The sequence below is a fragment of the Pyrus communis genome, chromosome 3, assembly GCF_963583255.1.
Source record: "Pyrus communis chromosome 3, drPyrComm1.1, whole genome shotgun sequence".
Taxonomy (NCBI): Eukaryota; Viridiplantae; Streptophyta; class Magnoliopsida; order Rosales; family Rosaceae; genus Pyrus; species Pyrus communis.
In genome coordinates, this window is record NC_084805.1 from 16934693 (window position 1) to 17071859 (window position 137167).

Sequence of the window (137167 nt, forward strand, 5' to 3'; positions counted from 1 at the left end):
GGGGTCCACGTGGAATTTTTTTTTTGCCACTCTCTTCTTTTTCTTCCTTTCTTCCTCCCCCAACCCTCCATTCCTTCTTCCCTGCAACCCGCACCCTCCCCCCAGCCTTCCTTCACCACCAGTATCCCCAACCTTCCCCCACCTTCCTTCTTCCCTTTGTAATTTCTTCCCCATCCCCCACTCTTCGAAATCCCCAATGCATAAACTGGAAAAACCTTCTCCAATCGGTACATAGTGGATTCGAACCCGAAAAACCCTGGCTGGTCATTGTCATCGTCGCAGCGGAGATGGAAGATTGCAGGTTGCAGGTTGCAGAAAGGGATTTTAAAGAGGGGAATAGGGAAGAAATTGTGGTAGGAAGAGAAATATCCATATGGGTTAGGCTTGTAGTGATTTTAGAGAGAGAAAGGGATGGGGAAGAAATTACAAAGGGAAGAAGGAAGGTGGGGGAAGGTTGGGGGAGACTGGTGGTGAAGGAAGGTTGGGGGAGAGTACAAGTTGCAAGGAAGAAGGAAGGGAAGGTTGGGGAAGGAAGAAAGGAAGAAGAAGAAGAAGAAGAGGGAGGAAAAAAAAAAGTTGGGGGAGGGTGCAGGTTGCAGGGAAGAAGGAAGGGAGGGTTGGCGGAGGAAGAAAGGAGGAAGAAGAAGAGAGAGAGGAAAAAAAAAGTTGGGGGAATGTGCGGGTTGCAGGGAAGAAGAAATGGAGGGTTGGGGGAGGAAGAAAAGAAGAAGAAGAAGAGAGAGAGGAAAAAAAAGTTGGGGGAGGGTGTGGGTTGCAGGGAAGAAGGAAGGGAGGGTTAGGGGAGGAAGAAAGGATGAAGAAGAAAAGAGGAAAAAAAAAAAAGCGTTGGGGAGGGTGCGGGTTGCAGGGAAGAAGGAAGGGAGGGTTGGGGGAGGAAGAAAGGAGGAAGAAGAAGAAGAAGAAGAAAAGAATGGGAAAAAAAATCCACGTGGACCCCTTAATGACACGTGGCGTCCAATCATTGTCCACATGGGCGTTACGTCATCATTTAACGGGAGACTTAACAGTTTGACTAACGAATGTATGAGACTGTCCCAAAATTAACACTTTAGGACGAAAAAAACTTGATGTACCAAATGTTGAAAACCACGAAACATGAGGGTAGTAAACAGAGTTTAACCCATAAATATATATAAATATATATATATATATATATATATATGAATATGTGACACCATTTTTTACTTAATTTTAGACACACATTTTTGTGGATTTACTCTATAATGTATTTTAACGATTCAAACTGTCTATCTTTTAAGTCTTCCATCAAGATTATGTCTAACGAAAAACACCAAAATCTGAAATCATATGACTGTTAAATTAGATCATCTCTACTCATCACCTGATTGCAAGGGCAATTGGGTTGAGTTGCTCTTCACCCCAAAAAACTCCTCCACCGGTTCACAAAATGGGAGGCAATTGGGTTGGAGGCAGCCCCTTCAACAATTGCAAGGGCTTGTGCCTGAGTGAGTTTTCCATAAATCATGAAGAGAGTTTGTGGTTTAGCACAGTGTAAAAATTTTGGCACAAAAATTAGTATTAAAATATAAGGTGACAACGAGTTTAGGAAGAGTTCCGCTTTAATAGAGTCTTGTTATCATTTTTTTGGGGTTATAATTCTATTTTTTCTTTAAATAATGAAATTTTTGAAATGTCAATAATAATTTTCTAGTTTTGACATTTCTAACTGTATGATACACGATAAACAAACGTGATTGAAAGATTATCAAAATCCTTAAAAAATGTTCGGAAAGGATCCTCATTCAAGTGTATCAACCCAGAAAAACCAGCTCGAACTTTTTGACCAACACAAAAACCTCTCCTCACACTAAGAACAACTTATACAGTACAGATATTATAATTGTAACAATTCGCATGAATATATAACGCTTATGTATAAAAAAAAATTTCCTATATTGTGATATATTATTGACACATAAATGACAACAGTATATTCAAGCCATAAAGTCCTTACGTCTCAGAAGAACTTAAGATTTTATGTCATTGGACCTATGCATCTATTAAGTCAAGTCATAGGGTTATATGGCTGCTAAGCTTTAATCGACTCAGTGTCCCCATTTGCCCTTTTCATCTTTTTCGTCCCACATTCGTCGCCAAGTCAATTCCGTAGCCCATAGGCTAGCTCGTTTTGCCCTCCGGAGATAGTACATGGGATGAAGAAACTCCCTCTTTGAATAGTGATTTAATTGAGAAGGACAACTCCACTCCATGTACTTCTTAGCCTATTCCTGGCTCCTGTGAAATATATATATATCGATTTTCATAAATAAAAAATCTTTTTAGTTTTAGGATGTAGTGAGTTGACTGCAAACTTCTGGAATTTTAGGTCAAGTATTTCAGCTTTGCACTACTTTTTTCCTTCTCTTTTTTATTTTATTATATTATTATTATTATTATTATTATTATTAAACAAACGATATTATCTAAATGAAGGAAGTTGAGAAGTAGGTTAAACTTTACAATGAGCTTGAGCTTGCTATAATAATGTGGTTCAACTTCGCATTCAGCAAAAATCAAACCTAAATCCTATCATTTACAAGTGGAGAGGAATACTATTATATTGGAATACTAAATGACGAGCTTTGGGCTATTTAACCATTTGGCTGGATTATTGTGGGCCTTACTCACTGGTTTTAGATTTCCTCGCTTACGAGCGAGCCAACAGAAAATAAATAAAAATTAGTAGAAAATAATAAAATTATTCCATTTATAAAATTGACTTGGTTATATGCATGTTTGCCTTTTTAGGGTTAGAAAATTGACCACTGATGAATGGTTTCACCAGTTTCGTTTGTATGGCAATATTTTCTATATTTTTTTATCTATCAAATATAGAAGCTTTTTAATCTAACTTTAACAAAATAATTTCACATGTTTGAAAAGAGAAAAGAATGCTCTTCATTTATAGTGAAAGGGACTTTGGTCCCCATCACACCAAAAAAATAATCCATTTAAATTTTTATTGTTTCTTATCATATTTAGCTAACCACCCTTTCATATATAGAACTTCATCCTATTTTCAATGTGTGTGTCTATGGATCTGTGACATCACTTTCTTACTTAATTTTAGAAACATATTTTTGTGGATTTACTGTGTAATGTATTTTAACAATTTCAACCGTCTATCTTTTAAGTCTTCTCTCAATATTATGTCTACCGAAAAACACCCAAATCTAAAATCATATGACCATTAGATTATATCATCTCTACTCATCACCCGATTGCAAGGGCAATTGGGTTGAGTTGCTCTTCACCCCAAAAGACTCCTCTACCGGTTCACAAAATGGGAGACAATTGGGTTGGAGGCAGCCTCTTCAACAATTGCAAGGGCTTGTGCCTGAGCGAGTTTTCCATAAATCATGAAGTGAGTTTGTGGTTTAGCACAGTTTAAAAATTTTGGCACGAAAATTAGTATTAATATATGAGTAGACAGAGAGTTCAGGAAGAGTTCCGCTTTGACAGAGTCTTGTTAGCATTTTTTTGGGTTATAATTCTATTTTTTCTTTAAATAATGAAAATTTTGAAACATCAATAATAATTTTCTAATTTTAGTAGACAGAGAGTTCATAAACATACGTAATTGAAAAATTCTCAGAATTTTAAAATAAAATCCGGAGTGGATCCTCATTCAAGTGTATTTACCCAAAAAAAACCCAGCTCGGACATTTTGACCAACACAAAAACCTCTCCTCACACCTACCGCGTGTTCCGCACTCACCAATCACACTCGCTTTCTCGGAACCAATCCCCACGCATCACCTGAGAACTCACCATTTCCACCGTGGTTCCACCGGCAAGTCAACATGGCTACTTTTCCTTTTTTAACCCTCCCTCTCCCTGTTCCTGGAAACCGCTTACTTACTATTCAGACAAAAATAAATGAATAAATAGATTTTTGAAATCAAAAGGATAATACTAAGAAGATTAAAAATTTTAAATTAAATAATATGATTGTTAATAATTAAATTATTATTTAAGTGTTGATTAACAAGTTTACTTTCTATTGCACTATATTTGATGAGGGAAATAAGCTTTGAATTTGGATAAAAGTCAAAATTTGTAAATTGATATGCACCAATTTCTTTGTTTAAATTCATAAACATATGAATTTAGAATTTTCGTGTGAAAAAAACTTGAAATTTTGGACCTCTAATTCCTAAATTTAAATTCTATGTAAATATGTGTCATTTCCCAATTTATATGATTGAGAGATTAAAAATAACAAATTTTGTATTCAATTCCATTGTTCTTTTAGACTAATCAAATAAGAAAATTCACAAATTCTAGAAAATAAAATCCCGTCAATTCAATTTTTTTTCATTTTAAAATTCCTTAGTGATTTTAAATTTCTTCATCTAAACATAGTATTTGTAACATATAATTTGATTTGCAAATATGATTTAAAATTTAATCTGCTTACCATTAGCAAATAAAAAGAAACTATTAAAGAGATCTCAATAAACATTATGAGCATTAAATAATCTGAATTAATAAGAGCTAATTTATATATAAAAGTCAACATCTTAAATGCCAAAATGTCTCTCGAATTAGAATGTAATAGTCTAACTCAATTCAGATTATTTAGTGCTTGTAGCAAAATTTTTCTTAAAAAGCTGTTTATTTTTTTATTTAATTAATTAATTACAAAAATAAAAAAAGAGAAGATAGAGAGCGAAGAATGAGAGGGGAGGTTAGAAACTTAAATAGCTGGTCAGTACTGACCTCCGATCCGATGTTTCCCAGCAGCACCATCCTAAAATAACCGAAAATATATACAATTTTGGAAAACCACATATTTATTTTATCAAAATCATTAGCTGAAAAGATTATTATTCCCAAAAGCTTTTGGCTTTTTGATTGATTTTTTTAGATCATCAAATCCCAATCTTCCTAATCACCGTATTTTATCGTTTTGGAGAGTTGTTTACTTCATTTTCTTCCTCTTCTCCTCCCCTTGTGCTTTGATTCATTCAACCCTCCATTCCTTTCGTCTTTTCAACTGGTAAAGTTCCCAACTTTCTCTTTCTCTCTCTAAAAATGTATCTGCTTGCTTTAATCAGACTTTTTGTTTCTGAATCTTGGTTTTTTTTCTTTTCTGGTTAATGGGTTGTTTTGTTTGTGCTTAAAGATTTGATCTGTGTGGTTAGTTTGTAATATCTTGTTGATTGATTTGCATAATCTTGTGTTATTGATTTGTATGATAGAAAAAGTGAAGAAAATGAAAAGGTTTTTTTTTTTTTTAAATTTTGGGTGCATGAAAATTTCAGTTTCTGTACTTTTGCTGGCTTTCTTGGTTTGTGATTATAGATTCATATGAACCTGTGGGGCCTATGTTTCTGATCTGTATTATGAAGATGTGATTTTCTTGGATTTTGTTTTTTGGTTCAGCCATGATTGTTCATTGTTTTAGCTTTGGCTGAATGTTTTATGCACTTCTTGTATGGTGGCAGTGTGAATTGATGAGAAATCAATTCGGTGAGGGAAAGTCTGTGAAAAAGTCCTGAGGGGATTTGTAATTGTTTCATGGGCAACACATGCCGTGGATCTTTCAGGGGGAAATATTTTCAGGGCTACAACCAGCCCGAAGTGCAATCTGCTTCCAGTTCCAAGTGCCACACCGCGTCTGACCATTCGAATTCTGACCACTCCCAGTCCAGCTTGAAATCGCAGCACCACGGTCACCAAGAATCCAAAGACAGCCCCAACACCAAAACCGACAATAGTCATCCACCCCTCATTAGTCCCAGGAAAGATAACACCATGAGGAGAAGTGCTGATAACCAAAGTTATTATGTTTTGGGTCACAAGACCGCCAACATTCGTGATCTCTACACGTTGGGTCATAAATTAGGACAGGGACAATTTGGGACTACGTATTTATGCACTGAGATTGCTACTGGCGGCCAGTATGCATGCAAGTCTATCTCCAAAAGGAAGTTGATCTCAAAGGAGGATGTGGACGATGTTAGGAGGGAGATTCAGATAATGCACCATTTGGCTGGTCACAAGAATATTGTGACAATCAAGGGTGCTTACGAGGATTCACTGTATGTTCATATTGTAATGGAGCTTTGTTCTGGGGGTGAGTTGTTTGACCGCATCATCCAGAGAGGACATTACAGTGAGAGAAAGGCAGCTGAGCTAACAAGGATTATTGTTGGGGTTGTTGAAGCCTGCCATTCACTTGGTGTCATGCATAGGGATCTAAAACCTGAAAACTTCTTGTTGGTCAACAAGGATGATGATTTCTCTCTCAAGGCCATTGATTTTGGACTCTCAGTTTTCTTCAAACCAGGTAAACAAACAAAAATAATATCATTTTGTTTGTTAATAATAGCTATGATGTGAGTTTACTTCACTTAATATTGATCAAATAGTAGTATGGAATATCTTATATCGTGTTCACGTGGATTTGAGTAGCTAGACTTGCGTTGCGCGTATATAGTAATAAATTTGAATAATTCCTGTTCCGCATTTATTGGCACTGCCTCTAGATAATTATTGAAGAACTGGAATGCATGCAGTGTTCTTCTTGTCATTTAGAAACCAAAGTTATCTTTAATTGCAAGCCTGTTTAACTCTATTAAGTCCCTTCCAGGTCAAATTTTCACTGATGTGGTCGGAAGCCCATATTATGTTGCTCCGGAGGTACTCCTCAAGCATTATGGACCTGAAGCAGATGTGTGGACTGCTGGAGTTATACTGTATATTCTGCTCAGTGGCGTGCCACCATTTTGGGCTGGTAAAATGGTGGCTTCATATTTTCAAGAAGCAGAGATTACTCCATGTTTTCTTTTATTGAAAAGTTTACCTGTTTTGTGTTTGTTACACAGAAACCCAGCAGGGGATCTTTGATGCGGTCTTGAAGGGATATATTGACTTCGAATCAGAGCCATGGCCCTTAATATCTGACAGTGCAAAAGACCTAATCCGGAAGATGCTATGTTCTAGGCCTTCAGACCGTTTGACTGCTCATGAAGTGCTATGTATGTTTAACCTTTTCTTAGCATTTTAAGTTATTTTAGTGAAATAATGCGCATGAATTAATGCAACAAAAAATTAGGTAGTTTTTAGTTAATGGTTGTACTCCATTTCTTTTCTATGGATGGATCATGTCATCATTACCACATGCACAAACATGTTATGAGAGGTCATGCGGAAACTTTTTTAGCGGCTTAGACTCCAAACCACGGTTTTCTAAGCTCCGGGCCTTTTAAGTTTAGTTTTCTAAACTCCAAACCACCATTTCTTTTTTTTTTTTTTTTTTAAAGAGAAACGGCTAATTTTCATGCCAAAAAGGAATAAACTTTCAAAGTCTGCTTTGAATTATCAATTTGAAGCATATGACGTGGGAAATTTTGCTTCCATTTCAACTCACACCAATTGCTTAGCTTTCCTTTTTAATGTGAGGGTTTTCAAATTTTAGGAAATGGACAACCAGAAGGATTCTGTTGAAGTGGAATTAATCATGATTGTCTGTTACATATTGCATACTTTTGCTACTCAAGGTTGTAAGTGATGGATTTCCATTTTTAGGCCACCCTTGGATTTGCGAAAATGGGGTTGCTCCTGACAGAGCCCTAGATCCAGCCGTACTTTCTCGTCTCAAAACGTTTTCTGCTATGAACAAGTTAAAGAAGATGGCTTTACGGGTAAGTGCATGGGAGACTGGAACACTTTGTTTAGAATTTTCTGTCAATCTTAGTATTTCTTATAAAGAGAATTTATACTTGATGTTGACTTTTGGCATGACACTTTACTAGAATGCTAGAACTTGTTCTGAAGGTTTTTTTGGCTTTACATTTTACCAGGTAATAGCTGAAAGCCTATCTGAGGAGGAGATTGCTGGGCTCAGAGAGATGTTCCAGGCAATGGATACTGATAATAGTGGTGCAATCACATTTGACGAACTTAAAGCTGGTTTGCGGAGATACGGCTCTACCATGAAGGATACAGAGATACGTGATCTTATGGATGCGGTAAGATGCTTGTTTCCAAACAGAATCATTTGTAGTTGGCTTGTTTACTCGTCTAATTCTCAATATTGTGGTTATTTATCTTCAACTTTGTTTATGTTTCACAAAGCTAAGCATTTTTCGTTCTTTCCCAGGCTGATGTGGACAACAGTGGAACAATTGATTATGGTGAATTTATAGCTGCTACAGTTCATCTTAACAAACTAGAACGTGAAGAACATCTGATTGCAGCCTTCCAATACTTTGATAAGGATGGAAGTGGTTATATTACAGTTGATGAGCTCCAGCAAGCTTGTACAGAACATAACATGACTGACGTCCTTCTTGATGATATTATAAAAGAAGTTGATCAGGATAATGTAAGTCAATAAAATTTCATGAGCAGCCAAATATATTTATGACTCTTATGGCCATGCATTAGATAAAGAGGGTTTGATTTGCATCTGAATATCTCACCGGAAATAGTTTGGTGGAGAATCATATATTGTACCATCGTCTTTGTAGATTTAGGCTTGTTATTAGTTTTACTCAAAAATTCAATTCTGCCGTGCATGTAGGATGGAAGGATTGACTATGGTGAGTTTGTCGCCATGATGCAAAAGGGCAATGTGAAAGGAAACATGCCGGTTGGAAGACGGACTATGAGGAATAGTCTAAATGTAAGCATGAGAGATGCACCGGGAGCTCATTAGCTTCCAACTAAAGCATGCCAGCGTCATGTAAAGGTATCCTTCTCCGCGTTTCAATATATCCAGATAACTCCATTTTTACACGGAATATTATTCGAAACAGATGCTATGCCTCCCTCCAGTACCCTTAATGCTAGCATCTGTGATTAATCGTGCGATCGTATTGGCAGGTTGTACAGCAGCTTTGGTGGTGGAAGTTTGAGAAGCAAATCTTAATTCCGCAACTCTAAATAGAAGAGATTTGAATAGGAGATTTCTGTTGTGGGAGATTTCTGTTGTTCTTGTTTTTGTCTAGTGATGCCTTTTGTATTGCTGTATCACCACACACTATTTTGAGGATGGCAAGTATTGTTTCAAGACTAACCTTTTGTGCTTTTGTGTGTGGGTGTTTTCCTTTAAATATTAATTTCTTGCTCTCATATAATTATAGCGAAGAAGGTAAGTCACTACAGGCTACCAGATTGCAACATTGAAAAGAAAGATGAAGAAATTTGGAGCAAGGATATTGTTCCTCTGATTGATCGATCTCGAGTGTGACTTATCAGTTTTTTAAAGTTGCTAATTTTCTTTTGGTCAATGGATTTGGTATCTAGATAATGATCATTAGAGAAAATTAACAGGCGGAGTGGGACGCTTGTTTTAGTCAATGGCACCACGTGCAATGGGTCTCATTTTGGTGAAGTTTTCAAGATTTATAAAGACAAGTGGACAGATTCCAGGGCATGTGGTATAATAATACTATGAATTTGAAGAAAATGACACAATTTTTATACATACATTATTGGCCGCTTCATGTGGATGGCTTATTGCTATACATTTAATCAAATATATCACCCAAAAAAAAAAACGGAAGAGAAAAACTTGAGATGCATTTCATATGAGTCCAAGATTTGTGTTTGCGTCAGCTTGCGTATTGCGCGTCGGAGTTAATCCGAAATGTCTATGTACCCTTCAAACCGCAGTTTCATTTGCTACCGAGATTTCCTGTAAAAAGGAGATGAAAAATGATGTCAAATTAAGCGTATACACTGCTTTATTAATGTCCATGAGACACTGAGTGATCTGAATTGCAAATTGATTTGACTGACTAGACTAAAAACAAAAGGGATTATGCAGACTGAAACTTATTTGGAGTAAAATAATTTGATTGACACGGATGAATTTCAATTTTCACCAGAGGCGCTATGAATATGGGAGCAGTAAGTAACCAAAGATGAATAGACGAAACCATCTTTCAAAACCTATATACGATGATCAATTTATATGTCGGGACTGAATCCTTAGCTGGTTTGTCCTCGTCATTGGATGCTTGCTGACATGCTACACTAAAAATTCAAAACCAATAGTAAACTAGTCTATACATGCTAACTTGCCTTTGGCGTTGCTGTGCTTGAGAAGGTGCATTTTGATGTGATGGCACGTCCATGGTCTAACAGCCATCCTACCTCGCTGTATGTATCACCATCTTTAGTTTCTTTCACTGAACACCACAGCTGCTTGGGAAGCAATACGAGACCACTTTCATCTCTTACGGAGCTCTGCTCGCTGTTGTCTAAAAGTTCTTGAAGAACATTCTGTTTATCAAGTTCACATTATATACTAATTAGACCATGGAATTACAAGAAATCCAACAAATAAATAATTATTTACCGAATGGATGGATAGGAGGCCATAACTTCAGAAGATATCGAAGAAAGATATTAAAAAGTGACACAAAAAGATCAATCAAGATTGAATGAGAGAATATGTAGATGTTTTGTGATTCCCACGGTGACAAAAACAAAGAATGAAGTGAACCTCTGGAGCGACCAAATTGCCTAACTTTTAACCAAACAAAAGAATTATTTGAACATATGAAGCAGACTTAATGATATTCAAGGACTTGAGCTTCGGTTAAGCATATCATACAAAATATACACACCAAACCAAAAAGAGGAGGACCATAACTCACAATTTGAGTACCACTGAAACTGGCGACAGCACTGGGACCTCGCCAAGTTCCAATAACTTCTGAAGCTTCCAATGCAGCCGTAGAAGCAAAGGCAGAATCACGGATGGCACATCCACCTAACTGATCCCCATCTCTGAATGGCCCATACCAATTCTCACAGTAAACTCTAATATTCTCCAGCAGCATCTTCTTATTCTCTATGCGGATGACCTGAATTATTCTCACCCGAGACTCTTTATCTTGAGGATTGATCAAGCAATACTCTAACTCCAGTAACTTATACGTACCCTTATCCTGAATTGGCAAGACAGACACATAACATCCACTAGACTGATATGCAAAGGCAGAAACTTCGTTACTCTGACCACCAATATTCTTCTCAATGATTCTATATCGAGTGGCGGCATCAGCTTCACATCCAACAGTAGGAAGTAGCTCTATATTCTTGTATAAAAGAATGTGCTCATCTGGGTTAGCAAGAGTGGGGCATTGAGTTTGCCAATCGAAAACCTTAACCTCCCATTCCCTGTAAGCTGCAGGTACAACATTCTCGGGAAGTTCTATTGGGCACCCTTCCCTTGTGAAGTCTGCTCCATAGCCATCCCATTCACCGGACACATTACTGGCAAATTCGGACCACGCTCGAACACATAAAAGAGAAATTGAATTATAGCAGCACGTTAAATATATTAACTTATAGATTCTAGACTTCAAATAGTTAACATAACAAATACAAATTTAACCATCATCTCTCTTATCCATTGCCTTTTCTACTATAAATGAAACCGGATATTAAATAACTGACCCTTTTAGATTGGCAGATTGCCATTTCTTTGGAAATTAGTCATAAAAGTTAATACATTTCATTACTCCATTTCTGACTTATCCTCTTATCAACTGTTGTGTACCCTAATCCAAAGAATGGAAATTTACCCGCCAAATATCAAACTGGATATCTAATAACTGGAAATTTTCCATTGGATATCTAGTAAATTTCAATTACTCAATTTCTATACAACCCCAAATCCAAATACCGTCTGTTGCTCCAAATATCAATGCAAAGATGTAAACTTTTTGACGCTACAACAGCAACCATACGATTTTAATAAAACCCACAAAAACCAAGTAAATAAGCAGATTTTTGGCAAAAGCGCTTAAAATACACTCACCAGAAGCAAAAGTGGAAATGGGATTGAAGCCATTGCTGGGGTCCTCCTCCTGGAGCTGCAGCTTAACATCTGACACAGTGGTGTTGGCGGAGGAAGAGGCAGCGCTCTGGACAATCTGACCTCTCTGGCGGCGGTTGTGAGGCAGTTGGAATTGAGGGCTCGAGGGCTTTCTGGAAGAGGGCAGAGAAGTGCTAAGGCGTAAAGCTGTGGTGTGGGGGATTATGCTGTTTAGAGTCAGTGCCATGTGAGTTGTTTCTTTCGGATTTATGGGGTGGGTTGTGGTGGCCGTCCGTTTCTCTGCTTTTATTCCTCAGCAGCGGGCATGAGGTGGGAAAGGACACAGGTGCCGTTGTGGCCTTGTTCTTGGTTGCATCAACAACATGACGGAATATTCTTTCGAATCGCTTGGCAGGAAGTGAGCCCATGGATAATTACTTCCACTGGCCTTCAGAAAAACGATGTCGTAGTGGTTTAATGTGTTTCTCCCATTTAGGGTTATAATTTTCGGTATGCTGGAAATACGGCCTCGTACAACAAGTTTCATCAACAACCATGTCAACGATTGGTTTAGTTTACTAGAGAAGTGATTTAATTCCATAAAAAAGAAAGAGATATGATGTGATGACCCATCCCTAATTTTCTATGTATTTTCTCCCCGAGTATATGAATTGGCATTTTTGCCCTTGTTGGCAAGTGACGTGGACATGTTTATTTGCTCTTAAATTATTTTTCTCGCTATCGCAATTAATTAGTATTCGTTGATACAATCGCATGAGCGCGAGTTGGACCTGAATTGTATTCGTAACAAAAAAGTTACGTTACGTTAAAGCACGTAATTGATGGGTAAAATTGTACACGAGCGTGTGTTAATTTATCAGTGATAGAAACACCGTTTCGATTAGATTTTCTGGTTTTCTTTTACTATAGGAAACTTGTAAAAGCCTATCCTTTGTTCTTTTTAAATTGGACCCGTGCCTTTCCTTTTCACCCACCAATCAAATATGTCCCTCACACCTCTCCCCCAATCAGAAACCCACTCCTATTTCCTGTCATCCAATCAGAAAAGTCTCTCTCTCTCTCCCTCCCTCACTGAAGCTCTCTTTCTTTGCAACAAGGAAGACCAATGTCAAAACCTTGTAGATTGACTCTAAAAACCACACCATCACACTCCTCTCGTCACCACGAACTCAACCAACCCTCAAATCACGAGTTAGTTTAGTTTTGAGTGGTCAACGCGGAGCAACTCGGAAGCTCCGACTTGGTGGGTTCTACATCGACGTGATCTCAACCGCGTTCCAATGTTTTGAAGGTCGGGGAAACTTCCACATAACTCCAGGGAGACCCTAGACTAAGTTTGGAGTGAAGTTAAGGCGAGAACACACAGTTTCAAGGAGTTGAAATAAGGTTCAAGAGCTTTGAGCTAATTTCAGACAGTTTCCGTCCACTTTTTAGACTTTTTGAAGGTACAAACTTGTTATCCTCTTCATTCCCTTCATTTCCATATAAAGTGCGTAAAAAATGGTTGAGAAATGAAGACAATATGAAGTTTTGAAAATTTTTTAGAAAACAGGGAGTTTTTCTTATTTCTAGCGAAACTAGACGGCGAGGCTCATCGGAGAAGACAAGGAATATTCTGTCAAAGTTGACGAAATATTCTAACGGCGTCAAGTAATGCTGTTAAATTTTAATGGAATATTCCGTCAGTTTAGCGGAATATTCCTAATTGTCGTTATTAGACGCGTGCCTGCACATGGTCGCGTGTATGGCCATGGGTTGGACAGCTCGTGAGGTCGCTTTCGGCCTCCGGCCGGCGAGTGGTTTTTACGTGCATGTCCATGACTTCGAGTAGAACATTTTCATATATTCAAGCTTCCGTTTGAGCAAGTTATGGGATGTTTTTCCTAGTTTTTCCATATATGTCATATTAATTAATTATAAGTAGTTGTTTCGCATATAGGGGAAACAAACCCTGAGGACGTAAGTGGACAAGCGAGACTAGTGGGCTACAATCCTACGACATACCAGTGAGTGGGCATTTTGTTTTCGTGTGTGTGTGTGTGTATATAAACTTAAAAGTTTCCACAAATGCTTTTAAATTGTTTTATGCATATTATGTCATGAGTTATATAATTTTTAAAAATGCTGTTATGTGGTTGAGATTTATATATTTGATCATGGCATATTCATATGCATTTTACTTGCTGGTAAATATTATGCTATTGTATAATGCTATGTAATTCTATGGGACGCGCAGGTAAATACATGTGAGTTTGTTATGTTGTTTAGAATGTTTGAGTTATGGCATGCTCATATTCATATAGTTCGCTCATCATTGCTGCACAGGTGTTAATGCTCGCCTCGGGCCAGGGTTAGTCCTTCACATGATGTTCGCCTCACACCCCACGCTCACCTTAGATCCAAGTAGGTGCTAGTCCTGTTGTACATGTCGCATTAGGCGACTTCGACTTGTAGGTGACGTGCATAGCGCTAGTCTTCACGTGATTGTAGCACCAAAGCGTATATTATTACACCTAGTCTTGTCTTACAGGTCATGTTAGGTGACTTCGACTTGTGTGTTAGCCTAGATGGATGAGCAATAGGTGCAGTCGTACAAGTCACATTAGGTGACTCCGACTTGCGTGCTAGTATAACTTGTTGAGCACATGATTATATTCATATTGCTGTTGAGATATCCTACTGTGGCATCTTTCTGAATTTATTGTTGGCATGCATTTGATTTCATACTTATACGTAGTATGATTTTCTGAAAACTATACTTGTTTTATAGCGAGGGGTTAGTATGATTGAAAAGTAAATGGATTTTATAAACCTTTATTTTTGTACCCACTTACCCTTCTGTTTTTCGACCCTTCAAGTTCTAGTTAGTTGATTTATCTATGTGGCGTACGATGAATAACTGGTAATTTTGACATATCTCCATCTTAACATAAGAACTTATCTCTAGTTGTGTAATAAGTACTTCTCTCGTTCGACTGCTTTACCCTTATGTTATCTATGCTCTGAATATTTGTAGTTATAGGTTCATGGGTTGTAACCACTACTGTGCACTCACTTTATTTGTTAATTAAATTCTAGTTTTAGTTTTTATTTATTCATAATTTTCTTTCATCACTTGCACTTGTGGTTATGTTACCTTCACGTGACGGCCATCATGCCTTGATTCCGGTCGGGGTGTGTCATATGATTTAACATAATTTTCTTAAAAGAAATTTATTATTGGCACTCTAAAAATTATATATTTAAAAAAAATGCACTTATAAGGAGTGTCCAATGAGATTTTTAAAGTGTTATAACTTATAACAATTTCCTTTCTAAATGATTAAAAAAAAGCGCAAAAATTATTTTTGGTTTATTATTAACGTAGGAAATTTTTATTAACATTCTAAAAATCTAATTATGTTCTTCAAATTTTTTCTATTTAAAAGTAAAAATATTTTTATAAAAAGCGTACTAACTAAATCTATAGAGTGCTAATAATTTTTATTTTAATTTGCTACTTGTATTATGTAGTGCATACTCAAGTGCATGCATTGTTTGTTTTGTTTAGGTGGTGATAGATCAAATCTTTTGCACTTAAAATAAATGTGACCTCTCTGTAGCATTAATCATTGACTAACACGTATTTATAAATTTAAACTTAACTTTTCTTAATTTTATTATCATAAACTTAACATGTGTCAAACAATAATTCAAGACAATGAGAAGCGGCACCCATTTAGGTGCATAAGATCTGATCTCGATGGTGTACATGCCTAACGTGGAAAAACCCATCTCCTCGTGAGACACATCAAATGCCACCGTACGTACGCACTACAAAATTAAACGAGCTGTTTGCCTATCAACCATCTTTTTGTCTCCGCTGATTTAGTAATTTTGTTTTCCTCAAGTTCTTCTTTTCCATTATTCGCACCTTCGAATAGAAGTGCTCACCTCATTCGGTCATTCCAATAAGAGAAAGATGCTTCTACTAGATGTGTCTTTACAATAATTAAGTAGAAACTTTTAGTAAAATTTTTATGAGAGTTACAGTTGGAAGTGCTTTGCTTTCTACATAACAAGTGTTTTTAAAACTCATTAGCAATTTTATGGTGTAATAAGAAGCGTTTTATTGTAAAAAATTATTCATTCTAAAATTTGTTACAAGCATACCCTTACTTATCTTGTGACTCCATTACCATGGTTTATTAGTATTTATGGTATATATTATATAAGGTCCAAGTCAAAATTATCCTGGCAATTAAGTTAATTTTAATTAAGATTAGTTGAATTTTTCTAATATTAATTGGAATTTTTCTACTTAAACTCCACTACACATCTAAGCTTACCCTATAAATAAGAGTTTTTATTTTAGCCTCGTCCAAATCCGGTGCACCCACCAAAAAAAAAAAAAAAAAAAAAAAAAAGGAAGCAAATAGTGAAAATAAACCTAACAACCACAAACCATGCATTTGGGCCCAAAATATAAGTTAGGCCTGGGAATGGGTAATCTGAAGTGAGAAATTTTGATTCTCGATTCAACGTTAGTTCCATAAGCATATGGTGTTCAGGGGCAGCCCAAATCTAGTCCTTATGATCGAGGGACTTTGAAGGGATCCTTATGATTAAAACCCTCTTGCACCCTGAGAAAACACTAACTGCTCACTAACCTCTTCCTGTTAACATATATTCAGTTTGGTTAAATATCACTATACTCAACAATCAGCGACACCTTTAGTTTGGTTAAACAACAATGGAACTGTAGAACCTGCCTAGCTTAAGAGACCTTTAGTTTGGTTAAACAACACTATCTTATCTTCGTTTGTTATCTATCCAAGTCTCAGCTAGCGAAGAATTTCTAATTTTTCTCGCCAAAAGAGGTCACCTTATCAACTTCCCAGCGAAGTGAGTTGTTCTATGATTGGTTACTCCGAGGTATTTCAAGATTCGGCATTCATTAGGCTAAACGACTTTCATCTTAAAGTCACTCATTTATTTTGGGTACCTTTGTCCTACAATCTAATTCAGTTTGACGCACTTATATTTTCATGAATATAGTTGAAGCCAACAAACCGGGTGCAAAGGATTTTGAACTTCATATTGAGACTAGCAACCTTATCTTTAGGTTCTAAGAACCCTAGGCTGGGAATGTTCCTTCTTTAGTTGTAGTCCCTCGATCCAAAAGTCAATAGCGTGATTCGACATCATCACTATATACATATTACTTGCCTATTTCAACTCGGCGACAAGTTGACACTTCCGCACCAACTACAAAAAGAACGTAATTAGCTCTTAGTTACTCAGCCTGCGCGCTACATATGCTTGGTAATTTTTAGGGTTAACACCATGACCACCCTTTCACTTGGGCAGCTTGGCGTCCTCCTTCCCAACTTCTCCCACCGGTTCTCTTGTCAATTTGTAGATGCTTTAAGGCCGGCCATGGATATATTTGAAGGAACTCGAGAGAGAGGAGCATGAAATTGCAGTTGAACGGGGAGAGAGAGAGAGAGAGAGAGAGAGAGAGAGAGAGAGAGAGAGAGAGAGAGAGAGGTGTCGAAAGGGGTGGGTGAAATTGTGGTTTGCTTCTAATATTAACTTAACTGTAAAGTTGGTAGTAAAAGGGTTGAAAATTGATGATTAATTAGCATTTGGCAGCTCAGCCATTACCAATTGACCCTCCAATAATTGTCCACTATTTAGTCGGTGATCCAGGATTTGGTCACAAACTCAAAATTCCAAAATTAAATAATTAATAAGTTTTATTTACACTAATAACTAATCAGTTGTTTCTTACTTTTTTTATGTGTTATATAAAAAAAGAATGTGCAACAGAACATACACCGACACTTTCCTACTCGGTTGTGGGAACTGGCTTGTCTTCAATTATTGTTATTTTTCTCAAAAATCCAAAGGAATTTTATTCTTACAAAACATGCGAACCCCACCATGCAAAATCAGATACGAATTCCAGGACAGGAGGTGAGTCTTCATGGGGTAATCTTTGTCTGGAAAACTTGGTTTCCATCACGCTCGCTTGCATTCATACCAAATAATGCACCGCGTCGGTTCAACATTTTAAGAATGCTTTATAATTTGTCAGTACGTTCTGCTAGCAACAATTATATTAGCATATAACGACATTTGGTTCTTTTGTAAAACGCGTACGTTTGTTTCATAACCCAATCGTCCATTGGCAGTGCCCATCCTGACCATATTGCTTTGTTTTTAGAATTTATTCTGACCAATTACCAAAGAAACAAAAAAGAATCTTAAAAAGGTGGTCCATTGATAAAAGGAACAGAAACGAAATGTAAACTTAAGACGTTTTAAATTTCGATCACTACAAATGCAGAAACATTTGTAATATGAGTGGTTTCGAATTTATTTTAAGATATTGTATCCTATGAAGGACTGGACTGTAGAGATTCTCTACAATTTTTTTTTTTTAAAAAGAAAAAAAAAAAAAGAGCAAACTTGAGTCCAAAGGCACGCATCCCACGTCTTAGATCTACCAATATTGGAATTGACTTTTCATCACATAAGATCCTAACTTTCTTAATACACAAGATTAAGAGATAATGATTGAATTAAGCAAGATCTCAAGGAGGAAGAAGAAGAAAGAACAGCTAATTTATAAATAATTCATTTACTATAAATTAACTAGCACATAAATTAACACTTACAAATAATAGGAGAGAATCTGCAAAAATAATTTATTCGTAAATAAAAAAAATTAAAATAATAACATGATATTTATCATTTACTAATCAATAAAATGGTCTCTAATTTTATGATGATAAGCAGCAACCTCTGCAATCTCCATTGTTGGATCAAACCACGTCTGCCTTTGCCAACCACTCCTTCAACTTTCCACAAATTGCAGAGAACCCTCAGACCACATTAATTTTTCAACCCGACCCCTCTATAACAACAATCCCACATGACACAAAGATAAGAACATCAAAAAACAACAACATAGTCTAATTACATTGGTACAAATGATCTTCGTGTTTGGAACAACAACAAAGATTAACATTAGCAAGTCGTACTTTTTGATGATCTGCTATCGAATTTTTGGACCGTCGAATCTCTTATTAATTCCACAAAGGACCCAACTTTCTTGATTAATTTCAAAAACCAACACTTACCCATGAAATCTCAGCCGTAAACTTTCTTGGTTTTGGTCCTCCCATCGTCAAAATTGTACCTGTAAGTTTGTGGCAGGCTTCCGACATCAGAGCCCACGAGTTTCTTGAGCTCCGACCGGACTTTGTAGAACACATGCCTCCAGCTTCCTCTGTTGTCGGATCCAAGCACTTTGGTTTCTTCCTCGTTCATCTCCAGATCCTGGGCAAAAATGGGTTTTCTGGACATGATCCATGTCCAGCTCTGGACCCACCATTTTCTAATGGATCCTCCGGCGTACTCTCCCATGGCTGAAACCGATTTCGACCGGCTTAGTGCCCATGAGGTTGCAGGAGAAGAGATGGGCTGGAGCTTCAGGGACAGAGACGACAGCCGCCTGCGCAGCCCGGGCTGCTCTGTTAATTGTTCCTGAGAAACTGGAAGTGAATGATTTGAGGGCATTTTTCTGAGAATTCGAGCTCTGAGAAAATGGAGAAAAGCAGAGGAGGATGAGGAGGAACTGTGGTTTGTGGGGGGTTTTGTTTGTGTGTTATTTTGAAGGTGGTGTGTGTGGGGTGGTGAAATATAGCGTTCACAGCTCCATCTCACAGGCTGTTCTTATTCGTGATGTGTGGGGCCACGGTGGGGGTGGTGGGGTCCATGGAGTTTCTTTTCAATTTGGATTTCTTCTCTTCTCTCTGCATTTTACAGCCTTTTCTTTCTCCTCCTGTGATGGGGGACAAGGTGTGTGGGGGAGTTTCTCAGCATTGTTGGGAGATTTTATTAATATTTTTTTCTTGATAATTTAAGGGCTTAATTTAGGGTTTAAGTCCAAAATAATGTTCTTAAATAGGGTGAAATCATGCCTTGTTCCTTTAATTTAGACTTGTTTTTGGCAAATATAGTAAACATTTTGTTTACAGCTTGTCAAGAATTAGGAGCAACCAACTACTCTAATTAGAGAGATTATTAGGAATCGAATATAAATACAAGTATTTGTATCTTTTGATCACACTATTAAAAGTGAGAATCCACTACATAAGTCTACTTGAGTCACAATAAGTCCAACTTGTGATATAATTGAAGTGAATTTGTAATACCAAGTTCTGCCATGTCACATGTTTTGTGTTCGAGAATGGATCACATCATCTCTACAACAACTGTTACAAAATGATCAGATTCTTGTATTTTAATTTCACCTTACCTCATGAGTTGTCTTTATCAAATAACTCTACTTAAATTTCCATCCTCACATTCTTACCATGCATGACTAAGCAACCATTTTTCATCTTTCAATTTCTTGATTTTTTTTTTTTTATAGGTCAAAAGTCTTGTTGCTTTAGGGTTAAAAAGGATGGATGGGTTGTTGCTTACCCAATCATTGTGATGAGGATGCAGTCATCATTGTAAATATCATAATATACATCGACATCTTAAGTTACTAGAACAAAGAATATAACCCAATATTTTGGCATGAAATGGTTGGTTGACATAAAAACAAACAGAAAAAAAAGAAAAAAAGAAAAAAAGAAAAAAAAAAGGAGAATAAAACAATAACTTGGGAGTTAGAGTAGCAAAAGGCACAGTTTTTAGCAATTTATCACTTTCGTCCCTAAAACGTGGGGAGGAGGAGGAGGAGGAGGGACCACCTTTGAGTTGTCGGTTGTAAAGTCTGGATCTGCTGCTTGCAAATTACAGGAGTCATTCTCCCATTAATTCCCTCTCTATTTTAACATTGCTTGCAATGTTGTTTAATTACTGATTTAAACATGTTTATTTTAATTTTAATTTTAATTTTATTATTATTAAGGGGAGGGGTACGGTTTAAAACTATTACAATAATGAGGAATGTTTCAAACCCAGGATATATGAGTAAAAACTCAACATCATATTCATTAAGATATTGGATCACATGTACTTAAACATGTTTATTTAATAAGTAGTAACACGCGTCTTACTAACACGACACATGGTATAAAAACATGACAAAGGTTGACATTGTGATTTAAGAAAGATTGCATGTATTCAAAGTTTATATCTAAATTATGGTTGACAGTTTGTGTTAATAGGTTTTGTAGTTGACTGACTCATTTATAATCGTGTTGTGTTCAAGTAAACCCTTTTGTAATCGTTTGATTTTCAAATTAATCATTGTGTCAAGTAAATGAAAACTTATAAATTTATAATGTTAAATGTCTTTCCTTTAGTTCTTAGTCTAACCTTGTATTTATATAGTCAAATTTCACATACTTACATGCATTTACGTACATTGAGAATTTCATTGTATCGGTATCTCAAGTCAATCACGTATGGTTACCAATATATAATAGACCTGATATACTATTACATTAACATCCTGGTAACATGAAAGTCGATTGAAAATTTTAATACATACATATGAGACAAAGAATAATAAAAGTGTAGAATTTGTGTTGTTAATTGCTGGATGAGAGAGAAATGAAAATGAAGAAATTAAAAAGATGTAACATATAAGATTTTGTTTTGTGATCACAAATTGTAGAAATTGAAAAGGATACAAAACACGTGTTTTATGCACATTTTGGTTACTTGATAAGTGACAAGTAAATTTCAACAAACATTGACACATTTTAAAAGGGCCCCTTAAACTACTGAAAACTATGTGAAAATTAAACAATAAGCTATAAGTTTTCTTCTTCCTCCCTAATTTCTGCTATGTCTGCTATGTCTCTGAGTCTCTCGCACCTCTCTCTTTCGGGTCCCCAAAAGAAATCTTTATGTCCACACCGAATTGCTATTTTCTAATTAGCGTGCAATTTGACATTTGTTTAGTATACTTTAATAAATGAGACTTTCAAAGGGGATGCTACTTACCTTCTGCTCTACCTTTTCGGCTCTCATTTTCGTTATACAATTACGCGATGATTGAAATTGTTTAATTTTTACAAAATTGTAAAATGAAAATAAGAACCGAGAAGGTAAACTTTAAGGTTATTAACATTTATCTTTTCTCTCTATGTAGGCCGGCCCCTAGGAGAAGATTCACTAGCATCAATCTTTCTCCTATTGTAAGATTCATGAGTACTTAGAGTTCATCCAAACATAGTTATCCTTCATTTGGAAGATTATTCATTCTAGTCCAACCCTCCACCAGACGAGACTATATTAAGTTATCATATTCAAGTCAATTATAACATAAAAAGTGCTACTTTTACCACATATTAGTACCATCTTTCTAATAGATATGAGACCCGTATATGTTGGTAAACTCTATCTTTATTAAAAAAATGGTACAAATGATGGTACAAATATGTGATAAATGTACTCTAAAAACATTAAACATATTCTGAATGCATATCGAAGCCTCCTTAGATACATGTAAGCAATTTCCGCACCCATATTTTCACTTCACGCACTCTGCTTTATTTATGAATTATCAAAATTCATAAATTTACAGGAGTGTGCGGAAACCAAACAACCGATATCTGTTTCTTATTGGGCTCGGGTCATTTCATTTGCGAGTTCAGACCAAACAGGAAAGAACAGCCTCAAACGACGTCGTCTCGGTCGGTTTTCTTCTTCATTGTGGCTCACTCACTGCAGTGTCCTCCAATGGCTGTGGGGATCTGAAAACCACCAAAATTGACACAAAGAAAAGAGCGTAGCAATGGAGTACAGGAAGCTCAAAGATCAGGTGATTTCCATATAAGTTACCAGATTTCTTGCTATAATCCTCAAATTTTCAACCTTTTTTTATTACCAATTTGATCTAATTGCAGGATCAAGATGAATCTTCAGCCCCTCAAGACCTCGAAAGCTTGCGGGTCAAGCCAGTGGATCTCACCAAGTGGAAGCTCAAGTGTGCCCAACTTTTCTATTTCTTCCAATTAACTCAAATGTTTGGTATTTTTAATTTAATTTAATTTGATAAGTGGTATTGGGTTGATTGGAATAGGTCGGCTGTTACGATAGCTCTGACCGTTTTCACGAGTTCACAAGCAATATTGATTGTGTGGTCGAAGCGGGCTGGCAAGTATGAATACAGTGTCACCACTGCAAATTTCTCGGTGAGTACTGAGGCAGATGAAGCTACAGTTTACATTAAAGTTTAGGAATTTATGCTTTGTAATGTGGCTTTTCACTTGACTTGAAATGGGTGGTGTTTTGGGATTAGGTGGAGGCTTTGAAGTGTGCAATATCGCTTGCTGCTTTGGCACGAATCTGGAGCAATGAAGGTGTTACTGAAGATAACAGGTCTTTACTTTGTATAACTTATGCATTGTTGCTGAGTTATAGTGATGTTACGGGAGAACTCGATTCTGTTCATTGTATAATGTTTTGGGTATTGATGAATGACTGTAATAGGCGGCGTAAAGGGATTTAAACCCGAAGTTACATGATTGTATTCTGTCTTTGAATTAGGTTGAGTGCAAAGCTGGATGAAGTTATTGTATACCCTATTCCGGCATTTCTTTACCTAATCAAGAATTTGCTTCAGGTTGGTTGCGGTAGTATGTTTTCTTTTGCATCAGTGTGTTAGGTCCTTTTACTTTCTGAAGTGTGATATCATCCAGCGCTCATTTGTATGTGGCAGTATTATATCTTTGCGTACGTGGATGCGCCGGGTTATCAAATACTGAAGAACTTCAACATTATCAGTACTGGAATTTTATACAGAATCATACTCAAGAGAAAGTAAGTAAATACAACTAAGCTAAGCTGCCTAGTTTGTGTGCTGCTATATACTGTTGGCTGAAGATACGGTTCTTATGAGCTTTTGTTTCTACCTGTATTTACTGCAGGTTAAGTGAGATTCAATGGGCCGCTTTCATTATACTATGTGCAGGGTGCACTACTGCACAACTGAACCCAAAGTAAGTGTCATAACTGCCATATTTTTCCATGCAGTAATCTGATTTAATTTATGATGAGTTTGTCTCTCAGCAGACTGCTGTTACTGGTTAGTTGGCTTTTCAATCTCAATAAATCCTATCATGTGATTGATCCATGGTGCATCTCATGTGGATGATAGGGAGTTAATTTTATTGAATTCATGGAGGAACTCAAGTCATAAATATCCTTCATATTTTCTCTAGGTTAAAAAGTTAAACTCGTCTGCAGATATTGTGATTCCTTAGTTATATATGAAAATCAGAGCGTAGAGAACACTGTTCACCGCTTTCTAATTGTTATTTTATAAAAGTTTCTGCTTGAGTTAGTTCAATAAGTTTGTTAAAATGGCATTCTGTTTGCAGATCTGACAGTGTTCTCCAAACTCCATTCCAAGGCTGGGTGATGGCCATTGTGAGTTCTCAAACATTTTGAGAGTCTTAATCTGATTTGTTTATTTTTGTTATTTCCCCCCTTTTATAGCTTGCCATGTTTGTTTTTGTAACAGGTGATGGCACTTTTAAGTGGTTTTGCTGGAGTATACACCGAGGTGACTTTTTAAGTAAACAGCTTGTTCTCTGCTTCATGTTTAAAGCATCACAAAATGTGCAAATAGCTTACCCAGCGTACTCAATTTTATCAAAATTTGGGTTTAGATTTGTCACTAATGGCTTTTAAAACATTATGGTTGACTAAATATTCTATATAATATTGGCAGGCCATAATGAAAAAGCGTCCTGCAAGGAATATAAATGTGCAGAACTTCTGGATGTACGTGTTTGGCATGGCCTTCAATGCTGTTGCTATACTGGTTCAAGATTTTGATGCAGTGATGAACAAGTAATTTAATCTCTGTTTTCCATTTCTGATTATTCTCTTTGTTGGGTCTCTTGCTTTACCAGTTATTTTTGTCTTCATTGCTAAAATATCCTGCCTTTGAAAATGCGTTTTCAGGGGATTCTTCCACGGATACTCTTTTATTACAGTTCTCATGATTTTCAACCACGCACTCAGGTCGATTATGTATCCTATTTTTCTTATCAAATTATCAATTGCTGTTTGCTTGTTATGCACATTCCCTATCGTGTTCTATTTGATTACTTATATTTGTTTCCCTTGCAGTGGTATTGCTGTGTCTATGGTTATGAAGTATGCTGATAATATTGTGAAGGTAAGACACGGAATTACAACTTTCATTTTAGGGAAGCATTCACTGAAGTACTTTTACATGCTTCTTTATAAGGGCCTATAATTATGCTTAGGCATCCTATTACAAAAGTCTTACATTTAATTTGATTTACATACGTGAAATTATGGAAAGTGGAGGGGTTGACGGGGCTGCTGTCTTTTAAATCATTGTAAATGGCCTACTTGTGTGAACAATATGCATTTCATATATTGTGGGTTTTAAAATTATGAGACATTTGTTGGAATCACACCTTGAATATTTCCTGGCCTTCTACGAAAATTCAATCTTAATTTAGCTACTTTCTGCAGGTGTATTCTACTTCAGTTGCAATGCTTCTTACAGCAGTTGTTTCTGTGTTTCTATTTGGCTTTCATCTATCGCTCGCCTTTTTCCTTGGCTCGACGTAAGTATCCTCTGCTCACATGAAACATCTATGTTCTATACTTTATCGTCAAATAGTTGAGTCCTGCAGACCCATTCAATTCTGTCATGTGCCATGCCATATGTATTGGGTTGGGAGTGGCTTGGCCATAATCAACTTGTCAAAAGATATTTTTGACAATTTGGTAGTAGGTGTTTGTATTTTGATTGATATTCTCGAAACCGTCACTGATCTCAAATAGTTACCATTTTTTCACAATAAAAGTAAGGGAAACATCAGTTTAGCCATCATGAGAAATACAATAGCTGATCTATGCTTCTTTCTTGTTTCCAGCGTTGTCTCGGTTGCGGTTTATCTGCATTCAATTGGGAAGGTTAGGTAATGACGACTTCATTTCGCCATCTCCGGCTAGTTCTACCGTCAGTGTAAAGGATTATGTTACTCAGATATTTTTGTCTTTCTCCATTCAAATTCTCCATACATGTCATGAATACTTATTCAAAATTCAGATTAGATTGACAAGTTCATACTCGTCTCCTGTAATTTGTGTTCAATTCATTCAATATTAGTGGGTTCAAGGTTAGTTTTCCATAGATACTTCAAATTTCTTGTAGAATTTCATCGACCGACATTTGCCCTTAGTTATGATTGTTGATGAGTTCCATTTGTAAAACATAACCAATTGACATTTCATCGATCGAATTTCTTGTAGAGTTTCATCGATCGACATTTAAATTAATATTTCAACAAAAATAAGGGTGTAAGAGATCTTCAATCTACTCATGTTCTGGTGTAAATATCTGTGAAATCACTTGTTCTAATTACTTTCGACAGCCACTAGGTTGAAACTTACCATCAAAACAACCAAATTGTATGGATTACAGTTCTGTCCCGTTTGCTCTCTCTCTCTCTCTCTCTGTGAGTTCTTCTTGCTGTTGTGAGTGTTTTCCGTTTCTTCAACCCTTGACGCCAATGACCCTACCCGCGGCCAGGGTCAGTGGCAATCCGCTGCTTTTCCTCTTTCGTTTTCCCTTAGCTTGCATTTCCCCCTGCTGTCCGTTGTGATCTTCCCTGTCCTCCACCCCTTCTTGCCTTAGATTTCACAATCCTCAGCCCTCAATTCCGATCTCCCATTTCTTCCACTCCCTGCTGTCCATCAACCCACTTGGCTCCGTTCTTCCTCCGTTCCACATCAATCTAGATGCAATCTTTGTGGTGCTCTTTGGAGGATGTTGGAGTTTTGTTTTCCTTCACTTTTGGGGCTTTGGTTGGACCGATCTCATGCGTTTGTAGTTTTCGTTTCCTTCACTTTTGTGTTTACCTTGTAGTTGCGCTCTTTTTGTATAAATTTGCTGTGTTGGCGATGAATTTATTTTGTCGAAAAAAGAAAATCAAATTGTACAGTGGTAGGATTCTGCCTCGAATTTTCCTAGTTTGGAAGTTACGCACCAAAATCAAGTCTCGTACAGTAAGGTAGACTGCTTTGAATTTTCAATGCGACTCTATGACTCTACACAAAAAAGGGAGCATCTGTAACAAGCTTCGGGACATGATTTTATACAATGTGAACTTTTACCGTAAGACGAACCGAAAAGTATCACGAAACTCAAATTCATGTCAATCTGTTATGATTTTACTTTTATACAAACGATAAAATAATATACACCAAACACATCTAAACTATATAGATAAGATTTGAAATTGAATGAAGGGAAGCACATTAACTAACAAACTTGACAGAAGGTTTGTATCTACATTCTACCGCGATTATTAAAATTGTGACTTTGCCTCAAATTTTCATCAGTATCATTTTTAACCGAAGGAGGGGCAAAGGGCCATGTTCAGCCCTATATTCTTGCAAGAAATTATATTTTAATGAAAAGTGTCAAACCATATTTTATATCATCTCCAACTGAGAGGGCCAAAGGGTTATAGGCCAAACATAGCCCCTTGATGAAAAACTCATCTCCAACCCAGGAGGCCAAAGGGCCATAGGCTAAACATAATCCCCTCAATAATTTATTATTTTAATTGAATTAATATGGTTAATTAAATTAAACTACCATATTAAAATAAGGTTTTTGGACATATTTTGAGTGCCACTAGTCGCTAAATGAATAAGCCTTCGGATTTCTTATCTTTATATAATCTCAATAATTTTTCGGATAGTATGGAAAGGTGAAAAGTATGTGAGAAATGGTGTAGGAATGACTTAGGTATTTATAGGAAAACAAATTTTTTTTTTTTTTTTTAAATTCGTCCAAAAAAAAATATATATATCAAATTTCAACAGTAACCTGACGTCAGCTAGCTGGCGTCATGCTGACGCCAGGTAGCCGTTGGAGGGTAAGTGGGATGGGCTGGAGGGCTGGCTGGTTGACCAGATTTGGGTGTTTTGGCACGGTTGGGCCCACAAGCCATTTGGCCTAGTCTTCGGTTGGAGACGATTTTTGTGTCCTATTGCCCTTTGACCGGGTTGGTTGGAGATGGCCTAACATCTTACCCAAGAAAAAGTAGTAGTATTTTTCAAAAATAAAAGAATTACCAAGGTGAAAGCACCTCATGACTTAACTTTAAGGATTGAAGATGGTGTATAATTCAGAAATACACCTAACAATTAGGAAAATAATTGACCAAAAAAAAAAACAACAATTAGGAAAAGAAGCTCAAAACAGTTAAAAAGTGTCAAACTCAACTTATGTTGCACTTGGCATTAACGGTTAGCAAGTGAGAAATTTTCTTTTGTATTTTGATAATCAAAATGTTTCTCGCTAATATTAACCATTGTACAGGTACTATCTCGAACTGAGTAAAAAGGGAAAAAGGAATGTAAATCATAGCTTTGTTTAAACAAATGAGCTTGCTTGGGACAAAAGCCTGCCCAAAAGAACCAACCGTAAAGGCTCAGTATAGTAGAAAAAAAAAATCCTACCACTTCACTTGAAAGCAACCTAATCACGAGTATCAAACACTATATAAATCCACTCCCTCCCCTCCTTCCCTCACATTCATCCATCTCTTCCTCTCTTTACCTCTCTCATTCTCTCGTCGAAAAAATGGCATTTTCGAAGATTTCCCTTCTCGCCTTCCTTGTGCCTCTCTTTCTCGGTTCTGCTCTGGCTCACGAGTTCTCGATCGTGGGATATTCTCCCGAGGACTTGACTTGCATGGACAAGTTCATCATGCTTTTCGAGAAGTGGATATCGAAGCATGGCAAGATTTATGAAAGCATGGAGGAGAAGCTGCATAGGTTTGAGATTTTCAGAGACAACGTGAAGCACATTGATGAGAGGAATAAGAACCTCGATGTCGATAGCTACTGGCTTGGTGTGAATGAGTTTGCTGACTTGAGCCATGAGGAGTTCAAGAGCAAGTACTTGGGTCTCAAGGCTGAGTTCCCCAGAAGGAGAGAGTCCACCGGAGATTTCAATTACCGTGATTTTGATGTAGAGGCATTGCCCAAATCCGTGGACTGGCGAAAGAAAGGAGCTGTAACCTCCATCAAGAACCAAGGTTCATGTGGTATGTGAAATCTCTCTTTCTCTCTCTCTCTCTCTCTCTCTCTTCTGTTTTATATGAGCCTAAGAGGATTAGGCGAAGTTAGCTCCTCAGTAACAGTCGATGTAGAGTGCCAATTACCCTCTCTCTCTCTCTCTCTCTCTCTAAAAAAAATGAGTTATGATGATAAAAATGCAGGTAGCTGTTGGGCATTTTCCACTGTTGCTGCAGTTGAGGGCATAAACCAGATAGTCACAGGAAACCTAACATCCCTGTCTGAGCAGCAGCTGATAGATTGCGACAAAGCATTCAACAATGGCTGCAACGGAGGCTTGATGGATTATGCATTTGAGTTCATAATCTCCAACGGTGGGCTCCACAAGGAGGATGATTACCCCTACATTATGGAGGAAGGAACTTGTGAGGGAAAGAAGGTAAAACATATATTTTCAGATCAAAATTTAGCTATCAGCGGATCATCACTGCTCTTAATCTTACGTTTGATTTTGTTATCTTCAGGCGGAGTCAGACGTAGTGACTATCACCGGGTACCAAGATGTGCCGGAAAACAACGAACAGGCTCTCCTCAAGGCACTGGCAAACCAGCCTCTCAGCGTGGGCATTGAGGCCTCTGGCAGAGATTTCCAGTTCTATAGCGGGGTGAGCTAGTGTCCATATACAGTTCTATTAATGCCTAAAATTCATTAATTATTTACTAATCGAAGGACGAACTGTTGGTTTTTCAGGGGGTTTTCAACGGGCGTTGTGGAACCGAGCTAGATCACGGAGTAGCAGCGGTCGGGTATGGAACTCAGAAGGGGTTAGATTACATCATTGTGAAGAACTCATGGGGGGCAAAGTGGGGAGAAAAGGGGTACATAAGGATGAAGAGGAACACGGGGAAACCAGAAGGAATCTGTGGTATCAACAAGATGGCTTCATATCCTACCAAAAAGAAATGATGTGTTGAATTTGATGTCCCCTAATGACCGAAAACCACTGTTTTCCTTTTCTTTTCTTCTGTGTTCTACTTCCAAAAGTGATGAATTTTCAATAAAATGGCAAAGAAATTCATGAGAAAATACTACATTTTCCATTGGCCAGTAGAAAGTAGAAAAACTGTATGCATTTGGCAGAAAAAAAGTTAAAAAGTGCTAGCGCATTGTTTGGCCAAAAAAAAAAAAAAATTAAAGCGCTTCTGAGTAACGGAAGAATTTCCACATATTCATAGTAAAAGCACTTCTATCATGTATATTTTACTCTTTCATGTATCAAATTAAACACAAAATGTTATCAGGTCGACTGAATAAGAACAGAAATTTCTTATTTCATATTGAAACTACAGTACAGAGGTTGATTTTGTGTCACCTGGAAACAATACCATGTATGAGAGAATAATCGTAACCACGCCTAATAGTCGCTATGGTTATTCATCAGGAGGGCTGACTTTTAAAGTTCAAACGTATAAGCTCTTGCAGTAGCTAAGACCTATTACTTCATGTACTGAATGACTTGGAATAAATTTGGTTACGAGCACAGACAACAACAATCAACATAATCAACTCAACAAAACTTCGTTGTATTTGAATACGCAATCATAAAGCCTTCCTCCTAGAAACTGGGCGACCTCTGAATGTTTCACCTGGAACAAAGAAGAGAAGCAAACAGAAGTTGCATAATATTAGTATACTGCAGAAAGAAATGCTTATTAAGTAGTCATTAGAAGCAAACAACATTTGGAATCGAAGCATTACCATCCCAATCTTTAGGGAATCACACTTAAATTGCGCATAAAGATTTGTCTCTATCCCACGTCCCTGTCAAAAGCAATTAAGTTATATTAAAACAATGAAGAGTCAAGCTGCATCATCTCAAAATATTCAACAAATCTAATAGAACTTCCAATTATACGTCATTCATGACTTCATCTACGACGATAAGGAATCAGTTCAACATTTAATTTACGAGCCAATGAAAGTAATAATCCAAGAAAGTTTTTAGATTTTTACCATTCCTTCCAAAATAACGAGGTCTGCATCACTTGCCAAGTAGGCTAGCTCTTGTGGCACTCTTGAAAGATCAATAACCTACAAGGAATTGAGAAGCCAATGAGGCTAATGTTATACAACTATAACAATATTCATAGTCCAGCAACGGACTCATAAATTCAATCTGATGACAAACTAAGAATTTCCACCCCCTTACTGGCAAATCATTGCCTGAATTAGCAATCAGAAGCTTTGAAGTATCAACACCTTTGAGAGTTCCGTTCTTGTCCTTCAACTGGTAAATGCCACTCATAATATCAATTTCAAGTGTCAACCAAGATTTTTTTATTTTTGAAAAAGATGACATGTCAACCAAGTCTGTTACCTTTGATATAATCTCAATCAGTTCAGTGTAAGTTACATCATTGATAGAAGGCAAGTCATTAGCTGCCAACACAACCTGCATAATAAGAGGCAGTCATGTGAAAATGCTCAGCAAGGCAACTCATTCACAAAGCATTCATAATAAATTTCATGCCTTTTGTTATTTGGCAGGAAGAAACAAGTTCGGAAAATACATGCTAAAGAATGCAGCTATTTTTCCTAGAGAAAGAGAGGATACTAGAAAAACTTCTGGGGTTTCTACATAAGAACCAGATGCATTGAATATGAACAAGATTTGACAGCAAACCTGTGTCCCACGCCGGAGTAATTCTCTTGCAAATGGTAAAATACCCAAAATAATATCAGCACCAGAATTGTCGACAAATATAACAGCCTGTGAAGTTAATGAGATAAATGGTTAATACATAAGAAGCATCTACAATGGCATAAATTCTTACAGACTTACAGAAATATTTACTATAACTTAGAAATGCAACTTGCCTTTTTCCAAGATTTCTTGGTCCATTTTAATTTGAAGGCGTCCAAGTCATCGATAACCCAAGGTCGAGGGACGAGGTTTTGACAACTAGCTAAAAAGGACATCCCATCCTTTGAGAAAACTTCTGCAAGCTTCAAGAACATAAAAAAAAGATAAATGTCAAGTAGTTTCCAATGAAGTACTATGAAGATTAGCTTTAGCAACAGAAGGAGTGTTACAAAAACAATGTATCATGCATATCCTTAAGAATTAGTTGACGCATGTTAAGTTTACTGTCACCAAAACCCAAGTAGTCAAATTTCCAATATTTACTAGTTTTACAACAAGAAAATCACATACCTGTGCAGAACCAAGATCGAATATGTTTCCGGCAAATATTCCTCTAACCAGATTCTCTACCCGCTTGACTTCATCTTCAATAGCATCATTAAGATCCACTACATTCTCAAACAGGGATATGGCCTTGGCATTCTCTTCATCCTGATGCGTTTAATCGCAATTGCAATTCCAAATTCCAAGTCAATCAATTATCTACACAGATGGACTAATAAAGCGTCCAATAACAGTTAAAAAGCACCCACCTTGACTTTCTTGAATATGTCTTGGAATCCCAATTCCCTAAGAACTTGCTCACGAAGTCTGCAAAGAAGCTAGATTTCCCAAACAAATCACAAAAAGTTCAATGCTAAGAACACAACGGCGTTATATCATCACTACTACAACACAACAGAAAGTGAAGAATCAAATCAAATCAAAACTTGGAGCTTACAATGCAATCCGGCGGGCCGCCGTGACTTTCAGGATCCTTCTTCAAGTCCTCAAGTATTTCAGTGTACCTTTCAGGCAAAAACACAAACAGATTGCAGCGCTTCCAAAAACCCAATTCACTCCATCGCAAAACAATCAATAAAATGTGTACCTTTGAGCAAATTTCTCAGCTCTGGCCGTAGCATCAGGGACCGAAGCGTCGGACTCAGCTCGTTTCCTGCCGAAAACCAGTCAAACATTAACGAAAACGGAAGAAATAGGGTTTACGTTGGAGGTTGCGAGGTTGGGGAGAGGATGAGGATGATTACTTGAAGGAGGGGGTGGAGTTGTAGAAGAGGTCGATCCAGGAGAGCTCAGTCGGCGTGGGCTTGCGGGGGTTGTCGGAGGGGAATCTGTAGGGGATGGTGCAGGCTCTGTAGTTGGATTCGATCGGCGTCATCAGCAGTGGAAATGGCACCATTTCTGATGCGCTCTCCATCTTCTTCTCTTCGAATTTCAACTTCTCGTGATGATTGAAGAGAGCCCCGTTTTATGCAAACTGGGCAAGCGGACAAAAAGCGACAATTCGTGCGTGGGTGGGGATACGAAGCCAAGGGAAAATAACGCACGAGGATATTATAAGGAATCTCCTACTCTTTCCTCTTTATTTTAATTGTAATAATGTTCTCTTAATTTTAATTTAATTAGAGTAATAGTTTATTAATTAAAAATTTATAACTATTGGTTTTTTAACTTATCAAAACGTGTAGTTATGATTCTTTTAGTCAACTCCGTCAGAATTCTGTCAAAACGAGTCATGTTGAAATGATCATTGCTCCAACTGGTTTAAAGTTGATAAGGTTGAGGGATTATTTTTCCAATTGGGTTAAAGTTGAGGGACCGTTACTACAATTTTTCTCATTTAATCTTTCATATTTGCCCCTTGATTCAGCTTCACATGCATGACACGTGACTCATTTTGATGAAAATTCTAATAAAGTTGACAAAAATGACCATAGATGCGCATTTTTATAAGTTAATGAAACAATAGTCATAAATTTTTAATTGAGAAACCATTGCTACAATTTCTATAAACCTTTTTTTCGAAATATGATTTTCTCTATCATTTTTTTACTACACACCTTTATTTATTTTTATACATTTTTATTTTTGATCTATCACGTTCAAATGTAAAAAATAATTGAATACATATGGAAAGAAAAAGGTGCGTAAATAATTTATCTGTTTATTTGTCACTTTACATAATTATTTGTTCATTCAAACCGGCCAACTCAAATTAATTCGAGCCATCTTGTTCGATTTTTACATTGATAAAGTATAATTCCGAATGAAATCGGACACAAGTTGCAACTAGTACGGCTTGATTTGATTTGAACTCTGTTTGAACCCAACTAAATCATCTATATCTATTTTTTTGTAGTGCATGTTTTAAGAAAATAAAAATAACAACATTAAGAAAGAAAAATTTACAAATAACGTGTGACTTTTTTTTTTAAACGGAAAATAGATGTAAAGTGGTAAATACAACATTAGGTGTCAAATCGACAGTAGAGTGAAAATCAAGCAAAAATAGGCAAAATACTCGTTTGTTGTTGTCATATTTTTTGTATAACTTGCTGGTTCTTGTGCCATTGGTGAAATAAAAGTATTTTTGAATAGGATTTTGCTCTCCTAAATGATCCCAAATCTGTTAATATTGCCTGCTTGAAGGATTAGCTTCAGAGGAATATAGTTTCGTCCACAAAGTCGAATATGATTCTGCACTTGCAGATGCAGTACAATTAGTTTTAAATGAAAAATTGGACAATCACTCTATGAGAATTTGGTATTGAATTGTCGTGCTCTCATGCATTAAAATTGGTCTTGTGAAATTCAATATATTTTACCGTGAAAAGAATTTTGTTATTGATGAATTGACTCGTTTGGGTTTGTCATACCGTTTATGTTTAGTCTTCTTTTAGCAACCTCCTCCTTCTTGTCATCAATTGCTAATTACAAATAGCTTGAGTCACGTAGTCTCGTGATATTCTTATGTCATATTTCTTTTTCTTTCAGGCTTAAGGCTCATTGTCAACAAAAACAAAATGTCTTAATCCGAGCTCACATAATGAAATATGCAATTTGAAGCCTAAGGTTGAACCAAAATGAAACGTACAGATGAACTAATACAAGGCACGCGTTTAATCATGTTGATTTCCTCGTGTGAACAACGCAATTAGTGATGTTAAGACATGTGTAATTCACGATTAATATTGTATTTGATTATATAAGATTTTGTTGGTATGCCGTTGACGTGATCATAATGTCGATACTTGATGATATAAAATGTTTGTTTTTTCAACTTGCCAGTCTGTTTCCAATTGAAAAGCTTTTTCTGTTTCTATTTTCTTATGCACTTTATTCTTTTTATGGCAATATTGGAATTTTATTCAACCAATTCATTGAATTCAAGGAAGCCAATTACATCATCTCATCAAGAATTGCTTCCACAATTGGTGGATGCTTTCATAACCGTATGCACCTTGAGTGTACCCAAACATTTCCTTTTATCCACAAGTATACTCAAACCGAACAAAGTTAGCTTCACGATGATGTGGTTAGGTTAGTTGACCGGAACAACTGCATCTATAAACTAGACCACTCAAGTCCCTGCATTTATACGTTCACCAAACACGAGACAGGACATAACATCGCATACGCAACACAAGTCCTGTCTCGTGCTTCATGTTCTCATTCTGTCATTCATTATCCACGAACGAACTTCTAAACAGAATCATAAATTCTCTTCTTCAAACCGAGACATTTACTAAACATAAACAAAATCACCACCAACGATGAGACCAAAATAGATCCAAACGATGTTTACCAACAAACACTTGAGCGACGCAATTTGTCTTAAACTATCTTAATCCGAAACAATGTAGGTTGCAACATGTTACAATAAATTACAGAAGAAGTAATTAAACAATCATGCAGCTCAGAACTTTCCAAGTTTACTAAATCATCAGATATGGAGATAGTTTTGAGGTTAAGAAGCAATCATATCAACACTAGCTTGTTTTCAAGAACTGGAACCCTGCTTACTTGGTTAAATTGTAGCAAACGACAAGTCTTGGGGAGTTCATTGCAATGAGATGCCAGGATATACAGAATTGGAGCGTTCGTACAAAGAATGAAGTTTGCAAAATGAAGCAAGTAGAAGATCAGATGTAATCGAGGCTATACCGAGCTGCTTCTTTTTTTTTTCTGCACCCTTCAAATGCCTCATTTCTTTGCCTTTGCAAACCTGAGACACCGATACTTTTCACCACTGACAGTGATTTCAAGTGCTCCATCTTGGTTATCTTGATTCGAAGCGGTTCCCATAAGAACGCTCTTCTCTTTCTCAAGGTTTTCTTTCTCTATTTTCAGCCGTGCTTCTTGTCTAGCAATCTCTGCCTGAAACCGAACAACGTTCATAAGGCTAAAACACAAAGCACTGGTAAATCACCTCCATTGAGACTTAAAAGTAAATGTTTGACAGATTAGCAACTACAAAGCACACAATTTGGCATAAACTAGTGACTAAATAGCTCTTCTTAACTAATCACAGAAAAGCTCATGGTCGTATGGAAACTGCATAATAAATCAGATATTAACAAGACAAATTGCTGCCCTGCTGCCTCTGCATTTCTGCTGCTAAAAGGGGAAAATTGAACATTACATCCAATTGGGTTCTCAAATCAAACCAAAAATATGGGAAATTGATATTATAAACAGAAAAAAGAAACCCATGATGTCAAAATTGAATTCAAACGAGAAAATGGGATTGCACTCGAGGTGTTCGACAAAAAGACTGAATGAAAAAATTGGATTGAAGAGAACAAGAATATACTAGGAATAAGAACCTCGCGGCGAGAGAGCTCGGCCTTCCAAGCAGCTTCGCGCTCGGCGACCTCGCGTTCCCGCTCTTCGATGTAGCTCTGCATCTCCCGCTCCTTCATGATTCTGTCTTGGATATCGGCATCCAGAGCTTCCTTGAGCTCCTGGACGAACTTGTCCACCACCACTTTGATTCTCAGAGACATCTCCAATCTCGAATACGCACGAATCTCTGATTTCTAAAACCCTAACACGCTCACTGAATCATCGACGCGGTCTCTTCCTCGGTTTAGGGACGGCGGACGACGGTCCGGCTGGGCGGCGATTGCCGAAGAAGGAGACAAACAAGGATTTGGAATTTCTTTGGCTGTGAATTACTGAGTTATGAGGCACTCTCCTAGTTTCCTTCCCTTCGGAACTTAAACAGTGCGTTTTTCATAAGAAAAAAAAAATTGTTATTAGCATTCTAAAAATCTTATTTTGTACTTCAAACTTTGTATAATTAGAAATAAAAATACACTTATGTTGAGTGTAGAATGAGATTTTTGAAATGCTAATAAAATTTTCAAAAAAATATAAATAAATATTAAACCTGTTTACTTATCCAGGACATGTTTGAATGCTTCTTCTGGTATCGTTTGATATGCAGACGGGACGGGACGGAACGGAATGGGACGGGACGGGACAGGACGGAACGGAACGGAGCGGGAGCAAAGATGCCCTCGGATGGAAACAAGGAGGAAGAAGAAGGAGACGGAGAGGTTATAATTTTGTGTTCCACGGATGTGGAACGAGTCGTTCCAGGGGAGTGAGGTGGAACGAAAATTCACCCAAAACTCGTCCTGTGGAACAGCTCGTTCCACCTGTTTTAGGCGCACCAAACGTGGGACGGAACGCCTTGTCCCACTCTGTTCCGTCCCGTCCCACATTTGGTACGGTGCCTCTAGGACATTTTTGACTTGTTCGGGACTATTGGATAGTTCAAGAAATGAACGGTAAAGGTTGATTTTAAGAATTTTTTTTCTTCCGATTTTTACCGTTTATTTTTTGGACTGCTCAATAGGAAGAAGTCAAGATCAAATCCTTTTATAGCATGTTTACTTATGCGAGGAGAGCTTCTAATTCTTGAATTTTTAGGCATTAATATGGGTTGTAATATGAATGTCACATACACGTATTTATTGCTATACACAAGAAAAGTCATAAATTAGGGTTAAATAATCATTTCAACGTATTCCACATAAATAAGTATGTCGTTACTTTCGAGTTTATTCTGTAAGTGTTATTGTGTGAGTTTTTTTTCTAGTAGCATTTTATTATAAACATGTAGAAAATCTATGCTGACTCTAGCACCTTTATCGAGTACACATAGAACGATAGAGCTTTTCTGAAAATAGAATGAATGATAGAGCTTTAGACAACTTGAGAAGGAATGCCAAAAGTTTGTATTTTTCAATAACATTTCTTTAAACGGCTTACTTGAATGCCAAGCTCAAACACACAGGGAATTGAAGTGGAAGCGTGAAAATACCCTTCAACGGACAAAAAATAACATATATTGGTGGGGCCCGCATATGCCACATCATGACCTAACGGGGTTATTGATGGTCAAACTAACGACAACACCTGAATGAGCAAATTTTATAAAGTCAAAGTTTACATCCAGTATCAAGGATGATACACCAACACATTGTTACATCCAGTATCAAGGCATTTCGTATCTCTCATTATATATTTCAACAACGCAAAAACACTAGGCATCCTCTCTTGAGAAAAGGAATGAAACATACGTGTTGTGGTATTACAACTCATCTCTGGAAACCGCGCTTCTCCCACCATCAACGTAAGATGCATACGCCTTGATAATAGATTCGTAAACATCAATTCCTTTCAAGTATTCGTCTTTGTTTAGAAACTGCGATAAGGTGAAAAATTGTGAGGGTCAGACTGCGTAGTTGCAGACTAGCTTATAAATAAAAACCACAGAAAGATAAGATTCATAAACACTTAAGGATGCATATGTAACAGAAACATATCAGCCTGTCCATTTACCTCATTATGGTCATGAAGAAGAATAGGAGTGTTAGCCATCGGAGAGAATCCAATTGCTGGCAAGCCCAGATTCCGGAAGTAGCGAGCATCTGTTGAAGCAGGAAAAATCTCTGGCTTACCAAGTTTCCCATTTGCTTTTTTGACAGCATCTTCAAGAAGAGCCCACCAGGGGTTTGAACTATCAGTTGCTGTAAGGATTGGCCTCCCCGCCTTATCAAGCACAGAAACCTTCTGCTTGAACTGCCCACGCTATGAAGTTATTTAAGCAATTCATATTTCGCTAAAATACATGTGTGCATGAAAATGCGCGCACAAGCTTTCAAAATTTTAAACATTAGGACTTGCGTAGAGATAGTAGTCCATACTAGGTAAAGGCAGAAGCTTGAACATTTTAAGAGCTTGAGGGCAAGTTTGGCAGGACAACATATCATAAACAGTTCAAAATTCAACTAGGTAAACCATAAAGACCACTGACGATTTTTCCTGGCAATGCAAGGAGTGGCAACACGTAGCTTTGTACCACATACGTGATTGGAAAGGAGGAAAGCTACATCAATTATTTGATCAACCAAGGAGGCTATGAATCACTTATTAGTGAACTGTAACCATTGTATACACTACATCTGTTTCTCAGTACTGCCTATTTATTATTGTATTTAATCGTTAATAGAGGTAGAACTAGTTTGAAGTGTTTATCATACTGATTTATCACATATTACTTAATGTTCTTCAGTATTCAATAATTGTGTATTTCATAAGATAAGATCAATGTGCTAATTACCCTGAATGTCATGTTTCGTGAAGCAGGGGCCCATTCTTCAGCTATCCGTTTCTCCAAGGACTCCTGATCAGCAGTTGGTGGGACCCTAATATCAAAGCCTGCTTCTGCTTCAGATGGCTGCAAATTCATGACAAAACCCTGAACGAGAAAGAGGGAAAGCATTTTTCATCAGAAATTTATTATTATTATAATTATTATTATGACTGGATGACAAAGGAAAAGAATAGTCCCAACATGATCCGAAGTTATGACATAGAATATAATTTCCACCTCCAACTTTTGGAAATGTATGTCAGTGCTTGCCAAATCAAGCTTAACACTTTACATCCTAAATCTTTCAAGTCAAGCGAGACATGTGCTCATTTCATCACACGCTTATGTCTTAAGTGGTAACTTAACACCTCCTACTACTAAAATGTGTCCCGAATGGAACTTCTACAGCCATTTATGTTTCGTTCATGTGCATGGTGAATCCACAATGCAGTATTACAATCGTAACATAAATTCCTTTGGTCCCTCCAAAGTCTAAGAATCCAATCTTTAAATGAATATTCACCACTCACGTATAAGATCAAGTTCCCAAACTTAATTTGATTTTTACCAACCAAACATTAAGGGTGTTGTGCTCAACTAACCCAAGTAGCATAGAGCGTGCTCAATACGACTTCAAAAGCGAAAGAGATTGCAACACCCTTACCCACCCGATTTAGTTCCATCAAGAACTCAACCGCTTTAATGCCCCACTTGGTTACAAGCCCACGCTACTAGATTAGGCAAACTTAATTTGATTCATTGTAAAAAAAAAAAAAAAAAAAAAATCAATACATAAACTCGATTGCACTGAGTAAGAGCTCCGTGTAAGCATGTAAGTCAACATCAAATACTGAAGAAGCAAGCACCAGAGTGCGTCAACATACTGTTGGAGTTGGAGTGCCAGCTTTCAAAAACACCATATTAACAGAGACGACCTCGCCTTCAGCCTTCAAACCTGCCTTCACCAAATCAAACTGTGAAGCTCGGAACCGCCTCACACTCTCAATGCTTTTCAAGAGATTCTCCATGGCAGTGTTGTCATAGAGCTTAGCCCCATGACCAGGAGCCCCAGTAGCCTTGATCACCAGCCACATGGGACACCTCTCTGCATAGAACGCCCTGTAATTCTCAGTTGGCGAGGCCAACCCTGTTTTTTTTTTTTTTTTTTTTTTTTTTTTTTTCCAAGAACACCCATTTACCAAATAGAAAAATCATTAGAAAACAGCAAACCAACACAAATACTTGAAAAGCACTAGTACACCCAATTAACCAAATGAATAACCAGTAACAAATACTTAAAAATCACAGGTAAAATCAGTTGCCCAAATGACATAAACACTAGCAATTAGCAACACAATAACAGATACTGAACAGCACTGATACTGCACAGCACTAGCATGCCCAATTACCCAACCCTATACAATCACTAGAAAATAGCAATCCGGTAACAAAGACTTAAAAAAGCAATTGTATTTACAATTACCCATATGATAAAATCACTAGCAAATAGCTATCCAGTTACAAAACCTTTGAAAGAACTAATATTTTCAATTACCCAGATAACAAAGCCACTAGCAAATAGCAATTCAATGACAAAAACTTAAAAAGCACTAGTGCTTTCAATTACCCAGATGATAAAATCCCTTGTAAATACTAAATAGCAATCTAACAACAAAAACTAGAAAAATACCATTACCCAGATGTTAAAATCTCTAGAAAATAGCAATCCAATAATAAAAACCTTCAAAAGCACTAGTATTTTCAATTACCCGGATGATAATATCACTAGCAAATAGCAAGCAAACGACAAATAATTAACAAGAACTAGTAACAGTGAGCAGAGCAGAATGATACGGTCTGATTAGCGCACCTTCATCAAGCACAATTCCTACGTTCAATCCCTTGAAAACATCAGATTCCGCCAGCTTCTCAGCGCCGTCGTGCCCCCCAATCTCCTCATCAGGCACAAACGACAAGTAAACAGACCTTTTGGGCTTAAACCCAGAAGCCTTGAGCCGCCGAATGGCCTCCAGGTACTGAATCCCAACGCACTTCATGTCCTGGGATCCCCTGGCGTAAACGTCGCCGTTCGGATCCAAGTTGGCCGAGAAAGGTGGGTGGACCCACTTGTCGTGCTCGGCCGGGACGACGTCGGTATGGGAGTTGAGGAGAACGGAGGGGAGAGAAGGGTCGGAGCCTGGCCATTTGAGGAGGACGAGCGGTTTGCCGGGGACGAACTCGAGAGTCTGGGACTGGAGGGAGAGGGACTCGGCCTCGGAGAGAATGAAATCGGCTGCTTCGCGGTACTGGGGATTAGGGTGGGCTGTGTTGATTTGGAGGTATCGTTGAAACCGTGAGATTATCGGGTGGTCGGATTGTATGGCCGTTGATTTTGATGAGAGCAGTAGCAGAGAGATTATGCAGAGACGAAGACGAAGCTCCATTTTTTTTTTTTCTTTTGTTTTTGTTCGAATGATTGTTTCAGTGACTCGGAGTGGATGATTGGTGAGAGAGAGATTAGAATTTGTCGATTTTTGATGTGCGAGTAGTCAGAAAAAGTGTACGTGGATATTACACCCTTAAACAATTTTTGGTTGACACGTTTGTTTGATGTTCGCAGGCGCCAAAATGCACGAAGGTGTAGATGGACCAAAAATAAAGTTACAGTAGTACTATTTTATAGGGAAAATTAGAATCTTCATCACTTTTTTAATCCTCTTTAGATTAAACATTGGTTCTAATACAAAATTTAATTAGGATGCCTAAACAATAGTCGTGTCAGTATTTTTATATTTATTTAAATTACAAGTCATTATTGTGTTTTTTTAATTTAATATATTAATTATTAAATTTCATATATATTCTTTTATGTAGATATATTTATGTACGTGCTTATTCTTTAAGAAGCCGGTTCTCCCACGCTTTTTTAATTCAATCCCATATATAAAAGTCTCTTACACGTGAAACAAAACTTGCCATTGGATGTGCTGCCTCATTACATTCGTGAGGAGCAGAATGAAAATCTATTGACCTCGGTTGTGTTAAACATTTGATATCACATACCAAGCCTTCAATCAAACCTTCACGTTCATTTCTTTTGTTTTCTTTTCTTTTCAAAATCAAATCCTCCAAACAGAGAACTACATTTCTTAGTTGGCCTACTGTATATATCGATACTAGCCCAATGGCATCGTCCATGTCTAGCTTTTAGTCTAATTTCTTTGTATAATCTCGTTTTGATAAGAGCTAATGACCAGTGAGTATAACTTTGCCCCTATGCAATTAACTTTACATACCAAACGCCCTGAATGATCTAATTTAACATTATATCATGAATCAAACGATCATTATGAGTTAGTGTAACATTAAGTAACATACCAAACTCCTGGTACATTACATACACACTGTATAACGTTTTTTTTTTTTTTTTTTTTTTTCAGACAAATACATTTCAAAAATAAAAAAACTTTACGTACCAAATGCTTGGAATGATCTAATTTAATATTATATTATGAACCAAACGATCATTATGAGTCAGTGTAACATTAAGTAATGTACCAAACTCCTGTTACATTACAAACACATTGTACAACGTTTTTCCAGACAAATACGTTTCAAAAATTACTGAACTTTTACGTACCAAATGCCTAGAATGGTCTAATTTAATATTATCTCATGAACCAAATGATCGTTATGAGTCAGTGTAACATTAAGTAACGTACCAAACTCTTGGTAAATTACAAACACACATTGTATAATGTTTTTCCAGACAGATAAGTTTCAAAAATAAAAAAACTTTACATACCAAACGCCTTGAATGATCTAATTTAACATTCTATCATGAACCAAATGATAATATAAGTCAGTGTAACATTAAGTAACGTACCAAACTCCTGGTACATTACAAACACACTCTGTATAACGTTTTTCCTAATAAATACGTTTCAAAAATAAAAACTTTATGTACCAAACAATTAACATGAGTCAGTATAACATTAAATGACATACCAAACTCTTGGTACATTACAAAGTTGCAGTCCAATAATGTACCAAATTAAAAGTGTTAATTGGTACATTACAAAGCTGCAGTCCAATATGAGTCAGCATAACATTAATAATGTACTAATCATAGCCTTGCTCATGACCCTCAACTTCTTATGCTAGCTACGTACGTTGCGGTGTAACTCCTAGCAAGTTGGATGGATCTGAGATCCAATCAAAGCTCCATATGGGATTCTTAATTCGATTAATACTAAAACCCTAATTAACAATTTGGCTAATACACAACATGCATCGACCCTAATGTCACATCCCGACCTGGGACGGATCACTTCCCGGGCCCGCTCCATCACCGTAGCACGATATTGTCCGCTTTGGGCTTACTATTCCCTCACGAGTTTGTTTTTGGGAACTCACGAGCAACTTCTCAGTGGGTCATCCATCATGGGATTGCTCTAGCCCCCTTCTCGCTCAACTTCGGAGTTCCTACGGAACCCGAAGCCAGTGAGCTCCCAAAAGGCCTCGTGCTAGGTAGGGATGAGAATATACATTTAAGGATCACTCTCCTGGGCGATGTGGGATGTCACACTAACGTGTGAATCATGTTTTTTTTTTTTTTTTTTTTTTTTTTTTAACTCGATAACAGCTTCAGTTATACCTAGATTAATCAAGTTTTCATCTTTTATTTGTTTTCGTTTAATCAAAACCTTCGACTTTGAAAGATAATCAAAATCAATGCACCCAACTGATGATTGAATAAAAATCAGTAACTGGAACCTGAATAGGAAGGTTTCTAAAACTTATGGTACGTTCATAGGAAGGAAGTGCCGCTGGAAAATAAAATTCACTAGAAAAATAACATTATTAATATCCTTAAATTCAAATCCTTCTAATATTCAACAAGTATTCTACTCGGATTAAAACTCTGAGACATAGTTAGCAAGAATCTAGGAAACTTGCGTGCATTTTGGGGTGAAGAAACTGGATACGGCAAAGAGATATGTTAAAGGCTATGGCAAAATATGTAATTTAGGTACACTACAATGGGTTAATTAAAATACACATGGCACCAAGATTGTAGGAGAATGTTTAATCAAATTGTTAAATTGAACAGATGTTTAATCTAAGAAACCTAAAAATAAAGGGTCTATATCAAAACCCCCTACCTTATATTACTCGTTAGTTGTAATTAAAGGACAAAGATCCTTGCCGAATCAGTTTTATGCGGATCTTGTGCATCAATTAATCGTGGCTGTTGAAATTATATCTTGTAGTCATGAGCAAAACATGCCACCGACCATTTTACTCACTGTTTCACATCCCTAAATTATCTCTTCCCTTCTCGCCTACGGTGCTTTCTAGCAACATGACTAGATGATTTTTGAAATGGTTGTGGAGCCTAAAATAATCCCAAAAAATTCTAGAGGCGACACATGGACTTTTATTCAAGAAAGACAAGATTGCCCTCAATAAATGGGCAGACTTCTCAAATGCTCCTACACGCAGCTCACATCCCTAGAGGTCCCAGCAACTGAATACGACTGCTACTGCTTACCTGCATTTGGAAAGGAATTAAAGATAAGGATTAATTATCCAAATCCTATCTTTGGTACATTCCCATTTGAAGATTGACTCAAAGAAGCCTCTCGCATTTGTTTCTTGAATTTTCTATTACGTTGAATTTCTCACATGTTGTATCAATTAATTTTTCCTAGGAAAGTTTCTTGATCAATCCCTGGATAAAGGATACAATGGTAGGAAATTTAGAAACTACGACGAACGGAACCCTGTACGTGCAAAGATTTGGACCAAAGAATGGACACGAGGATATAGCCCCACGACAGAGATCCTCAAGGCTCAACGCGACGACAGGAGGAGCCCCACCGCCGTGGAGCTGCGCCACTACCACCACCATAGTGACCCAGTAGCCACGACAAGGCCACCAGGCCACGGCACCATTTCCATCGCCGTTGCCTTTGCAACGTCGCATCTAACCAAACCCTAAGCAAGAGGCCCAGGTCCATTTCCAAGCCTATGGGCAAGAGGCCCAAAACTTGGTAGCTGCCACAGCAGGAGGCCCAGCCCACTGCAACAGCAGGCCCAAACCCGAGCCCAGAACATGGCATATGCAACCAGCCAGGCCGCTCAACAGGCCTAAGCCCAACTTAGCCAACAGACCATGATGTGGTAGCCCAACGGCCATGCAGGCCTAAGGCGAGCATGTGCTTGTCCAACTCGCCCCGCGACTCATTTCGATGACCCGGTCCACGACCCAATCCATTCTAAGGTCACCTCTAGCGATTCAGATTCCGATCACCGGTCCTGCGATCGATTTAGGGTTACTTCACCGCACTTTTCTGTAGTAATACCCACTTTGGGCTTAAGCTTTATACCTGCAGTCCACTATACTTCCACCACATATAGAGACACCCATTTTTCAGGCTCTTCCAATCCAAATGGCGAGCACCACCTGACCTAGCAGGTTGCCAATTTGACAAACGCCCTCGCGCAGCAGACCACTTTGGGGAACCAACTCCTCGAGCACATCGAGATGCAGTGCGCCATTTTACTTTGTTCAAAAGAGATGAAGATCTGGATAGGCATCTGATGCACTACCAAAGTGCCATAACCCTCTATGCCAACGATAATGCTTTCATGTGCAAGATCTTTGCCACGACAGGCGAGGAGCAAGACTGGTTCCACATCCTGCAGCCATGTTCAATCCAGAATTTTAGATAACTTTCCTTGGTTTTCACTAATGAATATTCGTCTTACCGCTTAATCAAAAAGAAGTCTGACCACCTCTTCAAGATGAAGAAGGACCCGAATGAGTCACTCCACACTTACATCAAGAGATTCAAGACAGAGAATGTGAAGATCATCGGATGCGATAATAGCATCGCATGCTCAGCTTTCCGAAATGAGCTCCCAACAGATCACTAACTTTTAGGTGAATTGATCATGGGTGAGAACTTGATCCTGACAAACTTTTATGCTTTGGCAGAAAAGCATTCCCTTTGGGATGAGGAAAAACGCTCCCAGAAGCTACCTAAGCAGACGCACAAAGACACATAACCGACTTAGAAAAAGGCGAGCGATAAACCGCTCAATAACAAAAACAAGCCAGAAGACAAACGAATGGACCGATCCCTAGCAAAGGGAAACACGACACCCAAGACATACACCAAGTTCTCAGTCCCGATTAACTAGATCCTTCACGACCTTAAGGATAAACCGTGGTTCAACCCACCACAACCTATAAAGGGAGACACCTCTAAGAAAGACCAGTCAAAGTACTATGCATTCTATAGAGGTCATGGGCACACAACTAATGACTGCATCATGTGGAAAAGGTACCTTGGACAACTCGTGAAGGAAGGCAAGTGTGATCAGTACATTGACAGACCAACTACCCGGCCAAAGCGAAAAGCAGATGTCGATGCTGAGCCCCCAACCAAGACAATCTGAATCAACGAAATCTTTACCGAATCCTAACATCTAGGGGCTACCAATAACTCCAAAAAGAGGAAGATCCAGCAGGCGAGATCGATCTATCAGGTTCAAGCCATAGATGTTGTACTTGGACCAATTGTCGGCTTCACCGAGCAGGACGCTGAGGGAGTAGACTTTCCCTATGACGACGCCTTGGTTATTTATGTACAACTGTCATACGCAATTGTTGAAAAATTATGGTGGACAACGGCAGCTCAGTCAACATCCTACAACTGTCAATCATCCAAAAGATGGGCCTGAAAAGCACGATCCAACACAAAGCAGAGGTCTTGATCGGATTCAATTGACTCATCTTAACTGCCATTAGCACTATCACACTCGACGTAACTTGCTCACCGATTGTCTCATTGTAGACCTTCATGATCGTTAATGATCCATCTCCCCATAATGGGATATTGGGCCCACCTTGGCAAGTGAAGATTAGAGTTGTGACCTTGATCGAGTACCAGAAAATCTGATTTCGCATCACGGGAGAAGCAGTTGGAGAGATCAAAGGTGACCATGCCATGTCTCAAAGATGCACTGTACAAGTTCTTAAGGAGTTGAAGAAAAAGTCTTTCGCCCCAGCAGTAGCAATTGAAGTGCATAAAGACGACTCTACCTCAGCCAAATAGTAATTACAGCAGACAGGTCAAGAAGATGGCGTCAAGGTCAACAATGCCCTGGAAGATGAATCAGGATGGAAACCCAAGGAAAACGCCTAAAACGTCATTCTTAACCTCCACGCGTAAAACATCATTCTAGACACGTGGGCATTTGTGGAACCCAACATAGTACTATTAGATGCTCCCACACGTAGTTCACATCCTTGGAGGTCCCGGCAGTTGAATATTGCTCACCTTCCATTGGCAAGGTATTAAAGATACGGATTAATTACCCAAATCCTATCTTTAATACATTCCTATTTGAATATTGACTCCAATCAAGTAAGTAATCCTAATTTAAATAAATAAGGGATAATTACACTATTATCTCAAGATATTGTTTCCTATTTAATATCTTGAGAATATTTAGAGAATATCTCTCCATTAAACACTATGGCCGACCCTATCCTTATAAATACCCCATATTCTACTAGGTGCATTTTCGTCAAGACTGAAGACGACGGAAATTTGCGTCGATAATGGTGTTCGTTTATCTACTCTAATCTCCACCTTGGTCTTGTCTGAGTCCTCTTCCTCTCCAACTAATAGTTTCATTAATTTCATAATTTCATGTTTTCATGGGAAAATATCAAAACCCAATTTCTTGGCAAGGCCTTTCCCCTCTACCCTGCGATCCCCAACCTCCTCCTTTGTGCTTCAATTTGATCCTAATCCTAGGGGATAAAGACAACACATTATATATTCAAATTAGAAAAGAAGATTTTTGCTCCATTGCCCCCCAAATTGAACCCGTGGTGACCTGATTCCCATCCAATGATAGACACTTGATTCATGTTCGACGACTGTGACATGTCAACAATCGTGTCGGTCGACCTCTTGAACTTATCTCTTCTCTCGTCCTCCTATAACTCTGCTTTTCTTGCACCCTCCAAGAGTAGAAGCCAGATCAGGAGCCGCTGTAATCATCTAACATCACCTGAGTTCGGCTTCGATACGACTCAAAGAAAAAGGTTGGTGATTGCAAATGAAAGGGGAAGGGGGAAAGTTTATTTTTAACCGTATGATCTATTACAGATGGTCAGAATTCGTTGACCCTGAGGATCCGGATGTAATTGCTCCGAAGATGATCCTAATCCATAATTAAAAGGTCATATTTTTTTATTCTCGTCTAAAACAAATTTGAACCATATTATTACTCGTCCATAATGAAATTTGTGCAAATGTGTAATTATGATCAAACTAAAGTGAAAGATCTTTTAACTTAAAACATTAATTTTAAAAGAACATTTTTGTTAAAAAAAAAAAAAACATTAATGTTAAAAGAACTATTAGATATAAAATAAAAAATAAAAAAAAAACTAATGAAATAATTTCAAAACTTCGAGTTTTAACAAAAAATCATCTACTAACTTTATTTAATTGTGACATCCCACATCGCCCAGGGGGTGATCCTTATATGTATATTCTCATTCTTACCTAGTACGAGGCTTTTTGGGAGCTCACTAGCTTCGGATTCCGTAGGAACTCCGAAGTTAAGCGAGAAGAAGGCTAGAACAATCCCATGTTAGGTGAACCACTAAGAAGTTGCTCGTGAGTGCCCAAAAACAAAACTGTGAGGGCGTGGTCGGGGCCCAAAGCGGACAATATCGTGCTATGGTGGTGGAGCGGGTCTGGGAAGTGATCCGCCCCGGGCCGGGATGTGACAATTTGGTATCAGAGCCTAACCCTGGTCACGTGTGTGCCGACGAGGACGTCGGGCCCCTAAGGGGGGTGGATTGTGACGTCCCACATCGCCCAGGGGAGTGATCCTTATATGTATATTCTCATCCTTACCTAGCACGAGGCTTTTTGGGAGCTTACTGGCTTCGGGTTCCATAGGAACTCTGAAGTTAAGCGAGAAGGGGGCTAGAGCAATCCCATGATGGGTGACCCACTGGGAAGTTGCTCGTGAGTTCCCAAAAACAAAACCGTGAGGGAATGGTAAGCTGAAAGCGGACAATATCGTGCTACGGTGGTAGAGCGGGCCCGGGAAGTGATCTGCCTCGGGCCGGGATGTGACATTAATGATAAGAACAAGAAAAAGAAAAAAAATACATAACAAAAGCACGCCACTACGCCTCTGTCAGATACTTACAAAGAAGAACAGTATAAGGAAGCAGAGGATTTTTTTTAAACTGTTAATTGGTAGTCTTTTTCCAATCAAAGGTCCATCTCTCATCAAATCTCTTGGAAATTCAACTTCGTTTCAATCTCCAATTTTCGAACATCCAAACGTACCTCAATAATTATAGGGAACTTTAACGAAAAGCTTCCGATACTGTTCACTTTAATGAAAAACCACATATTTACGTTAAAAAGTCAATCATGATACTATTCATTTTATCCTTTATTTTGTCCTTATCGTTAAAACTCAAAGTTTTCAAACTCTTTTAATTAATTTTTTTATAATTATATCTAAAAAACTATTTTCAATTACTAAATTAAAATTCCGAACATCAAACTTCCCACTGCCGGTCGATCGGATCACGTATGCGGCCATCCAATATCCAATAAAGTTATTAGAATTAGTATGCTAACTCAATAATTATTGAGGTTCGGTAGTCTTTTTCCGAACATCCAATCTCCAATTTCATGACTTCAGTTTTTCATTTTTTCTTTTTTTTTTTTTATTTCCAAACAATCAAGAATTAGACACTATTTATAAAACTTTACCAATAAATAGATAGTATCTATAAAACTAAACTAATAACTAGACACTATTTATGAAACTGGATAAATAATAGACACTATTTATGAAACTGGACCTAGAATTAGACACTATTTCTAAAACTAAACCAATAAGTAAAAATTATTTATGAAACTATACTATACACTATTTATGAAACTAGACCAAGAATTAGACACTTTTTTTATGAAACATGACCTAAAACTAGGCACTATTTATGAAACATGACCTAGAACTAGTGTAATACCGTTCAGTTTCATAAATAGTGTTCAGTTTCATAAACAGTGTCTGTGATGGACGCATGGGTCCTACGTGTTTGATTTTTTTTTCATTAAAATTTTGTCATTTTCATTAAAATTTAAGTTCTTTTGTCATTTTTATTAAAATTTAAGGATTTTTCATTAATATTTAATTCTTTTTCATTAAATAAAGTTATAGTATGATTTTTTGTTAAAATAAACTTAAATCCAAATCCTTTTCATCAAAGCTCCTTTAGATAAACCACCATATGTTTTTTAGATATTAATGGATGGTCAACTAAATATCTTTTTATAAATATATTAAATCAATTAATTTAATGTTGCCACTCAATTTTATCATGTTTTTTTATTGATCAACTTTTTTCGATGATGGATCAACTTTTGTGGAAGATCGATGGATCAAAGAGGATTTTGTGATTGTAACCGTTCATCGTATATTTGACCGCACGATATACGATGAACAATCACTATCACGGAATCTTCCGGATTCCTAAGAAAAGGATCTGGCGAGGATCCTTTTCCAAATTTTTCGGTCTCAAGGTCTAACCAACAATGACTTTTCAAAAAAAATGTAGCAAGAAGAATTTTATCATAAATGCTCTAATTTTTTTTTCTTAGTTTTATTGTGTATATATGGCATCCCATTTGAAACTTTATTGTAGTTTATTTTCAGAAGCAATGAAATTATCAAAATGCACTTGACAGGCCACTGGATTTCCTACGTGTACATTTGAATTCTTTTCACTTTTCGTCTATTTTCTTGCCATATTTAAAATATTATTCTTCAATAAAATGCGTGGGGTGCAAAAGGGACGTATTTTGACTATAAACACGAATTTCTTGCAACAAATGAGACAAGAACACGTGTACAAAACAATATTTGTATAGATGTAAATGTAGGGTTAATCTCTGTTTACAAAGTTTCCTCTGATTCGATCTTCGAAGATGTGTACATGTATATCATTGATCCGAAGGTCACGATTACTTGATCCTAGATGAACGATTGTCGCAAGGGTTTGGCTTGTGGCAATGGAAGAACCGCCACGGGTTTTAGTGCTTGATGATTCTTCAAAGGTTTGACGAAGAACGCATAGAGCTTTCCGTATTCTTCTAAGTGTTTGGGAATTTGGATGCTTGAGAGCTTCAAAGTTTCAGAGCTTCAACGTCTGGGCGTGAATGATTTTCTGGACCCTTTCTTTTTCTTGGAGCCTCATATTTATAGACTCTCTAAGCATTGCGAATGGATGGATTTGGCCTTGATTGTGAGCTTGACTAATTGACGAAAGAAACAGGACTCGATTTGTGGGCAGATTCGTGATTTAACTCCATCAATTAACATTTGATTTAATTAAAATCAAATAATTCCTTTTCGCCAAGTGTTGGCGCGTATCCTTCTTGATGACTCATTCGATTTTGATGAGTCACAACATGTGTACAATTTGTGAGACACATGATGTATGTCATGTATGCCTTGACATGTCGAAATTTTAATGTGTTGGTGAACATTTATTTCACCAAAATTTCGATGTCTACATTGACCTGTAACAAACAAGTTATGCACGTCTCAAGACAGAGGCAAAATTGTAATTTGAGCCTCAGAAATTTGCAATCTATTTCAGAACAACTGTTGGTTTGTGAGCCTAATTTTAGAATATAGATTGTCCTACTTGCATTTTCCAAGGTGCAAACCGAATATGTTCCAGTGGATCAAATCTGAATAGTTGAAAATAGATCCATTAAAATGAGCTTAGGGTAAATCCGGGTCACAAATGACCTGTCATTAAATAAAAAATGATACCTCGACAACAGTTTTTAATTTTTTCAACTTGAACTCTCCCTCTCCCCGACAATAGTTACCCCTCTTAAATTTGTCGTCTCCTTCGCACAAAACTCCCTTTCTCCCTCAAGCGTTTTCAAACTTCCTTCCCGTTCGAAAACTTCATACATGTTCGAAATCTAGTGAAAGTTGTACAATGCTTGTTGTCTCCGGCCCTCCCTTCTCAACTCACTGCACCTCCGCACGATGGTTTAGAAAATCAAACGAATTTAGTTCAAAAATTTTCCAGTCGGTTCCACAATATTCTCAAAAAAAAAAAAAAAAAAAAAAAAAAAACACATGCACGCACACACAAACGTAACAGGCGTGACGATCTCCTCCAAACAATTTCCTAAATCAAGGGTCTTTCAAAACGTGTACCATAAATACACATCCATCATTATGGCACAAAATCTCCATAAAGTTCCAAACAATTACCATTTTCACAAGATCACATCCCACATTTCTCACAACACAAAAATCCAATCTTTAGCACCTTTTTCTGAGCACCGCTTCGAAATCCCAGATACACCCTCATACTCTCCTCCTTTCCTCAGTCAGTTACTCCGTAATTTCCTCCAACTTGAGTGGCAAGTCACTACCCCTCTTTCAAATACTCTCCCACCACCACACCACAGGCCCTCACCACGAACCCCTCCAGAACTCTTCCCATTTTCCGAATTCCCCAATCGCCAATCCCTACTTTCAAGCTCTCCTCCCTTCTTCCCCCGATTTTTGATCCAAAAATAGAAAATATTACCCAGAAAAAGCTCCAAGTTTTGCAAAAATGGAGGACTACATGCGCGGCTGCACTCGGAAGCTGGCGCTCTGGTACACTCGGACCTTCAAGCCCATGATGACCCACGACGAGCTCGAGCCGATCATGGCGACCCTCGGGTTCGTGGGGCTTCCCCCTTCTTCGTCGTCCTCGGCTGCGACGAAGGAGTACGTGTTCACCGCAGCCGGAGGGTGGCGGAGCAAGTGGGCTCCCCCGGCGGAGGCGCCGCTGCCGAGGCCGAGGCTGCCCTACCCGAGAATCGACGGGCTTCACATCTATACGTACCGGGCGTTTATTGACGCCGTTAACTGCTCCCTCGAGATGAGCGACATCTCCGATCTCTTCCATGTAAGGTGAGTGCAGTACCGTTTCTTTTGTTTACTCTTCCTCAATTTTCTATTTTAATTAATTAATTAATTAATTGTATTTTATTTTATTTCTCCTTATTTTTCGCTGGTTTTATTTTTGGTGAGTGAGTTTGTGTAGTGCATGAGTGTTACTTTTTGTTTGTGAGGGTTTGTGGATGAGTGACGTTGATAGATAGGATTTGGGGTGGTTTGTAATTTTTGAATTGACCAAGTCCCCTAATATAAATAGTTGAAAAATATGTACAAAAATTACGGATTCGACGTGAAGAATAAAATACCGGCTTTATCTGAACTTGACCGGTAGCATAAGATAAATTTACGCATGCGGTGATAAGAATAACAAAAAAATTGACCTGGTTAATTGTAATGTTATGCAACTAGGTTAATCTGGTTGTGTTTAATCTTATCGAGTAATGCTGTTTTAGAATCTTAAATGACTGTTTGTGTTGTATTACTGTTTTGATACGTATGTGAGTCTCTCTGGTTTCACTCCTATTGAAGACGTGATACATTGTACGATCGGTTGAGATGGTACAAAAAGGTTTCTTTGATAGCTAATAAAAATTATAAAATGTGCGATTTTGGGATGTCTTTAATAAAGAGGAGTGCGAAAATTGCTTGTATTTGATTAATAATCATATTGACCAAATTAATACATGAATAATAGGTTGTGTTACTCGCACATGTCTTGGTTTTTTTTTTTTTTTATATAAACGATGTTGTGGAAGGGTTTACAAGTCCTTTCCATATGTATGTACGTAAATTAAAAAGAAAAAAAGTAAATTAAGAATTACTGTGATTTCTAGGTAAGTAGGGATGGAACTGTTTTCTTTTCTAATTAAATAATTTAAGGGAACTTTAACTAAAAGCTTTCGGTATTGTTCACTTTAATGAAAATCATATTTTTACACTAAAAAGTCAATCCTCGTGCTATTCACTTTACTCTTTATTTTGTTCTTATCGTTAAAACTCAAAGTTTTCAAGTCCCTTTTATTAGTTTTCCTGTAATTTAATTATGATCTATGAAATAAACTGCAGATTATGGACTTAATTAATCTTCACGAAGTCTATATTTGATGTATCCATCAGCTTCATATTGCTGCATCTTTCAGAGTTGTTTGTCATAAAATGCAAGATAATATATTGATTATGTTATCTGAAAAGTATTAACTTATTGAGCTTTTGATTAAACTTGTCTTGTACATTGCAGAGGCATGCCTCTCCATGATCTCCATCGAATTAGCGACAGAAACCGCAAATGGCGCAAAATGGAAGAAGATGACAGTGTGTTTGTTTACAGAGAAGGGACACTGGATCAAGCAACATTCAACCTTTATCACTCTACTAATAAGAACATCAGCAACAGCACCGCCAGTAGTAGCGGCAGCAGCGTTACCAGCGATAATTCTATTGTCATTCGGGAGAAAGGGAACAATACCCCTGTCAGCTGCATTGTTCCGTTGAAAGATATCATAGTGTGAGCCTCTTACTTCATCAACATCAAGGTTGTAACTTGGGAAGAACGTAAACACAGAAAACCTCACAGTGATTCATTTTATATAAGCCCTAAAGTTTTCCTCTCTAGTCGCTCCTTTTTTGTGCGTGTGCACCCAATTTTTGGCTTTCTCGTTTATTTGGTTTTAAAAGGTTTAAGGTCTATAGAACAAGTGACTATTGCCTATTGGGACTGTCGTGTGTAGCAGCGTCTCACAGGGTGAGGCCGACATCCACAAGTCTCGTTCACAATGAGGAGCTGCCATATTCGGCAGCATTGTATACAACATTTCTCTGAAAGACGGAGAGCAGAGGGTCTCGCGATCGAAGAATTGTGTCTGAGTTGGTCGATGGGTAATGGATACCAAACTCAAAAGACAATTCTTTGTTCGTCATGAGCAATGTGTGTCTAGAGACAGTTCCCCTGTGTCCATAGGATCGTGTAAATGTTTCAGCTCCATTGGGCTTCCATGCAACGGGCTTATGAAATTAAGGCCTGCAAAATGATATAGTACCCAGTTGGGCAATCATCTTGTGGGTTTGACATGGCTTGATGAAACCATTCATAGTAGCAAGTTAGCAACTAATTCAACCCATGTCAAGGAGAGTAATCTCTATGGTACGGATGCGCTGTCATCGTGATCATCCGTGCTAATAACAAAAAAATATATTCACTCAAGAATCAGTATTACTCTCGCACGAAAAAGACTTTTGTGAAAGATGCTTCTTATAGTGTTTTAGTGTAATAATACAATGTCATATATAAGTCTATATATACATGTCTAATAATACGATGAAAAATAAATTTCTATATGTATTACTTTAGAATCAGACACATGTTTCATATAAATTGTTCTTGTCACATAAACCCTTCATCTGATTTTGAAAAACAAATTAAAAGTATCTTCGATATTTGTTTTTATCTTTATAAAATACTTGTTTCAAGGCTTTCCGCTGTCTGCCACCAAACAGAGAGTGTAGCCAAATGCGGGCGCCAAACTCCCTTTCGAGTCTCAATTCCTCCCAACAAGATCCTCTCAGGATCATTTTGGTGGAGATCTTAGGGATCCGTGAATCGTGTTCGTTCATCGTATATCGTGTAGTTAGTTTTTGTCAAGTACTTTTTGTATTTAATTTTAAATAAAAATATTTAAAATAATTTCTGATCGTAGATGTATGATAAACGGACATGATTGACGGATCTCCAAAATCCTGACAAAAAGGATCTGGGTTCCAATTCCTCGGTTAAAAAGCACAAGTAAGCAAAGCTTCCATTTTTTTCCATGGTAGAGGGTCCAAAACCCTATTGACTCATTGACCAACATGCCCATCCATCTTTTTGCCTCGCAAAATGTGCCCCCAATGTGAAATGGGGACGCCATTGTTTGTCCCCAGTCCTTTGCTTCATCTCAGCAGGGAGATTCCGGTCATTTTACACAGTAGAAAAGGAAAGCTTTCTTCTTCTTCCTTCTTCAATCCAGTTGCATCAAAAGGAGACAAAAGTAAAAGCAACCCATTTGATTTCAAGTACAAGCCATTGCTTCTGGTAGATTACTAGGCCTCATTTTCTCAAATGGGAGGAACCCTTCAACTTCAAGCTGCTGCATTTCTCCTCTGCGTTTTATTGTGCAGCAACATTGCTGCTGCACGGGATGTAGATGAATGGAAGACTGCCACTGCAACGTATTCCAAAGAAACTGATGGGTCTATCATTACTGGTATGTCTTCTTGCTTCTGCTGCAAAAATGTTTCAATCTTTCAAGTTTTGACTGAATCAACATGCTACATGTTAACGAGAAGAAACGTGTCGATGTGGCGGTATGCAGGAAAGTTAAATTGTTTGACTGGCTTGAGATACCGCAAGAATGACATCCCAACTATTGAGTTAAAATAACTTACATTGTTTGCATCATTAATTGTGCTCATCTTGCTTCTGGAGCAAGAAAGTTGTCAACTTTTGAGTTTTTGACTGCATAAGACACCCAAAAACTGTTTTGTAAAATTGCTTGAGCACACCTGAAAACCGTTTTTTATTGTGCGTTAATATTGAATGTAAGTTAATCTTACTTTCATAACTGCCGAGGTGTCTGCTGGGAAACTGAACTACTTTACTCCATATTCGCAGTTTTTCTTACTTCTGGTGTGAAAAAAGTTCCAAACTTTACACGTTTTTGACTGGATAATTCCACTCCATGTTTATGAAAAGAACTTCCCTGCAACCGGAATGCCAGTATAGCATGTAAACTAACTTTCCGTAGTGCTTGATTGACGTGAAATCGCCACAATGGCGTCCCAGTTATAGGTAAGTCTTTGTTTCTCTCCATATTTACAGTTTGTCAAGGTCTGTTTTTTTATTTTGTTGCAGAAGGTGCTTGTGGTTATGGGGACCTTCACAGGATCAGCTATGGGAAGCACAGTGCTGGTCTGAGTGGAATTTTGTTCAACAGAGGGAGCACCTGTGGGGCTTGTTATGAGCTGAGATGTGTTGATCACATCTTGTGGTGTCTGCAAGGGAGCCCCTCCGTCATTCTCACTGCTACAGATTTCTGTCCTCCGAATTTCGGGCTCTCAGCAGACTATGGTGGCTGGTGCAATTTCCCCAAAGAACACTTTGAGATGTCTGAGGCAGCATTTGGTGAAATTGCAAAGAAAAAAGCTGATATTGTGCCAGTTCAATATAGGAGGTAATGGAGAAGGTTGGTCAGAAATTTTCAAAGAACTATTATTGGTACTCCAAAAAGCGCATCTATGATCCAACTGCACTTATAAAACATAAGCAAAAATTGCACTTTGAGCAGTGCAAGACGTCTATTTTGGAGTGCCGATAATACCACTTTTTTTCCCTTGGATCTGATTGTGATACCTGCACTAAGCAAGAAGCTCTGTGACATTTTGTGTGCAGGGTGAAGTGTGAGAGAAATGGAGGGGTAAGATTCATGGTGGGTGGGAGTTCTCACTTCTACCAGGTCCTAATCACCAATGTAGGTTTAGATGGGGAGGTTCTTGCTGTCAAAGTGAAGGGTTCAAGAACCGGGTGGATACCGCTGGCCAGGAACTGGGGGCAGAACTGGCAAAGCAATGTCAATCTTAAAGGGCAGCCTCTTTCGTTCGAGGTAACTGTAAGTAGCGGAAGAACACTCACATCTTACAATGTTGCTCCAGCAAACTGGCAGTTTGGCCAGACATTTGAAGGGAAACAGTTCTGAAACAGAACATACATTACCTCGTGGTCATGTGTCTCCTTGTCACTTCAGTTTTTCTGCTATCCTATATAAAGTTTAGGTTAGTAGTCAAAAAGAAGAGGGAAAATGGTAGGAGAAAGTTGAAAAAATGGGAAAATGAGGCCCCAGTTTTGTCTTTAGGGATATGATGATTAGAAAGTGTAGTACTTGATGGAACATGTAACTATTTAAAAGTAAAGTTATGCCCCTCGATTCTTCGCTATAATCCGACTTTAATGGTTATATTTGCTTTGTGTGTTAGTTGTTTTCAGAGATGGTTTGCCAATTACCATGTGAGAATGCAGAGCATTAGAAAGAGAAGGAAAATAAGCAGTAAAAGTAAAACGAAAGAAAATATGAGAAGGGTTGAGAAAATATTAGAGACAACAGAGGAGTTTGGAGAAAATTCTGTATTCAATCAAGTTTTTTGTAGACTGATCTACACAATGCTAACACTTACAGACATTAGTAACAGCAGGCACTTCCGTCGCCTTAGCCATGGTCTTCAATACGCTTGAACGATCTTCCAGTTCTCTAATTCTCAGTTCGAGCATCCGACTGTGGCACCCTTACTTTTAGTTTGCCTAGCACTTGCTCTGCTAGTGTTATCAAATCCGTCCAGCTAACCAAACTGTGCAGCACAAGTCTTATGTTCTTGCTTGTGAAAGTACTTTAATTTGGGAATACCCCGACATAGGGAACTAAAGCAATCACACCATTTCTAGCATGCAAACCATTTACTAAGAAGTGTTAATGCAATCCATTATACCTACCGATCACAAAGCTGAAAAGTAGGGAGAAAGAATGAATTCTGGAATGCTTATGTTCCAAGGTATATATTATTCTGTCTACCGAATCGCAACTCAGAGGGAAAAATGACTGAGAACATGCAAGCAATTGCTTGCTTCTCCAAACAAAGTCCTACAAAGAACTAACTTGATCCCAACTGTAATCACATGAAAGATGATATCAAATTTCTTTTTTTTTTTTATCCACAACGGTTAGAGTTTCTTACATGTTTCCTTACATCAGATATCATATGATCTATCCAACACTCACTGCTGGCTCACTTCCATTTCTTCATTCTCCTCTAGAAACTCCAGAGATTCCCTGTAAATCTTTTGAGCATCCTGCCTTACAATACCCGAACGACCTGTCTCTCCCATCGACTCTAGACCATTAACAAGTATTCTAAAGGATGACCTATCAGGTTCACACCCCACCTCTTTCATCAAGTAATAACACTCGATTGCAAGTTTAGGGAGGTTAAAACTTATCAATGTTGTCATTAGAGCATTAAATGCCTCGATTTCAGACTGTAAATTAGTTTCCTTTTTCAAGCACAAGCAAAGAAGTTCAACTTGTTCAAACAATCCATTGCTAGCCATTACTCTAATCATATCGGAATACAATGAAACCTGTGGCCTGTACCAATGTTCCTTTCGAATGTCTTCAAAGACCTGCAACAAGCAATGAAGCCTATCAAATCGATCACAAGAGTAACAAATTGAAAACCTGAATCCTTCTTCTAGGAAAATGCAAAACAAAACCCAAAACGAAAAGCGTAATGATCAAAACAAGAAACACAATCAATCATCATGAGCCATGTAAATTAGCAGCAGATGATTCTCTGTGCAAGACGTTGGTTCTTTCTAAAGTACAAAACGCATTGATAAAACCTCATGTCTACTCAATTTTCTTCAACCTTAATCCCATTTATTGACAATGTTGATTATTTTGAGTATGGAATGGTCCTCTAGAGCTTCAATTTCGGTTTTAAGTATCAAGCTTTGGGTTTAAAACCTAAAACGAAGCAATTAACCAACGACAACATAGGTCTAAGCTCGAATCGACGATTCCACATCCTAAAACATACCATGTCAATAAATGGGATCAAAGTTGAAGAAAATTGAGAAGAACTGAGGCCTTCTCAACGTGTAGACAGGACATGGAACACAAAGCCGGACTGGTTTATTGGGATTCTATGTACATATGATCAAAATTAAAGAAAACAAAAACAAAAAGATAGCTTTTTTGCATCAAAATTATGCAACTGGTTGAAATTGAAGACTACCCAATTCGACATTCAAGGTAAATTCATGGAAAAACGAATCGGAAACAAACATGAAATGAAAGTAAGACTGCAAGAGAAAACCTTGAGGGCCAAGATGCACTCGTTCTGGCGGAGGAGGTCGCGGAGGACAGCCATCATATCGAGCTTCAACAACCGCCGGAACTTGGAATCGAAAACTTGGCTCAAAATGCTCTGATCTTTCTGCGCCCTCTTCAACGCCTGCACGGTCTGGATGGCTTCGATGCTGAGGAACCTCCCCTTCTGCAACGGCCGAGGGTTGTTGCTTCTGTCTCTCATTGTAATGGTGGCCTTCAGTCTCTTGGGATTTAAGAGTTGCAGGGATGAAGAGTGGGACTCTGGGGAGAGGATTAGGGTTTTGGGGAGGGAGGTGAAGTGAGTGAGGGATTGAGTTGTGGAAGAAGGTCCCATTTTGTTGGGGCTTTTGGTGGCAAAAACCAGTCTGTTTTGGGAAGACGATGGACAGAGTACTAGTGATTAGTGAAGGATAAATGCTAGTGAGCATGTACCGTGCATTCGGCAACAATAGTATGAGCGTAAGACACGGGTTATGCTATCCACGCTTATTTTTACTTTTCACACATTTCTTATTAACTTCTGTTCGTTGATCTTTTTCAATTCATCTGATCCGATAAAAAACTAAAATGGTGTGAAATAAGTAAAAAATGGTGTGTGAATATCACACCCCTAAGAAAATTGTAATCGAATCGTTCATTCTTGTTATTATTATCTAAATATCATATTTGTAAAAAAAATCATTTAGTTTGAAAATTGTTTAGCCATCTATACGCGTTAAACCAATTAACAGTGTAGCATCTTCATCATAAGCCGTTCACTTGTTTTATATGAATAGCTAAACGATTTCCAAGCTGATGATTTCATGCCATTTTTTAGCCTTTGAAACTTTGTGCTATCTGTCTTATTAAGAAAATAGAAAAGTGTTATTAGCACTAAAAAAATTTCATACACACTTCTCAAAAATGTATTTTTCGTTTTAATCATAAAAAGATTATAGTGTAAAATGAGATATTTTCAGGAACATTAACAATTCCGAAGAAATATTATTATTGTTATATTATTGCTTTCCTTACCAAGGTCAATCCCACAAATCAGAGAAATATTATTATGATTGTATCATACCTTTCCTATTACGAATCGGATTATTATCGGGTAATCCAAAAAGTACTTATTAAGATAACGGGTTGGTCTAAACATAAATGCGGATAACTCGTTATATGATAAGAAAAATATTAATTTAAGAATTTTAAACTGCTAAAAACACATACTATAAAATATATTTATGTGGCAATATGGTATGTGCAAATTCTATAAAATATATTTTTACTGATGGCATTTGATCTAGATGCTTGGTTTTCAAATTTTTTAGACCAAACATCCAAAGCTTTTAGAGATTTGATCAAACTAATTTCCTACAGTTTTAATTAATTTACTAATTAAATAAAAAAATAACAAATTCCTACAATCATGCAAAAGAAGATATTGTTAATTTATGTCACATTAATCTAATAAAAAATCTATAATAACAAAAAAAAAAAAAAAAATTGAATAGTGCGTGCAAAAAAGACGATTTTTTTTTTAATAGAAGAAAACCAAACAGTGATATTTTAAACATACCTATATACTCCAATGATATTACACACACACACACACACACACACACACACATGCCCATATGTATTAAAAAAAATAGCGTACTAGTAATTTGGTACATTATTGGTACATTATGTAATTCAAATTTATGTACAAATTAGTATTTTGATATGTCATTTATTTTTTGTTTAGATAAGTACTAAACTATTGATACGTTTATATTATCTTAGTTTTAGTATGTAAAAATCTAATGGCAAGTTATATGCAACCCTAAAATTTATCGGTACGTTTCAAGCCCATATGGATAAGTTTCAATTCGCAAGAGTACATTGCAATTTAGTAAGCATACATTTTAATTCAGTATGAATACGTTTTTAAATTAGCATAAGTACGTTTCAATTTGAGAATAAATTGTGTTGGTACATGTCAATGTTTCTTTTTAAAGAACGATGATACATTCCAATTCAATTATACCTGAATTTTTAGTGATGAAAATAAAGAATGAAAGATAAACGACAATAATTACAACAATGAAAAACAAAGTATGACACAACCTGTTAATTTTAATTTTAATCTTCTATTTACTTAACAGGTCCTAATCGCTTGGGTCATTTTACCTGTTAATTTTAACAGGTAAAATGACATAACCTGTTAAGATAACAGGTATGACATGACACGATTCGTTTAGATAACAGATATTACAAGAACACAACAACACAACCCGTTTGCCAGACCTACATGCCATGATTGTAGATATGTATTGACTGTGATATATTGTATATAACATCTTGTATGAGGAATAATTAGTCAATTGAAGAATTCTATTCAAAGCAATTACGTCTCCTACTTTCTTTACATTATATACAGAGCATAATCCTGGTACTTGAGTTCCTAGCCTTCAAACAACATGAGTCATGGCAGGACACGATTAAACACCACCACAAAATTCCCAAATCCTATCAACCAACACCACAACAGAAAATCAAACACCAACAAAACTTTCAAGCGGCAACAATATCAACCTCGGTATGGATCCATTAAATCCTTACAACGCCCCATGACTCAGATCACCCTGGCCATATGCTAGTTCTCGAAAATTTGAACGGCTCCAACTATCCATCTTGGAGTAAATCATGATTCATGCTCTCACCGCAAAAAACAAGATCGACTTTATTGATGGCTCCATCGAGCTCCCCATCAGAGATAACAAAGCTAAAAGAATATGCACTCTGGAAATAGTGCAACAACATGATTTTATCATGGCTTGCACACTCCGTGGAGAGCAGCCTATCCAAAGGTGTCGTTCACGCCAAAAGTGCTCACCAAGTGTGGGACAATTTCAAAGATTTATTCTCACAAAAGAATGCGCCGCCAATCTATCAACTCCAAAAATCTGTTGCCTTCTTTCACGAGGCACCACGATAGTTTCAACCAATTTAACACGACTCAAGAGCCTCTGGGGTGAACTGGACACCTATCGCACTCCTTCCAGATGAAACCAAATGCACTCCTTCCAGATGAAACCAAATGAAGCAACACAATGAACAAACAGAAGAAGATCGAATGATGCAGTTTCTCATGGACTCAACGATACCAACAGTGGAGTTCCAGCAATATCCTCATGATGACACCGCTACCGTATGTCCGTCCAGTTTCCAATTTCTGTAGAAAACTGGACAGCCGTCTTATGAGTACCGAAACTCCTTTGCTGTAACTCAGATCAAAACTATTTCTTCACGAAAGTTGTTTGGTATCCTCTTATCCATATTACTAAAATTTGAGCTAAATCTAACGGTTTGATCTTCTCATAAGTTGCAGGCACTACTCTTGACTACAAAACTTATGGGAACCATTTTGACACTTTCGAAACTCACCGGAGGAGGAACATAAATTAAGACTTATTGTTACTATCACTTCTTGGGTAACTAAAAAGACTTAAGAGTTGTAAAAATAAAATAAAATAAAAGGGATGAAACAAAAGGAAGTGGCATACAAAGAAAAAGAAAAGAAAAAAAATGACGGAAACTTAATCATCATTCTTTTCTATTATTGCTTTATTTATGTGAAAGGTGCTGGTTTAAAACCCTTTCACAAGTTCCATTTACTTAAAAGCAATTTATTTACAGTGGGTTGAATTATCGTCCTTTGCTTTAAGTTTTGATTTATTTCTGTGAATGGTGTTGAATTAAAGCCATTGTCACAAGCTTTATTTACTTAACAATTTATTTACTATGGCTGGAATTACTGTCTATTGCTTTAATTTATTTATTGTACTTCTTTTTGTTACGATGAGTATATACAGGACCCGAAGTTCTTTGATCAGATCAAAACTTGCAGTTTCTTGATCCTTATCATATAAAATGATTGGACCTGAAGTTCCATCATGTAAAAAGATCGGGCACGAAGTCCCTTGATCCTCAAGATCAGACGTGAAGTTTCTTGATAAGTACCATAAGTTTGAAGTGTTGCAGTGCCACAACGTAATTGTAATAAAAGACATACGAGTCTCAATTTATAGACTATTAAATAAGGACCAGAAGTTCCTTGACTTGGGTTGCATATAGTCGTCTGGACTAAGAGTTGCCAAACCTCATCCACATACATAGATCAGTCTCTGCAAACTGCTCAATCTTGTGTTTCTTCCCAAAAAACGCGCTTTCAGCAACTTATTTCAAACTATCTGATATATCTTTCTTCATTCGATCCTGATTCCTGAGGTGCAACTTAATCCTGGTTAATATTTCATCTCTTAATCCTTTTTAGTATTTCATCTCTTAATCAAAACACGGATGTCTTTTGATGTGTGGTTCCTGCAGGCAATGAATATGGCTTCTTCTTCTTCTGCTACCATCTTCCCTCAAGAAAAACATGATGTGTTTCTGAGTTTCAGAGGCGAAGATACCCGCAATACTTTTACAAGCCATCTTTATGCTGCTTTGCGGGGGAAGAAAATCGAAACTTACATTGATTACAAACTAGAGAGAGGATATGAAATTGCGCCTGCCCTTGTCGAGGCAATTGAGAAATCAAAGCTTTCCGTAATCATTTTCTCAAAAAATTATGCTTCTTCCACTTGGTGTCTTGATGAACTTGTGCATATCTTGCGATGCAAGGAAAGAGATCGGCAGTTTGTTATACCCATTTTTTACGATATCGATCCATCACATATAAGAAAGCAGCAGGGGACTTATGCTGATGCATTTGCTCAACTTGAAGAACGTTTCAAGGACAGTATGGACAAGGTGCACAAGTGGAGAGATGCTTTGAGGGAAGCAGCAAAAATATCTGGGTTTGATAATTCAAAAAAAGCCGGGTAATTAACTAACTCTAAAGCTTTTATTAATTTCTGCATATAAACTACTTGTGACCATTTGATTCATGTTAATATCAGTTCAGGTATATATACGTACTAAATAACTATCGGTTGTCCCCTTCGTAATGATATATGCCAGGTCAGAGGCTGATTTAGTTCAACAAGTTGTCGATGATATTTTGGCCAAACTGAATCGCGAAAAGTCAAGTGATTTGAAGGGATATGTTGGAATTGAAAGCCGCATCAAGGAAATTGAATCATTATTATCCATTGATTCACTAGATGTCTGCAGTGTAGGTATTTGGGGCATGTATGGTATTGGCAAGACCACCCTTGCTGATGCTATATTTCATCGACTATTTTCTAAATTCGAAGCTTGCTGTTTTCTTGCAAATATTAGGGTGGAATCAGAGGAAAAAGATGGACTAATTCACTTGCGAAATAAACTTCTCCGTAAGTTACTAGATGATAAGAATCTAGATATTGACACTCCATCTATTGGATCAACCTTTGTTCGTGAGAGGCTCAGTCGTATGAAGGTCCTCATTGTTCTTGATGATGTGAATGACTCAAGCCAAATCGAACTTCTAGCCGGAGGCAGAGATCATGCTTGGTATGGCCCCGGAAGTAGAATCATTGTAACAACTAGAAACAGGAGCCTACTTAAGGAAATTGTTGAAGAAGATAAGATGTATGGGGTTCAGGCATTACAACGTGATGAAGCTCTTCAGCTCTTTCATTTGAATGCCTTCAAATATAACACTCGTATAACAGATTATGCAGAATTGGCGGAAAAGGTGGTAGATTATGCTGGTGGCATTCCATTAGCTCTTAAAATTTTGGGTTCTTCAGTCCTTTGCTGCGAGAGCAAAGAAGACTGTTTAGATGAATTAATCACGATGAAAGAATTTCTGATGAAAAACATTCAGAAAGTGTTGAAAATAAGTTACGATGGATTAAAAAACGAGAAGGAGATATTTCTTGATATAGCATGTTTTCATAAAGTGGAGACTAAGTATATTGTACAAAGAATGTCCGATGCTTGTGGTTTTCGTGCAGCGGGAATTAGAGTTCTCAGTGATAAGTCCCTCGTATCAATTTCCGAAAGCATGCTTATAGAAATGCATGTTCTGGTCCAAGAAATTGGCCGGGAAATTGTTCGCGAAGAATGTATTGAAGAGCCCGGAAAACGAAGTAGGTTGTTCAGTGTGGATGATGTCTATCACGTACTGAAAAATAATACGGTAAGAACTATAATTATTCACTTTCTTATACAAGAAAAATCGTGAACTTTCTATGAAATGATGACATCTGATTAAATTTGTTGTGTGCAAGTATATCAATATTGTATTCACATTTATTCTTTTGCTCTTGATTGTCAGGGAACTGGAGCCGTTCAATGCATATTCTTTAACATGTCTGAGATTGGACCATTGAATCGTGCTGACTTCACAAAGATGTTTAATCTAAGATTGCTCAATGTTGATAATTCTAGCTTTGGCAATTACTGGGAGTTAAACGTTTCTCTTCCCAATTCTCTTAGGTATCTTTCCTGGGTGGGATACCAACTGAAATCTTTGCCATCAGAATTTTCTGCAGAAAATCTTGTTGAGCTTCGAATGCCCTACAGCAATGTCAGACAACTTTGGAATGAAGGCCAGGTATTTATATACATATTAGTATATGTGTGTGTGCGCGTGCGTGTTTGTGTAGAAAATGTGGTGTGGCAAAGTTAATCAGGCTAACTTGTTAATGCTTGCCATTTCTCTTTTAATTTGTTACAGAATCTTGGAAACTTAAAGGTGATGGATCTTAGTTACTCCATATATCTGACTGAAGTTCCAGATCTCTCTCAAAGTTTGAATATCGAGCATATAAATCTTATGGGATGTACAAGTTTGGTTGAAATTCCTTTGTCTATTCGGCAACTGAACAAGCTTACTGTTCTTAACCTGGGATACTGCTCAAAGCTCAGAAATCTTCCGGAGATGCCAGGATATATTGAATACTTAGATTTAAGTAGCACCGCGATAGAGGAATTGCCTTCATCAGTTTGGTTTAATGCAAACATTTCTACCTTGGATATTCAATGGTGTAAGGACCTTAAGAATCTTCCAAGCTGTGGTTGTAAGTTGAAATTACGTAATTTGTCTTTTTGGGGCTGCTCATCTCTTGGCAAGTTTTCGGAGCTTCCCCAGAACATAACAGAGTTACAGTTGACTGAGACAGCAATAGAAGTATTGCCCTCATCAATCGAGCATCTCTCTCATCTCAAGAAAATTGAACTGGAAAGTTGCAAACGTCTTGTGAGTCTCCCAACGAGCATTTGCAAGTTAAATTCTCTTGAGAGACTTAACCTCTCTGGTTGCCTAAAATTTCAATGCTTCCCAGAAATATTGGCGCCTATGGAGCACCTAAACTTTCTTAGCTTGTCAGAAACCGCGGTTAAAAAGCTACCCTCATCGGTTAAAAATCTGATTGGGCTTCAGACATTACAGCTCTACCGGTGCAAAAAACTGAAGTCTGTCCCGAATAGCATCTACAACTTAAACTCACTTCAGACTCTCACCTTTGGTGGTTGTTTAAAGCTTAAAAAGTTGCCTCAGTTCCGGGAAGGTTTGAGCTCTTTGGAGGAACTAAACCTCAGTTACTGTGGTATATTAGAAATCCCTGATCACCTTGTTTGCTTAACCTCGTTACGAGAGTTGGACCTCAGTGGAACCATGATCCGGAGCATACCTGCAAGCATCAAACAATCTTCTCAGTTGTCTGTCCTTCGTTTAACCAAATGCAAGAAGCTGCTGTCTATACCGGAGCTCCCAGATGGGCTGATTCTTGAAGCACAAGGTTGCTTGTCGCTGAATACGGCGTCCGAATCAAGGTCTGCGCTAACACAATTATGTCATGATGGGTATGAATTTTCGCTACGCCATCTTTAGCGACTTAATTTTTCTAATTGCCTAGGAGGTTGTGGTGAGTTCGTATCACGTAGAAGTAAAGGCCAGTTTGGGATTGATGTGCATTTTTATAAAACTGCTTTGATGTGCTTTAAGAATACTAAGCTGTAAAATGAACAGAATCACCCTTGTCCTTAAGGCCTAGCTAGTTAAGCAAGTTCCTTTTCTTTTCTTTTTTCTCAAAGGCGGTCTTTTTCTTACCCCATGACTCACTTATTTAGAGCGTTTTTAATTATATTTTAAAAAGGATTGTGAGCATGAAAAACAGAGTAAAAGCATTTGATAAATTTTAATGTAAGTGATACATTTATATATATAACGACAAAATGGACATGGTATTTCAGGTGTTGGCGACGACAACGACGGTGGTGGTGATTCTAGCAGAAACAATGGTGGAGGTAATGGTGGTGTCATCGGTAGGGTATGGTAGTTAGGGTGTAAGGTGACGATGGTGGTGATTGTTGTTGTGGTGGGGGTGGCGTCATTGGCAGTGGTGTCATTGGCAATGGCAACAATGGTGGTGATGATATCGGTGGGGGTGTCGGTGGTGATGGTAACGACAATGGTGTGTGTAGTGTGGTGGTGTTGGAATGTTGTGGTTAGGGTGGATAGGTAACAATGGTGGTTGCAATGGCGGTGGTGGAGGTTGTTGTAGTTGTGGTGTTGGTTATAGTGGTGGTGACAATGTGGTGGCGGCAATTGTGACAACTCCACTTTTTATGAAAGTATCTTTTAAAAGTACCCTACAAGTTATTTTTAAAAACTGTTGTATGAAGATCATTATTTTTAAAATAAGTATTTTAGTTTTACTAAATACTTGTTTATTACCTAACTTTAAAGGAAACAACTTTTAATGCAAAAAAGAAATACCAAACAGTGCCACTTTTGGCTCTTGTGTAAGGCACAACTGGAACTACCTTACAAGAAAATAAGAAGCTGCTTTTCTCACCTGTGTGCATGGTAGAAGTTCTTATCTTTGTAATCTGTTTGGTATTCGTAGCTTCTGGATTTCGAACATTGGCTTTTTTCTACATAATTATGTAGTTATAGTTCTATAATAGTAATGTATTTGTATTATGTATATTTTTTAGTGTATCGATATTTTTACATTAGGAGGAGGGGGAGTACGGCTAAGCCATATAATTGGCAGCCTAATTTGATATCAAATTCGTCATCCACAAGATTCAAACCTAAAACCTCTCACTTTCCAGTGAAGAGGAATATTAACAGACAGTAGTACTAAATGACACATATAAATGTGAGATACACATCTTTACAAGTTGAATATGGAATTTTGGAAATTGACTACATGGGGGTTTACCACGCTTCAGGCATGCACCAGATGAATCATTCGCTACGACTTTATTTTGTCCAACGGGGACATCAATTCTTGCAGGCGCATTTGCAGCTGGTATATGTGATTTTGTCACTTTTGTAGCATCCTTAAATGCATCTGGCATTTGATTAGCAATACTTTGAAGATGAACAATCTTTTTCACTTCATTTTCACATTGAGTGCTTCGTGGATCAAAATGAAATAAGATGGGTACAACCCATGTCAGCTCTTGCCGTTATTCTGGAATGGTCTTCGCTCCCGCTAACGACTGGAAAACTGTCTCATTAAAGTGACAATCCACAAAACGAGCTGTAAACATATCACCTGTCAAGGGTTCCAAATATCTAATGATAGATGGTGAATCAAAACCCACATAAATTCTCAATCTACGTTGAGGTCCCATTTTAGTGCGTTATGGCGGTGCATTAGGCACATAAACAACACAACCAAAAACTCGTAAATGTGAAATGTTTGGCTGATGCCCATACACGAGTTGTACTGAGGAGTATTGGTGGTTAGCTATAAGTCTCAATTGAACCAATGATGTAGCATGTAAGATGGCATGTCCCCATGCAGAAATTGGCAATTTTGTTTTCATGCTCAGAGTGCGAGCTATTAATTGATGCCGCTTGATAAATGCTTCTGCTAGACCATTTTGAGTATGGACATGGGGAATAGGGTGTTCAACATCAATGCTTAGTGTCATGCAGTAATCATCAAAGGTTTAAGACGTAAACTCACCAATGTTATCAAGTTGGATTGACTTGATAGGGTAATCTGGAAACTACGCTCGCAACTTAATTATCTGAGCAAGAAGTCTCGCAAAAGCTACATTTCGAGTAGACAAGAGGCAAACATGTGACCATCGGGTAGATGCATCAACCAAAACCATAAAATATCGAAATGGTCCACAAGGTGGTTGAATAAGCCCACAAATATCTCCTGAATTCTTTGAAAAAATGATGGGGATTCAACATCAATCTTTAGTTGTGATGCTCTAATTACCAACTTCCCTTGAGAACAAGCCTTGCAAGGGTTATCATTTGAGATAACAATGTGTCTGCTCAATAATGGATGTCCATTAGAGTTGGTAATGATTCTACACATCATGGTGGATCCTAGATGACCCAGACGGTCATGCCAAAATATGTAAATTTTTAGATCAATGAACTTCTGGTTCATGACAGTATGTGTTTCAATTGTCTTTATGTATATATAATACAATCCACTTGATAAACCACACAACTTCTCCAATGTACGCTTCTAGGTATCATTAGAGGTAATGCATAGATATTCCACATTTTCTGCACCTTTTATTTCAATGTGGTATCCATTTAAATGTATGTCTTTAAAACTCAACAAATTTCGAGTAGATCGAGTAGCGTACAACGCATTTTGTATAGACAATATTGTTCCATTTGGTAACATGATCTGGGCTTTTCCTAAGCATTCAATTACATCTAACTGGCTTGACATTGTTGTTGCTTTTAATTTTGTAAGCATAAAACTTGAGAAATATTTTCGATCTCGAAGTATTGCATTCATGGTTGCGCTATTTGTAAGACAAATATCTTTGTCATTGATATTGTTTTGAGAATAATCATAGTTTTTATTCATACTCTCTAAGTAAAGGAATCACACTTTAAAACAGTTTATTCATAATAAAAGGAAATTGAAATGCCATTTTTATTAAATTGAAATGCAAGCTTTAAACTACAAGTTCAGATAATCAAAGTACATCAAACAAAAATGATTCAATCGGACCGATACACTTCATTCTCTCTTTCCACAGTGAAGTCTGAGACATTTAAGTGGGTTATGTTCAATTGCCCTGATAAATAAAACACTAGATCAGGTATATCCATCAGTTTCGCCTGGTCGAGGAAATTGGTTTCGACGCCCTTCTCCTTGAGGCAGGCTTGATACATGTCCACTAGATATTTTGGGGTACCACAGGTACGCACCCAGTGCCCGTTGCCACCACACCTATGGCAGGTTTCTTCAGGGTTTCTAGGAGTGTTATTCATATGAGCTTTACCTTTGTGGCGATTTACATTTTTGAATATCAGACCTGAATTATGCCTTGGAACCTGGTTGTAAAACTGGACACCATGATTCTTGCTTTTCCTATTCCACCGGCCTCGCTTGTGGCCACGTCCTCGTTTGTAATTATTGTCACGAGAGGATGTGGTGTTCACTTCGAGGGAAGCAACATTCACTTTTGGGAATGATGCCGATCCAGTAGGTCGGGACTGATGATTTTTCATCAGAAGCTCATTGTTTTGTTCAGCCACAAGGATCACAGATATCAACTGGTTGTACTTAGTAAAGTCTCACTTTCTATATTGCTGCTGCAAGAGCACATTGGAGGCATGAAAGGGGCTGAAAGTATTTTCTAGCACATCTTCCTCAATGATAGTCTCCCCACAAAGCTTTATCTGGGAGCTAATTATGAACATTGCAGAGTTGTACTCTGCAACCAACTTGAAATCCTGGATCCTGTGTCCACTCATAACGAGCCATTGGAAGAACCACCATTTCCTGGTGATTGTATCTATTTCTCAATGTCTTCTAGAGGGTTAATGGATATTCAACCGTTACGTACTCGCTCTTTAGTCCTTCATCAAGGTGGCGACGGATAAAGATTATGGCATTCGCCTGATCTTGAGATGATGCACTGTTTTCCTCCTTGATGGTTTCTCCATGATTCCTTGCCTCTAGATGGATATTGGTATCCACTACCCAGGTAAAGTAGTTCTTCCAGTAATGTCCAGGGCAACAAAATAAAGTTTTGCCAAGTTCGCCATTTTCTTCTCTAAAAAAAAAAAAAGAAAAAAGAAGAGATGTTTAAGAATTTGCAATAATATGTATTCTGGAGGAATGTAGTGTTAAAACTTCTGGTTCTTACAAATTTTTCATTTTGATCTTTAGGCCAAAATGATAAGCACTCAAAACTTCAAGCTCGAGATTTATATGCTTAATAAGGAGGGTGATTGTATCATACCACTCTCATTGAAACAAAATGGAATAAGATGAGTGATTATACCACACCACTCAAGTAACAAGAAAATTTAAATATGCAGAGAAGGGTGGGCGATTATACCACACCATATTTGATCGCAGTAAAATTAACATAAATAAACACTGAGTTAGTTATCAGGAGCTACACCAAACAAGAAATCAAAGATATAAGTAATGGTTATATTGAGAACTAGAAGTAGGCATGATGCTAGCAGTTCTTCACAATGGCACATCAAACAGGTGAGGCAAAGAAGGAAGAAGAATAGGAAAATCTTTGGATGAGGCATTTTTCAGCAAAGGGAGATGAAACTGATTAAGGTTAGGGAGTTGTGTTGATAACGTGTTATAAATAGGCAAAAGTTAGAGAGAACCTTTGCTGGGGACATGAGCGAAGCGGGTGCAAAATATCACACTTTTTAGTTTCGTAACTATCACACAAAAGGATTGCAGATAAAAAGAGAAAGGTAGAGATACTGATATTGTTGATTTCAGTTCTTTTCTTTCCTTTGCTATGTGTTGTGATCAACACGAAGTGCTCTTTAAATAGAGCCATTCCTGCGAAAACTTACAAAGACAAATGATTGTTCTTTGAAAACTTCAAACAACAACAACATGATCACTATTATAAAGTCTTCTCACCTTTTGCCAAAAGCATGTGGGCATTCACTCCACTACTTTTACAACATCTCAATTTTACATCTATCTGTTAAAGATGTTTTAATATAAGGCCACGTGTAGAACTTTCCTTGTATAACCTTGTACAAATGATCTGAAAAATACCTTCTATTTATTTATTTATATATTTTGTTTATTTATTTGTTTTGGTCAAGGAAGATCTATTAACTCCAAAGATACATATTACATACAAAAGACCCATAAAAAGAGAAACATAAACAAGCAAAAAAAATGGGCCAATCCAACAAGAGCCCAACCAAACAGTTAAGGCCCAACGACAAAATCCACTGTAACTGCCTCCATCGAAACAGTACATCTCAATTTGCACAAATCCACACCCATCACCGAGCATTGCCTCACCAAACTCATCATCCAAACCTAAATAGCTTCTTCGAGCACATCCACAAAGTAGAGATAACCAATTGAAAAAAGTCAGTCGGCTATCAAGAGAAAGAAGCTCATGGAAAACCATGAGCAACATTGCCAGAAATGGCAGACATTAGAGAAGAGGTGGTGGTGTTGGAAACACCCGAGTTGATTGAAGAATCGGAACTCTACACACCATCTCGATGGAAAGTATGGCTAAAAAACAAATCTCAGAAGGAGATCGAAGCCCAGATGAACAATAGGAAGGGATGTCAGAAAGATAAGATGAGGAGGACATATCAAAATGTAGATAAGTGGTAATACATAGCAGAAAAGGGGAACCAAAAAGACAAAAAAAAAGAAGGGGAAATGGGCAACCCACTCCAGCTGAAGCTAGAGTCGACGCCACTAATTTTGAGCAAGATTGGAAACCCTTACAGTAAGAGGTGAAAAACTCTCAGAGTAGAGAGAAGGTCTCTTACGGAAGGAGAGAAGTCTAGAAGTTGGGTATTGTTTTTCCATGAAAATACTTTGACAATATGAAATCAAGAAACTTTGTGCTTGGTATGTATCAGTATCGGCTTTCAAATTGCTGGTATTAGTCTTCCATCACACACCATTTCTTTATTATTTATTCAAATATTTATAGTGAGACAGATGGTTGAGTTTACCAATAAAAAAAGATAGTTGAACAAAACAACCGTTATTGGTAGTAACTGTTAAATCAAATTATGCTTGATGTTGATGGTAATTGGTCCATATTTGAACTGGAGCTGGTATTTTTTGAATCGAATACTAAAATTAAATCAAAATTTATTGAAACTAAAATTATCAAAATAAAAAATTATCAAACTTTACGGTTCGATTTTGTTAAGCAAACTTGGTTGGTTCGGTTTTACCGTAACTGACCTGAAATTTTTATTAATGTTAGAAATATATAAAATATTAGTGTATTTTGTTGAGATTGATCTTAACCGTTGAATTTGGTTGCGACTATTCTTAATCATTGGTTCATAAAGACAAACTCGTTCGGTTATTTTCTCTCTTCTCCGTCGACTCATTCTCTCTCCATCTCAACTCATTCTCTCTTATCCCTCTTGACTCCCTCTCAAGCTCTCAGCCAGAATCAACACTTAGCAGCGGCGGAAGGTGAAATGCCACTTCCACCACCTCGTCTAACGATTCAACTATGTCCACCCCTACATTCGAAGACTAGTTCAACTTCAAGAGGAAGGAGTTGGACTTCTACAAGAGGGAGGGACCAAATGAGTCGAAGAAGCTGAAGGCGTTAAGCTTCTACATCAAGCTCTTGAGTTTGAACTTTAGACTCTTATTTTGAATAATTTGGAAGCGTGATTTTTAGGAAGGATTAGTCCCTGAAGTTCCACCTCACTTCAGATTTTGCCTCTAGACTAAAAATTCATAATCATTAGTTTACGTCCTTGAATTTAACAAAACATGCACCATTGGTCCTTGCCGTTAACTTTCGTTAGAAAGTCTGTCAAACCGATGATGTGGATATATGTGAGTCTCACATTTTATTTTATAAACGTAGTTAAGTAATGATGTGTCGAATGGGAGTCTCGTATTTCCAATGACATTGAGACAAAATTTAAAAGTTAGAAAGTATGCTTAATAGTTTTGTTGCAAATGGATGTGGGCGTAACCACATTATATATATATATATATATATATATATATTTTTTTTTTTTTAAAATTTTATTTATTTATTTATTTTTCACTTATAAGTAAGATGTTTCTGATTTTATTTCTCTAATACAAACAATAGTATGCTGGAGGAATCGAACTTTGATATATCATGTTACAAACTTATAGTACCATCTTTAACTCACTTAAATAATGAATTGATACTAATTATTGTGTCAGCATCTCATATCCTTGTATGAAAAAATTGTTTGTATTCAAAATGTAGTCACCAACAAAATAATATTATTTAGGAGAATTCGAAGCCCATAACCCATTGACGTAAAAGCAAATACAGAGAACGGAGGTGGCATACTCTTAAGAATTTTCCGATTGCGCAATTGTCGGCTCAGCCCTTCCTTCCTTCTCAAAACTATAAATACTCTCCCTCTTTTTTTTTCTCACTCCAAAAATAACCCAAATGAAACGAAGAGATAGAAAGAGAAAGAGAGAGATCCGATCGAATTCGAATGCATAATCCACTGACAATCCAATTCCCAAATCAATGTCCGCCTCCCAAACCCTAGGTGGCCCCTCCCGCGCCGGCCGCCTTCTCGGCCCCTCTCTCGACAAAATCATCAAGAACGCCGCCTGGCGCAAGCACTCCCATTTGGTCTCCGCCTGCAAATCCGCCCTCGACAAGCTCGACTCCGTCACCGACTCCTCCATCATCGATCCCAAGTCCCCCGTCTCCGGCATCTCCCTCGCCGACGCCGAGTTCGCCCTCCGCCCCGTCCTCCTCGCCCTAGAATCGGCTTACCCCAAGGTCGTCGAGCCCGCCATCGACTGCGTCTTCAAGCTTTTCTCCCTCGGTATCTTCCGCGGTGAGATCGACACTTCCGATCCCAAATTTGTGCTTTTCAAGCTCGTCGAGTCGGTGTGTAAGTGCGCGGCGATCAGCGAGGAGCCTATCGAGCTCGGCGTGCTTCGGGTATTGCTCGCCGCCGTGAGATCGCCGCGGGTTTTGATACGCGGTGATTGTTTGGTGAATATTGTTAGGACTTGTTACAATGTGTACCTTGGTGGAGTGAATGGGACCAATCAGATCTGCGCCAAGTCGGTTTTGGCTCAGATTATGGTGATTGTTTTCACCAGAGTAGAGGAGGATTCGGTGAATGTCAGCATTTCTAGGGTTTCGGTGAACGAGTTGTTGGAATTCACTGATAAAAATTTGAACGAAGGGAGCTCCATTTTGTTATGCCAGAATTTCGTCAATGAGGTTATGGATGCAAGCTACGGCGGTCCGGATGGTATCAAAACGGTTGCCCCCCCAGGTCCCAAATTACAAAACGGCAATGCCAGTGGTGAGTCTAATAATGATGGAGCTGAATCCGGCGACGGTGCTAGTAAGATTAGGGAGGATGGGTATCTTTTGTTTAAGAATTTGTGTAAGTTGTCCATGAAATACTCATCACAGGAGCACTCTGATGATCAAATTCTCTTGAGGGGTAAAGTATTGTCCTTAGAGCTTTTGAAGGTGGTCATGGACAATGGGGGTCTAATTTGGCGCAACAATGAGAGGCAAGTGATCGTATGCTAATCATACTTGAGTCATTTCATGCTTATAAACGGGTATTTAGTGTACTTTTACTTTGAAAGCATAGCAGAGTAGATATCTGGAGAAGTAAACACGGTTTAAATTAGTGACTAAACAATGTTTAAGACTTTAGATATTAGCGGTATACAATGCAGGTGCTTTGAATGGCATTTTCTTCTTGTTAAGGACTTTAAATCTGATATGCAGTATTTTTGTTATTGTACTGTTTCTGATATATTGTTGCTGAACATATTGTTTACTTGAGTACACTTTTGGAATATTTTCATGAATCACTGTGAGGAAGCCAATAGTTTGCATTAACTTGGCACAGGTTTCTCAATGCTATCAAGCAGTTCCTCTGCTTATCACTGTTAAAAAACAGTGCGTTGTCAGTCATGGCCATTTTCCAGCTTCAGTGTTCTATTTTCACCAGCTTGTTATCGAAATTCAGATCAGGATTGAAAGCAGAAATTGGTATATTTTTTCCGATGCTTGTCCTACGTGTGCTTGAGAATGTTCTCCAGCCTAGTTTCTTGCAAAAAATGACAGTCCTCAATCTATTGGAGAAGATCTCTCAGGATTCGCAGATTATCATTGACATTTTTGTCAACTATGACTGTGATGTCGATGCCCCAAACATCTTTGAAAGGTACTGCACTTGTCTGTTACTTTTTTACTTTCCATGCCTTTGATGCCATCAGAACATGAAGTTCCTCTGGGTATTCCTTATTTTCTGTTTTGGTATTAATTTTCTTTGAAGCTTGAAGCTTACATATCTGAATGAAAATATTTAAATTTGGAGGTAGTTGAATTCTACTTAGGAGATAATAACATTTATCTCGTAGTTTAAGGCTGCATATTTAGGACACTTTTGTTCCTGAGCTAGGATTCAGGATTACCACTTGGAAGTTTCCAAATTACTCTAACCCAATAAGAGCTTGAAAATGGGGCTACATTCTTTTAGCTTAAGCCAATGTGAACGATTGATTTTTCCAAAAACTCTAGCTTGAACCCAGTTTTTTTGCTCTGGGTCTATTTAGCTCTCTCTCACACACACACTCAAAATGCATGCATATTTTATTTTTTTTAACATCATTCCTTTGTAAGCTTTGTGTTTTTGTAAAATGTATTAAAACCCTTATAATTCCATCAGATATTTGCAGGATTGTCAATGGCCTTCTGAAAACTGCTCTAGGACCTCCCACTGGTTCAACAACATCATTGTCTCCAGTCCAAGATATCACTTTCCGGCATGAATCCGTAAAGTGCTTGGTTAGCATCATAAATTCAATGGGATCTTGGATGGACCAACAGCTGAGTATGGGAGACTCCTATCTACCAAAGACCAATGAAAGCGACACCTCAACTGAGAAAACAGAAAATAGTTCGACCCCAAATGGTGAAGAAGGTGCTGCTTTTGATAATGAAGTACATCCAGAAGGAAGTGCTGAAGTTTCAGATGCTGCAACTCTTGAGCAACGTCGAGCTTATAAGCTTGAACTTCAGGTTGAGCTCTGCTTTGTTTGTATAGCGAAATACAGTATACAATCATCAGGAATGCAATATGAATTTCGTGTTTGTCCCATCAGTTGATATGTCTTTGGCTAAATATGGCTCTTTCTTTAGTGACATTTTATTGTTTTTAATACAGAAAGGTGTCTCGCTGTTTAATAGGAAGCCTAACAAGGGCATTGAGTTTCTGATAAGCACCAAAAAAGTTGGTAGTTCCCCAGAAGATGTAGCTTCTTTCCTGAGGAACAACACTGCCGGCCTAAATGAAACCATGATTGGTGATTATTTGGGTGAAAGGGAGGAATTTCCTCTAAAAGTTATGCATGCTTATGTTGATTCCTTTAATTTCAAAGGGATGGATTTCGGTGAAGCAATAAGGTTTTTCCTGCGGGGCTTCAGGTTACCTGGAGAAGCACAGAAAATTGACCGCATCATGGAGAAATTTGCTGAGCGCTACTGTAAATGCAGTCCAAATTCGTTTACAAGTGCAGATACTGCATATGTCCTTGCATACTCTGTGATAATGCTCAATACAGATGCCCATAACAACATGGTGAAAGATAAGGTTTGCATGCATAACATGTTCCTTTATGTTTTATGTCAAACCGCAATGAATTTTGAGCCCTTTTTCTCTGTTGATAGTTTGCAGTAATTATTTGGGTGAGCTTTGTCTTTTCTGTTTTTATTATTCTTAATTTGGATCATATGTAGGTGAATAGTCAGGTTATATTTTTTACATTCCCCAGATGTGGTTTGTCTAAATATAAGAATGTTGCTTTCTGAAGTTATGCCTAGATGTTCACATTACAGGAGTTGAAATCCTTTTGGGAACATCATTTATCTCATTTTATATATTTTTTTAAATGTTCTGTCATTTTTTCTTTTCCTTTTTGTTTTATTTTGGAGGAGGGGGTAATTGAGGGAAATAACATTCTTTTTCTGTAGAATTTTAATTTTTTTTTTGAAGTGTGTAACTATAAATCAATAAAATCTTGTGTTGCAGCCTCATTTTTATACACATTGTATAGCATTTTAGTGTCTGTCAAAATCTATCTTCTGTCTTCTGACATCTGTGTTCGCCGGTTATTCAGATGACCAAGGCTGACTTCATCCGGAACAACCGAGGAATAGATGATGGAAAGGATCTACCTGAGGAGTATCTTGGTGTCCTGTATGATCAAATTGTTAAAAATGAGATTAAGATGAGCGCCGACTCTTCTGTACCACAGAGCAAGCAGGAAAACAGTTTTAATAAATTATTGGGCTTGGATGGTATCCTGAATTTGGTAACTGGGAAGCAGACTGAAGAAAAAGCATTGGGTGCAAATGGTCTTCTTATAAAGCACATTCAAGAGCAATTTAAAGCAAAGTCAGGAAAATCAGAGTAAGCTAATATAATATACAAGATAGAATTATCTTTCTCTTATTAGTAAGATATTTTACCTATGAAACTGATGGAGCATTGAGAAGTGGGTTAGTATGGTCATGGTTTAATGAGTATAATATTCTTTTTTAATATCTTATGACACTTGTTTTGACTATGTAGAAATGACAATCACACCTTCCATTGTTGTTCCTTCTACTGCCAAATACTTAGGTTACTCAGATACCGTTTTGGTACTATACATTAATGTAGTTGGTTGGGGGAAAACTGAACTCTGCTTGATCATACTTAATCTCATACTTTTATTCAACCAGTTCCAAGCCAGACAGAGGAAGACAGTTGTAGGAGGTTGAAAGCCAATGTCTACATAGTCACATTCTATCAACATCTTTCGTTAATTACACAAAATAATTAAAGTAATTACCCCAATTAGGTCTAAGGCATTGTCGAGTCGGTATGAGTTGGTTTGGGACTTTAAGATCAATTGATCTGATCAATGTGGGATTTGAGCTTGCCTTCTGCCTATTCAGAGTCTGGCAACGTCTGGGGATTCATGTTTTCTTGGTGCTGCAGGTCTGTCTATCATGCTGTGACAGATGTGGCAATTTTGAGGTTTATGGTGGAGGTCTGCTGGGGTCCTATGTTGGCTGCATTTAGTGTGACTCTTGACCAAAGTGATGACAGGCTTGCTACTTCTCAATGCTTACAAGGTTTTCGGCATGCTGTTCATGTTACTGCTTTGATGGGAATGCAGACCCAGAGAGATGCATTTGTCACTTCAGTAGCAAAGTTTACTTATCTACATAATGCTGCAGATATGAGGCAAAAAAATGTTGATGCTGTGAAGGTAAATGCACGCTCAGTATATTCATTGAAAGAGCATGTTAAGCATGTATCTGGATTTTCACATGTAACACCATTCCCCACATGTATTATAATTGTAAAACAAATTTGATCAATTTGCATTACAATTTTCTTTCTTGACCCTTTTCATATAACAAACGATACCATAGAAATTTAGGGCTTAGGGTTACTGTTGGCAGAATATAGCACCAGACTTTTATTGCTTGCATTCTTTGGATAGTACAGGTGTATGCGCTCAGTATGTTTCTGTGCAATGTCCTTTTATATCAGTTTTACCTATACATTTACTGTTTGCAGGCAATAATATCAATTGCCATTGAAGATGGTAATCATCTTCAGGAAGCATGGGAACACATATTAACGTGTCTTTCCCGAATCGAGCATTTGCAACTGTTGGGAGAAGGTGCACCCACTGATGCATCCTTTTTTACTGGATCAAAGGTCGAAACAGAGGAAAAATCACCAAAGCCTACTGGACTTTCTTCTCTGACAAAAAAGAGAACTGTACAGAATCCAGCTGTGATGGCTGTTGTTCGTGGGGGTTCATATGACAGTACTACTGTCCGGGTGAACACTTCTGGACTGGTAACTCAAGAACAGATTAATAACTTCATTTCAAACTTGAATTTGCTGGATCAGATTGGGAATTTTGAGTTGAATCATGTATTTGCTCATAGCCAAAGATTAAACAGTGAAGCAATAGTGGCTTTTGTGAAGGCCTTGTGCAAAGTTTCCATGGCAGAGTTGCAATCTCCAACAGATCCTCGCGTATTCAGCCTCACAAAAATAGTTGAAATAGCGTACGAGTCTTTTCTCCTCTCTATTAGATTCTGTTGCATGAGAACAATGACAGCAGAATTTATATTTTATTATGAGATTACGCATGAAAACTTAAAATTTTCAAGCTCCCAAATGGCATGCTAAGCATGAAGTCCATGCAATCTTTTTCTCAAATTCAAACTCTGTAGTACTTCTCCATGTTCTTTTTCTTGCAGATATATTCATTGCTTCTTGTCTTCTCCTTTCTCTCACATTGATGATTAATTTTTCCTGATAATCAGTCATGCAACTTCATCTGAACAAAATGAGAAGTTGGGATGGATTTTGCGATCACGAAATAAATATGTTTCTTTGCAGGCATTACAATATGAACCGCATCAGATTAGTGTGGTCTCGCATATGGAATGTTCTCTCAGATTTCTTTGTATCAGTTGGCTTGTCAGAGAACCTCTCAGTTGCAATATTTGTGATGGATTCATTACGTCAGCTTGCTATGAAATTCTTAGAGCGCGAGGAGCTGGCAAATTACAACTTCCAGAATGAATTTTTGAGACCATTTGTGATTGTTATGCAAAAAAGCAACTCTACAGAAATTAGGGAATTAATTGTTCGGTGCATTTCACAAATGGTCCTCAGCCGTGTCAATCATGTGAAATCTGGCTGGAAAAGTGTATTTCTGGTATGCTATTGTGTTACAAGTTGAATGACTTTGCGTTACATTTATGATAAGTGTTTGCTGAATGTAGGCTATATAGGGGAAATAGAAATTCCCCTAGTGTAGATGAGTTAAATTTTGAAGATTTGTGATCCAAATTGAAATATTGCCACTGAAGTTTCAAATGATAAATTCAGGCAGTAACACAAAATATTGGTAATAAGTTCCTCTATTTCTCTTGTTAGAGCTGTAAAGTTTATTTTTAAGCCTTTGTGTCTTATCATTCTAATGATGTGTTTTCCACAGCTTTAAGTAAAAAAATTCTTGCTATTGCAAAATGACAGAAATAATGCCTTGTTTCTCACGTCATGCTGTTCTTTCATCAGGTTTTTACGGCAGCGGCAGCTGATGAGCGGAAAAATATTGTCTTGTTGGCCTTTGAGACCATGGAAAAAATCGTCAGAGAATACTTCCCGTATATAACAGAGACAGAGACAATGACTTTTACTGATTGTGTTAGATGCCTCTTAACCTTCACGAATAGCAGATTCAATAGTGATGTTAGCCTCAACGCTATTGCATTTCTCCGATACTGTGCTGTCAAACTTGCTGAAGGAGGGCTTGTTTACAACAAGAGGAGTGAGCTTGATGTTTCATCCCTTCCAACAGCAAATGAGGATGCTTCAAATGGAGTGACTTTCAATGAGAAAGATGAACATGCATCCTTTTGGGTTCCATTGCTAACAGGTAACTTGATTTTAATGCTAGCTTCCAGGAAAGTGCTACAACTTCTTAGCTTTGTGTATTGTGATGTGCACCCACACAATCAATGCTTTGCCACTTAATCTACACCTAGGCCCCAAGCATTAAATGCAAGAGTTTATAGATATAAACATCCAATTTTTGGGTAGTCGGTTTTATTTCTCTTCGATTCTATTTTGGATTTTAGAGAAAGGTCTTGTTGGTCTTCAGTCTTTTCAAATTGATTCATCCTTTTCTTTCATTACTTAAATATTCTGTTGTTGTCACAGGTTTGTCAAAGCTAACATCAGATCCTAGATCAGCAATCAGGAAGGGTTCTTTGGAAGTTCTTTTCAACATTCTAAAGGATCATGGTCATCTCTTCTCACGCTCCTTTTGGACTGCGATATTCAATTCTGTTGTTTACCCCATATTTAGGTATGTCTGCGGTAAGAAAGACACACATATGGAAAAAGACCAGTCTTCGCCAGTTTCAGTATCTCCGCGTCCTGATGGAAGCACATGGGATTCTGAAACTTCTGCAGTTGCAGCAGACTGTTTCATAGATCTATTTGTCAGTTTTTTCGATACAGTAAGGCCGCAACTACCAGGTGTGGTATCCATTCTGACAGGACTCATCCGAAGTCCTGTTCAGGGTCCTGCTAGCACTGGGGTCGCAGGTTTAGTGCGTTTGGCTGGTGAAGTTGGTGACAAGCTTTCAGAAGATGAATGGAGAGAGATCTTTCTGGCTTTAAAAGAAGCAACCACATCTTCCGTGCCTGGATTTATGAAGGTGTTAAGAACCATGGATGACATCAATATTCCCGGTCTTTCTCAATCTTATAGCGATATAGATTTGTCATCTGATCATGGGTTTACAAATGATGATCTTGAGGATGATAATCTGCAAACAGCATCATATTTGGTTTCAAGAATGAAGAGTCATATTGCTATGCAGCTACTTATCATACAGGTTTTCTTCCTCCCCTTTCATCCTTCGCATGCATTCAGGCATGATTTATGTTTGTAGTCCTTCCTTCCCCTTGCTCATAAATACAGCATACATGCAAATATGATGTTCGTGTGCTTGCTTAATTGCTCTTATATTGATGTCTGTTGTGTCAATGCTTATGGTCAGTCATACTTACGACATAATGAACTTGGAATTTGATTTTTTATTTCTAGCATATGTATGGTACCAAGTATCCATGCTACTGATGCTAGTTAACTGAGACCTTCATGTATATTTTATTAACTTATAATATTGTAAACATTTAAATTACAGTTTAAAAGTTAGAGCTATGCTTGCGAACTATGTCAAAACTGTGGAATTTTCATTATTTTCTCTTGTTTCTTCTCTCTTCAGGTTGCTACTGATTTGTACAAGTTACACCTTGAATCGTTATCGGTTGGCAATATTTCAATCCTCCTTGAAATATTTTCCCTCATTGCATCCCATGCTCACCAACTGAACTCAGAGACAATTCTGCACAAGAAGCTGCAAAAAGTGTGCTCCGTCCTGGAACTCACTTCCCCACCTCTGGTTCATTTCGAGAATGATTCTTACAAGAACTACTTAAGCTTCCTCCAAAACGCGCTCGTGGACAATCCTTCTCTTTTGAAGGAGATGAACATAGAAGCCAAACTCGTTGGAGTGTGTGAAAGTATATTGCAGATATACCTAAAGTGTACCGGGCTTCATTCTGCCGAGCAGAGGCCCGCTGATCAGCCGATTTTGCACTGGATTCTTCCCTTGGGCACGGCAAAGAAGGAAGAATTGGCCGCGAGGACCGACATAGCCGTGTCAGCGTTGCAGGTATTGAACAGTCTGGAAAAGGTTTCGTTTAGGAGGCACGTCTCTCGGTTATTTCCGTTGTTCGTAGATCTTGTGAGGAGTGAGCACGCATCTGGAGAAGTTCAGCTTGTTCTAAGCAACATATTCCAATCATGTATAGGCCCAATAATAATGCAATAATATCACTATTTTTTGTGAGACACTTGATTAATACACATTGCCATCATCAAATCACAATTTTCTTCTCCTCGAACAGACTGGAGCCACAGTGAGAGCCATTAATATAATTTCCATTAAATTTTGTAGTTTATACAAAATCAAGGCTGGATTTTTCCCACCTTTTGAAGAGTATATGAGGGCCACGGTCAGTGAGACCCAAAACTGTCTCTGGCATGATTGTCGTGACGGTTTTGTTTTAAGTTGTATGTCCAAAATGGTCATCGTGCATTTTTTGGGATTCGACAGTCATAACGATTTTGAAATGTCCATAATAACTCCTGTTATTGATTTGATTAATAGTTCATTTTCAAGCAGTGTTTAAAGTATCGATATAGATAGAAATATTGATATGCAAATATATAAATCAGACAAATCAATTGATTATTAATTAATACATAATCGTTCAAACACTAGTTGAAAATGAAAACGGCTCTTTTTCTCATAAATGAAATGTTTATGCTTTTAATTTCTTTTTCTTTTTTTTCTTTTTTTGGGAAACTATGCTTTTAATTTCATACACAAAAACAAAAACCCATGAATAAAAAACGGAAAAAAGTATAAAACTTTTAGTCTTATGCAAGATATGCCAATTTTGTAGATCCACAAAAACAAAAACCCAGAAATCCGATCTTACCCTAAACTTTCTCTATCGAAAGACTTGTCTCTCACTCTATACAGGGATGCCGATGTCGTTCAAATCAACTAAACAATGAAAAAATATGAAGTTTTATCTCATGTGAAGCATTCGAAACGTCGATTTCGTGTTCCATTCATCAAAAATAATTTTTTGCAATCAACGTGTTTGTAGTTTCATTGGTTAGAGTTTTATTCTACAATGAAGGGTGAGTGACACGTCCCGATCCCGATATCCCCAAATACAAGGATTGACATGTGCTGGCAGACATCCGGGGGTGACGAAGCCATTTTAACATGCATGCAAGTTATAAAGAAAGAACAAAGGTAACTAAAATAAGTAAATTTAAATATAATGAAATATGCAAATGCAGGAACGTGTACAGTGTATACAACTAATCGAGATGCGAAATGAAAATTATGAAATAAATGAGATTACAAGGAAAGTGGGTTCTACATCGAGGGAAGTCGAAGATACTGTTATGGGAGTGCCTCGATACCAGGATTGTACGGGCTGGAGATGGCCGAAAAATGGCCTAAAAGGCGAAATGTTCGCGGCAAAACTGGGTTCTTCGCTAGAAACTCGGAACGAGACAAACAGATTGGTACCCTCCTCAACGGCCAACTCATCGTGGTTTGGCTGGAAAATGACCTGGAAGGTCGTGGGTTCACCGAAAAACTTTCGTAACGGCTGACTAACTGTGGTTTGGTAGGAAAAAGGGCTTGAAAGCCATCAAATAGTTCGCTGGAAAACTGAGGAAGAGTCCCCTCGTCGTTTCTGGGTTTCGCCGAAGTGCAGGGGAGGTGATGATCGTTGTCGTTGTTGTTGTGGTTGTGTGTGTGTGTGTGTGTGTGCACGCTTAGAGGAGAAGAGAGTGCAGAGGGATGAGGGTGAGAGAGAAAGGGAGAGAAAGAGAGTGATGGGAAGAGAGAAGAGAACCACGGAAGAGAAAGGGGAAAGAGAGAGTTTCAGAAGATTGGGGACTCCTCCCTAGGTCCCACGTGGCACACATAACAATGCCACATGTGCCAATTAATAGCAAAAAGATCAAAACGCCCTCGAAGTTCCAAACTTCGTAGAATTTTCGTTATAACTCCAAAATACATTCTGTTTGCGCCCATGGATTCGTAGCGATGAGTACTACAAGAATACGCTAACCTAATAGGTTATACATTGCATGGTACGAGGGTCAACAAAAGTCAATGATTTCGTCTCGAAAGGCATTTTTGTAAAATCACACATTTAAAAATTATAAAATCGAAATTTTAGGAATGGGTCATTATAGTGAGAGGTTTTGAGAATTGAAGATAAATAATACATTAAAAGTGATTTGGGGTAAATTTAGAATTTTTTTTTAATATTATAAGATCGAAATTGTCATTGCATAGTATGGTACATAAGTCATTTAATATTAAATTTTAATGTGTCATGTATTCAACATTATGTGAGTTGAACATTGTATTCAACATTATATTAAATTTAATTGTTTAGCTTTTGTTAATGTTTTGCTAGTTTAACAAATGAACACTATCAAAAAACTACTTTAAGTAGTCTCTTTAACTTTTCATCTCCAACAACACTTTCTATTTTAACAGCATTATAACATTTTATTATTAACAATTCATTCTATTTAATATTTTATTATCAGTAGTTTTAAATTAAAAAAAAATCAACCTACTCATTTTCTAAAACTACATTCTCTCTCTTCCTTTTCTCCTTGGCACACGGGTGCCTCATTAAGTTTTATTAATTTTTTAACATTTGTATGTCATTTAGTATTATAATCTAGTTGTATTCATCTTCATTTTTAACTGAAAGGTATTAGGTTTGATTTTCGCAAAAACAAATTTTAACCACGTTATTATGGCTTACCCATTGTGTGATTTAGCCTACTCATTCACCCCCCATAGTGTAAATAATATTGCTTGTTAAAAAAAAATTAAATAAATATGAACAGTGTGTCCATAAACTTAAAGAGAAATGTTAAGGAGACTCTCTATGGACTCTCAGCCACCTCATAGTTTAACATAAATTCTCGTGCCAACGTTATAAAACATTATACCAAAAACATGAAGTGGCAAATAGTCTATAAATAATCTCACTTTTGAGAGAGTCTCGTTAGCATTTCTCAAACTTAAAAGACAAATGTTTACTTTGCTATTATATAGAGTCTCTTAGAGATGATTTTTTTAGATTTGACTGTTTAAACTATCAATAATATGGTTTAAATTTGTTTTTGGCGAGAATCTAACATAAGACTTTTTACTCACAAGTAAAAAAAATATACTACTAAACTGTAGTACTAAGCGGCAAAATGCTCTGAGTTGTTAAATTATGTCTTGTACACCTAAACCTATTCTTCGTGATGTTTCAGTTCTTTGTCTGTTATCTAACACCATTGAGCGGGCTAGTCAAAATATTATATGCTTTGAAGTTTGAACAATTAATCAGCGATAATTTAATTTATGTTTAGATGCTCTATTATTGAACAAGCATGAATAACGTTGTCAATGTGAAAAATAATTAAAAACTTTTCAATATTCAGTTCATGCATTTTATTTTATTTTATTTTAATAAACAATATTATCTAACTAAAATAAGAAAATACATTTTATTTATATATCTAAAAAATAGAAAACAAGAAAGATGGCATGGGGATTCCGTTCATAAATAGTAAAACCAACGTAATGGGTTTCTTAATTTATTTTTTTATATTTATATTTTATTAAAAAGCATAATTATTCTACTGCTCAAAAGTTTATCTTTTTGTTTAGTCGGTGCCCAAAATTTATCTGAAATCATTTCTTGAAAGCTACGTTATATATCAACATGTCACGCATATATTGTTTTTTTTTTTTTTTAATTGGAACAAGTTGATGGCTTCACAACAATATTTTGTTCGGAAGTGAAGAAGATTCACAGAATAATTTCAACATCTTTCTGACCATCATCATATGTTTCACCAACGCCAAATATTGGACCCAAAATATTCCGTGTAAATACGTCCCCAAAAGTGTCATGCATATAATCCAATGAGTCGATGTAATTTGGGTAAATCTCCCTCCATCTTCGTTGGTCCATGTATTGAACAAGGATGGGTTGCCTTGCCCTCCTTATTTTTGTTTTGCTAGGGATGGGGGAGACTGTGGCTTTAGGCTGGGTCGGTGGTGTTGATCCTCCTCCTCTGTAAATTGTTGTGGTTTCTGCTGTAGCTTGCTCTCGGTGAGCTTCTGTTGCGTTTTGGCTTCGGCCCTGGTTTTAATGGAAGCCAGCTCTTCAAAAAAAAAAAAAAAAAAAAAAATCCAATGAGTCATGTCACACTTCCATAACCCTACACGTACTATAATATTTTCATGGGAAAAATATTAAAACTTTCAATGTTTATCTCAATTCTTTCATGGGATAGGATCAAAAATATATATTATTTTTGCAAATATATAATTGTAAATGAAGTCACGAGGCTTCAGAAAAATAATCATTCACCTTCAATCTTAATATTTTTTTTTTTTCATGGAATAGGACCAAAATTTATACGCATAAATATTTCCATACATAATATATATAAACCAAAGGTCCTTTTGGAGTCACCATCACTAAAAATTTTAGGACAAAAATGCCCTCCAAACAAAAAATTTCAAAAGCAATCCAAAATTCAAAATAATGCACCAAATAAGGCAGTGATATTTTTATCATATAAACAGTATTTTTTAATAATTAATTCTTTTTTTACATTTTTTTTTTAATTAGTACCTCACAATAGGCAATAATGTGAATCAATCAGTTATTTATTAAATAATATTTTATCTATTTTTAAACACGTTCAAAATATCTTCAGAGGCGTGTAATGCCAATTATAAAAAAGGTTTTTCGATATGTATCGTTTTCTGTTGTATCAAGACAAAAATCATTTTAATCAAGGATATTAATATTTGGACTTACAAAACAAAACAAAACAAGATTAATTATAATTAGAACTATTATTCGCTGCTAAAAAAAAGTAGTAAGTGCTGTTGAAATCCAATCACAAATGGACAAGTGTCCAAGCATAATTTTCAATTTCAAATATTCGAACACACGTTCATTTTAATTTTTCAATGACACTTAATTGCTATTCTTCTTTTAGCAACGAAGCATGGTTGTATGATTATATTTTCTCACTGGATGGCTGTCTTAAACCCCCAATAGTATTAATTAGTAAGTCCATTTTAGGAGCCACTTTAGTCCCTATCAAACCTCCAATATGCATTATTGAACAAGAATGGTTGCAACGATTAATCATAATTCAGTGCACTGCCCTCTTTGTCCTCCTATACTTTGCTCAAAATCTATACGTTTCCTCTTTATCTTCCATCCACAATAATCATTTCGTTTTGTCGAATCAATAAAACGATAGGACAGATACTCACTAAGGCATCCTTTAATTTTGACGTCACTCAAATGTGTACTGTTTAATTTGTTTATTTCAATGTTCGTACAACCATAGCTCATCGTTGATTCTTGTCTATGCAAATTTCTGTTTTCGGGTGTGATTGATACACATTTTTTATGTATAAACTAAGAAGTTTGAAGGGAAAACAACAACATTTGTGCACCAAGTCCTAGATGTTGACTAGAAGAAATAAGAAGAGAAGTACGGATATATGCACAAGTCACTATACCACCAATATTGTATTTCATGTTCATATAATTGACGGTGTTCATTGAATTTTTTGGTCCTCGTAAAAGAAATAGGCGCCAACCACTTCAGACTATAAAAATTAATAAAATGATGGTAATATAATTAATTACGTACGTTTCAGATTTAATTATGATAAATTAATTAAGCATTTAGAAAGGAAATAGGGAGAAAGGGTCATCGTTGGATAAACAAGTTGAGCTAATGACTCCAACAATGATGACAACAAAATTCAATAATTAGTCATTTTTGATGCTTTTGTTTTTGTATTTCATTGTATTTTTAGCTAATTAACTTAAAGCTTGTTTGGATATGCTTTTAAAATGACTGAAAGCGTTTTTAGTGAAAATATTTTTAGAAACAATCATTAGTAAAAATGCTAGTAAATCTTGAAAAAACACTTAAAGTGCTTTCTAGAAGAATCACCTAACTTGTAGAAAGCACTTTAAATGCTTTTGGAACCCAAAAACAATTTCTCTAAAAGCACTTTCAGATGTTTTAAAAACACATTTAAACGAACCCTTAGAGAAATTAAAGAGAGTAAGATTCCCATAAAATAGAGAAGTAGGAAATTAATGAGAGGTGGTACAATGTATGAAAGTTGAAATATAAAAATATGGTAAATAAACAATGAGTTAAAATGATTTGACAAAAATTGAGAGTATTTTTTTCATTTTCTCTTTATTTAAGAAATATTTTCACGGAAATACCAAAATGATTGGCATTAGCTAGACAAACTCAGGGATCAATTTAAAATCTCAGAGATCATTTTCTTGTTTCCTTTTTTTTTTTTTTTAATTTTTTATTATAAGGGATATCCTATACGAAATAAGAGGTTTTAACCCAAAACATAGTGAATAAAAAAAGTTGAGGTTTCACAATAAAATAAATTAGTAATATGAAAGTATCACAATTCCTTATAAATTATTGCAAAATTTGATCATTCACTGATGTAAGACTTTATCCTTTACATTTTCAAGATAAATTACATAGCAACGCTCTAATCAATAAAACAATCAATCACTATAAATTACGTAAGAACACTCTAATCAATAAGACAATCAATCACTTATTTAATCTACATCAAAATCCATCAACATCAACTGGTTTTTGCATGTCAAAATGCACGTGAGAAGCATTTTAGCAAGCTAGGTCATGACATGCACACGTCTCACACTATCAATGAATATATGATTTTGTGTATGAATTTCGCATATGCGTGAAACTCGTTTTGCACAAGCGGTCCCAAAACAAAAAAACAAAGCTCCTTGCTCCACATATTCTAATTAGTAACTAGTAGAAACTGTTGAAATAAAAGCAGCAAGTCCTGCTGCAAACTCATTTGAAAACAGATACTGCTGCAAACTCATTTGAAAACAGATACGTGTTCACACTACTAGAAATTTTAACTTTACTGACCAAATTAATTTGTCGGTAAAAGTCAAAATTTGTCGCCAAAGTGTCTTTCCTGACGAAAAGTTTGTCGGCAATTTTGTCGCTAAAAGCATGTCACCTAAGAATTTTTCCGATAAAATTTGGTATTTCATCAGCTATGATTCAACTTCCCGACAAAATCCTTTTTGTCAGCATTTCCATCTTTCGACAAATATTTTTGTCAGTACAAGCCTTTTTAGCCGACAAATAATACGTTTCAACCTACAAAATGTGTTTGTCGCTATGACTATTTCGTCGGCACAGTCTTCTCTCTCCCGACAAATTGGTTTCGTCGGGAATACATTTGATTTATAAAATAAAATAAAAATGCTTTAATGCTCAGCTATTACATATGCATATCAAAATACAATACACAAAATTGTTAAGAAGTTATGTTTTATTGAATTATAAATGTTGAATGTACAAAAGCATATCTACAGTGCTTATACAAAAGCATCATAGGTGAAATCATAAAAACAAAATTGAAGGAATGTTACAAATGAACCAACCAACATATATCAAAAATCACTCTGTTTGGAGTAATGTTGGTTTACATTTTCACCTTTTTAATTGTTTAACCACATGTCTATTTGTGATTGGACACTTGTTCATTTCAGCAAAACTTGATGCTCTTCTTTCGTCAACCAATCACCATTCTTACGCAATTAAATCTTCTCCTGGCATGTTACCGTGTTTTAGACCAATTGAACCGTTAATTGAATGAAATTGTGCCCCGACGTGTAGTGTTAGATTAATATTCTATTAACTTGGCATATTAGGACATCTTCATCGGCTAAAGAGCGTGGAGGTTTATGTTTTAGCCTTCTAAAATATTATATTTTAAAGTGTAGTCTCGAATGTATTTTTTATTTTCAGCAATATACATTATTCTTTTATGAATACAACAATATATTTATCCTAAAGTTTAGAAAAATAAATTAGTTTCGAATTTATCATTCACGATATTTAAACCTAGAATCTATTGGATTTGGATCCTCTCCGGATCCCCTCCCTGGGGATCCCGGGGATCAAGGCACAAAGACCATTCATCAAAGATCGTGCGGCCACAATTAAATGCTTTTTATATTTTTAAAAGTAAAACAATCTCGTTTTGCGTAAAAAATATTTAATTATGGCCGCACGATCTTTGATGAATGATCCTTGTGTCTTTATCCCCGGGATCCCCAGGGAGGGGATCCGGAGAGGATCCAAATCCGAATCTATCACTCATAAGTGAAGATGAATACTATTAGACCGTAGTACTAAGTGACTTTGGTATTACACACTATTAATTACTGTATTTGGATAGAAAGAGAGAAGGATAGATAAGAAGTCCACCAGAGCTCCATAAAATGCTCTGTAAGAGGGTTAAGTATAACCCGTTCGAGACTATAAGATGCCTACTTGGAGACAGTCCTGTTTGCAGACTAGAATATAACCTTGTTGCTGGAGACGAAAACCGCACACATTTCAGACCAAAAATGACCTACATGCATATTATGCTAGTTATTGTCCCGTTAGTATATATATAACCTTGTTATATAAAGATAATATATAGCATATGATTAACAAAAGTAAGCTATAAAGTAGTTGTACATTATTAACAAAACCAAGTTGGGAACCTTGTGCTTGTTTGACTTTGATTTTGCGAATAATTGACTGCCACTTCTTAATTCAACTATTCTCCCTTGGTTGGCCGATATAAATACAGCAACTATCCAAATATCTTTTTCAAGTTTTGGGAAATAAATAAATATTTTTTTATCAAGTAATGAACTATCTTGGACGTGAAAAATGTTAATGAGATTCTTTTAAAATGGGACATTCTGCCACCTTAAATTTTTGTGTCAATTTCTATGTCAAATTTGACTTAAAATCACAAAACCTTCAAATTCAGTCAACAAATAACATTTCGGTTGGAAATACTTTGGATGTCAAATATGCATAGTGGCATTCCACCTAGGATTTTGACATCTCCTTTGGAGATCCTCTTATAACATCTCTAAAGGAGGTGTCAATTTTAAAACATCATAATGATATTTAATGACTTATGTGGCAATTTGACATTTTGAACAATTTTTTGCTCTACCTTATATGTTAAATAATAATGTTATTTTATAAATTTTTCATCTCCTTGTGAGGTCCAATTATTGAGACATCCATTCAAATACTTAGAATACACAACAATAGTTATTATATATTGCATCAAATCTATTAAAAAATTATTAAACAATTTTGTTTGTTGCAGTCAAAATTTGACGGATTGACTCAGAGCCATGTACAAATCTGAATGCTCAGTTGGAGAGAGCTTGTTGCTATTTTTTACTATTGTATGTCTATGTAGTATTCTTAACATCTCTTTTGAAGATGATCTTAGCATTTCTCCTTTGACATATTTGCTTGATCACACTTGATTAATATTAATAGTAGTTATCATTCGTAGGAAAATAAAAACATGTATGGGAATCTTATATGTATTTTATTTTAGCTTATGAATAGTGATTAGAACGAGAGAGACTACTTTCTCAAGAGATCTTGTTTTTGGGCAAACAAAAAGAAAAAGAAGATTTCTACACAACTTTACAAATTAAAAAGGAAAATTAATAAAGGTAGCCTCCTATATATGCATATGATATATTTTTTTTGGTAAGAAGTTTACAATATTTCATTCATTGATAAATGGGTATTACAAATACATATCATGAAGAACTCAGCCTAAAAGGGTCCTTGCAAACTAGATGTAAAATATTATAATAAAACATCACTAATCGCAAAGCAATTAGTAGACTTAAAGCACTCATCCAAGCTCACCCAAAACCACGCATTTACACAGATCAATAAAACTGTTAAACTTCGTGATACAGATAGATCATGTGAGAACAAAATTTCAAATCATTAATTGAGATAGGGAGTACGATGTATGTGGGTCGATCACATCACACAATCCCAAAACAACAAATGGAGTAGATCTAATAAATCAAACAACTCCACCATTCACACGTAGATCCAAAAGAGGTAACACACCAAAACGAAAATTAAAATCATGCACTATCCTATAGAGAGCAATTAAACTAGCAAACTCTCATACAGAGAGAAATCAAACCAAACTCCAGAACAATTCCTGAAAATTATTAAACAAAAACAAATATAACTTTTTGGCCTGCAGCTTGTACAATTATAAAAGATAACTTCTAATATGATCTAATTGTTTCCAAAATTAGGAGCATGATTCTCTCCCCTCCAATTCCCATCATCTTCCCTCCTCTCCTCTCACACTTTGCTTTTTGTCTCATTATCTCTACAAAAAGAAAATCGATATAAAATGTTAACGTGGCTTAACCGTAGCTGTTCAAGTAAGAGGAGAGGAAGTGGGAGAGAGTTTAGAAGGAGAGAGAATCCTCCTCCCCAAATTTATGAGTACTACTAAGATTTAATAGAAAGTTGGCATGCTAACCATCATGCATGTGTAAAGATAGGTTTGCATTTTACAATACAATTCACATAAGCAATGCCTTCTGGAAGCGCTTTGCTATGAAGTGTTGTTGAACCTGGCAACCTGCTAGGGTTTAATTGCTATTAAGTAGTGTTTAGTTCTTTCTGCTTTCCCTACACAACCTACCTATAATCAAATATTGATACACTCAATGCATCTACGACTGACAGTCACACACTCCTTTTTTTCATCCAACTCTTAAATGTAACCATAAAGGCCTGCACATTAACTCAAATTACCTAAAAAAACCACCAAACCTAAATTTAGCTTCCATGGAGGATATAAAGATAGAACCTAAAACCCTAAAAATAACTAAACAAAGATAGGGATAAAGACAAACAACCAACCGTCCAATATAATCGGAAACACAAATATAATTTTCTTACAAAAAATAAAAATAAAAAACTTGTAAGAAAATGAAAAGTAAAATAAAAGAAAGAAAGAGGTAGGAAAGATAAAACAAGAGGTGTACTCCTTTGACTATTTATTATACTGCAACTGCGACACGTGCCGATAGGACACTCTTACTTACTCCTTCCCTTCTGCGTAGCTTCCCATCCCTCGCACGTGCCAGTCCCTTCGCACGCGTACGCCAGCCCACTACCTATATAAACCCCCCTAAACACTCGCTCCACCATTCAAACAGACTCAACGGCAACCTACCAACAATTTTAAGTTCAAAAATTCAATCATTTTTGTGAGTTTCCCGTTTTGCCCACAAGCCTCTGTCCTCGCTGTCCTTTTCCTCTCGATCTCCTCCTCCGCTCGATCGCCGGCGGCGCATTTTAGCATCACCAGCCGCGTCAACACACCCGATGGACGTCCGAAGGCGATCGACGATGGACACACCTGCCACCAAGGCCAGAAGTGGGCCGATGAAAGTGAAAGTGGTGGACCACGAGAACGACGTCGTCGTCGTCGGGGCCAAGGCCTCCGACGCCCTCCCGCTGCCGCTGTACCTGACTAACGCTGTCTTCTTTACTCTCTTCTTCTCCGTCGTCTACTTCCTCCTCACTCGGTGGCGCGAGAAGATCAGGACCTCCACGCCGCTCCACGTCGTGGACCTCACCGAGATCGTCGCGATAGTCGCGTTCGTCGCCTCCTTCATCTACTTGCTCGGATTCTTCGGGATCGATTTCGTGCAGTCGCTCATTCTCCGCCCCAGCAACGACGTCTGGGCTGCCGAAGATGAGGAGGAGCACGAGCGCTTGATTTTGAAAGACGACGCACGGAAAGTGCCGTGTGGGGCAGGGCTCGACTGCAGCCCAATTCCCCAAATTGCCCCTGTTGCTGCCGCCCCCAAAGCTGTTGCACAGAAGGTGTTTGATAAAGAGGTAGTCCTCTCCACTCCCTGCGATTTCACCACCCAGCCGTTGACGGAGGAAGATGAGGAGGTGGTCAAGTCCGTCGTGGCGGGAACCATCCCTTCGTACTCTCTGGAGTCAAAGCTCGGAGATTGCAAGAGGGCGGCAGCTATCAGGCGCGAGGCGCTGCAGAGGATTACAGGGAAGTCTCTCACTGGTCTGCCATTGGAGGGTTTCGATTACGAGTCAATTTTGGGTCAGTGCTGCGAGATGCCAGTTGGGTACGTTCAGATTCCGGTTGGGATTGCCGGGCCTCTTATGCTCGACGGCAGAGAGTTCTCCGTGCCAATGGCCACCACCGAAGGTTGCTTGGTTGCCAGCACCAACCGTGGCTGCAAAGCTATCAACTTGTCCGGCGGAGCCACCAGTGTGTTGCTGAGAGATGGGATGACCAGAGCGCCTTGTGTGAGGTTCAACTCTGCTAAGAGAGCTGCCAAGTTGAAGTTCTACTTGGAAGACCCCAACAATTATGACACCTTGTCCACCGTTTTCAACAGGTAATTTGAACTTTTCTGTACTGATTTGTATGATTACCTTGATCGGTTTGTTTGATTAAAGCTTGAAGTTGTTGCTTTTTAATAATATTTTGGGTTTAAACTTTTAGTTAACTGGGTTTGGGTTTGATTCTTCAGGTCGAGCAGATTCGGTAGGCTTCAGACAATTAAGTGTGCCATTGCTGGGAAGAACTTGTACATGAGATTCACCTGCAGCACTGGTGATGCTATGGGAATGAACATGGTCTCCAAAGGTGTGCAAAACGTTTTGGATTTCCTCCAGAACGACTTCCCTGACATGGATGTGATTGGAATTTCGGGCAACTACTGCTCAGACAAGAAGCCTGCTGCAGTGAACTGGATCGAAGGCCGCGGCAAGTCAGTGGTCTGCGAGGCTGTGATCAAGGGCGATGTGGTGCAGAAGGTGTTGAAAACCAACGTGGCGTCCCTCTGTGAACTTAACATGCTCAAGAACCTTACTGGGTCTGCAATGGCTGGAGCTCTCGGTGGCTTCAATGCACATGCCAGCAACATCGTCTCTGCAATCTACATCGCCACCGGCCAAGACCCAGCTCAGAATGTGGAGAGTTCTCACTGCATTACCATGATGGAACCCATCAACGATGGAAAGGACCTTCACGTGTCTGTCACCATGCCTTCCATTGAGGTAAATTGATTGTCCCTTGATGTTTTTTTTACAGTGCTTGGAAATTGGAATCTTGGATTGTTCTTACATTGATGTATTTTGATGCTAGAGATGAAGTCTTACATTGGTGTTTGATTGTTCTGTCCAGGTTGGTACGGTTGGAGGTGGGACGCAGCTTGCATCGCAGTCAGCTTGCCTGAACCTGCTCGGAGTGAAGGGTGCTAACAGAGAGGCACCAGGATCAAATGCAAGATTGTTGGCCACTGTTGTGGCTGGTTCTGTTCTTGCTGGAGAGCTTTCTCTCATGTCTGCTATTTCAGCTGGACAGCTTGTGAAAAGTCACATGAAATACAACAGATCAAGCAAAGATGTCTCAGCTGTTGCATCCGCTTAAGAACTCGAAAGGCCCAACTTCACCGGCTTACAAAAGCCGAAAGTACGGCCGGAAAGATGTCGAAAGAATAATGGCGGCATGAATCAGTTATCGATTTGGCATGGGGAGGAAGAGGATCGAGAAATAATGAACAGAACAAACGTACAGCAGGGCTTAGGAAAGAAGGATTGTACTATTTGTATTCTTTTCTTTGTTTACTTTTTTTATTTCTGTGTTAATTTATGACTTTTCATGCCTTTGTATGAAAGAAATCGTGTAAATTATAATGAAAAGTTTTAGTGGCAATTATTAATTTACTCGAAAGCTCTTCAAATGCAAGTTCTTTTTCTTTTCATCTTTTTATTTAAACGTATGGTTGGTTTGGTATTGCTGTACTTTGAAAAAAAAACTGATTCTGCTCGGCTGTGAGAATAAGTGGTTATGAAATAAAGCAGCAAGAGTGTTTGGTAAACTTTTTTGTAAAAGTGCTTTTGAAAAAAAAAAAAACAGTATTATAGTGTTTGGTAAACTTTTATTTAAAACAGATGTGAAAAAAAACTGATTTTTCAAAGCTGAGTTTTGCAGCTTCTTGTTTTTGGCTTTTTTTCACCAAAAACTGTGAAAAAAAGCTGAAGCTGAATGTTTACCAAACACAAAAACAACTCTCAGTTTTTTTTTATATCAGCTTTTTTCAGAATCACCTCAGTACCAAACCAGGTCGTAATGTCTTGGGCCTATAATATAACGCTTTGTAATTTAAATTTTCACAAGATATTGAGTTATTTACCGATGCAACAAGTTTCTTTTTTATTTATGTGAAAAATTAAATTACCGATCCAACAACTTTACTGTAATGGCATCTAGAGGTGCATACGAGTTTCTCTTCTATTAATGTAATCTCTTTTATAATTGGGGTGTTATGTGCATTGTTATTTTCACGTGCTTAATTGTGAAACTTCAATGATTTCTTTCAGTGTTTGCTTGATTTCTCATGGGATCAACATCAATGACGATGATGCTTTCTGGTTGATTGTTATTAATGTTTTAAAAGGTGAAAACGAAGCTAAGGTGTTTCATGAATAAGGGCTTGTCTAGACGAAAGTTTTGAGGTGTCAACCAAAACCACAAGAGACCTAAAATTATTAATATAAATATTTTAGGAAATTGTTATCAACACTTCAAATATCTTATTCTAAACTCCTCACAAGTGTATTTTTCTTTTTAATTATAGAAAGTTTAGAGTGCAAAATGAAATTTTTATAGTGTCAATAACATTCTCTTATTTTATATATAATATAATCAACAATAGAGTCGAAATCAAACATTATAGAAAAATAATCAACCATCAAATAAAAATTTCTTCATTGTAGATGAGAAACCCTAACTTTAAAATAAATAATAAAAAAAAGTCGCATATGACACTTCAAACGCGTCTCGACCACATCTAAGTAAGTTTAAATCTACTCCCACTAAGCAAAGAATCCCCGCCTCAAAGGCCGGCTAGGCATGCCTCAGGGCTATTTTTAAAACATTGATTGTTATGTCTGTTTTTCTCTCCAACTTTAGGCTATCCACTATGCATGCAAGTTGATAACATTTTTTGTTCAAATACAGATGGCTTGTGAATATTTTTTATCTTTTCCTACTAACCTTTAAATTTTTTTTTTTAAAGTATTCATTTTCTTTTGTTGGTTTAGCACGCAGAGTACAGCAGCAAATTTTTTCAAGAACAAGGAGAGAGATTAGTGTGTTGAGAATTGTCCCACATTAATGAGGGACAAAGTTTGTTATGTGCTTATATGATCTTAGGCTACTCCCCATATTGCCAATTGGTTTTATGGTAAAACCTTAATTTCATCATGGTATCAGAGCGGGTTGTCCTCGTGTGAAGCCAAACGGCCACACAAACTCCATGTCACCCAGTTGTTGTCCACATGCAGGCTTGAAAATCCACCACACGTGCGGGGGCGTGTTGAGAATTGTCCCACATCGGTGAGGAACAAGGTTTGCTATGTGCTTATATGATATTGGGCTACTCCCCATATTGTCAATTGGTTTTATGATGGAACCTTAATTTCATCATAGTGTACCCTAATAATATTTAGGCAATCGATCATTCTAGATTGGCGGGGAAGCTCACATGTGTAGAGTCTTTGAGTGTCTTAGAAGTTCAGATCTTCAAAGTATAGTAAAGGAGAAATGTTAAGAAAACACTCTCAAAACGGAACTCTCTAAGATGTCGATTAAGAATCTGTTTATATGTTAACCATGCTTGCATCTATTTGCCTCCTTCATGTGTATGAACATGCTGAATAAAGAATCAAGTAACTAATTATAATTAGATTAGCAACAACTATCCCTACACAAGCGTGAGTAATTATTAGTTATTGACACACATGTTGGTCACTGCTTATTAACACTCAAAATGATTGTCAATTGTTGATGTATGACTGAACTCATATATACGACTATTCCTGCATCATTCTAACGACCATTTAGTGGTGCAATAAGATAGTTGTTGGGATAGTGGAAAATGTCAGCCGTGGCTGGCTGCTGCAGGCGAGTAAGTTGACTTGATCAAAGTCGGTTGGCTTGCCAATTTGGACCAAACCCTAATTGTAGTCTGTTTATGATGGCAGTAATCGGCAACCACCATTGAGGCATTGACTACAACTGCTACAGTAAGTTCCTTCACTATTTAAATAGTTAAAATATTTCGTTTTCAAATGTGCGTGGTGATGTTGCATTGCATTCCTTTGCTACTTGCTACGGCCAAGTAATGAGACAATAGGACTTAAATTGCAGTCTCAGTTTATGGCTGCATATAATTACACACACACACACACAGATGTGTGTGTGTCGACTGGTCTATTTTGATTTTATGGTAGTTGGTGAAGATTAAAAAAAAAAAAAATTCTGCATTTCATATCTCAATTAAAAAAACTTCTTGCATACAACAATGAGTATATATACAACGTACAGTATCTCTTGACAGGCTGATCACGTCTTCGTTATTGTACGCAAGAACTTCGTCTCCTCAAATATTTCATTTGCTTGCGAACTAGGTGTTTACTTGCATCAGCAGGAGCTTGCCACATGAAAACCTTTATCTGATTTGATATGCAATCTTATAGGTGGATCTTAAGATTTTTGTGCGCTTATTTTCTTCTAAGTGGACGCCCACAAACAATTATTATCACAAAATTTCAATAGCTTGTGATGAATCATTACCCATTTTACAGATATTGAAATTTCGAGGAATAATCAAAAGTGGATTGCATGATGAACAGCTTCCAGTATATTGACCCATGAAAGATATATTTCTACTGGTAAATCCTACATTCAACTCATTACAGTCAAGATTTACTTTTTATTTAAATAAAAGTGAGTGTGAACAAAAATACTCTTAAGTACGAGAGGCATCCTCCACAACTTACTAGGTTGGTGCCTTTTTGACTAAATAATTCGATCACGTGATAAGTGAGACACTCATAATGGTGATGAAGTGAATGAGGCTCTTGGCAGCACCGAAAACAGAACAAACATGGTGAAGCTTGAATGCATGGGTGAATAATGATGATAAATGACTGAACATACGAGGAAGACGACAGATGGAATGAATCACAATTCACATGGCCTTGCTTTCTCCATGTTTCTCTGTGTCGTATGCCATCAATTGGATTATCTTCCATCTTTGATAACTCTATTAAACTAATTAATTAATGTGCAATTCGATTCATGCTTATCTGTATAATTAATTAATTAATGACATTAGTGAGTCAAACGTATGGGAGCTCGTCATCATTTGTGCCCTTTACTGAAAGCTTTCATATATTATATGATGAAATTGCAAAGATTCCTCAGGTCCAAGTTTTAGGCTGCATCCAAGTTTTCACCCACAAAACCAATGAACAAGCACATAGAAAATGTTGGAGTTCTATTTGTTCCCGTTAAAAATAATATTATCATATGAATACAATCTATTTAGGGTAATGCTAGGGAGACAAATTTGAAAATAAAATTTTGTAAACTAAATGACAAGTAAGTTGATGATTGAATTGTTACTCAAATGTTGATAAACGTGTTCATTCTTATTAGTGATGCATCATTTAATTTGACCTACAAAGTCGATCTCCCTAACATTGCCCTTCTATTTTATTGATTTAGATGCAAGTTTTATAGTTCAAGCAATTAAAATATTATTTATACTTGGTGTCCAGTGTTCGATCATACTTCCACAAGGAACTAGATCCTCTCAGGATGGGCAAGGGTTATGGCTGGCGGGTAATCGCTGTTATTTACCCATAACCATTTATGTTCATACCCACATAACTGTTTACCCATTGGGTAATTACATAAACGGTTATACCCATACCCATAACCGTTTATAAACGGTTAACCATACCCATAACCGTGTACCCATTTAACCATAACCGTTTACTCGTTTTTAAACCCGTTTATCCTTTTTTTTACCCATTTACCCCTTTTCATCCATCTATATGTTTTTTTTAACAACTTGAAAATTAAAAAAGAAAAATTTGTCATAATTTTCGTTTTCTGACAATTAAACAAGTATGCTTATCCGGGTGCAACGAGGGAGTACATCCGTTCTAGTCAATGCGGCTACGCTCATGTCAACATGCAGTAATGTATCTTAAACATTGACAAATACACAAATTATGAAAATTCTCACTTGAAATACTTAAACTTTACTGACTCAAAATGTAATTAAATTAAGGAGGAAACAAGAAACTGATCAAAGCAAGTTGATGATATTCATGGGGTTTGAACGTTTCAAGCAGGGAATCAAAACGCACCGCATCAAGCAATAATCAAATAACTAAACGCGACATAGACAAACCCGTGTTCACCTGAGCTCTGATCAGCTATGTTGGTCCACTTGGAATCTTTGTTGAAGTCCTCTGCTCCGCTTGCTGTTGGGATAGAGAGTGAGCTCCGGAAAGGGGAGAGGGCAGCGAGGAGGGAGAGATGAGCGAGGGACGGGGCGTTTGAGACTCTGAGTCTGGTTGAGAGATTGAAAATTTAGGGTTTTTAATTATTATTTTTTTAATTTTACATATATTAAATTAAATGGGTAAATGGATACCCGTTATAACCGCGGGTAATATCCATAACCGCTCATTTAAATTTCAAGGATAAACGGTTACCCATAACCGTAACCGTGAACTTTAAATGGGCGGGTAACCGCGGTTACCCAAACCCATAGGTATTTTTGCCCATCCCTGTCCTCTCCTGAGCTTAGGATGGGGATCCTCATGAGCAGCCCATCCGGGCCGTTCAAACTTGATCCAAAGGCTACAATAATTATAAATTTTAGAAGGGCCCCATGTTTGGAACCATTAGATCAAATTTCAACGGCCCGGATGGGCTGCTCAAGAGGATCCCCATCTTGAGCTTAGGAGAGGATCCAGTTCCCTTCCACAATATCTCTTATACAAAAAGTTGGATTTACAAACTTTTTCTTTGTCACCAATTGTGATATTTCTTTGACCCTAGGGCAGTAACCTATCATGTTTCCACCCAACTTAGCATGTGTTTCTTTAATCATTTGATTTTCCTTGGTTAAGATGGTTATGGTTTGAAAATTTAATAATAATATTATTATTATATTAAATTTATTAATTGAATGGAAATTAGAAGTGGAGTCTTTTGGTAGAAATGTGTCTACTTAAATGAAGAGTTGTAACTTTTGACTCTTCATGAATAGTCACATGTTTTCCAAAGAGGTATCTCATATTCTATGAATAGGGAAGCCCCCTATAATCATTATAGAAATTTTCATTGTTTACATAATCATACATAGAGTGCACTAAATATTAGAAAGTCTCATTGACTCCATATGAGAGAGTTTTCAACACAATCGTGGTTCATGGAGTGCTACTATTACAAGGACGTGGTCATTGTATATTGGGAGACATGTGCCGATCAAACATGAGTACCGTAATGGGGCGTAAACTTGTCTTAAGGACAAAGTGTCCAACACTTGTCTTGACCGTATTTTCTAGGTTTTTCTAATCCATTATATCATGTTCATTTAACATTGGTTACTCATGTGCATGCATTATTGTGATATATAATTGCATGAATTATTTCTTGATTTTCTATGTGATTTATTATAGTAATTAGACCCTAATTTTTCCAACAATCTCAAGACAAGTTTAAGGTTTAGTTGCTACCAAAAGGTTGATCAAATGAAGTTTGATTGTGAGAAAATCACGTATGGACAGAAAATATGGTATTCGATTACATGGATTCTGTCATTTTGGTACGTTGTTCGTTTGTCATTGAAAATTATGAATAGTATATGATTATATGAGAGCAAATGCATGATTAATATATGGTTATGGTATGCATGTTTATTACAAAGCAGGATTCAATGTATTAAATCCTGGTTTACGGTTGGATACCATGTGTATACTTGAAAGACTTACTTATACTTGTTGACTTTTTAAGTTTGCAGTTTTTCTTTTCTTTTTAAGTCTAGAGATTTAAATAGACATCCATAGATTCTTGGTTGGTTTTGACTAACCAATTGGAAGTCTTGAAGTGCCTTTTGAAACTAATGCAACCCTTTTAAAGATTACATCATTGATCAAAGGGCATGATTGGTGTCTTGGGTATTGTACAGAACTAGTACATGAAAGACATGAGAGAGATTACCAAATTTGGTATGTAATATTTTCAGTGTGATGTTCAGTTGCATCTCTTACCGTTGTATATTCGTGTTCAACATACATGAATAAAACTTACAGTGATATATATATATATATATATATATATATCATGACTATGATCATATTCCTGATAAGAATTTAACGAAAAGGCATGATCATTTAGTATGGATCATTTGGTTCCTTCCAAATGAATTAGCGAGTTTTAGAAGTCGCGACTTTCTTTCATTAGTATGGATATATGTGTAATCGTATGTCTAAATTAATTATAAACTGCTTGGAGATGTCAGCCACCAAACTGGTACTTTTGTTTATTACTTGCGTGTTCTACTTATTGCAAAACTGGTATATGGCAGTACCTTTTCCAGGCGGTGGTATCTAGCAGTAAAGTTAAATAAGTTAGCAATGGATGCATATAGGTATTTTTCGGTGAAATGTACTCGCATAAGTTTGTTTACTGAGAAGTACGTCTGTCAACATGAAGGGTATAAACCAAAACCACAATATTGACTGGTGAATTTTATTGGGGTTTTTAAATCGAACAGATGCATCACTTGTCATTGTTCCATTAAAAGGGATTAATATGGCTTAAATGGTCTGTGTGCAAGGAATTCATCATTTCAGAAATAAAAATGACCTAATTAATGATATATATTATATGTATCATGTACTGTGTAGATGCAAAATTAATTTCAAGAAACAAAAACAAAACTCAATAGTTTGTTCTTAATTAAGTATTCTATTTGCTTGATGAGTATATTAACGTTGCAAATATATGTGATGGCAAAAGAAGTATTCCCTCAAAGGGAAGAAACTTTAGATCATGTTTGGTGTGATAATTAGAAGCCTAATTAAGGAGACAAGTGACTCGGTATGTTCGTAGGCTTAAGGGCCTAAGTGAGGCTTAAGGGCCTATGAAGATAGATGAGAGAAATTTATCTACATAAGTTTTCAATTTCTTTTAAGTATGATGAATGAAGTATTGATGGAAATTGAAAAGCAACCACAATGTAACGGAATTGTGGGGGTGGCTTAGCTATCTTTGAGAAATGATCTATACTAGAGAAGAAAGAAAAAGTAATTTGCTTCTAGAAAGAAATAAAGATTATCTCTTATAACAGTAATTTTAAGGTATTTGAATGGTTGGAGATCTTCTAACAAAATACCTTAAATGTGGGGGAGTTTACCCAAGCATAGGAAAATTACTTAGTAAGTCCCTGTATATGTTTGGAAGACTTAACATTGGAAAACAACTGCTTTCAAATGAAATATAATTTCATAAATGGAAGTGTGCACCATAAGAGATAGTCATCAACCAAGTGAATCCAATTAATTAAAGGTTTGACTAGAGAGTAAATTGTATCATCAAGGGGAATGGGTTAAAAGCCTACGTCTTTAAGAATCACCATAATGGCAACTCAACCTAGCTGACTGGAGATCTCGAAATCTAGGTTCAAAGGGACAACCAAATTGTGGATGATTCAAGGGGAGCACTGCGGAGATAATCTCCTAACCATGTCCTATGATGAAATAGTGTTATCTGCAGCGTATTAAGGATAGGTTTTGCTTTTAATGATTCCTATACTTGGAAATAACAAGTGGGGTATTGCAGGATACTCTTAATTGGAAGTCACCTATCTTGAGTGAGGAATTGGGCCATTCCTGTGAGAATTTTTTGAAGGGCTTAGTTCACTAAAAGCACTCATGAGAAACCAAGAATTGTTCAAGGCCAAAAATGAGTACAACTGAGCAACCACGAAGTGTTTGGAAGGGTATTGTGTGATTACTATTGTCTTGGTTTACACAAACGGTTGAGCAGTTCGAGACATCGCATTCACTGATTAGCCAAGTAAATCCAATGGTAATTCACTACGGAATGTTCAAAGCCAAAAGCCACCTATCCTGATGTGGTACCTTTCCTACTGAATTCTCTCTCTAGTGTTTGCATTGTCATTTGCATGGTATTGAGTTAATTTCCATTCATGTGGAGGATTGTTGGAAAATTTAATAATATTATTATTATATTAATTTTATTAATTGAATGGAAATTAGAAGTGGAGCCTTTGGTAGAAAGATGTGTGTACTCAAATGAAGAGTTGCAACTTTTGACTCTTCATGAATAGTCACATGTTTTTCAAAGAGGTATCTCACATTCTATAAATAGGGAAGCCCCCTATAATCATTATAGAACTTTTCATTGTTTACATAATCATACATAGAGTGCACTAAATATTAGAGAGTCTCATTGAGTCTATATGAGAGAGTTTTCAACACAATCGTGGTTCATGGAGCTTTGTGATTTGGAGTGCTACTATTACAAGGACGTGGTCATTGTATCTTGAGAGACATACGCCGATCAAACATGAGCACTATAGTGGGGCGTAAACTTGTCTTAAGGACAAAGTGTCTAACACTTGCCTAGAACGTATTTTCTAGGTTTTTCTAATCCATTATATCATGTTCGTTTAACATTGGTTACTTATGTGCATACATTATTGTGATATATAATTGCATGAATTATTTCTTGATTTTCTATGTGATTTATTATAGCAATTATACCCTAATTTTTCCAACAACTTATACGATCTAGTGGTATTTCTCTTCACTTGTAAGTGAAAGGTTTTAGGTTTGAATTTTGTCAAAGGAGAATTTGAATCACATTATTGTTAGTCCATTGTGAGGCTTAGCCGAATCCTCCACCCACTTAGTGGAGATAACATCCTTTAAAAATAAATAAATAAATAAAAAAGATAGTTAGATGTGTCTTATTTCATGCAATATGGCTAATCGTACGACCTTAAAAAAATTTCTCTTACAACTATTTCATAGTTATGATGACGTTATTTGGCAATTTATGATTGCCATGTGTTTAAAAAATGAACCATTAGTTCAATAAGAACTTGCCACATGATTAAATAATTGCATGAGAGAACCTTTCCCTGCAAGAGGCTTATAGTTCAAATGTTCAAGCAGTTAAGTGTATTTATCCTTGCAATCAATAGCACATGTTTGATTCCCCACTCCTCCAATATCATTATACAATATAAAAAACCATCTTATATTTTTCTTTTTATTTTTTATCAACCGAAAAATGATAATTTGAATTTGAAATCTCCTTCAAATTTCAATATTAAGAGCACGGTATAGTTATTGCCAAAAAGTGGATGGGACATGTATCTCACCTAGAAAAAGAGTGCATATGTTAAATTGATATAGGGTTTTATCACAAATGGTCTCTGAAATTGACCAAAATCATCAAGGTGATTCCTAAAATTGAAAATCAATAAATGTAGTCTATGAAAATAGGTGTTACAAATCAATGTGGTCCTTCCGTCATAATTCTGTTAAAAATTCAGTTAAGTACTAATGTGGCACATAAATGGGACCCACAAAATTTACGAATTTTTATCACAAATGGTCCCTAAAATTGACCCACACCATCAAGATGGTCCCTGAAATTAAGCCATACTATCAAGATGATCCCTGAAATTGAAAATCGATCAATGTAGTCCTTGAAAATAGAAATTGCAAATTAATATGAGCTTTCCACCACAATTTTGTAAAAAAAAAAAAAAATTGTTATGTGTTGATGTGGGTTTTATAATTAATTATATTAGTTGTCTAAATACCTTTTTACATAATGAGATTTTCTTTTTTTCTTATAGTAAGGCCTACTTCAAAGAGATATCCCTTCAATAAATTCTCAAATGTAAGAAGGGGTGTGGAAATAGTTTTCAACCAACAAGAGACGCACCTCGGGTATAAACTCATTATCTCAAGGCAGACCTCGTTGTTCTTTGCATCACCAGACCACTAGGGAAGTGCCGAACAAGCTATCCAAGATTAAGGTTGTGAGGATGTTGTTGGCCTAAATGTTAACGGTAATGTCCCAAAAGTCATTACCAATCGGCCAAGCAGTCACCAAAGGTGATTTCGATCCAGGTTCAATTCGGTGAAGGGTGTCGAAGTGTGTAAAGATGGGTATATTGAGATTTAGAAAATAGAGAACGAATGAGGTAGAGAAATGTGGATTGAGATCGGAGATGATTATAGGACTGGGTTTTTGAGTTGACAACTTTTTTATTAATATTGAATTATTACGATTATTTTCAAAAATTTTAATTTAATTAGCCTTGTATGACCCCTTTATGTGTCACATCAACACATATATAATTTTTGACAAAATTATGACAGAATGACTATGTTGATTTAAGACACTTGCGGGACTACATTGATCAATTTTCAATTTCAGGGACCATTTTGATGTCGTGGGTCAATTTCAGGGACCATTTTGATGTCCCGGGTCAATTTCAGGGACCATTTTGATGTCCCGGGTCAATTTCAAGGACCATTTGTAAGAAAAAAAATTACTTATGGGGCCCATTTATATGCCACATCAGCACTTAACTGAATTTTTAACAGAATGACCACATTGATTTGCGACACCTATTTTCAGGGACTACATTGATTGATTTTCAATTTCAGGGACCACCTTGATGGTGCGGGTCAATTTCAAGGACCATTTGTGATAAAAACCAATTGATATATGATGTTGAACTTGTTTGTCATGTGACTCATGTCTTTTTTGGATTCTATAATCTTGTGGGTTTCTTCTAATAAATTGTGCGGGGTATCTAAAAAACACTCTACATCCATACTAACGATGCACAATATTTCAAAAGTGTTTTGAAAGATATCCAAAGCTAGTGTAAATTGGCTCAAAATAGTTCAAACTCGCACTAGGTTCGACTCGTGTTTGACTCGTTGAGGCTCGGCTCGTGAAAGAATCAATTCAAGCCTAGTTCCGCTCAGTTAAAAAACAAACCAAGCTTGAACATTAGTATGTTCAACTCGTAAATGACACGCCCGACCCTATTATTCTCCAAACACCAGGGTAGGCACATGCTAACCGACACCTGAAGGTGACGAAGCCATATTAGGATGCATGAGAACTTAGAAACAATTAACCGACATAAATAAAACTTGTAAATTTAATTATAATGAATATGCAGTTGCGAAACGTGTTCAGAGCATACAACTAATCCGAGAAGCTAAAAAGGAATAATATAAAATTGAATGAACAAGGAGATGGATCCTACACCGAGAAGACTCGAAAATGCCGATGCAGGAGTGCCTTGACATCGAGATTGTACGCCTCAATTCTAAGTCCTGAGGGGGCGCAAAACAAAACATAAGTGGACCAAGTTTATATATATATATAAGTTATACTAAAACAGTTATTCAACAACGTATTATCCCCCAAAGTTTATGAAAACTCAATAGCGTAGTATGTAATGGGTTTTCGGAAAACCCTAGCATGCCATAAAATCGAGCTAGAGGTGAAAGGGAGTGGTTTCGTACCTTTGATTGCCGTGAAATGGATGGAATCGGTCGGAGATTTGAGATCGACTCAATGGCTCGCCGGGGGTTTTCCCTGTGTTCCACAGAAGCGAGGAGAGAGAGAGAGTAGCACAGTGGTGAGTGTGGTGGTGTCGTCGCCAATGGTCTTCCTCCTTGTTAGGTGTAATGAGTGAGTGAGATAGATAGAGAGGTTGGGGGAAAGAATGAGTGAAGAAGAGATATGGGTAGGGGTTTGCCATGTGGTAACAAAGGGAAAAGGTGAGAGCTTGGGGCCGGGGGAACCAATTACAAAGGTCGGCCCCTTGGGCACACCTATTAATGCCCTAAAAATAATATTTTAAACCAAATGAAACCCAACCAAAGTGAAAATACGAAAACACCCTTCCATTCCGTAAAATTCGGGATAGGTTGTCACAAGGCAAGGAAGAAGAGAGGCCAAGGGACCAGAAAGATAGTGGGCCCCACCGGCTCACCATTTAAGACCCAAAAGTAACATCTCAAAGTATCTTTCATGTGTGAAAATACCAAATTGTCCTCGTTCTAAAATCCGTAAATAAATTCAGGACGAGTTGTTACAGTAAAGCTCATGGGCAGCTCAAAATTTTTTACGTGGCATGTCAAAGTAGTCATGAGCTCAGCTCGGTCATTCGAGTTTGACAGATAACATTCAAAAAATTACATGATAGTTTAATAGGTTTCTTCCTTTTTGTGGGACTTGCTAAAAAAAATTCTACTACATGTTGATGAAGATTTGTGCAAGATGTCTTACTTGTAACAAAGATGATGTGTTGTCATTTTGCTTTAAAGCATTGTATCCTCCCGTTTTCTTTTACTTCTAAAACTATATGCGTGATGGCCTAGTATTGATGTATCCACCCATTGGGTTCAAAAGAAACTACGTGCGTGTTTTAAAATTTTGTGTTGCGTTGTTTACGTTTTATATATTCTTATTGTTGAAGTGCACTGCCGAGTGGTAAAAAAATTTACACAATGGAACGACTTATTATAAATAAAAAATAGCTCATAGCAGCTTAAGGTTGGTATCAAGCTTTAACTTTTTAAGCTCGCTCCAGCGTAGAAGAAGAAATCCAAGCCAAAATCGACCTTGAATAAAATTACGGAAAAGGATCCTTGCCGGATTCTTTTTTTAGGGATATCGTGATCGTGATTGTTTATCGTACATTGTGTGGTCAGAAATCATTTCAAAATTCAAATTTTAAAATTAAATATAAATAGTACCCAACAAAAACTAACCGCACGATGAACGATCATGATTGCGGAACTCCTAGAATCCGTTAAAAAAGGATCCGACAAAGATCCATTAAAAAAGAATCCAATAAGGGTCCTTTTCCAAAAATTACACAGGTCAAACTTAAGCATAATAATATTCAATTCGACTCGGCTGGTTTACAGCCCTTTTCAAAGCTTTTAGGTATTCAATCCCTTCAAGCTCATCATCATATCAATTCATAGGTCATTAAAATAATACCAAAACTTAACTTGTACCTTTTGGTGGCTCAGAAGAGTCAAGAAAGTGGTGTTAATAATACTAGAATTTTTATAAGCATGCACATATAAATAATTTGGAAAAGATTACTCTCTAATGTTTTTGTAAAAGCTATTATTGACGTTTCAAAATCGTACTTTTGTACTACTTGTTAAAATATATAAAAGAGTGATGACTGTAAAAGCTGTTATTGACGTTTCAAAATCGTACTTTTGTACTGCTTGTTAAAATATATAAAAGAGTGATTATTGTAGAATGCTGATAACTTCTTCTTTTCAAAAGGACGGTAAAGTCAATGTTTGAGCCCTACCACATAATGCAATTTCCATAATATTTTAGTGGATTTCTATTGACTTCTTTTCATATACAAGATTTAATTAGAAAATATTGAGCTCTAGATTATTTTTCATGAAAGATCTATAGAAAAAAGCAAAATGTAGGGAAAGAAGAGTTGAAATCCATAGGTGTTTGGTTTTCTGAAGGGCCATTCACTTTGTAGCCGAAGCGTGTGAGACCGTCTCTTCAAATGTGCTTGGGCTTGACCAAAACGCAAGTTAGCCCAGTCGGTATAGGATGACAATCTAAGCCCAGGAAAAGCTAAGGTGGAAAACCCAAACCAATGGGTAACTTGTCACTTGTAGGTAGAGTCACCCACATGCTCCACATGCTCGTCGTCGGCTGACAGTCATTTATATACTTGTGAAAATGACCTACCAAGATCAACTATAGGAGTAAATGCTCCTTAAGTTTAAGGAAATTTTAACAAAAACTCACGGTACTGTTCACTTTAACAAAAACACTATATTTTTACACTAAGAAATCAATCATGGTACTATTCACTTTACCTTTTATTTTGTCTTTATCGTTAAAACTCAAAGTTTCAACTCATTTTCATTAGTTTTCCTTAAGTTTAATTCTTATTACAGGGCATAACAACTGCAACGCGATTAGTGATACAACGAACGTGGGGTATTAAATAATAGCGCTAATTTTTGCGTCTTTGAAATCGAATGACTAATTGGTTTAATGAGCAAATTATCAATCATACCACCATCAATAAGCAAATGCCGCGCAGGCACCTCTATGAGCAAGTTGGACTATAAAAATGTAAAAGACCATAATCATCTTCGCATTCTGAAGGTAAAGTTCTTGAAAATTTTGAAACTTCATGATCCATTTTGAAAATCACTTTAACTCTACTTGAATGTCTACATAAATTCAAGTTGTCATGTGGCAACGAATTTCAGTCATGGAAAATCGATCATGTCCCTAAAACTAAAAGAAAAGGACAATGAAGTCCTAATTCTATTGTTGTGTCATGATGTTTCAATTTTCTCATATTGTAGCTTGAGATTTGAAATTGTATTAATTTGTTTTGTTTGTTTGGACATCTAATCCTCCGTCAAATTGATGAGTTACTTTTGTCAACATAGTATATATGTGGCCTGCAAATGTACCTTGCACAATTACTATGTCATCAATTTAATAAAGAATTATAGAGCAATCATCCCTAAAACATAAACTGGTACATTTTTAATACCTACTGGTAAAATATGAAAAGAAAAAAAAATTAAACCTTCATGAATCATTTTAAAAATCATCCCAAATTTGAAAAGTGTAAAACGCAGTTTGCTTGAAAGTTTTCATCCCTTAATTTTTCTTTGGAATCTTCAATGGATAATCCTTGAATTCCAACTTTGGAGGATGAGTTCATTCCCCGTTATGAATAATGTTTCTTGACCATGCAAATTTCATGTTCGGAACTATTCAATTTCTTCACATGTGAAGATCATCCTTACAAAAAATTATTTCAATCGGAAGTCACTTAAGCTTTCAAATGTATAGAACAAATCGACAGTCCAGGTGCTATATTATATATACATGGTGAAGGTCTATTTATTTGATGCATTTAGATGTTCATCTATTTATTTAATGTGGTTAGATAATTAAACGATTTCAAATTCAAATAATTTTTTGTTGAAGTGATCTTAAAAATAAAAACTAATAAGTTAAACGATTTCAATCGTTAATTTTATTGAGTAAAAAACACGGTATTCGCAAATAATAATAAAAAAAAAGGGTAAATATCAGTTTACTACCCTCAAGTTTCGTGGTTTTCAACATTTGGTACATGAAGTTTTTTTCATCCCAGAGTCATACCTAAAGTGTTAATTTTGGCACAATCTCATACATCCATTAGTCTAGCTGTTAAGTATTCCGTTAACTAATGATGTGGCGTGCCATGTGGACAATGATTGGGCGCCATGTGTCAATAAGGGTCCCATGTGGATATTAAAAAAAAAATTACGAAAAAAAAAATTGTTCTTCTCCTTCGAACATCTTCTTCTTCTCCCTCCCTTCTCTGACCCTCACCTCTCTCCTCCTCTACACACCCTTCTCCCCTCTGCATGTCCACTTTCTCTCTCTAACCCTCCTCTGCACACCATATCCACTTCACAACTTCTGGGCCACTCTGCTTTGCCAAAGAGTTACTGAGTCGGAACCCCGAACTCGCCTCTAAGTTGGACTCCAGTGACTCTTCGCCTCTTCACCTGGTGGCAACAAAAGGATCGGTGGAAATGGTGAAAATCTGATGCAGGTTAACCCAAATCTGGATTGGTGTTGCATCACGATGGGTTCACTCCCCTACATCTTGGTGTGATCAAGGGGCGAGCTGGCCGAGTTAGCCCGAGTTAGATCGACGGCGAGGGTGTGTGGAGGAGAGAAGGGAAGGAGAGGGTCGATGTGATATACCGTCCCCAAAATTATTATTTTATTTTATTCTTGATGTATTTCGAAGATTTGATTTGAACTAGTTCTTTATTTCTCCAAATTTAAGAAAAACGAAGTGAGGGGTACTTTAGTCATTTCTGATTTTCTTGATCTTTTCGGTCAACTCTTGAATTGATTAGGTAGAGTTCGATTCCATGAGCGCGTAGGCATAAACAGATCTTATTTCCAAGTCAGAACAGAGAAGTTAGAGTCGCTTGAAGTTGGTGGCATTTTGGTAAATGGGAGTGAAACCTCCAGAAAAGGGGGAGGTTTCTGAAAAATGGGAAAAAAGCTGTTACTAACCCGTTTTAGGGAGATTTGGACCCATAAACCCAGCAAACTTGACCCGCTTGTATCTTCTTCATCCGAGCTCCGTTTTGGGTGATCTTGGTGTCCATGGAAAGCTCTTGACGAGCCATACATCTCTGTGATGTTAGATTTCCCCATTTCTTTTCCATCTTTGCAGTTCGAGGTCGCAAAGCCCACGACTTTTCCAGCGGTTTTATCATTTTTCCAGCCATTCCGGCAACGATTTCCTTCGGGTGAGGTATGAAACTTCATCTACTCTTCATAATCTTCAAGTTGGTATGCTTAGTTTGTGCTTTCATATTCATTTTAGAGTTGGGTGTTTAGAACCCTAGAAATCCAGTTTTCGCCGGTGAATTTGAACAGTTTCTGGTTAGAAATTATCGTCGGCCTAGTTGTGAAAAACGTTTCCCTTGTTGAGCTCTAGTTACCACGTAAATTTGAGCTCATCTAGTTAATGTTGAAAATTCGGGGTTTCTAAACCCTCCATCTTGACTTCCACCGCGTGTGGCGATGCGTGGGATCGTTCATGAGTGTTGTCTAGGTTTCAAATACTTTCTAGTGACCCTGTGAACCTATGTCTAGCTCGGTTTCCAAAGATTCAATTGTTTGGTGTGGTGATCAATTTGGACCGCCACTCGTTTGTGCGATTGAAGACAATCCGACCGTTGGATCATAATGAAACTTTAGTATGTTATTCTCGAAGCATAATGTGGACTTTGGGAAGTTATGGATCATAAATCTGATTTGCGGATCGTTGTGGACCCCATCGTTGACCGAGAATTGGATTGTGGTCAACATGTCTTGAAACGTTCTAAATAATAAAATTAGTACTATGGGAGACTTAAGTGAAGTCTAGTGGGCCTACATTGGTTAGAGAGTGACTTGAACACATGTGATATGGTTATTACCTTGATTTCTTATATTGGTATCATCTGTGAATTTGACTTGGTTTTATAATGTGATTCTATTGACCTTGATTTCTTTTATATATATATATATATATATATATATATATTTAGCCATAGACCTATGTTTATTAAACATGATTTGGCTTGTGTACTGATGATGATCGTGATATGTGATTTGACGTGCATATTCGAAAGGTAGTTGATTTACATAGATGGTATGATATGATGAAATGTGAGTGACTTTAATATATGTGAATATGAAATGGTTTTATAATCATTTTTCCTATAAATTGTTAATTTTTATATTTAGCCAATGATGTAGTTATATGAAGTGGGATTTGATGTGCATATTGGAAATATGGTTTGTTTTGTATGATTGGCTTGATTTGATGAAGGTGAGGGCTAGTGGTGGACCGTTAACCCATTGTCATGGGGTTTGTTGCTTCGAAACATGTGTCAATGCTCGTTTCATTATTTCATTTCTTGTTTCGTTGAGCCTTTATAACTTGAGTAACTTAATTCATGTGTTGTTTCATTGATTGGTGGTTATGCAATGTACTCCGCGATTCCGTTGAGTGATGGTCCTGAATCGTATCCTGGTTTGGATTCTGTTAAGTGATGGTCCGAAATCCTTCCTACTCCACTCCGCGATTCCGTTGAGTGATGGTCCGGAATCGTATCTTGGTTTGGGTTCCGTTGAGTGATGGTCTGGAATCCCTCTTACTCCGTGATCCCGTTGAGTGATGGTCCGGGATTGTATCCACCTTAGTTCATTGAGTTTAGTTTGAGATAGTTGCAAAGTTGCAAAGGTGTAGGCTTTGGATGAACTGTGTCGGCCTAATTCTACTTTCATTGTGTGTATGTGAATATGGGTGTGAGATGTTATGGTTGTTTGAAATGAACTTTTGGATGTCTGGGTGACTCCCTCGGAGTTTTCAAAAGTTTGGTATTGATTTCTTATGAAAGATTTATATTCAAGGTTTATAAATTGTGATTGATGGTTGGTTTTATTATTGTATCACATGCTTATTTTATTGTCCCTCACCCGAGCCTCTTAGCTTATCTGAGTGCCTGATTTGCCAGCGCACCAATTCCATAATATTGGCATTGACTTTACATATGACAGGTCTGGGTAGATTATGAGAAACCGCTTAATATTTTGGTTCCGTTGAGTGGTCCGGAATCCTTGCTCTTGTTCATTCCGTAAGGTGATCTTAGAATCCTAAATTGGAGTAGATGGGAATTACCCACAATAGATATTGTGAAAATAAATTAGAATTACCATGTTATTATTCATAACCCAAGTTGAGAATTATGTAAAGTTCTTTAATTAAATTTGTGAAATGATATGTTATCTCACTGATTGATTAACATAATTAAATATTAATATTGTGCTTCGTGATTCCTTGATATGTTACAAGCTATGTATTGAGATATAATGTTGGAAGCATAGTGATTGGTATGATGAAGTGAAATGTGATTTGACTTGTGTATTGGAAATGGTTGTGACATGTGATTGAAATGCATATTGAATTGTTTGGGAGATGTGAGGTCTAGTAATTGACCGATAACCCATTGTGATGTGGATTTGTGCTCGATATTGCTTCGTTTCGTTGAGTTTTCGTGAATTGAGTAACTTGAATCATGTCTTGTTCCTTCGAGCCGTTGTTATGCTTCTTGGACATCCGTTCAATTCTGTTGGGTGGTCTAGAACTGAGTTTTGCTTAGATTCCATTGAGTGATGGTCTGGAATCCCCTTTGGTGCCTAGGTCCATTGGGTGGTCCAAAATCCCTTTTTCCAAAGATGTAGTCTTCAACCGAATTGTGTTGCTCTAGCCTTGCGTTTCGACATGTTGTATGTGTTATTGATGATGTGATGGTTGACATTATTGATTGATGTGATTATGGAATGACGTTGGATATGAGTGTGGTTATCATGAGTATTTTAGTTGATTAATATTTCTAGAGAATAAGGTGTACTTTGTTAATTCTTAACTATGTTACACACTATGAAATGCGATTTTATGTGGGAAACGTGATGAATTATTTGATGGATGAAGTGGAAATGTTAATCGTCATGTGGGATTGTTATGTTGGATATCATTGTTATTGTTATGATTAGACTTGTTGATAAATGTGGCTAGAGAATGGTATTGTGCTTCTTTGGTTCTTTGAAATGATATATGTTGTGAATTGCAGTATCATGTTGCGACATAATGACCTATATATGGATGGAGGGGAAATCATGATTTTCAGGTGGGTTTGTTATGTAACCCTGAGTCGAGTAATTTCATGCTTGTCAAGTTCTATTGATTGATTGAGAAATGTTATGCCTTTCGACTTAATCGGACTGTGATATATGTCAATTATTGTGCATGACGAACTACGAATGGCTTGATCCCTGCTTAGGGTACGTAGGCAATCTAACGGGGAGGTTAGATGCAGCCATAAGGCATACGAAAAATTTCCATGCGATTCGATTCTTGAGTTGTGCTTTGCCCATATTCCGAAGGTGGTGTATGATGAATATGGATTTTTGATGACGTCACGTGTCAATTCTGGACGTATGTTGGGATTAGGGCGTGACAGTCGAGGGTTGAGGTAGGGTGCCCTGAAACTTTTTTTTTTTTTTTTTTTAATTGAGTGGATCGGGGTTGAGGGAGGGAGAGGGTTGGATTTGCACATATGGGTGGAGGCCTAGAAGGGAGGGACGGTCGGGGTTGAGGAAGAACAACTTTTTTTTTTCTTTCTTTTTTTTTTGTAATTTTGTAATTTTGTAATTTTTAATTTTTAATTTTTAATATCCACGTGGGACCCTTAATGACACGTAGCATCCAGTTATTGTCTACGTGGGCACCACATCATCAATTAATGGAAGACTTAACAACCAAACTAACGGATGTATGAGATTGTCCCAAAATTAATACTTTAGGTATGACTTTGGGACGAAAAAAACTTCATGTACCAAATGTTAAAAACTACGAAATTTCAAATTAGTAAATTGATATTTATCCAAAAAAAAAATATAGTCATCCCATATAAGTGATCTGCAAGTATTAACCATCTTTTATTCAACTCTCTCTCTCTAGTTTTCATCGGGTGTTTCGAAGCAAGTTCACCTATTGGAAAGGTGGCTTCTCAGTCAGACATTCAAACTCTTAGACGTTGAGAAAAGGAAAAGCAAACATCATTACACCATATTATAATGGCATGTTGGTGTATCGACAATACTTTATAATATTAAAAAGTTCCCTGTATATGCTAGTTGCTCCATATGACCTCACTTTTCTACTCTTCATTTGGACGTATCTGGAAAAATTGCATCTCCCCTTTTGCATCTGTTCCTTCCCTTCTAGACATATGTTTGATGTTCTTGACCCGACATCTTCAATTTCCCTTCTTTATTTTCTTTGAAAAATCTAAGATGGTGATGAAAGTAGGGCAACTACTTTTGCAGTTTCATGATCTAGGGTTTGGCTTCAAAGGCTTTGATTTTTCGTTTTCGTGAGCCTAAAAGAATTCAGTGCTAGCTAGCTTGGTTTCTTAGCTTGCGTCACATTTTTGAAAGAAAAAAAAAAAAAAATCAGCTTTTGAGTATTCATAGCTAGCTTCTTCTTCAGAGGATTTATTAGGTTTGGAAAAAATTAATGTCAGGCGTCGATCCTGATCCTGATGCACCCACCAACACAAGTCCAGGTGCGCCATCCTCCCCCGCTCGCCGGCCTCGAGGCCGTCCTCCCGGCGCAAAGAACAAGCCCAAGCCGCCCCTCATAATCGCACAAGACACCCCAAATGCGCTCACATCTCATGTTCTTGAAGTTTCCTCCGGTTCAGACGTTGTTGAATCGGTGATGACCTACGCCACCCGCCGTGGCCGAGGCGTTTGCGTGCTGAGCGGAAGCGGTGCAGTGGCTAATGTCAACCTGCGCCAGCCAGCCGCAGCAGTACTACCTTTAGGAAGCAGTAGTACTGTGCTGACGATGCACGGTCGTTTTGAAATCCTGTCTCTAACCGGCACGTGCCTGCCTCCACCGGCCCCATCAGGAACCAGTGGCTTGGCTCTATATCTGGCTGGTGGGCAAGGACAGGTTGTTGGAGGGAGTGTTGTAGGACCCTTGAGGGCTTCAGGGCCTGTGACGTTGATTGTGGCTTCTTTTGCTAATGCAGTGTATGATAGGTTGCCGCTGGAGGAGGAGGAGAAGGAGGCTCCACCGCCGCCATTGCAAGCGACGGCTTCGCAATCTTCGGGAGTGACAGGCAGCGGTAGCGGTGGGGATGGGTACAATTTGGGGATGTTGAGAACTTTTCCTGGTGATGTATGTGGTTGGAATAGTGGGAGTAGTTAGAACTTAATGCTTCAGAAGGACTAGAATATGCATGGATTGTTCTTTAAAGAGTTCATCTAATCTGTAAGTCCGTGTTCAGACATTGTAAAATCCATCCAGCTGAAATTGTTCAATAAATTTCGGATCTTCTTTATTTTCCTAATTGTGTGATCGATTTATGGATGCTTTGTTACATAATGCATATATAATGTGTCAATTGAACTACTTTTTCTTTCTAAAATCCAGGTAAGAATAACAGTTCCATCTGATTAATTTTTACAAAAAGTTGCAACATGAGTCCTTGAAGTTTGATCCTATTGTTCATGAACTTGTTAGAACGTGAAGCAAATGATCTCTCTACGTTTTGTTAGAACTTACTGTCTCTTATATATTTGTCTTTAAACTTTTTTATTTTGTATGAAAATTTCTAAGGGTGTTATGTAAAGGATTATTGCTCCAAAGTCTAAAAATAACTAATGGTTCAATTTCTTTAGTTTTTAACACTCATTGTTGTCGGTTTGGTGTGCTTATTTAGTCATTTCCTCTTCTAAAAGTTTGGCTAGAAACTTAGATAATTTTGAAAGTATCTTGAATTAACGTCTCGGACAACATTGAGACTTGAAATATTTCATGCATTGGTCTATTTTGTTTGACCTTTCGATCAACTAGCTAATTTAGTCAAGCTAGCTAGCCATGGAAGCAACTTCATTACTGAGTCTGAAACTATCAGGATAACAAATTACCGTTTTGAATATTATATAACAATGAAACAGACAGTGTAAGCGTCACAAATTAAACATGTGACTCTATATTATATTGTAAAATTAAAAAATCAGGTGGTGCACTTGATAAATTTAGAACACTCCCACATTAGTTAGTGCCTCATATTATTTAAATCTCTCTTATAAAGGGGCAATGATTTATACACACTTCTTTTCTTTTTTTGTACATCCACGTTTATTTGCTATTTTTTTTCATTCGATCAAAAGGTTAAAAATAAACACAAGTATGCTTTTATTATAAAACTAATTAGCAACATGCGGAGTAGCTGAACTACTTATAATTAAGTATATGCAAAATCTCTTCTTTCTTCACTGTGAAATTCACTCTCAACATTCGCGTCATAAAATAAACCAGTTACTTAACAATTATATATTTTTACTGCTTCAGGCAAGATTCTCATTCTCTGGTTTCACCAATCAGCTAAGCACCTTTTGTCATTTATTTGTACATTTTATTGTTGGCGAATTGGTGCAAGACACACATGCCTAAACCAAGCATTATTGTACGTATATATCAGTGTATAAATATTCATATTAATTTCTTGGTTAATTAGAGCTCAAATGTTAATGGTAACTAAATAAACAAATTACCAGTAACTTCTAACGTGTGGGTAGTTCTTACAATACGATAATGCGTGTTCTACATACGAATACGAGTGAAATTTTGGTAACACGACGTGATGAGGTTCAACCTAAACATGAACGGAGGTTATATAACTATCATGTAAGACCTCAGCTGCTAGCTCCCTCCTTTTCCCTCCACAAACACACTCCTCAAAACGCGTAACGCAATTCTCTAAAAACGGCATATCAGCATAGACTCGGTCCCTCTCTCTCTCAAACCATCTGTTCCTCCTAAGTTGTGGGGGTAAAAAACAACCCCCCTCCTCTTCTTCCTCTAGCGATAATAATGTCTCCTTCCATTTCTTTGGGCACACTTCTGCCTTTCCCAATTCAATGGAGTCACTTTACGTTACTATTTTCCTGAGAAACCATTTTGTTATTCTACATTGTATACAACGTTGATTGAAATCATAAATAGGGATCGAAGAATTTGGTAATCGAAAAAGAAAAAGAAGTAGAGAGATTGGTATTAGATAGACAATGGCAGCGTCCCTGAATAGAGAGCCATCGAAAAAGGCAATAAAAAGCCCTGGAGGTTCTGGTAGCTCTCAAGGCAAAGCTAATTCGAGTGGCCAAACTGTGAAGTTTGCGCGAAGAACTTCGAGTGGACGGTATGTGAGTCTGTCTAGAGAAGACCTTGATATGTCCGGAGAATTATCCGGGGACTATATGGACTACACAGTACAGATTCCTGCCACCCCTGATAACCAGCCCATGGACTCATCCGGGGCTGTGAAGGCGGAGGAGCAATATGTTTCTAACTCTTTATTTACCGGAGGGTTCAATAGTACGACGCGTGCACATCTCATGGATAAGGTGATTGATTCGGAGGTGACTCATCCTCAGATGGCTGGAGCCAAAGGCTCTGCATGTATGATACCTGCTTGTGATGGTAAGGTGATGAAGGATGAGAGAGGAGTTGATATAAACCCCTGTGATTGCAGGTATGAGCTACGATACTCTAATTAATTACTAGTTTGATTACTAACCTAATAAGATCTTAAGTTCTTTGGGTACTAAAGCGAAGCTCAGAAATCCCAAACAAATAATTTCAACTAGTACTTTTGGATAGGATTTCCGCTATTATTACAATCAAGGGAGCAGAAAACGTGAGTGCAGAAATCAGTTCCCTTTAGGACGAGGGCTAGTTTTCGCATTGTGTAATTTTAACAGTCTTAAACTTCTATGTTTTTTTTTTTATTGTGTTTGAATTTTGTTTTGTAGGTTCAAAATCTGTAGAGATTGCTATTTGGATGCACAGAAGAACACTGGCCTTTGTCCGGGTTGCAAGGAGCAATACAGAGTAGGAGACGAATTTGGTGATCCATCGGGTTACAACAATGGAACGCTGCAATTGCCTGGTGCTGACGGAAAAAGGGATAACATGTCTGCGATGAAGAGGAACCAAACCGGAGAACTTGATCACAATAGGTGGTTGTTTGAGAACAAGGGGACTTATGGTGATGGCAATGCTTTCGATCCCCAAGATGACGGGTATGGTGATGGCGGTGGTGATGGCTTCGGAGGGGGCTTGCTGGATGCGGATGACAAGGCTTGGAAACCCCTCGGCAAGATATTGCCAATTGCTACTGCCATTATCACCCCCTACAGGTCAGTATATAAATTCTCTCTCAGTACTTACTTTGTACATGCTGCATTTGTTCACGCAAACAAAAAGTGTTATGAATTAATTGAACTTTCGCAACAGAACAAACTTCGCGAAAGTAAAAAAAAAAAAAAACATAAGAACATTGTTAGATGAAGTGATTATGTGTTCATATTGTATGATGATGCACTATAATTAAGATGACTTGACGAACAATTAATATATATTTTATGTTGATCTTCGTCTTGTAGGATACTGATCTTCGTTCGGTTAATCGTGCTAAGTTTGTTCCTGCATTGGAGAGTAGTCAATCCAAACAATGATGCAAGATGGCTGTGGCTCATGTCGATTATCTGCGAAATATGGTTCGCCTTCTCTTGGATTCTTGATCAGACTCCTAAATTTTTCCCCATTAATCGTCAGACCTATCTTGAAGTCCTCCACGACAAGTTTGACAGGCCATCACCATCCAATCCAACGGGCCGGTCTGACCTCCCTGGCACTGACTTCTTTGTATCTACTGCTGATCCTGACAAAGAGCCACCTCTCACCACTGCCAACACCATCCTTTCAATCCTAGCCATTGATTACCCGGTCGAAAAGCTAGCATGCTACGTCTCTGATGATGGAGGTGCCCTCCTCACCTTTGAGGCAATGGCGGAAGCTGCTAGTTTCGCAGACTTGTGGGTTCCCTTCTGCCGGAAACACAACATTGAGCCGAGGAACCCTGACAGTTACTTCGCGTTGAAAGTTGACCCGACAAAGAACAAGAGTAGGCTGGACTTTGTGAAGGATAGGAGGAAGATCAAGAGGGAGTATGATGAGTTCAAGGTGAGGATTAACGGTCTTCCAGTTTCGATCAGGAGGCGGTCTGATGCTTTCCATGCCAGGGAGGAAATGCAGCAGTTGAAACATATGAGGGAGAATGGAATTGACCCTTTGGAGCAAGTCAAAGTCCCCAAGGCTACCTGGATGGCTGATGGCACACATTGGCCTGGTGCTTGGTCTGTTCCTTCCAGTGACCATGCCAAAGGTGACCATTCAGGAATTCTTCAGGTAAAATTAGCTCTTCAAGTAGTTGAGTAAAACCACGTTTACCGATTACCTCTTAAATTCTCTATCATATAGCGCACAAGCGCCAACCATTTAGTAAGTTTATACAACTCTAACCATTTGTTTGGGTGCACTCCTCTATTTGATCATGGCTTGAACAGTTCATTTTGCAGTTCTTTCAAAAAAAATTCAACCTAAATGGCTTAACGATTTTCAATGAGAGTCAATTATTTGTTAGGATAATCTCATAGATGGTCGGTCCAGCTCATGGGAATGTTGTGGAATGGACTCAAACGAATAGTTAGCATCATATTAACTTGCTAACTTGTTAGCGCTTTTGTGCGTTGATAAGCATGTGGCTAGTAAATATGGCAGAAACAATATTACATGAACCTTGATGCTGCATTGTGTATAGGTGATGCTGAAGCCTCCTAGTCCTGACCCCCTAATGGGAAGTGCCGATGATGACAAGCTCATAGATTTCACAGATGTGGATATACGCCTCCCAATGTTTGTCTACATGTCGCGAGAAAAGCGGCCTGGCTATGATCACAACAAGAAAGCCGGTGCCATGAATGCGCTGGTGAGAGCATCCGCCATCTTGTCAAACGGCCCTTTCATTCTCAACCTTGACTGTGATCACTACATCTACAACTGCAAAGCTGTCCGTGAAGGCATGTGCTTCATGATGGACAAAGGCGGTGAAAACATCTGCTACATTCAGTTTCCTCAGAGATTCGAAGGCATTGATCCCTCCGATCGCTATGCCAATCACAACACCGTGTTTTTCGATGGCAATATGCGTGCACTTGATGGTTTGCAGGTACCTTAATCTATTCGAAAAAAATTCCATGGTACGAACTCGTGTGACATACGAACATTTTTTAAAGGTTTACTTCGGGGATATGGAAATTGTGAACAGTTAAAGATTTGCGCGTATGTCATACAAGTTCGTAACTTGGAGATTAAGTTACACACATTATATACATGCAACCAGTATGAATGAATCATGGGTTTGCAGGGTCCGATGTATGTGGGAACCGGGACCATGTTCCGGCGTTTTGCCTTGTACGGTTTTGATCCACCAAATCCTGATAAGTTGCCGGTGAAGAAGGATGATGAGGCACAAGGAGAGCCTTTGACACAGTCGAATACGCAACCTTTGACAGCCAGTGACTTCGACCCGGATCTTGACACCAATCTACTTCCCAAGCGTTTTGGAAATTCAACAATGCTGGCGGAATCCATACCCGTTGCTGAGTACCAAGGTCGCCCCGTAGCTGATCATCCTTCAGTGAAATTCGGACGGCCTCCTGGAGCTCTCAGAGTTCCTCGTGATCCGCTCAATGCCACTACTGTTGCTGAAGCTGTCTCTGCCATTTCTTGCTGGTGCGTATATAAATAAATAATTAGCAATATAATTAGCTGACAACATGATGTGACAGTTGATGTATCAATTCAAATATGATCGATCAAATAATTTAATCGAAGTACTAGCTCTGTACATTTGCATCAAATTAACATTGTGACACAGGTACGAGGACAAGACCGAATGGGGAGACCGTGTGGGGTGGATTTACGGGTCAGTGACAGAAGATGTGGTGACTGGGTACAGAATGCACAATCGCGGATGGCGCTCGGTGTACTGCGTTACCAAGCGTGACGCATTTCGCGGTTCAGCTCCCATTAATCTTACTGATCGACTCCACCAAGTGCTCCGTTGGGCAACTGGCTCAGTCGAGATTTTTTTCTCCCGGAACAACGCCTTCCTTGCCTCAATGCGCCTCAAGTTACTACAACGTCTTGCCTACATCAATGTTGGCATCTACCCTTTCACCTCAATCTTTCTCATCGTGTACTGCTTCCTCCCTGCGCTTTCGCTCTTCAGTGGACAGTTCATTGTGGCGAATCTCAACATCACATTTTTGGTCTACTTGCTAACCATCACTATATGCCTCATAGCTTTGGCTATCCTGGAGGTGAAGTGGTCGGGGATCGCATTGGAAGAGTGGTGGCGAAATGAGCAGTTTTGGCTGATTTCCGGAACCAGCGCTCACTTGGCTGCTGTGGTGCAAGGCCTTCTAAAAGTGATTGCAGGGATTGAAATTTCCTTTACCTTGACGGCCAAGTCAGCTGGAGAGGACAATGAAGATATATATGCTGACCTCTACCTTGTGAAGTGGACTTCCCTCATGATCCCTCCAATTGTGATTGCAATGGTGAACATAATCGCAATCGCAGTCGCGTTTTCAAGGGAGGTTTACGCTCTGAATCCTCAGTGGGCGAGGTTTATTGGCGGTGCCTTCTTCAGCTTTTGGGTTTTGGCTCACTTGTATCCTTTTGCCAAGGGTTTGATGGGAAGAAGAAGGAAGACCCCTACCATTGTGTTTGTTTGGTCAGGTCTCATTGCAATTACACTTTCCTTGCTCTGGGTCGCCATTAACCCGCCAGCCGTTGTTGTCGTTGGTTAACCCCGCTGCAGGAGGCGGGTTCCAATTTCCGTGAGCGCTCGAACGACATAGCCCATGGGATTGGATTATAGAGTTTTAGGGTCAACACTGTATAAATATAAACTAGTAGAATTTACAGGTACCTTTCATCCTCCGCCATTCGAGGGAGAAGGTTGTTTTGTTCTGTGATTGTACTGGATGGAGTCTGCATATCTTTCATTGAAGGAGTTATGCTGAAATCTGTAAACTACATTTTTCTCTGTAAACATTCGCTGTCTGATCAAATCAATCCGCGTCGTTCTGGTGTACAAGGCATGTAATGTACGGATGCAGGGGATATATGTAAGCGAAAGACGAGCATAATTTTCATGTCTATTCGTACCTCACTCATCGTTTGAATTATCATGCAACGAGTGAGATCATAGCATATCTCATGCTACGAGTGAGATATGCTAATAGAAATCAAACATCGTTTCATTCCTTTATGTATAAAATCAGAAGGTGATTCACTTGTAAGCTCTAAGTTTATAACAGAAATTGAAAAGTCTAGATCAAAACTTAATAACAGGAGACCCAAATCGTTTGCATTTGAAAAATAGTGATCAAGAGTACCACACATTTACACGAGTCTCGTCATTTTAACTAGAACTGCTGACAACAGTTCTTATTCGTTGGTCGATTGGATGTGTCCAACTGCATAGGCTTGAGCTCCAACTTTGAGTATGAACAAACCAAAAATACTCAGTATTCTATCTTCTGATGACTAACCGAAGATCTCTGTACGTCGGGGACAGAAAGGAAATTCATCCCTAGTTTAAAAATCTGACTGTTCAAATGGAACGCGCACAAACAACTGGCCATTCAAGGTCACTACCGCAGATGTCTGATGTGGATCGATTCTCGAAGGTAGGCTGACAACCTATAAAGAAAACCACTTTAAGTATCCTGCAGGTATACTTTGATAAAGTGCCACACTACATAACAAAAGTTTGATTTGGACATGAAGGTGTGAATTTAACACTACCAGAAATTGACCTGATGCTTACGCTTAGGTATGGGACGCGGGGAACCTCTAGGGGGGTTGCCTCCCGAGTCCCGAAACAAAATGAAAAACAACAGCACTTTTTAAGGATCTTTTTTCCCTCCGTGTCTAATAACTATCGTCAGTCATAACCCAAAACATATTGGAGCACTATCAAGTTATCAACTGAACAGAAACAAAAGGATATAACTGCAAGGGTAAAATATGCAAGAGTTCAGATGGGTTATCCTATCTATATGTCAATTCATCAATAATTAACATGAATCATTAAGGCCCGTAAAATATGACCGTACAACTGGCTAAGTGGCTTAAACATACTGCAAAAATTGCAAAGAACCACACATGCAGGTAATATAGGGGGTCATATTGTAACTAGGTTTGGATTGGAGTGGACAAATCATAAAATTCTACTTATGCCAACCTTCTTAAAGGGTGCGACACCCCAAGGATTATCCAGTTGTGCAGGTTGGCCGGATATAATCAAGCGTCCGGCTGGGTCAGATTGAACATGCACCTGAATGATGAATCACAATCATTGTTAACGACAAAAACACACAGAATATAACAAGCAGAATCAGAATATAATTTCTTGGAAACAATAAAAGCAGCATGCCTATTTGAAACCCATGGACAAGAACTACCGACCTTAACCACAAAAACAAAGATGACAAGCTTATAAACAACAATGATCACAAAACTAGTTCATGAACTGACCTCCTCGCGCAGTAGCCCAGGAACTAAGGCATATACCTCAAAGCAGTCATTCTGTGTACAGTAAAGTTTTGGTTCTAATTAGAAATAATCCATATAATAAGTAGAAATATGTTTGTCCTAACAGTGAGATGAGAGGAACTTACAAATCTTTTCACATTAATCTTCACCCAATCTGCTGGAGGTCCAATATCAAATACCATTGTATCCCTTTTATAAACAACGGGAAAACAAAAATGTTGAGTTGGAATAATAGTAAAGGCACTTTTTACTATTATGGGATGAAATCAACAGGGGACCGAGAGAAATTAGTACCGTGGTTTTATAGCTTTCATGTCAGCAACTGGGACAGCAGAATCCATATAAGATGGCTTTTTCCGCTTTAGTAAACCTGAGTTAACTAACAATGTTTAAGATAGAGAAGATCATTATGGCTGCAAAAGTGTCAAAAATTAAACTCATCAGTCATCATACCAGAACTTTTAAGTTGCTTGTCACTTTTTGGCATGGTACCCAAGTGCTTATCCTAATACATGAACAAAAGAAATATCATAAGGGAGTGAAAATGGCAAAAAGAAAAGGAGAAGAAAAACAAATAAATATAGAGCTTAAAATTTCTCCATACCTTATTAGTTGTATCTCCAACCTCACCATTATTACCATGATGGCGGTGAGAGTGCCAACCCTGCATGGCACGAGCTGCAGCATCCCTTAGTGCCCTGCCTGATCCTAAAGTATGGCCACCATCAGCCTGTGTTCAAACCCAAGAGGATCATTTAACCAAGAAGCAAAAGAACAAAAAAGAAAAAGAACCAAAATTTATTTAAGTCTAATTACCCGATTCTCAACTCTAGTTGGCTCTGCAGGAAGAGGAAGTTCACCACCATGAAGTCTATCCCTTTCAAATTCAAGTAATGCCTGTATAAAATGGTAATTAGGGATCCAAAACCCACAGGTAAACAGACCAAAAACAAAGACGACAATAATAAAATAAAAACTCAAAACATCATAAGTAGAGAATAACCTTCTCATAAAAATTTCGGAAAGTCCAAGAAACAGTAGTACACGTTCTGTGCACCATGAAAAAACAGCCATTAGAATGTAAGTTTATAAAAGAATGATAAACTCAAAACAAAGGGAAATTCTGTTTGGTGAGAGGGTGGAGGGGGTGATGTGTTTTGTAATTGTATACATAATAGCAACTTTGGGTATCTGCCACAAAATAAGTTGCCGGCCTCGGAAATCATTCAGATAGCTTAAAGAGAGGCATCAAGTAAAGAAAAACAATATTGCGTACTTTGGGGGATTGAATGATTCTCCAACCTGCCGCCACAACTTGCATGTAGTAACCTACATGTTCCCACAGAAACACTAAGCAGAGTAAACCAAATAGGGGAACTATGCAAGAAAAGTAAAGTACAACATATCAAAGTTCACATTATCAGTATGTAGTTCTAAAGTACAATCAGTCCACCATAAGATAATCATTATGCAAGTGCGTCAGCCATCTTGCTTGCTTTCTATTTCTTTCTTTTTCATAAGTTGTCATATTTGCATATAGAAACATATTGTTCACTTTAGGTAACTAAGTGTATACAAATACAAGAGAGGTCCGGTGAAGTAGGTATGCCACCAAATTTATTAATATAGTACCCCCCGGCATAGGAATTTGTGATAATCCATATATTTTTGGAAAAGTGTCTTATGCTATTTGACCAATATGGGAATTCAGGGATTCTTTCTCAATGGGCATATCATTACCTAATCTACAAATCCTTATCAAAAACCAAGGCCTCTAAAATAACAAATGATATTCAGGATTCAGAGATAAACAAACCCACACAAACCTTGTCATAGCCACCAAGTTTGATCACAGCTCTCCATAACCTGATTTTAAGAAGAAACAACAAAGTTAACATTGAGCCAAAACGTTTTCAAACTAATTAATTTATGCAAACTCAACAGAGATTTACTTGAGCAAATTTAATTCCTCTTTGTAGAACTTTGGGGCTTTGAATTCTAAATTCTTCTCTTTATATAAACTCTCAACCTCCTTCATGAATGATGTTTGCTCCTCCTCAGTCCCCGACTCACCACCCTCATCAGCACCTGGATCCAAGAGGAAGGTTTTCTTTGGTTCTAAGCTCTTCATCCCAACCTTACGTCCAACATAAAACTTGGGTTTCTGCAGTTGCTCGTTTATGTCGGTGTGAAAAGAAAACTTTGTTTTGTTGCTCACCCCACCATTCAGTACCTCTAGTTTCTCACCATCATCATCAGATTCAGTCTCCATTTCGACTTCATTATCACGATGCATATCAGGCTCCACCTTACTAACAACATTATCAGTTTCAGCACTGATATGGGGTTCATTGGAGGGGCTGGCCTTGATGTTCAACCCACCTATCAGTGTCTGCATAGCAACCCCACTATCATGAGGCATTGTATCAGTTTCCATCTTACAAACAGAATTATCAGCTTCAGCACTGATGTGCAGTTCACTGGAGGGGTTGGCCTTGCTGCTCACCTTATTTGTCAATTTTTCGGTTGCAAGCTCACCATCACAAGGCATATCACGCTCCACCTTACGAGCTGCATTATCAGCTTCAGCACTGATATTTGGTTCACCAAAGGGTTTGGCTTCAATGCTCACCCCATCCATCAGTTTCTCCGTTGTAGCCCCATTATCATGAGACATATCAAGCTCCACCATTCCAACAACATTTTCATATTCAACACTGCTGTCTAGTTCATTGGAGGATTTCGCCTTGTTGTTCGCCCGATCTATTAGTATTTCCATTGCAAGCTCACTATAATGAGGCATACCAGGCTCCACCTTACAAGCACTGCTATCTGGCTCATTGGAGGATTTGGCCTCGTTGCTTTCCCCGTCTACTGGTTTCTCTGTTGCAACCTCACTATCACGAGGCATAAAAGGCTCCACCTTAGAAACAATATTATCAGTTTCATCGCCGATATAGATTTCACTGGAGGGGTTGGCCTCACTGCTCGCCCCATCTGTCAATTTCTCCACTGCAACCTCACCATTATGAAGCATATCAAGCTCCATCTCACAAGCAACATCATCAGTTTTAGCACCAATATCTGGTTCATTGGAAGGGTTGGCCTCGCCGCTCACCCCATCCTTCAGTGCCTTTTCTTCTCCAACACCATCATCTTCCTTTTCAAACTCCATGGGGTCCATGGTGTGATGGGATCCACCATCACCGACAAGACTCTCAGCCTCGGCACGGGCACCCAATTCAATAGACGGGTCAACTTTGCTGCCCAAATCATCCTTCAGCGCCTTCCCTTTCTCACCACCACTCTCCTCACTTGCAATCTTCACAGAAACCTCACTCTCACCATGCACACCAGAATCCACATAACTCACAACCTTATCAGTTTCAGTACCAGAACCCGGCTCACTGGACATCTCGTCGGCAACATTAGCATCTTCAGGAATTTCGGGGACAGCGGAAACCGGATCAACTGCACCCCGGATTTCCTCACCAGGCAATTCAACTCCATTTTCGTCAAGGCTCTTCTGGGTCTCCATTTCTACACCATCTAATGTATTGGTGTTTGGTTCTTCTCCCCCTTCAAGCTGTTCACGAACATGGGTATCTGCCACCCCTTTGAATTCCTCATCCTCCACAATTTTCCCCACCTCTTTCTCTACACCCGCCATTTTTTCCCTACCTCTTCCTTTCCTTCTTCAAACATTCAAACAAAAACACAAAAAATAACAATAAAAATCCAAACTTTAACAAAATCCAACCTAATAAATACTCGGAAACAAAGGAAAGCACGGATTTTGAAGACATGAAAACAAACAGAAACTGGGAATGTTTTGAAAAACAACAAAAACGAGAAGCATATGCGTATATATAGTGGTTTAACCTCTGCTTGTATCAAAACGAGGAGGGAGAAAAACAACTTGAAACGACGTGGAGAGAGGCTTACCCAGCTACCGTTTTGGGGCACGGAGGAGATGGTGAAGTGGCGGTGGGTGAGGGAGTTGTGCTTTCCGCCTCTGCTGGTCTGCTATTGATCTGTTGCTTCTGCTGCTCTCGTTGGAATGGTTTTTCCATTTTTAGGACTTTTTTAGTGTCGTCTCTTCGAGATGAGTAATTCTTTGCCTACGATAAGCTTTCACCATTTCACTTGTCACTCGCTCTAAAATTAGAGATTGGCTAAAATATTTATCCGTATTTAATATTTAAATTAACTATAAAAAAAAAAAAAAAGGAATTTGTCTATTAAAAAATGGTGACGATAATTTGAACTTTTATCGCAAATTAAATTATGAGTGGTAATATAATTTTACAAAAATTAAATTTTTTTTATTTTCCAAACTTCTCTCTTTTCCATATATCTTTTCTTTTTATAATTATAATTCTAACATCTTTGTATCTAGCATGTATTTAATAATTTATTAAATATATGAGTCAATTTACTAAAGGTAATCTGTTTTGAATAAAGGAAAACTAATGAAAAGGACTTGAAAACTTTGAGTTTTAATGATAATGACAAAATAAAGGATAAAGTGAATAGTACCAGGATGTTAAAACTCTCTTTGAATAATGTAGTTATTTCAACATGTGGAGCTTTACTTCAGTGGCAAAAAGTAATAATGTATATGCACTTTAATGTGGATTTGATCATACCAAACTCTCCCCCCTAATAACTAACAATTTAATCTACTATCGCTTAACAGAAGAAAATTAATGTATTACTTAATTTTAGCCCTTGATATGGTGAGGGTGTATTATTTATGTAGGGTGGGTACTTTAGGTTAGGTGATTGTGTGTTGGTTGAATTTTTCTATGCATTTAAGAGTCTTTTAAGTTCGATAAGATTTTGATAATGAATTTTATAGTAGATCTATTATGTGATTGGGATGTACAAATATCTTTTTTATAAACTTGGGTAATGTGATGAGATATAGATAGAGACATACAAATATATATATTCATAGGTTATTGTTGTCCTCAAATTTTGCCATTTCTAAAAATGTGGCAAAAGTGACGAGGACGTATTTGTATCTTTTTTATAACATGAGTCACGTGATGAGAGAGAGACAGATAAAGACAAAAAAATATACTCATAGATTGTGATTGTGGCTCAAATTTTGCCAGCTTTAACAAGTGGGTAAAGTGATGGTGATGTATCTATATCTTTCTTATAGCGTGAATCATGTGATGAGAGAGATAGAGATAAGAGAATATATTCAGAGGCCATGATTGCGACTTAAACTTTGCCACATTTTAATAGTGGGAAAAAATGATGAGGATGTACCTACATATTTCTTATAACGGGAATTATGTGTTAAGAAAAACATAAACAAGAGAATATATTCATAAGTCGTGATTGTGCCTCAAATTTTGCCAACTTTTAAAAATGATCATCGAACCTGGCAAACAAAATCAACCTATGTACTCTTGTTCTACTTTAGAACGAAATAGATTGGGTTCGACATAATAGATCCAAACCTTAATCTATTGTTCTTGCCATTTGTTTTCTTTATAATCTGCCTAAATTAGAATATGTCATATTACTTTTTTGACACATGTCGTTTTGTTTTCAGTTATCACAATTCGATACCAGGTTGTTTGTTTTTTTTATTCCTTTTATTTTTGAACCTTTTGTTTGTGAGTAAATAAGAAATATATGTATCTTCAAAAGAGTCCACAAAGCTTGTTTTTGTGAAATTTAAAGTGTAATATATGATTTCTTTACTTCACAAAGTTGATAAACCCAATCCACCAATGTAGAACTTTTGCTCACTCTCTAAATTTGGAGACTTTCTATCCCACTCCACAAACTTTTTTTTTCTTTTTCCAGTTATTAAATGTTGTCTTTGTCAACTTTCATTTCCTAAAAGAGTAGTTTCCTTTAGATTTAGAAAATAATAAAATATTAAAAGTCTGTTTGATATTATACTTGAATTCAACTTTTTAAACTCAAAAATAATTTTAGGCTTAAAAAACTTGTTTGGAAGGACTATTTTAAAAAACTGAACTCAAGATTAACTAAAAAAATATAATATATTATCTAAAAACATAAAAAGTGAGTTTTTAGAGTTTTTAAACTTAAACTCACTCATTTTTTTTCTCTCTCCCCCCTCACTCCAAATCTATCTCTCTCTTTTCTTCTTCTCTCTTTTTTTTTTTTTTATTTTTTTTTATACCTTTTTCGTCTCTTCTCTAATCCATTCTTTTCATTCCCTCGGTTCTTTCTCACACTCATCTTCCTCTCTATCTTGTCCGATCCTCTCTTTTTTTTTCTTTCCTTCAACCATCTCTTTTTTTCTTTCCTTATCTCTCATCTTTCTCCCTCTCCTGCAACCCCCTCTTTTTAGATCTCTTTGTCTAGTTTAAGTCATAAGATTTAAAAATTTTAAATCGCAAACTAATCAAGTTTTTGAGTCTTAAAAAAAAAAAAAATTCAAGAAATGTTTTGAGAAATGATAAAAAATTTCAAATAGGATATCAAACAAGCCCTAAAATTTTGTGAAATTTATTAGTGCGTAATTATGACGTAGTAAATTTTATTCTTCAAATTGTCACCTAGGTCAACCAACTTGTATTTAAAGAATTATGTTTACAGAAACTGTTGGAGATTAGACGGAAAAACTTCTCTTACCACCACAACAACTAAATTAATATAAGGACATTCCAGACGGTCACATCAATGTAAACCATCTATTAAGTGGCCTAAAATAGTAGCTTCCGTTTCCTATCCACTAATCAATTGGGTAACACTTCTGTTTTCAACTCTATGTAACGTACCCTATAATTCGCATGTGGGTACGTTTGGAACGGATTTTGCGAGGGCCACGATCATACATAGGGAAGAAACACATGAGAAGTGTTTCAACATAAAATTACCATGAAAAACACTTGAGGTGATTTTATATAGAAACGTTTTGCATCTGTTGCAAAAAAATATAAGAGGTTCTTTGGTTTATAAACATGAAAATACAATTTTACAATTTTAACCGTAATGAACTTTTAGGTCAAATTTGTTAATAATCTTCACCACACGGATTTAATTCCTAAATTTTTTTACCATAAAGTTATATTGCAAGTACCCTATGACCGCGAGAATGATTAATCCAATCTAGCCAATCATTTTAAATCCAAAGCAAAGATAAAATAATACCATCCTCTAGCAACATGTGTACGCATGTGGCAATTTGAATTTTTTTAATCTGAAAATTAATTTTTATTTCAGTTTTACATCTAATTACATTTTAATAAAAAAAATTTAAATACAAAGGAAGAATAATTAACCACCCACAATGTGGGTTTGAAGATCCATTTTTGTCCTTATCTTGTTTTAGCAGTTGTTCGTTGTTCTTCTCTATCAAGAGAAGGTGTTTTAGAGATATTTTCACCATTTTGGTATGCTCCCTATATATATATATATATATATATATAAAAAGTGATAAGTCAAAAAGAGTGAAGCTTTTTTATTTTTATAAACGATATTATCTACACTAAGGGGGAGGGGTAGGCTTAGCCTCATAATGGGCTAACAATAATGTGATTTAAATTCGCATTTGACGAAAATCGAACCTAAGACTTCTCACTTACAAATAAAGAGGAATAACACTAGATCATAGTATTAGATGACAAAAGAGTGAAACTTTTAATATCCTTGCAATGCCCTCGCTTAGTAGGGCAGAACAATGAACAACTATCTAAGCAAAATAGAGACAAAATCATAAAATTACATGTTTTAAATGAATTTCAAATCCACCTTGTAGGTTGCTAATTATTATTATTTTAAATTTTTTTTATTAAAAACTAAGGTTAATCTCAGTTTACTACCCTGAAGTTTCTTGGTTTTCAACATTTGATACATCAAGTTTTTTTCATCCCAGAGTGCTACCTGAAGTCATAATTTTGGGACAGTTTCATACATCCGTTAAGGTTATTGTTAAATCAGCCGTTAACTAGTGATGTGGCGTCCACGTGAACAATAACTGGACGTCACGTGTCAATATGGGCCAACGTAGATATTAAAAATAATAATAAATAAATAAATAACAAAAAATAATACAAACTAAAAAAAAAAATTAAAATACCCATCCTTCTTCTACCTCACACCCCGACCCCCTATCCCACCCCAACCCTCCCTCCCTTCTCTCTCAACGGCTAATGCCGGTTCACCTTCTACCGACCCCGACAACCCGATTAGCTCCCCCAGATTTGAACTTTCTATCTTTCTCTCTCCTCTATCTCAGTTTCTCTCTCTATCTTCCAATGCCGAATCGCGAATGTGCAGTGTGTTTCCGGATCTGGAGATGTGGAGTGTGTTGCCGGATTGGAGTTGACGCCCTAAACCCCTCCCTGGCCCTCCTTACCGCCACCCAATGCAGATAGCAGAGTGAGAACACCCTTCATGTGAAAGGCTGCCGATTTGTCGCGGAGGAAACGACAGCCAAGGACGCCACTGGTGGTTTCTGAGGACTGCCACAACGATTGTGATTCGTCTTCATCGATGGTAGCGGACGATGGGGATTTCGTCGCGTCATCATCGTTTCACAAGGCCCCGCTGCCATTCGATCTAAATTTCCCACCGTTGGATGTGGATGGAGAGTTGGGCAGTGGGATGGACGCCGGCGCCAGCAGTGGAGAAAGAAGGGAGGGAGAGTTGGGTGGGCGCAGAGGATAGACAGGAGGGAGGGTTGGGTGGGATGGGGGTGTGAGATAGGAGAATGATGGGTTTTTCAATTTTTTTTTTAAATTTTTTTAAATTATATTTTAATTTTTTAAATTGTTTAGTATTTATGTAGGTCCGTATTGACATGTGTCGTCCAATCATTGTCTACATGGACGCCACATCACCCGCTAACGACTGAGTTAACAACCTTAACAGATGTATAAAACTGTCCCAAAATTATGACTTCATGTACCACTATCGGACGAAAAAAACTTTATGTACCAAATGTTGAAAATCAAGAAACTTCAAGATAGTAAATTGAAATTAACCTTAAAAAATATGTAATTGAGATGTAAAATAGAAATAAAACGATTTTCAAAAGATGATGTTATCCACGTACTCCTTCTCAATTTCTAGTCGTCATATCAAATGACTTGAAGATGGTTAACATATCTCTACTGATTAATAAAACATTCATTGTCAACCAAAATTATATGAAATTATCAGTTTAACCCTCTAATTAAAACAATACATGAATAAGAAATATGGGGCAGAAATGTAATTTCACACAACCAAATTTTGTTTTTTTTTTCAAAGCCTCACCTACATGTAATTCTAACATATCTTTAATTAAAAAAATAAATA

General features: G+C 37.3%; 16 protein-coding genes and 1 pseudogene across 18 annotated transcripts; 10 read left to right on the forward strand and 7 right to left on the reverse strand.

Moving 5' to 3' along the window:
- The first annotated feature begins 4686 nt into the window (after nucleotides 1–4686).
- Nucleotides 4687–9070, forward strand: LOC137727561 (calcium-dependent protein kinase 26). The gene is made up of 9 exons (XM_068466404.1): nucleotides 4687–5044; nucleotides 5493–6337; nucleotides 6641–6784; nucleotides 6876–7028; nucleotides 7579–7694; nucleotides 7854–8021; nucleotides 8153–8377; nucleotides 8576–8743; nucleotides 8878–9070. The coding sequence occupies exons 2-8, from the start codon at nucleotides 5566–5568 to the stop codon at nucleotides 8708–8710; spliced, it is 1713 nt and encodes a 570-aa protein (XP_068322505.1). The 5' UTR covers nucleotides 4687–5044; nucleotides 5493–5565; the 3' UTR covers nucleotides 8711–8743; nucleotides 8878–9070.
- Nucleotides 9071–9430: 360 nt separating this feature from the next.
- LOC137727563 (uncharacterized) lies at nucleotides 9431–12231 on the reverse strand. The gene is made up of 4 exons (XM_068466405.1): nucleotides 11828–12231; nucleotides 10659–11299; nucleotides 10081–10281; nucleotides 9431–9691 (listed from the first exon to the last, which is right to left on the reverse strand). Exons 1-4 carry the CDS (start codon nucleotides 12069–12071, stop codon nucleotides 9659–9661), a joined length of 1119 nt encoding a protein of 372 aa, XP_068322506.1. The 5' UTR covers nucleotides 12072–12231; the 3' UTR covers nucleotides 9431–9658.
- Nucleotides 12232–18444: 6213 nt separating this feature from the next.
- LOC137728705 (uncharacterized) lies at nucleotides 18445–19541 on the reverse strand. Its single transcript, XM_068467448.1, has 2 exons — nucleotides 18973–19541; nucleotides 18445–18746 (listed from the first exon to the last, which is right to left on the reverse strand). Exon 1 carries the CDS (start codon nucleotides 19409–19411, stop codon nucleotides 18983–18985), a length of 429 nt encoding a protein of 142 aa, XP_068323549.1. The 5' UTR covers nucleotides 19412–19541; the 3' UTR covers nucleotides 18445–18746; nucleotides 18973–18982.
- Nucleotides 19542–22476: 2935 nt separating this feature from the next.
- LOC137728704 (CMP-sialic acid transporter 2-like) lies at nucleotides 22477–26078 on the forward strand. Its single transcript, XM_068467447.1, has 14 exons — nucleotides 22477–22622; nucleotides 22708–22787; nucleotides 22884–22995; nucleotides 23103–23182; nucleotides 23351–23426; nucleotides 23523–23623; nucleotides 23731–23802; nucleotides 24184–24232; nucleotides 24327–24368; nucleotides 24537–24658; nucleotides 24773–24832; nucleotides 24941–24989; nucleotides 25316–25410; nucleotides 25723–26078. The coding sequence occupies exons 1-14, from the start codon at nucleotides 22596–22598 to the stop codon at nucleotides 25769–25771; spliced, it is 1014 nt and encodes a 337-aa protein (XP_068323548.1). The 5' UTR covers nucleotides 22477–22595; the 3' UTR covers nucleotides 25772–26078.
- Nucleotides 26079–28411: 2333 nt separating this feature from the next.
- Nucleotides 28412–30079, forward strand: LOC137727874 (cysteine protease XCP1-like). Its single transcript, XM_068466711.1, has 4 exons — nucleotides 28412–28911; nucleotides 29086–29321; nucleotides 29407–29547; nucleotides 29634–30079. Exons 1-4 carry the CDS (start codon nucleotides 28446–28448, stop codon nucleotides 29847–29849), a joined length of 1059 nt encoding a protein of 352 aa, XP_068322812.1. The 5' UTR covers nucleotides 28412–28445; the 3' UTR covers nucleotides 29850–30079.
- A 106-nt stretch (nucleotides 30080–30185) lies between these two features.
- Nucleotides 30186–33046, reverse strand: LOC137727873 (damage-control phosphatase At2g17340-like). The gene is made up of 12 exons (XM_068466710.1): nucleotides 32835–33046; nucleotides 32678–32743; nucleotides 32528–32594; nucleotides 32340–32408; nucleotides 32098–32238; nucleotides 31761–31889; nucleotides 31567–31653; nucleotides 31261–31335; nucleotides 31093–31170; nucleotides 30897–30974; nucleotides 30642–30704; nucleotides 30186–30529 (listed from the first exon to the last, which is right to left on the reverse strand). The coding sequence occupies exons 1-12, from the start codon at nucleotides 33002–33004 to the stop codon at nucleotides 30446–30448; spliced, it is 1107 nt and encodes a 368-aa protein (XP_068322811.1). The 5' UTR covers nucleotides 33005–33046; the 3' UTR covers nucleotides 30186–30445.
- Nucleotides 33047–35759: 2713 nt separating this feature from the next.
- On the reverse strand, nucleotides 35760–36790 carry LOC137729810 (beta-mannosyltransferase 1). The gene is made up of 2 exons (XM_068468848.1): nucleotides 36414–36790; nucleotides 35760–35964 (listed from the first exon to the last, which is right to left on the reverse strand). Exons 1-2 carry the CDS (start codon nucleotides 36591–36593, stop codon nucleotides 35791–35793), a joined length of 354 nt encoding a protein of 117 aa, XP_068324949.1. The 5' UTR covers nucleotides 36594–36790; the 3' UTR covers nucleotides 35760–35790.
- Nucleotides 36791–38018: 1228 nt separating this feature from the next.
- On the reverse strand, nucleotides 38019–41809 carry LOC137729314 (uncharacterized). 2 transcript variants are annotated; one of them, XM_068468227.1, is made up of 5 exons: nucleotides 41124–41809; nucleotides 40138–40400; nucleotides 39221–39358; nucleotides 38440–38688; nucleotides 38019–38302 (listed from the first exon to the last, which is right to left on the reverse strand). In XM_068468227.1, exons 1-5 carry the CDS (start codon nucleotides 41695–41697, stop codon nucleotides 38189–38191), a joined length of 1338 nt encoding a protein of 445 aa, XP_068324328.1. In that variant the 5' UTR covers nucleotides 41698–41809; the 3' UTR covers nucleotides 38019–38188. The 2 variants fall into 2 exon arrangements, with proteins under 2 accessions (XP_068324328.1, XP_068324329.1); XM_068468228.1 differs by having other exon boundaries at nucleotides 38440–38679; nucleotides 41124–41807.
- Nucleotides 41810–52834: 11025 nt separating this feature from the next.
- On the forward strand, nucleotides 52835–54847 carry LOC137727549 (uncharacterized). The gene is made up of 2 exons (XM_068466396.1): nucleotides 52835–53302; nucleotides 54528–54847. The coding sequence occupies exons 1-2, from the start codon at nucleotides 52959–52961 to the stop codon at nucleotides 54796–54798; spliced, it is 615 nt and encodes a 204-aa protein (XP_068322497.1). The 5' UTR covers nucleotides 52835–52958; the 3' UTR covers nucleotides 54799–54847.
- A 1447-nt stretch (nucleotides 54848–56294) lies between these two features.
- Nucleotides 56295–58204, forward strand: LOC137727351 (expansin-A20-like). Its single transcript, XM_068466216.1, has 3 exons — nucleotides 56295–56529; nucleotides 57177–57495; nucleotides 57714–58204. The coding sequence occupies exons 1-3, from the start codon at nucleotides 56385–56387 to the stop codon at nucleotides 58015–58017; spliced, it is 768 nt and encodes a 255-aa protein (XP_068322317.1). The 5' UTR covers nucleotides 56295–56384; the 3' UTR covers nucleotides 58018–58204.
- Nucleotides 58205–58524: 320 nt separating this feature from the next.
- Nucleotides 58525–60639, reverse strand: LOC137730186 (protein THYLAKOID ASSEMBLY 8, chloroplastic-like). Its single transcript, XM_068469245.1, has 2 exons — nucleotides 60188–60639; nucleotides 58525–59492 (listed from the first exon to the last, which is right to left on the reverse strand). Exons 1-2 carry the CDS (start codon nucleotides 60533–60535, stop codon nucleotides 59088–59090), a joined length of 753 nt encoding a protein of 250 aa, XP_068325346.1. The 5' UTR covers nucleotides 60536–60639; the 3' UTR covers nucleotides 58525–59087.
- Nucleotides 60640–64480: 3841 nt separating this feature from the next.
- Nucleotides 64481–69188, forward strand: LOC137729371 (disease resistance protein RPV1-like). Its single transcript, XM_068468310.1, has 5 exons — nucleotides 64481–65048; nucleotides 65188–66292; nucleotides 66431–66709; nucleotides 66833–67959; nucleotides 68350–69188. Exons 1-5 carry the CDS (start codon nucleotides 64525–64527, stop codon nucleotides 68378–68380), a joined length of 3066 nt encoding a protein of 1021 aa, XP_068324411.1. The 5' UTR covers nucleotides 64481–64524; the 3' UTR covers nucleotides 68381–69188.
- A 6231-nt stretch (nucleotides 69189–75419) lies between these two features.
- LOC137728068 (brefeldin A-inhibited guanine nucleotide-exchange protein 1) lies at nucleotides 75420–84684 on the forward strand. Of its 2 annotated transcripts, XM_068466954.1 has the most exons (11): nucleotides 75420–76628; nucleotides 76976–77293; nucleotides 77808–78150; nucleotides 78296–78721; nucleotides 79248–79540; nucleotides 80114–80387; nucleotides 80702–81204; nucleotides 81542–81863; nucleotides 82226–82586; nucleotides 82871–83553; nucleotides 83947–84684. In XM_068466954.1, exons 1-11 carry the CDS (start codon nucleotides 75613–75615, stop codon nucleotides 84553–84555), a joined length of 5148 nt encoding a protein of 1715 aa, XP_068323055.1. In that variant the 5' UTR covers nucleotides 75420–75612; the 3' UTR covers nucleotides 84556–84684. The 2 variants fall into 2 exon arrangements, with proteins under 2 accessions (XP_068323055.1, XP_068323056.1); XM_068466955.1 differs by lacking the exon at nucleotides 75420–76628 and having other exon boundaries at nucleotides 77108–77293; nucleotides 77798–78150.
- Nucleotides 84685–95488: 10804 nt separating this feature from the next.
- On the forward strand, nucleotides 95489–98024 carry LOC137727986 (3-hydroxy-3-methylglutaryl-coenzyme A reductase 1-like). Its single transcript, XM_068466852.1, has 3 exons — nucleotides 95489–96691; nucleotides 96827–97355; nucleotides 97483–98024. The coding sequence occupies exons 1-3, from the start codon at nucleotides 95646–95648 to the stop codon at nucleotides 97726–97728; spliced, it is 1821 nt and encodes a 606-aa protein (XP_068322953.1). The 5' UTR covers nucleotides 95489–95645; the 3' UTR covers nucleotides 97729–98024.
- A 20460-nt stretch (nucleotides 98025–118484) lies between these two features.
- Nucleotides 118485–119756, forward strand: LOC137730097 (AT-hook motif nuclear-localized protein 25-like). Its single transcript, XM_068469161.1, has one exon. It carries the CDS (start codon nucleotides 118904–118906, stop codon nucleotides 119600–119602), a length of 699 nt encoding a protein of 232 aa, XP_068325262.1. The 5' UTR covers nucleotides 118485–118903; the 3' UTR covers nucleotides 119603–119756.
- Nucleotides 119757–121467: 1711 nt separating this feature from the next.
- Nucleotides 121468–126439, forward strand: LOC137729815 (cellulose synthase-like protein D4). Its single transcript, XM_068468851.1, has 6 exons — nucleotides 121468–121931; nucleotides 122212–122598; nucleotides 122845–123649; nucleotides 124062–124469; nucleotides 124668–125035; nucleotides 125181–126439. The coding sequence occupies exons 1-6, from the start codon at nucleotides 121468–121470 to the stop codon at nucleotides 126115–126117; spliced, it is 3369 nt and encodes a 1122-aa protein (XP_068324952.1). The 3' UTR covers nucleotides 126118–126439.
- A 113-nt stretch (nucleotides 126440–126552) lies between these two features.
- LOC137727998 (AT-rich interactive domain-containing protein 3-like) lies at nucleotides 126553–131518 on the reverse strand (annotated as a pseudogene).
- Between the last annotated feature and the right edge of the window lie 5649 nt (nucleotides 131519–137167).

Bases quoted from the DNA above. Each gene is read 5' to 3' on its own strand.
- LOC137727561 (XM_068466404.1), top strand. From the start codon at position 5,566: ATGGGCAACACATGCCGTGGATCTTTCAGGGGGAAATATTTTCAGGGC. The intron at 6,338-6,640 runs GTAAACAAACAA...AGTCCCTTCCAG, and splicing joins CTCAGTTTTCTTCAAACCAG to GTCAAATTTTCACTGATGTG. The intron at 7,029-7,578 runs GTATGTTTAACC...TTCCATTTTTAG, and splicing joins GACTGCTCATGAAGTGCTAT to GCCACCCTTGGATTTGCGAA.
- LOC137727563 (XM_068466405.1), bottom strand. From the start codon at position 12,071: ATGGCACTGACTCTAAACAGCATAATCCCCCACACCACAGCTTTACGC. The intron at 10,282-10,658 runs GTGAGTTATGGT...CTTGATAAACAG, and splicing joins GTTTCAGTGGTACTCAAATT to AATGTTCTTCAAGAACTTTT. The intron at 9,692-10,080 runs GCAAGTTAGCAT...TCCTTTTTACAG, and splicing joins CAAGCACAGCAACGCCAAAG to GAAATCTCGGTAGCAAATGA.
- LOC137728705 (XM_068467448.1), bottom strand. From the start codon at position 19,411: ATGCCCTCAAATCATTCACTTCCAGTTTCTCAGGAACAATTAACAGAG.
- LOC137728704 (XM_068467447.1), top strand. From the start codon at position 22,596: ATGGAGTACAGGAAGCTCAAAGATCAG. The intron at 23,427-23,522 runs GTTGGTTGCGGT...TGTATGTGGCAG, and splicing joins TAATCAAGAATTTGCTTCAG to TATTATATCTTTGCGTACGT. The intron at 23,803-24,183 runs GTAAGTGTCATA...TTCTGTTTGCAG, and splicing joins ACTGCACAACTGAACCCAAA to ATCTGACAGTGTTCTCCAAA.
- LOC137727874 (XM_068466711.1), top strand. From the start codon at position 28,446: ATGGCATTTTCGAAGATTTCCCTTCTCGCCTTCCTTGTGCCTCTCTTT. The intron at 28,912-29,085 runs GTATGTGAAATC...ATAAAAATGCAG, and splicing joins CAAGAACCAAGGTTCATGTG to GTAGCTGTTGGGCATTTTCC. The intron at 29,548-29,633 runs GTGAGCTAGTGT...TTGGTTTTTCAG, and splicing joins ATTTCCAGTTCTATAGCGGG to GGGGTTTTCAACGGGCGTTG.
- LOC137727873 (XM_068466710.1), bottom strand. From the start codon at position 33,004: ATGGAGAGCGCATCAGAAATGGTGCCATTTCCACTGCTGATGACGCCG. The intron at 32,744-32,834 runs GTAATCATCCTC...GGTTTTCGGCAG, and splicing joins AACTCCACCCCCTCCTTCAA to GAAACGAGCTGAGTCCGACG. The intron at 30,975-31,092 runs GTAAGGGGGTGG...AATTCCTTGTAG, and splicing joins ATTCAGGCAATGATTTGCCA to GTTATTGATCTTTCAAGAGT.
- LOC137729810 (XM_068468848.1), bottom strand. From the start codon at position 36,593: ATGTCTCTGAGAATCAAAGTGGTGGTGGACAAGTTCGTCCAGGAGCTC. The intron at 35,965-36,413 runs GTTCTTATTCCT...GTTCGGTTTCAG, and splicing joins CCGAGCTCTCTCGCCGCGAG to GCAGAGATTGCTAGACAAGA.
- LOC137729314 (XM_068468227.1), bottom strand. From the start codon at position 41,697: ATGGAGCTTCGTCTTCGTCTCTGCATAATCTCTCTGCTACTGCTCTCA. The intron at 38,689-39,220 runs GTAATTAGCACA...ATAACTTCATAG, and splicing joins CACGAAACATGACATTCAGG to CGTGGGCAGTTCAAGCAGAA. The intron at 38,303-38,439 runs GTAAATGGACAG...ACCTTATCGCAG, and splicing joins TTCTTCATGACCATAATGAG to TTTCTAAACAAAGACGAATA.
- LOC137727549 (XM_068466396.1), top strand. From the start codon at position 52,959: ATGGAGGACTACATGCGCGGCTGCACTCGGAAGCTGGCGCTCTGGTAC. The intron at 53,303-54,527 runs GTGAGTGCAGTA...TGTACATTGCAG, and splicing joins TCCGATCTCTTCCATGTAAG to AGGCATGCCTCTCCATGATC.
- LOC137727351 (XM_068466216.1), top strand. From the start codon at position 56,385: ATGGGAGGAACCCTTCAACTTCAAGCTGCTGCATTTCTCCTCTGCGTT. The intron at 56,530-57,176 runs GTATGTCTTCTT...ATTTTGTTGCAG, and splicing joins TGATGGGTCTATCATTACTG to AAGGTGCTTGTGGTTATGGG. The intron at 57,496-57,713 runs GTAATGGAGAAG...TTTTGTGTGCAG, and splicing joins GTGCCAGTTCAATATAGGAG to GGTGAAGTGTGAGAGAAATG.
- LOC137730186 (XM_068469245.1), bottom strand. From the start codon at position 60,535: ATGGGACCTTCTTCCACAACTCAATCCCTCACTCACTTCACCTCCCTC. The intron at 59,493-60,187 runs GTTTTCTCTTGC...TGCTTGTTGCAG, and splicing joins AGTGCATCTTGGCCCTCAAG to GTCTTTGAAGACATTCGAAA.
- LOC137729371 (XM_068468310.1), top strand. From the start codon at position 64,525: ATGTCTTTTGATGTGTGGTTCCTGCAGGCAATGAATATGGCTTCTTCT. The intron at 66,710-66,832 runs GTATTTATATAC...AATTTGTTACAG, and splicing joins AACTTTGGAATGAAGGCCAG to AATCTTGGAAACTTAAAGGT. The intron at 67,960-68,349 runs GTATGAATTTTC...ATGGTATTTCAG, and splicing joins ACACAATTATGTCATGATGG to GTGTTGGCGACGACAACGAC.
- LOC137728068 (XM_068466954.1), top strand. From the start codon at position 75,613: ATGTCCGCCTCCCAAACCCTAGGTGGCCCCTCCCGCGCCGGCCGCCTT. The intron at 81,205-81,541 runs GTACGAGTCTTT...GTTTCTTTGCAG, and splicing joins ACAAAAATAGTTGAAATAGC to GCATTACAATATGAACCGCA. The intron at 83,554-83,946 runs GTTTTCTTCCTC...TTCTCTCTTCAG, and splicing joins TGCAGCTACTTATCATACAG to GTTGCTACTGATTTGTACAA.
- LOC137727986 (XM_068466852.1), top strand. From the start codon at position 95,646: ATGGACGTCCGAAGGCGATCGACGATGGACACACCTGCCACCAAGGCC. The intron at 96,692-96,826 runs GTAATTTGAACT...TTGATTCTTCAG, and splicing joins TTGTCCACCGTTTTCAACAG to GTCGAGCAGATTCGGTAGGC. The intron at 97,356-97,482 runs GTAAATTGATTG...TGTTCTGTCCAG, and splicing joins TCACCATGCCTTCCATTGAG to GTTGGTACGGTTGGAGGTGG.
- LOC137730097 (XM_068469161.1), top strand. From the start codon at position 118,904: ATGTCAGGCGTCGATCCTGATCCTGATGCACCCACCAACACAAGTCCA.
- LOC137729815 (XM_068468851.1), top strand. From the start codon at position 121,468: ATGGCAGCGTCCCTGAATAGAGAGCCATCGAAAAAGGCAATAAAAAGC. The intron at 123,650-124,061 runs GTAAAATTAGCT...CATTGTGTATAG, and splicing joins ACCATTCAGGAATTCTTCAG to GTGATGCTGAAGCCTCCTAG. The intron at 124,470-124,667 runs GTACCTTAATCT...ATGGGTTTGCAG, and splicing joins GTGCACTTGATGGTTTGCAG to GGTCCGATGTATGTGGGAAC.